At 44.1% G+C, this 144,179-nt stretch overlaps 1 protein-coding gene across 3 annotated transcripts; it reads left to right on the top strand.

Moving 5' to 3' along the window:
- The first annotated feature begins 3,650 nt into the window (after nucleotides 1-3,650).
- On the top strand, nucleotides 3,651-88,626 carry stim2b (stromal interaction molecule 2b). Of its 3 annotated transcripts, none has more exons than XM_084165661.1 (12): nucleotides 3,651-4,913; nucleotides 62,613-62,743; nucleotides 75,142-75,253; nucleotides 79,199-79,310; nucleotides 80,428-80,543; nucleotides 81,132-81,309; nucleotides 81,505-81,682; nucleotides 84,996-85,157; nucleotides 86,438-86,538; nucleotides 87,003-87,241; nucleotides 87,441-87,627; nucleotides 88,000-88,626. In XM_084165661.1, exons 1-12 carry the CDS (start codon nucleotides 4,781-4,783, stop codon nucleotides 88,580-88,582), a joined length of 2,232 nt encoding a protein of 743 aa, XP_084021787.1. In that variant the 5' UTR covers nucleotides 3,651-4,780; the 3' UTR covers nucleotides 88,583-88,626. The 3 variants fall into 3 exon arrangements, with proteins under 3 accessions (XP_084021787.1, XP_084021788.1, XP_084021789.1); XM_084165662.1 differs by having other exon boundaries at nucleotides 87,444-87,627; XM_084165663.1 differs by lacking the exon at nucleotides 3,651-4,913 and adding an exon at nucleotides 45,201-45,332.
- Nucleotides 88,627-144,179: the final 55,553 nt, after the last annotated feature.

Below are 144,179 nucleotides of genomic sequence, written 5' to 3' on the forward strand. Positions count from 1 at the left end.
TGTAAATCCCAAAAGGCCCGGGCGGGGGAACGGCATATTCCCTGCATGAAGCATGCCAGGGCAATCTGCAGCTCAATAGTGTTTTTTAAAATGTGGAACTTTTCTTTACATGCACTGGTTGGTTTGTGTGAGTCTGCTGTTGGTCAGAGATTGTGTGTTGGTGTTTTGACAAAATGGCCGCTGACTGATGTAAATGTTCTCTTTGACGACCACCCTCACCACAGGCTGTCCTCGCCGACCTTTCAACTCGGAAGGTCATGCCCCTCATCCAGATCTTCCTGTTCGCCACCTGTCACCTGAAGACCTTTTTGTGTGTGCGTGCGTGTGTGCGTGAGAGAGAGAGATGTGTTTGTGCGCACCGGAGGGGACGTGAAAAATTGCCTGTTTCCATGCCAACGCCAGCGATTGTCCGTCAGTCAGAGATGCCAACCACAGCGTTTATGGAGTATGAAAAGGCACAAAAAATGACCTCTGAAACCGTGTATATTCATCCCGCCCTTTCCTTTGACTGGGTCAAAGCTGCATGTCCTCTGCATTCACGCTACATAAATAGCTATCAACATGTATCATATTATTAGATATATTATACATTATGTAAGTATAGCCCTCAGATAAGCTAAGCAGACCTAACCTCCTTAAGCTATGCCCTTTAAGTAAGATGATACATACAGTATGCCACATTCTTGGAACCAGCTTGAGGAGTCAAATGAAAGCTGGATTGCATGGAACAGTGTTGTATTGGGTTGTAATTGGCATTGTGAGAGAGGACAGTGGTAGCTATCTACAGTGTGACCATTGATAAGTGTTCATGAAACACTGATAAGTGTTTGAATGGGCTCTTAAAAATCTTATTTTAGTGAAGCGCACCCTGCAATAATAATCCTGTGTTAGGAGCGGATTGGAAGCTGCCGTGTGCCGGTTTCCTCAAACAAATTATCTCAGTTAATTATCTAGGTCGTAATTAATCATTATTAAAATAATATTATAATGTTAGTTTTTAATATGCCAGATATTATAATGAGAAATGACTTGTATTTATACGCATTACAATACTACCAAGTCTTTCTCAGTATTGTTTTATATATATTTAAAAAAATCTGTAAACATTTTTTTTACGGATTTCCTGAATTATTGCATTCACATTTTAGATTTAAGCAGTAAGGCCCAAGGGGGTGTGGTATATGGCCAATATACCACGGCTAAGGGCTGTTCTTATGCACGACACAATGCTAGATACAGACCTTAGCCGTGGTATATTGGTCATATATCACAAACCCCCGAGGAGCCTTATTGCTATTATAAACTGGTTACCAACGTAATTAGAGCAGTAAAAATAAATGCTTTCGCATACCCATTGTATACGGTCTGATATACCATGGCTTTCAGCCAATCAGCATTCAGGGCTTGAACCACCCAGTTTACAATTGTATTTGTCTCATCTTACTATTTGATCCCATAACCTGTTTCCTTCAGTTTTATACCCATTGTCAAATGCATCTGCCCAGATTACTTAAGTTTCTTTCTATGTCAATGATATCAATGTCTCTGAGTTAAGGGGACATAAATCAATCATAACATGTTTTATTTTTGTTTTTCAATTAAAATACAATGAGAACAACTGTATAATTACTAGTTTTTATCTTCAGTTTGACTTCACCTCTGTAGAATAGCTTAATACCTTGACAAACTCATTATTCCATCGCCCTTCACTAAGATGTAACATATGGTGCCTGGATCTCTGTTTGGCAGCCTCCTTCCATTCTGCCAAAGCAGCAGCATGAATGCTCCGTCGTCCAACATAATTAAATGTCAGTCTTCTTATTGGATAGGGTAAATATTTGGATGTGGTGTACTGTACTTTGGCCGCTCACCAGAGCATTGAGCCCGAGGAGTCAGTAGGCAGAATCAGTAATTGACAGGTAGCAGCACTGAGCGACTACACGATCCGCCCCCAGCACACCCTGGCGTCTGCTCTGCCTTGGTATTGGCTGCCTTCCCCACATCCATTCTGGACGCTCCTATCCAATTATGTCGCTCCTTTTTTTTACTGCCCTCCTTCTCTCCCTCCTTCTCTCCCTCCTTCTCTTCCTCCTTCTCTCCCTCCTTCTCTCCCTCCTTCTCTCCCTCTCTCATGCTGGTCATGCCTGCTACATCTGCTCCACGTTTACCCAGACTCCCACGGCCTTTCCTGCTTATGCAAGCGTGGTCCAGTTGATAGTAATGATACAGATATGGGAATAGTGGGCCAAATGTATTCATTTCAGTGTCAAACAAGCAGAGGGGCGGACTAGGACCAGAAATCGGCCCTGGCATTTCTATCACACCAGACCATTTTTTTCCCTTGAGGCCCCAATAATTAGCCAGATCATTTTGCCCTAAACAAAACAAGTTAGACAGGCCCACTGGGCTAACAATGAATCAGCCTATCTGGCATTTGCCCGAAATGCCAGATAGCCAGTCCGCCCCTGAAGAAACATCCAATAAAGCATTTGCATTTGTTTTAGGCTATAACATGAAAATGTAGCCTATAACTTGCCACTGTTCGAATTTACAGAAGGCTATATGCATATGAGTCATTACTATTAGTCTAATAAAATGTATAGCCTAAATGGGGACCCATTGAGATAACATATTAGGCTACTGTAGCCTGGTTAATAATTTTCTTTAGACCAAGAATGCAGACTTCCCACTGGGCACACACTCGTTTAATCAACGTTGTTTCCATGTCATTTCAACGTGGAATAGACGTTGAATTGACGTCTGTGCCCAGTGGATTTATGGGCTACTGCATTAAAATCGGTCTCCTAATTTCATTTTTTAAAATTATTATTAATATTAAATGTGCAGTCATCTGACAACTAAAACTAAAGCCTAATAGCCTATTATTTTATTTCGTTGCTTATAGGTTACATTACCCTCCTGTGGGTTAGGGTTGTTACTAACCTGATGTAGTTTATCTACCAACTATCTATTAGCATCAGGTGTGCTAGATTAGGGGTTGGAGTGAAAATGTACAGGATGACTCAACGGAAACAAGGTTAGAGAGCCCTGGCCTATAGAAATGCTGGCCATGCACGTATGTCTGATCAATAAAGGAATGAGACGCTTTTCCCCGGCGCCACGCGTGTTAAAAAGTGGCAAAGGGGGTGTCTCGATTAACCAATCACACTCTGCCATGTTGGACAGTCTGGCCAATGGCAGCGCTCTGCAAGGAGGAAGCCGTGGATGATAGGTGTCGCACGATGGGGAGGAAAACAAAAAGTGAAGTGGCGAATGGACCGCATCACGATGGCGAGAAAACACCCCCGAAGTTTTGGAGAATTCCTTTGCTTTGAAGGCAGTTGAACATAGCGACAAGCCCCGGGGGGAACGTGAGTCGTTAAAGGAAATGCCAGTGTCTGCGGTGTGGGCTTCCACAGTGTTCAGAACACGACACATTGTAGCCGCCACATCCCCCCCACTGCAGTCAAACGAATGACAAATTGTTACTATGTAGCCTAGCATATCATCCCCGCGTAAAAAACCTCCTCCACACATCAGGGAGAGAATAGGCTAGTTCGTTTTGCATTGGCCGGTGCCCCGGGTGAACGGAATTTCAGTATTTTAGACGATTCCATTCGTCCTAAAGAGAAATCTACCTTCCCGGGGCAGCGAGCAATGCAAAACGAACTCGCTCACTACATTTGCAGTGGCTGATGTCAAGTGACCGACTTCCGCCCGTTGGCTTCAGTTCAGCGTTAGCCGGCAAGCAGTTGAGATACGAAGCCAGGGGAGGTATACAGACAGATGTTGTCAAACAAAGAAATGGAAACCTGACATTAACTTTTAATAGGAAAAGAGAGTAAACGTCGTCGTGGGCGTCTGTCGTATGTGGACGCGGAGGTGAAACTGGAGGGAATAGGGTGCCAGGGAGAAGCTGATGAATACCTTTTATTTTCCAACTTTCATTTGAGGAGGCGGACCTCTGACTGCGTGTTCAATATGCTGAAAGCAAGCCCGATGTGTGCATACTGTATGTGGAAGTACAGATAGGCTACTATTTTGTCTTTATTAAATCATGAGGATCGGATACATTACACTTTAAACCGCGTTGGACACGCAGCTCATTCTTTCGTGGCAGCGAGCTATAGCCTATTTATTTGTTCGTGTGTGTTTTTTTTTCAGACAGAAGAACCATACTTCTATCCAAGCTTTTTTTTTTCTCCTTTGGAAGTTGACTTTAACAAAGTAGGCTATACTACCGGTTTGTCTCGTAGAGCTAGCTTTAAATCGTTCTATAAAATCTGGTATCAAGTAACGCATGAGGGAAATCGCTTGAGGTCTAGCCTACTTTATACAACGCACTGGAGTAGGCCTATCATTTTTTGGATGGAGTTTTGAAGTATTATGGCCTAATTTGACGTTGCGAACACTTGAATTAGATAATTATTTTTTGTAGACAGGCCTAGCCTATTCATTGTCATTATGTATAGCCTATAGATACAAATATTGGAGCATTTCTAAACACCAACAGCTCCTAGTCTATTTCGCTGTTATCTATTCATATGTGGTATTTATCTAAACACAGCGGGTTTTTAAAGTTGATGCATTTTATGTAACTGTTGTCTTGCGTTTCATTCTTGTGACTCGACATATTCGAATATTTATACCCCAAACGCAATTCTCCACGTAGTCTTGGCACCCGGCAGAATCCTTGGAGAAAGCGATCCATTTCGGGAGAGCCATTATTTTTGTATTTATTCTCTCTTCACACGGAAAAGAATTAGTGGCTCCCCCCACGATGAGTTACTTCTACCAAGCAGTGCTTCTATTGCTACGTGGACTCGTCATCTCTGCGGTACTGGGATTGGAAAGCAGCTACTCAACAGATCTGTCGACCCGTTCTGTTAATGCCGCAATTGTAGCCACTACAGGTGAGTGTGCCAATCCAATATATACACTGTTGCCTATTATTCACGCATGTTTATCGTTTCGCGTTGTCAGATAATGCCACCCTGACTGTACAGTCCTTCTGGAAGACTGATGGTAAGCGGGAGTCGTGCCTACGTAGGCAGTCACATTTCTTTCTAGCTAGCAGGTTGTAACGGGCTAATGTGATGCTCCCAGTGATGTAGTGGTGCCTGGAGAAGTGGGTATACTCACATTTTGCCAAAACGTTTTTTCAAATTGTTCTCCTATGGGGACAGCCAAAGAACCCCTTTAGGTTCTAGATAGCACATTTTTTCAAAGAGTGCAACCCAAGCTGTACTGTATAGGCCTACTATTGAAATAGAAAAAATGAGGTTGTCAACTGAGTCAGAAATTCACAGGTTTAGGATTTCCCATTGTTTTCAGGTTTTCGCTCTGTCACACTGTTTTAATAGAAAGAACATCTGATTTTGTTATTTGAGTCCACAACAATGCTTAACCCACCTCAGACCACTCTAAAGGCCTTTTCACACAGTGTTGTTCTTAGTCCCAGGCTAGTTTAGCCTGTGTTCACACAATCATTTGTGAACCCTGGGCTAAGGATTCACACATGTATTCCAAAGCCCTGGGCTAACTGACATATGCGACCAGCATTCTATCTCTGACACACAACCAATGCTATAAGCAATAAGACAGTTATTAACACATTATTGTTCCTCTTGCTTCTAGCCTAGCATTTGATTTCCAACCGTGATGGTTTGTATAAACGTTGCTGTCTAACCTCTGAAACAATGTTTCATTTTTGAAATTCGATCTGGCCCCTGTACAGAGAATGCTGTGCAGTGCACAAACGAGACATCACCTTTTCTGATCCAGGCGAAATCATGCAACAAGTATTATCATGGATATATCCAATTAAAAGTCAATATAAAAGCTATGAAAACAGAGGAAAATTGAGCTTTTACTGTCTTTTGAGCTGCAGAGTTTGTAGCTTGGGGAGCGGTCGAAATTTACACAATTGTTACCCTGAGGAAAATGGGGGAGGGTCATGCTTTTTCAATTTCAGTCAATGGGAGGGTTTAGTATTTTAAAAAAAATGTAGTCCAGGGGAGACCAGGTCTACTGATGTTCAGTTTGAGAGGGAGAGCGCGAAGATGATAAGGAGAACCAGAGGTAAGCTTGCTGCTGCTTGAATTGATTTTAATAAAAACAATATGTTTCGTTGCCCATAATGAAGCTATTTATCCGAGTTATTGACCTCACAATAAGACATATTCTAGTATTTTACATAACTTCCATTACAATGAAGCGGTATCTGTGGAGATGGACAGTACATGGGTGCCGAAAGTAGGCTAATTCGAGAATACTTATTCATTTAAAGATTTTAATTTGACTTTAGGCTTCTAACAACAAGAGGGCTTTGTGTTGGAGCCTATTTCTTCCTATTCAAGAAACAAGAGGTAGGCCTACCTGTTTGACAGACTAAATTATAGTCTACTATCCATATACTTTGTCAGCCAATTCCTTCAGTCACCATGCACTCCTTAAATAGCTCAGTGTCAGTGAAGAGCTCGGTGTGTTACGTTAAAACCTGGGCTCGAATTGAAGGGGTGTGTGAGGGTTTTGTGGGTTTTGTTAAAGAACATGTCTAAAAGCATAGGCCTACCCCTTGTTAACTTAAGATAAAACAATAAATAATGGACCTGATTTAAATAAAGCAATCTATAACAACGCTTTTGTCCGCAATGCTTTGAGCTAGAAACATACGGGATATCTTTGGTTTGTCTCTGACATTCGGACCTCCCATAGCCGAGGATATTTCTTTTTAAACTTTGCTTGGGAAGTAATGTGTGATTCTGTCACTATCAATTGACGTTCGACATTTCAACAGGCTATTAAACAACATACTAACTCTAAATGTGACCTGTTTCAAGAAGCTAGGCGTATGTCGCAAGTCACTACTTCACAGGAGAGGCATTTTATTGTTTTTTGTTTTATTTTATTTTTATCTAAATGCATTTTGGGGCCTTAATAACAAACTTGTAAATACGAATAAAATGGTTAAATCACGAGCCTAGTTGGTTAAGCCACGGAAAAAGACAGGAACCTTCCCGCTAGCCATGATTGGCTGAGATAGTGGATGGCTGGACATGCCGAGAGATTAGTTCAGATTGGTCTGCCATGTAACTTGCTTCTGTCTATAACATGAGCTGCTCAGTATGTCTAGGTAATCCTTGCCACCGTGGCTTTTTTGAAAGATCTAACGTTAGCCACGGAGAACTGCAAAAGTGTTCAAATCAAATTGTATTTGTCACATACACATGTTTAGCAGATGTTATTGCGGGTGTAGCGAAATGCTTGTGTAAAATATTTTTTTTCCAGCTGTATGTAATAACACAAAACATTTCCTGGGCTAATAATGTAAGAAATAACACACAAAAAAACAAAATACTGCGAAGTTGCTTAGGAGCTAGAAGCAGAGCTGCCATGTCTGTTGGCGCCACTGCTCTCAACAACATTGCTGCCCTGAATTCAGCAGGCGCTATCGACAAAGATCAGTGGGAAAAAAGTGTGATGGACTACTTTCTGCACACGGTCAGTGTAAACCGTGACTTGGCACAACGGGCCAAACAAGCTGTCGCTAGCTACAAACGGCTACAAACAACATTCATCCATGTATATGGGTAAGAGTCTAGCTACATTTTCAGATATTATACGTTTAAAATGTTCTCAAAGTCATGTTCATTGTAAGTTAAAGCGTACTGTTAGCTAGCTAGCAAACATTAGCTTGCTGGCTCGCTAACTAATGTTACATGTATGATCTGTGTAGTAATATTATTAGTATATTAGAAAGCCAATTGCATTACTAGTTATAGCCTAATGTTAGCTAGCTAGCTAACATTGAACCTAATTGGTTAGCTTTATCTACCTGTAGATTCATACTACAGCATTTCATGCATGTGGCTAGCTATGACAATCCGTTTGTACTGTAGCTATGGGTTGTAATTATGGTTAATTATTTAGCTAGCTATCTACATGTCTAAACAAAAGACTCCACTTCAACCGGATTATTACATGACCCATCAAGTTAGCCAGGTGTGTCTGGGTGTGATTACGACCATCTATTGTATTTCATGAACATGTGTACATGTCTAGACAATAGTGATCCATCCACTTAGCTGGATGTGGCTGGGGAGTCGTTATAGCATTTCTTTCACATGACCCATCAATGTGTGTCTGGGTAAGCGTCATCTAATAATTATAAGTTATTTTTTTCTGGACACTTTTTATTTTTTATATTGCTACTATGCAAATATGCAAGTAACAATTTCACTGTACCGTTTACACCTGTATCCTGTGCACGTGACAAATACACTTTGATTTTATTTGATATAGTGTGTGTTTACCAGAGACTGTAATGATTAGGATATAGGCCAAGGACTAGATAAAGTGTATTTTTACATGGCGTTTTTCCTTATTGTAGGCTACTACTTTCACCTCTTTTAGTCTTGAAATCTTTGGTTGTTTACTACACTACTCACTCTGTTTAGCACATGGCCTCAGGTGAATCCTTAAAGGGATGGGTCGGGCTAATGCTTAAGAGGGTGTGAACAATGCTGAATAGGTGTAGACAAAGAAGAGCTCTTCAGTAGGTACCAAAACATTCAAGAGCCATTTTCTCAAAGTGGTGTTACAAGTTTATTAACTTTCAAAGCAGAATTACTTTCCCATTGTTCATCAACTGCAGTGTATGATATACCATTTTGTAGCTCTGAGTCTCAACTTTTATCCAATGTAAAAAAACACAATTTCCAAATGTTGCTACATAAGACCGAATCGAGGCGGTCGGTCCCAAATCAGTCAGGAGCAAGCCAGGTAGCCTGAAAAGGAACGAAAATGAATAATTCAAGGCTATAGCCTGCCATTTTAAGAAATAAATAGTGAAACATTTGTGACACGCTACAGGCTGGCAGGAGCGCTCAGGATTTCAACAACACATCAAGAACAGCACTTCAACATGCCTATACGTTTCGCATTCAGGATGTATAAAATGAAAATTAATAATGAAACAAAAAAAATGCCTTATTAGGCTATACATTAATTCTACAGTGCCTTTGAATTCACTTTTAGAAACAGGACTTTGGCCAGTCTTTGGTTTGAGGATCATGCGGTGAGCTATGCAGGCCTAGTTTGTTAATTTAGTCTAGCAGCTGCTCTTATATTCCCATACCCTAATCACAGTCAACACAAATCTATTTTGTAACAACAATGTCATGGAATAAAATAGAATAATTTACAAAAATGATAGTTTTCCCAAATGATTTTTTTACTGCATTATAGGCCTACCTGATGATATGCGGCTGCTGTGTTATTCAACTAATAGCCTTTTCTTGAATTCGTTGATGATCAGATACTTCAGTTGTAACTGGTTCTGTTGCGCTCCGTCTTTACAGTCGATAGACAACTTTAGCACTCTTCCAAACACAGACAATCTCCTTTTTAACGATAGCCTGTATAGAAATCAAAACATCTCCCGTGCTGCAGCATGCGCTCATTCGTTGTCATGCTCTGTTGTGGTATGAAAAAAATATTCAGCCTGTCTCCAGTCATGTAAAATGACGTAGAATTACATGAAATGCGTCTATCAAAGGCAACAAAAAAAAAATTATCGGACCGCAAATAAGATGATAGGTTCATGCAGTGCTTTTATTATAAGGGATATCTTTTCACCCCTACCCTTGTCCACAGTGGTCTGTGAATCCACAACCTTCTGGCTACTTTTCCATATAATGCTTACAGAACGAAGAACAGTTTCTAAAACTGCATATCTAAGGCTCTGGTCTGTCCTAGGAGTGAGGGTAACCAGTAGGCATGTACTCTGCTATTCACTTTGGTTTAACTATTAGTTTTCTTTCAAGTGTTCAGGGAGAGTCTGTAAAAATCTATTTTACTGAATGGAGGGCCATCCATTTTCCTTTCAGAGAGGTCCGATTTTTCTCCAGGTATCCCTCATTATAAATAACATGGCTAAGTGAGAAGATGATAGCCAGCCTGCATAGTAATACTTTTTGTTAGGCATAGCAACCAATGTTTTTGCATGGATGAAAGTATTTCGTTTTTTTTATCCTCGGATGGAAGGATGAAATGGTACGTTACGCTACTTATCAAAACGGGCAGAAAAGCATTACAGGCATCACAAACATATGGAAATTAAGTGACAGTGAGAATTTGTGATTGGACAGTGAGCATTCTAGGCGTTGTTCTTGACCCTGTTTCACACTGGCAATGTGTTAACCCTGCTCCGGAACAGGGCCAGCTATCCCTGGGCTGAGGTTGGTGCTAGCCCACTTTAGAATGTGCAAGTGTGAACACTCGCTTAGCCCTGGGCTAAAAGCTCCCTTATCCCAGGGTTAAGCAGGTTCCTAGCCCTGGGCTAAGGTGCAGTGAACGCATTAAGACATTTAGATTTTTGAGTGTAGTTACCCTTTAAGTGTGCAGGCACTGTTGTTTGGTTAGCAGTGTTTCTGTAGCACACATGGAGGTGGAGTTTGCAAAACAAATTGCCACTGGATTGAAGCAAATAATCATGATATCTTTTAGCTAGTTAACATTTAATTGGAAAGGTTTTTGGGAAGCCTTTCCATCTACCAGAAGATGGTTAGGCCTATCATTAGCATCTCTATAATTTTCCTGTTCCTAAATGGTTTGAAACCTGGACGTTTTACTTCATATTGAGGCATGTCTTACCTTGCTTCAAAGTAGCTGAGCCAAAATCACACCATATAAATGTTGAGGGAAATATTTTATGAACACTTCCTCACGCACTCTCATGTATTGGTTTTCTTATCAACTTTTTTAAATTGTCTAGCAGCCAAAAGCATTGTCCTAGTCATATTAGCAAACCATGATAGTTGTTGCAACTTTAGAATCTCTCGTGTGCATTTTAAGAACTGTGTTTTCCTGCAAATTGCATTTTGGAACATTTGCGCATAGGCATACCGCCGTGTGCACATTGCTGCGCTTAAAATGTGAAGAAAAATTTAGTTGATCAACATTTGAAGCTAAATATTGTGATCTGTTCCATCAGCCCTATTCATTGATATGGTGTATACCTCCAAAAAAGTGAGGTACTGTTGGGTGTAGTGCAGAGAATTTTCATTACATTTACGTCATTTAGCAGACGCTCTTATCCAGAGTGACTTACAGTTAGTGAATACATATATATATATTTTTATATATATATATTTTTATACTGGCCCCCCGTGGGAAGCGAACCCACAACCCTGGCGTTGCAAACGTCATGCTCTATCAACTGAGCTACATCCCTGCCGGCCATTCCCTCCCCTACCCTGGACGACGCTGGGCCAATTGTGCGCCGCCCATGAGTCTCCCGGTCGCGGCCGGCTGCGACAGAGCCTGGATTCGAACCAGGATCTAGTGGCACAGTTAGCACTGCGATGCAGTGCCTTAGACCACTGCGCCACTCATCCAACCTTAAAGTGGCACTCAGGTCTCCTTTTCACCTCATATAACACCTGATTTACTTAACAAAAGGTACATCTCAATAGGTGGTCCAGGTAAGTCTTGACATGGTACAAACAGACACGTGGGGGGGGGGACCTTTCCTCTTTTGTTCCTCAAGCAAGGGGGGAGGCCGATGACATCACAACTTCCCATCAGGCCGACTCCTTGAATACCCTACCTCCCTTGAACTTTGCAGTTGTCAAAAAAAAAAAACTATTTTGCTGAAAACATATATATTTCTAACCTTTCAGTGTGTGTACTTTACTGTATTTATACTTGGGATATTGCTTTTCAACAGTAAAAGTAAAACAAATCACTGGAGGACGTCTTGGAAGACAACCCATGCCTTCTAAACGTGCATGTGTAGTTGCACCGGGTTCGTTTTGAGATTAGAAAATGCTCTGTTATTAAATGTTTTGCTCCATGAAGTAATCCAACAATGTGTACACCATTTTGTCTATTTCAAATAATCTTCTCTCATTGACCGAGACCAGGGAGTGTCATCGTGACATGCAGGACTTTGGAGTAATGGGTAACTGCATACATGGAGTGTATCTGAAAGTGTGCGTTGCTAAATAAGTGGGAGGATCAACACAAGTGGGTGTATGGAAACCTAACAGCTAATTGGGCAGATTGGTTGCCACTCAATACCGTTTTTTTGGTACTTTCTACCCCTTTTTCTCCCCAATTTGGTAGTTAGTCTTGTCCCCTCCAAAACACGACCCCACCAAGCCGCACTGCTTCTTGACACTGCCCGCTTAACCCGGAAGCCAGCCGGCTGCGACACAGCCTGGGATCGAACCCGGGTCTGTAGTGACGCCTCTAGCACTGCGATGCTGCGCCACTCGGGAAGCCCACTCAAGACGGTTTCGCGTGTCTGCTTGATGCTTCATTGTAGCATTTTTGCTAAGCCTAACTCTTTCCTAACCTTAACCTCATTCTCCTAACCTGCCACGTTAATTATCCTAACCTGCCACGCTTGTTTTGAGATCAAAGTAAGAGCTGCATGTAGCCATGTGTGCACATTATATTCATATCCTTTGCTAGTTAGTGAGTTATTAGCCCAGTTATAGATTATTTGTTGTCAGCAATAGGGGAGTGATTACTTCCAACGAGCACAAAACGTGTACATTTCTAGACATCTTTGAAAAGCTAGTCCGGTAAAGAGCTTTTTTTTGCCTTAAAGGGGCAGTGTTGTATTTTGAGACAGGCTTGAATAAGCGAAGTAGCCAATAGGCAGAGGGTAGCAAAATCTGTAATAATGGTATTAGAATAATAATGCATTTTATTTTGTAAATGGGTTCTTGCATCAAACGACACAACAACATTTCCAGTCACCTCCTGTGGATAAACAGGTTAAAGTCTCATGGAATGTAGGCCTACATTGAACACTACACATTGGCTGCTGCTGTAGGCTGAATGATAGAACATGTTAATATGTTATGGGATGCATTTTCTCCATTGTTTTTGATGGTAGGCCACTCTGGTAGCCTATATAGGATCAGTGAGGGACAAGCAGCCAGCTCAACAAAAGGCTGTGCTACTGGGGTGGGCATGGCAGTCTAGACCACATAACCCCCATGCCATAAACATCTCAAACACTTTCACACACATTGTATGAGTGGTAAGGCTTATTATTATTATTATTATTATTATTATTAAGTATACTGTACCTTGAACAGCATCATAAGTGAAATGTGGGATGAGGCACTCGCTTCACAGCTTTTCACATATTTGGAGCCATGTCAGAATAAAGACAAGTCCTACAAGCACCAAGTACTCTTCTCTACTGAATGGCATGAAGGTTGTCAAGTCCTATTGAAAGTGCACTGGCTTGCCACACAGCTTAAAAAAAATCTTAGTAAATATTTGGTTGAAAGTGTTCAGGCCCCTGTGAAATATTGCGGGTTGGTATAAGCAGTGGAATCAGCTAGAACGGTTGTAGATCCAGTGTGATCGAATATGGGTTCAACAGTAGGCATTAGAAGCCTGCTTCTTCTCAGGAGTCACTCATCCTTATCCAGAGCAAATAGATAAGGCCTCCATAAACAAGCCTTACTTTAGGTGACTTGCATAACTCATATTTACATATAGTGACTTGTGTACTCAGCTGGGTATTAGCTGAAGTATAGGTGGTTACCTGCCCGGATATAGAACAAATCCTCTTCTGCTTTTTAGGTTTTCCTCCCAGTGGGCCTTGTACTGACCACAGGAGGTTGGTGAAACCTTAATTAGGGAGGGCAGACTCATGGTAATGGCTGGAGTGGAATGCTATCAAATACATCAAACTCATGGTTTCCATGTGTTTGATACCATTCCATTTGCTCTGTTCCAGCCATTGTTATGAGCCGTCCTCCCCTCAGCAGCCTCCTGTGGTACTGATGGCCTACTGTGGTTGCGTACACATTTAGCAGATGTTATCGCTCGTGTAGCGAAATGCTTATGTTCCTTCCTATATCTAACAGTGCATTAATACCTAACAATACATTTACATTTACATTTTAGTCATTTAGCAGACGCTCTTATCCAGAGCGACTTCCAATTAGTGAGTGCATACATTTTTTTATAACAATTCACGCAAATCCCCAAAATACAAATAAAGGAATAAAAAATATATATAATAGTCCAGAATATAAATATCTATGTATATGATGGTGTGTATAGACGTTATGGACAGTATATGAATAGAAAAGGTGTGTACAGCAGCAGGTACAGTGCTTTCAGAAAGTATTCACACCCCTTCACTTTTTCCACATTTTGTAGTGTTAAAGCCTGTATCTAAAACCTATTAAATTGAGATTTTTTGGGTCACTGGCCTACGCACAATACCCCATAATGTCAAAGTGGAATTATGTTTTTAGAAATGTTAACAAATTAATTAAAAATTAAAAGCTGAAATGTCTTGAGTGAATAAGTATTCAACCCTTTTGTTATGGCAAGTCTAAGTTCATGATAAAAAATGTATTAACAAGTCACATAAGTTGCATGGACTCACTCTGTGTGCAATAATAGTGTTTAACATGATTTTTTTCAATGACTACCTCATCGCTGTACCCCACACATACAAATATCTATAATGTCCCTCGTCGAGCAGTGAATTTCAAACACGGATTAAACCACGGAGACCAGAGAGGTTTTCCAATGCCTCGCAAAGAAGGGCACCTATTGGTAAACATAATAAAAAAGCAGACATTGAATATCCCTTTGAGCATGGTGAAGTTATTAATTACACTTTGGATGGTTTATCAATACACCCAGTAACTACAAAAATACAGGCATCCTTCCTAACTCAGTTGTCGGAGAGGAAGGAAACTGCTCAGGGATTTCACAATTAGGCCAATGGTGACTTTCAAACAGAGTTTAATGGCTGTGATAGGAGAAAACTAAGGAAGGTAACTACAACAATATTGTAGTTATTCCATAATACTAACCTAATACTAACCTAATTGACAGAGACACTGGGAGATTAATTCACCTTTTCAGCAAGACAATAACCTTAAACACAATGCCAAATCTAAACTGGAGTTGCTTAACAAGAAGACAATGAATGTTCCTGAGTGGCCGTGTTACAGTTTTGACTTAAGTCTGCTTGAAAATGGCTGTCTAGCAATGATCAACAACCAACTTAACAAAGCTTGAAGAATTTAAAAAAGAATAATGTGCAAATATTGTACAATCCAGGCGTGCAAAGCTCTTAGAGACTTACTCAGAAAGACTCACAACTGTAATCGCTGCCAAAGCTGATTCTAACGCATTGCCTTAGGGGTGTGGATACTTAGTGCGTTCGGAAAGTATTAAGACCCCTTGACTTTTTCCACATTTTGTTACATTACAGCCATATTCTAAAATGCATTAAATAAAAGTGTCCTCATCAATCTACACACAATACCCCATAATGACAAGCGAATAGTTTTTTGGGACATTTTTGCTAATTTATTAAAAATAAAAAACATACCTTATTTACATAATTGTTCAGACCCTTTGCTATGAGACTCAAAATTGAGCTCCGGTGCATCCTGTTTCCAATGGTCATCCTTGAGATGTTTCTACAACTTGATTGGAGTCCACCTGTGGTAAATTCAATTGATTGTACATGATTTGGAAAGGCACACATCTATCTATGTAAGGACCCACAGTTGAGGTCAAAGGAATTGTCTGTAGAGCTCCGAGATAGGACTGTGTTGAAGCACAGATCTGGGGAAGTGTACCAAAAAATGTCTGCAGCATTGACGTTCCCCATGAACACAGTGGCCTCCATCATTCTTAAATGGAATAAGTTTGGAACCACCAAGACTCTTCCTAGAGCTGGCCGCCCAGCCAAACTGAGCAATCGGGTGAGAAGGGCCTTGGTCAGGGCGGTGACCAAGAACCCGATGGTCACTCTGACAGAGCTCTAAAGTTCCTCTGTGGAGATGGGAGAACCTTCCAGAAGGACAACCACCTCTGCAGCACTCCACCAGTCAGGCCTTTATGGTAGAGTCCAGATGTAAGGCACTCCTTAGTAACAGGCACATGACAGCCAGCTTGGAGTTTGCCAAAAGGCACCTAAAAGACTCTCAGACCATGAGAAACAAGATTCTCTGGTCTGATGAAACCAAGATTGAACTCTTTGGCCTGAATGCCAAGCGTCACGTCTGGAGGAAACCAGGCACCGCTCATCACCTGGCCAATTCCATCCCTACGGTAAAGCATGGTGGTGGCAGCATCATGCTGTGGGGATGTTTTTTCAGCGGCAGGGACTGGGAGACTAGTAAGGATTGAGGGAAAGATGAACGGAGCAAAGTACAGAGAGATCCTTGATGAAAACCTGCTCCAGAGCGCTCAGGACCTCAGACTGGGGTGAAGGGTTCACCTTCCAACAGTACAACGACCCTAAGCACACAGCCAATACCTGAAAATAGCTGTGCAGCAACGCTCCCCATTCAACCTGACAGAGCTTGAATGGATCTGCAGAGAAGAATGGGAGAAACTCCCCAAATACAGATGTGCCAAGCTCGTACATCATACCCAAGAAGACTCGAGGCTGTAATAGCTGCCAAAGGTGCTTCAACAAAGTACTCTGTAAAAGGTTTGAATACTTATGTAAATGTGATATTTTCTTATTTTTATACATTTGCAAACATTTCTAAAAACCTGTTTTTGCTTTGTCATTATGGGGTATTTTGTGTACGTTGAGGGAAACAAACAATTTAATCAATTTTAGAATAAGGCTGTAACGTAACAGAACGTGGAAAAAGTGAAGGGGTCTGAATGCACTATATAAGTGAGATTTGTATAATAATAAGCCATTTAGCAGACGCTTTTATCCAAAGCGACTTAGTCATGCGTGCATACATTTTTTTTTTTGTGTATGGGTGGTCCCGGGGATCGAACCCACTACCTTGGCGTTACAAGCGCCGTGCTCTACCAGCTGAGCTATTTCATTTTCAATATATTTGCAAACATTTCTAAAAACCTGTTTTCATTTTGCCATAATAGGTTATTGTGTGCCGATGGGTGAGATAAAAAGTCAATGTAATCCATTTTGAATTCAGGCTGTAACACAACAAAATGGGGAATAAGTCAAGGGGTATGAATACTTTCTGAAGGCTTATAGGATGAGCCTTGACTAGAATACCCACTGACCCCCTACACTCCATGCCATTCCCAACCCAACAACCAGAATACAGTATCAGTTATCTATGTTCGACAAGTAGTATGGAGCTGCGGCTTGTAGTATTGCTTCTCCATACTATGTAATGTATTCCCTGGGAATCTGGGGGTGAGTGAATCTCTCCGGGTGGCTATGGCTTGCTTGAGTGACAATGGGTGTTTCTCAATTTGCGATGGGTGTTTCTCAAACTTGTCGACCACGTTCTCTTGTACGTTCTTGTGAGAACGAGAGTGTGGAGAATGCATAAAACAATACATTTGAGAAGCACTCACACTCCCCCTACTATATTAGCTCACACTTCACCTCCCCATTCACTGAACCGTCTTCCAGCCAGGACAATGGCAACAATAGACTAAACAAGATATACACAAAGCAAACGTTTTACTTCATAATTATCAGCTAGATATGTGAATCGTAATAATCTAGCTAGCCAGCTTGTTACACAGGCAAAAATGACCTACAACTAATGTTATGCAAGGTAGATGTGCATTTTTCGTGGGTAAATACCAATTATTTTTGGCTAGCTAGCCAGTTAGCCCTATTGACTTACTATGGACTTAAATGACCCATTCACTGAACCGTCTTCCAGCCAGGACAACAATGGCAATCGAGATGAAACAAGATATACACAAAGCAACCGTTTTACTTCATAACTATCAGCTAGCTATATGTGAATCGTAATGTAGCTAACCAGCTAGTTAAACAGGCAAAGATTACCCTAAAACTAATATTATGCAAGATAGATGTCAATTCTTTGTGGGGAGCTAGCTAACAATTCTATCTGGCTAACTAACACTATGTAGGCAGGTAATCATGCCAAAATTAACACAGCATGTATTTATTAACTGATCAAGATACAATATTGTAGTCAGGCAACATATGAGATGTGAATAGGCAACATTTCATTTAGAAGTAAGTGTATTTTCTCTCTTTTCAGCTCAAGTAATAGCCACCAATGATTTCAAGAAATTGTGAGTCATTTTTAACGTGGTTGCGTCATATTTCTTTGCATTCTTTCCGTTGAAGCTTGCGTCGACGCATGCTTCAAAATGTGTACAAATGGAGTACGCATTCGAGAAGTGCCCCCCCGTGCTCAGTTGCGCATCCTTTGATTTGGTCTCATACTCTGACCCTCCCGTGCTCCAATTGGTGTGCTCGGAGCACGGTAGTATGCATTTTGAGAAACACCCAATGTGGACTTTTTAATGAACTGCCGCTGTATTTTTTAACTTGTTTACTGTTTCAACAAACAAAGCCCTTGTCTCTGTCTCCCAGAGTGGATCACAGTGTTCTGAAATGATGTCTGGAAGATGACAGTCCTTAAGAGAGAAGCATCTTTTTACATAAGCTTTCATTGGACTCCTGTCTTTACTATAGCAGGTTTTATGAGTGGGTTACTCAAAGATGGATGTTTGTAACATTTTGAAGAGGTTGAAATATTTTTGTAAGGCTATTTTTGCAGTGTTCGTCCCTCAACGTTGTTAGTAAGAGCCCACTAAAAGCCTGTGAGTTTGGAGAAAACCCACTCTCTGTTGCTATGTTTTGAAGCTAAGTGCACAGCGTCCATCTCAGCATTAATATGCTTATCTCTCTGAACAGAGCGGGCATTAATAAGGTGATTTGTTTGAAAAGGAAGGTAAACATGTGCCTTTCCCCTATGGCTTGTTGACTCGAACTCTGAAGTGAGTTGGAACTCAGCATTTTGCATTTTCGGGACGCTCATTTTCTTTGACGTTTCTTTAGCGTTCCTTTTTTGTTGTTGTTGACCAAAACCAGGCATTATCTGCCGCAGCAGTGATTGGGCTCGAGTTAATTTTGGGGTTCCAAGTGACAGCGTGACCCTGCGAACATGGACTGCCTCACAATTCTGTGGCTCTATATGTATTTAGCTCCTTTTTAGTGTTTCAACAAACAAACCCATTCTGTCTCTACAGAGAGGAACACACAGTGATTCCATCCAGACAGAGGACACTAACACTTCAAACAGAACGAGAACATTCAGTTCAACCACACAATGGTATCAAATCCATAAAAAAACAGACCTTGCCAAAGAACTCAACAGTCAAGCCACCGACCCAATAACTTTGAAACATTAACCAGAGATTCCTTCTCAAACTGTCTTGAACAACCCCTTGTCTCAATTTCCGTACTGAATGTACTCCGTGTTAGTCACTCTGGATAAAGGCACCTGCTAAATGACCAGACTGCATACTGTAACCCCGCCCTCTCCCTGTAACCCCACCCTCTCCCTGACCACAGAGTCCATCCGTTGAGAGTTTCTTCTCCGAGGTAAGGTTGGTGGGACCGTGACAGAGGCCCAGAGTTTCACGTCACTCCGTCAGACTGTCTGTTCTGTTTACCCTAGGCAGCTGGTTCTGCTCTCGATCAGCGCCCTATTAGGGACAGACTCCAGGCCCAATGGAACCAGGGTGTATTTATAACCACTGTTCCCTCTAAGCTACACGCTGGCGTGGGTGCCATGCAGAAGAAATATCAACGCACGCAGAGAACCACGAGCTTGAACTTGGGAATTGTGAATTCCCTGGGAATCTGTGGGAATTGTGATCGAATCCACGCAATATTAGCCACTTTCAATGCAACATACCGAGACAAAACAAACTGTACAAGAGATTTTGTTTTAGGCAAAACACATCGGAGTAGGATTGCATTGACAGGCACCACTCAGGCATGTACTCTACACAGACCGACCGGTGCAGCATAACCAATCAGAGCTGCAGAAGGCCTATATGCAAATAGACCATTGCCATATATGGATCTGTGCCATTCACTTTGAACTGGACTGTTTTTACAGCATCAGCGGTCGTGAGTAGATGCGCTTGTTTTGAGATCAAAGCGAGAGCTATGTTGTGACTTGACTTTAACATTAATCTGAAGACTTATTTCTCTAATTAATTAACTATGTTTAATTGTACCCGATTTAAATTAATCATATAACAATTAACTCATTAGTATCTGGGGCACCACGAGAGCAGTTCTTTAAAGAGTCACCATTTCCTGAATTAAACTCTAAAAGGTCTTTACCTATCACATCTATAAACAGTCAACTTATTAATCATAACCTCATATCATATCATCATTCTGAACAGTCGTAACCTCCTTGCATCTGCAAAAACCCCAGCCTTACTTATGATTCAGTACTACACATTGGTTTAATTATTTCTTCACTAGCTAATTAAATGGGAACACAGGATAAACACACACACTCTGCACCGGTTATTGACTGGAGACTTAATACGCTGAAAACAGATCCCTAGCGGAATGACACCAACATGGATGCTTGTTAAAGAAGAGATGGAGAGGGACAGAGACTCTAAACATTGCCACATTCAGAAACTACTCTCACCTACAGGAACCATATACTTTGCACACGAACCGCCGCCCGCTTTGAGCAAGAAATCATGAATGTATTTACGTGAAATGCCTGGGTTTGCCGGGGATTTCTCGGTGAACGGGGCAGCCTTGGAAAGGGGGTTGGGCCCTTTCGTGGCACGCTTGTAACACTCTGATTGAAATGGTTCCAACAACTCTTCTCCTGTTGTCCTCCTGAACAGAATTACAGAGTTGATTTTCCTTCCATTCGCTCTTGAAGATGCTTCTTTGAAGATAGGCTAGCCAGCCGTATTGATGGTTCCCCAGTGGGGTGGTGAGAGTAGCGTAATACGATTGTTTGAGCAGAGTAACAGGATGTTCCTACTTAAATTCGCTTTTGAAGATACTTTACTTATGACAGCTAATCAGCCGTACCAGTGATTGTCCGGGAGGTGAGTTTATCGTCTCCATCTCGTGTTGAGATTCAAAGTTCAAACCATTTTAAACGCGCAGCTGCAGCTTCACACTTTTCTGGTCTGATGTGTTAATTCGTAACCCATCATTTAGACCTTTTGCTCGAAAGGGGCGGTTCCGGCAGGCTGGCACGCTCCCTGACATCATTTGGGGCGGTGATTACTCACTGTGCAAAGTTATGGAAAACAATGATCTCTTATAACTTCTCAAATCACATCCCTCTCTTAACGAAAACACTCATCATTTTTCATATTACATGCACAACCCATAGTATGGAAACTTAATCTATGTAGTGGGTATACTTTCCAAGTTACAGTATTTCCTTTATAACATTTGTAATGACATCACAAAATAACAAACAAAATGACATTAGTGTTCTATAGATCGCCTCTGACCTCCCCACGTTCTACGTTAAAAATATTGTTTCAGTATTTGCTTTTGAACGTGTTATAGTTTCATCGGGAAAAAGTGTCTGAGACAAAGCACATTCCTTTGGTGAATTTGGAGAGCACAGGCCTGGATCTTCTCCCTTGATTTACAACAGGACGTAAATTGTTAATCCCCACTAGTTCTTTCTTTCCCCCTCTACAGGTGAGAGGGGGTCTGATTTAAGTTACTAATTGCAAACCTGATCTATTTGGATTCTCGTGGTCAGTCATGACGGCTACATGTAGCTCCGTGTGCACATTTTGTTCATATCCTTTTGCGAGTGAGTGAGTTATTAGCCCAGTTATTGATAATTTGTAGTCAGCAATGGGGAGTGATTGCTTCCTACAAGAGCACAAAACGTGTGCATTTCTTATGGAGCCAGATGGCTGCCAAAAGGTTGAACGTACGTATCGTTAGCAAATCCATACGTAAATTGTTAGTATCGTAAGAAAAGCCATGCGTGAAACATGAAACGTAACAGTTAAATTAGATCTGTAAACGTACAAACTTTATGTTATGATGATGATGAATGAACATTTACACTTTCAATTCTTACTTTAGGTCTCCCTTTACTCGGTTATAGACCTTTTTTATACGTACAAACCTTTGTCAGGAATGTGGCATCTGCAAAAAACATGGACCGAACGTAGCTAGTCGAAATTAACTAGTCAATCAAGCCATGCTGTTGTGTGTTATGTAATGGCCATATAATTGCATAATTTATTTTTATAGCCGCGTGGGGCTACTGTGGTGATCATGTAACGTAATGAATCACACTTTTTCCAGTATTTGGGAGCACGGACTGTATGCCTTATATTAGGCATTTTGACTGTTGTATTTGAGAATTCCACTTTGTATGTAGGCTTGTTATAGCCATTTGCGTTGCACAACGCCATCACGCAGAGGCTATATCCATATCAATAAATGAGACATAACTAAATATTGATTAAGTCTTGGCTATAACCTGTCCTGAGCGAAATAGCCAAGGGGTCCCAAATGGTCAATACTATCTATAGCCTATTCTTATTGCCAGATCTGTTTTCCCTTTCTGCCACTGCATGTGCTTCTTCAAATATTTAGTTTAACATTTATTTAGAGGCTATATTTAGAGGCCTGTAAGCTAGGGTCTCTTTTTAAGGGGATGCCAATAATAAAACCATTTATAAAACACAAATAGAGTTCTACATTTATTCCGCAAGACACCAGTCAGTACCCCAAATGATAGCCTAAATTGCAATGCCTACAAGTTGAAGGCCAATTATTTTTATTTGGATAGGCCTAAAATAAGCATTGAATTATTAAAGTGATAGGCTAATGAACTTTGGATAATTTTGATAATTTTGAATACACACATGGATTTCAATAAACAGATGGATAAGACTGTTCTATTATCTTTGATTTAGTTCCTATTGCAACTTAGACAAATGACAGAATGAATGACATACTGACTGACTGAACTGAATGACGTTGGGAGGATGAGTTGCACGCATCATGCTCTGCACTTTATTGGGCTGGTAGGCAAACAGGCCTACATTAGGGTATAATGACTCTATGGCTGAGGGCTTTTCAGAAGGCGCATGGTGCTGCATGGAGATCACAAGCTCTTCAACTGGGCAGCGGTGTCGCGATGGAGGGAAAAGTCTATTCGTAAAGGTTGGGAATTAGCTTATGCCAGAATTAGCCTACATTTAACCTTTCATGTTCATGACCCGATTTCATATAAATCATGTCAAAATATTTTACATTCATATTAACCTCTCCTACACAATATGCTTTGGCAAGATTTTGATTGATAGAATATTTTGAAATGTATTTCATTTTGAGTGGCAAAGACTCCAGAGGTCATACATAATTCATAGATTCACCAAACATCTATTATTATTCAATGTTTCGTTATTCCTGGTATATACCACTGGTTATGATTGCAGACAGAGCCAAGAGAATGGGATGGTGCAATACTGAATTAGTCATATTTTGATAAGGCGCTTGCAACGGGATATCCACGTCACCCAGAGATATGCCCATGCTGTAGAGATACACCTAGCGGACTTAAACTTCACTGTTGTAGGCATAATACAGCTAGTGCTATCTAGACTTGCGCTGGCAAACAAATCCATTACATTAGCTGCGTACAGTTGAAGTCGGAAATTTACATACACTTAGGTTGGAGTCATTAAAACTCTTTATTTCAACCACTCCACAAATTTCTTGTTAACAAACTATCGTTTTGGCAAGTCGGTTAGGACATCTACTTTGTGCATGACACAAGTAATTTTTCCAACAATTGTTTACAGACAGATTATTTCACTTATAATTCACTGTATCACAATTCCAGTGTGTCAGAAGTTTACATACACTAAGTTGACTGTGCCTTTAAACAGCTTGGAAAATTCCAGAAAATGATGTCATGTCCTTAGAATCTTCTGATAGGCTAATTGACAACATTTGAGTTAATTGGAGGTGTGCCTGTGGATGTATTTCAAGGCATACCTTCAAACTCAGTGCCTCTTTGCTTGACATCATGTGAAAATCATAAGAAATCAGCCAAGACCTCAGGAAAAAAATGGTAGACCTCCACAAGTCTGGTTCATCCTTGGGTACCATGTTCATCTGTACAAACAATAGTACGCTAATATAAACACCATGGGTCCACGCAGCCGTCATACCGCTCAGGAAGGAGATGTGTTCTGTCTCCTAGAGATGAACGTACTTTGGTGCGAAATGTGCAAATGAATCCCAGAACAACAGCAAAGGACCTTGTGAAGATACTGGAAGAAATGGGTACAAAAGTATCTATATCCACAGTAAAACGAGTCCTATATCGACATAACCTGAAAGGAAACAAAAATAGAACGGTTTGGCCATAATGACCATCGTTATGTTTGGAGGAGAAAGGGGGGACTTGCAAGCCGAAGAACACCATCCCAACCGTGAAGCACGGGAGAGGCAGCATCATGCTGTGGGGGTGCTTTGCTGCAGGAGGGACTGGTGCACTTCACAAAAAAGATGGCATTATGAGGAAGGAAATTATGTGGATATATTGAAGCAACATCTCAAGACATCAGTCAGGAAGTTAAAGCTTGGTCGCAAATGGGTCTTCCAAATGGACAATGACCCCAAGCATACTTCCAAAGTTGTGGCAAAATGGCTTAAGGACAACAAAGTCAAGGTATTGGAGTGGCCATCACAAAGCCCTGACCTCAATCCTATAGAACATTTGTGAACTGAAAAAGCGTGTGTGAGCAAGGAGGCATACAAACCTGACTCAGTTACACCAGCTCTGTCAGGAGGATTGGGCCAAAATTCACCCAACTTATTGTGGGAAGCTTGTGGAAGGCTACCCAAAACGTTTGACCCAAGTTTAACAATTTAAAGTCAATGCTACCAAATACTAATTGAGTGTATGTAAACTTCTGACCCACTGGGAATGTGATGAAATAAATAAAAGCTGAAATAAATCATTCTCTCTACTATTATTCTGACATTTCACGTTCTTAAAATAAAGTGGTGATCCTAACTGACCTAAGACAGGGAATTTTTACTAGGATTAAATGTCAGGAATTGTGAAAAACTGAGTTTAAATGTATTTGGCTAAGGTGTATGTAAACTTCCGACTTCAACTGTAAATGTGAAATAAACTCAACTGAGGAGTAATAGAGAATGGAGACTTTTAACTTGAAAACGTGCAGGATACCTCTTTCCGGTTTCCCAGACTTCAGTTTTTTTCATACTGTGTTATGCTTGTTTGCGTAGCACTCCTCACAGGAAAGAGGTATCCTGATGGTAGGACACTGGTAGGCCTACATTATGATCAAATAGCCACAGTAGCCTACTTGACCACTGTTAAAACTAACTTAAAGCGGATACAGCCTCAGTGTTCACAGTAAACGCACAGAATTTTCACAACGTTCAAGTTTGCTCAGTGATGAAAACAATTGTTTATAACTCCGGTAATTTTTTCAGATAAGAGAGTAGCCTTGCGTTTTCCTTTCCGTGGTCCATCAGTAAGTGTGTCGGAACTCGGTGATGTCGGCAGAATCCGGGTCGGGATGCATGGCTGACCCGACGATGACACGGACACAGGCTCAGAGCATTCCTCATAGCTTGGCTCTGGCGTAACGACCACGGGGCCTGCTCGGCTTTCAACCTCGCTCGCCAGCCGGAGAACTAATTGGACTTTAATGGCTTACTTTGGGCTGCTCTGTTTCTAATCACTCAATACCCTGACATCAGGACAGCTTTAAATGAGACAGGACTATGTGCTTAAACATGTCATTAACATGTACTTAAACATGTCATTAACATGTACTTTGATGTACAATTAACATGTACTTAACATGTATTTGTTAAGCATTGATCACATTTATATGGCCTGAAGGGATATTGGCTATCTGATATAGAATGTACTTGCTCTACAATAATAATTGATATAGAATGTATTTTATATAAAAATGTAATTGATAATGGCAATGGACATCCTCTCATAATAGAGGTCACATGTAAATGCACTGTGATCATCTCTCAGTCCCCACCAGTCGTCCAGTGTCTGGGTCAGACAGTCCTTTCCCATGGTGTCTCCATCAGACCGTAAGGAGCCTCACTATGGTGCAGTGGTTAGAGCAATGGGACCAGGCGATTTTGAGTCGTTAACCCCAATTTGGTCATCAAACTGCCATCTGTTTCTTTGATGGTTGTATTCTGACTATCGTGTCATGATATAGTGTGGACTATATACATGATGCATTCAGTGTTTTAGTTTACTAACAATAGTCTAAATATGGATGCTAGATGTGTAAAACTGTAATAATGTTTTGAACTCTTTTACATGCTTATATTTACAGTACTTACATGTAAACTTATGCACCATAAATATCTTATAATAACTTTCTGATATTCCTTCTTCCTGAGTAAAGTAGAAACCACAACCAACCTCCTCCCACTGGTTGCTGAAGCGACCCCTGGATATAGGTCACCAGCTGTACTCTACTGTACTCTACTTCCTGCTGTGAGTGGCCTGTTAGCACCAGTCAGAGCAGAGGAAACTGGCCTCTCGGCCGGCTGGCAGACAGGCCGACCCACAGGGCTTTTGTTGTTACGCTTCGCCGCGAGGCGTTGATCCCTGAGCTGGCGTCTGCTCGACTCCTGTCTGTTGGTCTGTCTCTCTGTCTTCCTTTGTGATGCTGATCTGCTCCCTGAAGGACACACACTCATTGACAAACATGTAAACACACACTCGTACACGCTCGCAGCATTCTTTTAGGTGGTGTGGGGCACATGTCATGCAAATGCTGAGACATACACATGTATGTATTTCACATGTTGCATGACTATGTACACACACTCAAACACACACACATGGGGTTGGCACAATTACTGTATAACCGTGTAAAACAAAATATATACAATACTAGTCAAAAGTTTGGACACATTTACTCATTCCAGGGTTTTTCTTTATTTGTACTATTTTCTACATTGTAGAATAATAGTGAAGACATCAAAACTATGAAATAACACACATGGAATCATGTAGTAACCAAAAAAGTGTTAAACAAATCAAAATATATTTTACATTTGAGATTGTTCAGACACCCGACAAGGCCCAAATCCCTGTCATTCGCATGAAGAAGAGACAGAGATATCGGGGACGTAGGTCGGGGTGCCTTGTAAGGATCCGACGGCGAGTGGGTAATCTGCCTCTACCATCAGTCCTATTAGCCAACGTACAATCATTGGAAAATAAAATATCCTACCAACGGGACATTCAAAACTGTTATGTCTTAAGTTTCACCGAGTTGTGGCTGAACGACGACATGGATAACATACAGCTGGTGGGGTTTTCGGTGCATCTGCAAGATAGAACAGCTGCCTCCGGTAAGACAAGGGGTGGCGGTCTGTGTATATTTGTAAATAACAGCTGGTGCACGAAATCTAATATTAAGGAAGTCTCAAGGTTTTGCTCACCTGAGGTAGAGTATCTCATGATAAGCTGTAGACCACACTATTTACCAAGAGAGTTTATCTATATTTTTCGTAGCTGTCTATTTACCACCACAAACCGATGCTGGCACTAAGACCGCACTCAACGAGCTGTATAAGGCCATAAGCAAACAAGAAAATGCTCATCCAGAGGCGGAGCTCCTAGTGGCCGGGGACTTTAATGCAGGGAAACTTAAATCTGTTTTACCTGATTTCTACCAGCATGTTAAATGTGCAACCCGAGGGAGAAAAAAAACTCTAAACCACCTTTACTCCACACACAGAGACGCATACAAAGCTCTTCCTCACCCTCCATTTGGCAAATCTGACCATAATTCTATCCTCCTGCTTACAAGCAAAAATTAAAATAGGAAGCACCAGTGACTCGCTCAATACAGAAGTGGTGAGATGACGCAGATGCTACGCTACAAGACTGTTTTGCTAGCACAGACTGGAATATGTTCCGGGATTCTTCCGATGGTATTGAGGAGTATACCACCTCAGTCACTGGCTTCATCAATAAGTGCATTGATGACGTCGTCCCCACAGTGACCGTATGTACATACCCCAACTAGAAGCCATGGATTACAGGCAAAATCCGCACTGAGCTAAAGGGTAGAGCTGCCACGTTCAAGGAGCGGGACTCCAACCCGGACGCTTATAAGAAATCCCGCTATGCCCCCAGACGAACCATCAAACAGGCAAAGCGTCAATACAGGACTAAGATCGAATCTTACTACACCGGCTCCGACGCTCGTCGGATGTGGCAGGGCTTGCAAACTATTACAGACTACAAAGGGAAGCACAGCCGCGAGCTGCCCAGTGACACGAGCCTACCAGACGAGCTAAATTACTTCTGTGCTCGCATCGAGGCAAGCACCACTGAAGCATGCATGAGAGCATCAGCTGTTCCGGATGACTGTGTGACCACGCTCTCCGTAGCCGATGTGAGCAAGACCTTTAAACAGGTCAACATTCAAACAAGGCCGCAGGTCCAGACGGATTACCAGGACGTGTAATCCGAGCATGCACTGACCAACTGGCAAGTGTCTTCACTGACATTTTCAACCTGTCCCTGACTGAGTCTGTAATACCAACATGTTTCAAGCAGACCACCATAGTCCCTGTGCCCAAGAACACTGAGGTAACCTGCCTAAATGACTCCTGACCCGTAGCACTCAAGTCTGTAGCAATGAAGTGGCTGTCTGTGATTTATTTAGAATTCAAGGCACATTTAACCAGCATGGCTACCACAGCATTATGCAGTGATACGCCATCCCATCTGGTTTGCGCTTAGTGGGGCTATCATTTGTTTTTCAACAGGACCATGACCCAAAACACACCTCCAGGCTGTGTAAGGGCTATTTTACCAATAAGGAGTGTTGGAGTGCTGCATCAGATGACCTGGCCTCCACAATCACCCGACCTCAACCCAATTGAGATGGTTTGAGATGAGTTGGACCGCAGAGTGAAGGAAAAGCAGCCAACAAGTGCTCAGCAAATGTGGGAACTCCTTCAAGACTGTTGGAAAAGCATTCCTGGTGACTACCTCATGAAGCTGGTTGAGAGAATGCCAAGAGTGTGCAAAGCTGTCATCAAGGCAAAGGGTGGCTACTTTGTTTAACACTTTTTTTGGTTACTACATGATTCCATATGTGTTCTTTCATAGTTTTGATCTTCACTATTATTCTACAATGTAGAAAATAGTAAAAGTAAAAACCCTTGTATTTGTAGGTTGTGGTACTGTATATATATATATTTTGGAATAAACAGCTGACTGAAGACGGGACGGCCAGGCATTCGTGCGGTTGAGTCTGTTTCTGCGATATAATATGGATTCTTAACAACATGATGACACTTTGTTGCCCCTTGCTGAAACAAGAAAGCTGTTGTAGTAAACAATGAATAGAAACGGCTTGGAACCTCGAACACTGGCAATTTGACTAGTTCATGGCTGCAATTGCTGCCTGCTATTATGATGCAATCATTTCCATGATAATGTAGAATGTTCATTCAAATGATAACTGATGCAATGGAATGTATTTTTTGTACTGTCATTTGAGTTGAATCAACAAATCACAGCATGTATTGACGGGTACACTTCCTTCTTTTACTTCCTGCTTTGCTCCAATGGGTACACTCGCAATGGCCGCCAGTCCACCCATTATGCAACCATTGACTTGAATAGGGACGCCGTTCTATTCATTCTATTTCTATATCAGCACATGCAGTCAGGAGCGGAGGAAAGGAGAAAATGTGCGTATAAAAAAAAAAGTATCTATTTTTTCTTCATTCGGATGGTTATTATGGAGACCGCAGTCATTTGGCTGGCCAATTACCGTTGTCCAAACTTCCATGACCATCTCAGCCCTACAGACACACACACACACACACACCACACACACACACACCACACACACACACACCACACACACGTGTCCGATGAATAGGGGTCATAGTGGTAGCTGAAGTAAAATAAGGAGGGGGTTGTGGCGTGTTAAAACTCAGCACAGGAACAACCCACCGTGAAGGGGTGGGGGTGTTAAAACGACGGCTTCATGATGACATGTCCTTCACTGTGGCATGTTACTATTGGCAGACAGTCCTCTCATTGTGTGACGTTACCCCATTACAGGCATATTTGTCAATCATAGACCACTGACCAGGCCTCTCTTGCAGAAGAGATTTCCATCTCAATGAGACTAAACCTGGATAAACACTGCAGCTGTAGAGCCATATTGTAGTCTCCATTTTTCTTTTTGAATGTGAGAAGAAGAAAGATACAGGAAGCCGTTGACATCTCACTGCTGGTGTTGCCACACTACATATACAGTGGGTGCGGGAAGAAAAAAAAACCAACAACACCCTACACTAACTTCTCTGCTGTCAACGATATTGCACAAAGGGAACTCTCTTCAACCCTACAAGGGCAGAGTGTTTTGACTCCCACCAGCTCGCCATGCAAATCCAGTCAAATGACGACGGCGGTGGACATCTGGATGGAGCATTGTTTCTGAGGAGAGAAGAAGAGGCGAGGTGCTGGTATGCAGGCTAGGCCATGGATGTTGAGGATGGGGGGGGGGGGTTATAGTGGTGTGATGAATCACACTTGGTCCTCACAACCAACAAGACCAAAGAGATGTGCATAGACTTCAGGAAGCAAACAACACCTACAGTGGGGAAAAAAAGTATTTAGTCAGCCACCAATTGTGCAAGTTCTCCCACTTAAAAAGATGAGAGAGGCCTGTAATTTTCATCATAGGTACACGTCAACTATGACAGACAAGATGAGAAAAAAAATCCAGAAAATCACATTGTAGGATTTTTAATGAATTTATTTGCAAATTATGGTGGAAAATAAGTATTTGGTCAATAACAAAAGTTTCTCAATACTTTGTTATATACCCTTTGTTGGCAATGACACAGGTCAAACGTTTTCTGTAAGTCTTCACAAGGTTTTCACACACTGTTGCTGGTATTTTGGCCCATTCCTCCATGCAGATCTCCTCTAGAGCAGTGATGTTTTGGGGCTGTCGCTGGGCAACACAGACTGTCAACTCTCTCCAAAGATTTTCTATGGGGTTGAGATCTGGAGACTGGCTAGGCCACTCCAGGACCTTGAAATGCTTCTTACGAAGCCACTCCTTCGTTGCCCGGGCGGTGTGTTTGGGATCATTGTCATGCTGAAAGACCCAGCCACGTTTCATCTTCAATGCCCTTGCTGATGGAAGGAGGTTTTCACTCAAATTCTCACGATACATGGCCCCATTCATTCTTTCCTTTACACGGATCAGTCGTCCTGGTCCCTTTGCAGAAAAATAGCCCCAAAGCATGATGTTTCCACCCCCATGCTTCACAGTAGGTATGGTGTTCTTTGGATGCAACTCAGCATTCTTTGTCCTCCAAACACGACGAGTTGAGTTTTTACCAAAAGGTTATATTTTGGTTTCATCTGACCATATGACATTCTCCCAATCCTCTTCTGGATCATCCAAATGCACTCTAGCAAACTTCAGACGGGCCTGGACATGTACTGGCTTAAGCAGGGGGACACATCTGGCACTGCAGGATTTGAGTCCCTGGCGGCGTAGTGTGTTACTGATGGTAGGCTTTGTTACTTTGGTCCCAGCTCTCTGCAGGTCATTCACTAGGTCCCCCCGTGTGGTTCTGGGATTTTTGCTCACCGTTCTTGTGATCATTTTGACCCCACGGGGTGAGATCTTGCGTGGAGCCCCAGATCGAGGGAGATTATCAGTGGTCTTGTATGTCTTCCATTTCCTAATAATTGCTCCCACAGTTGATTTCTTCAAACCAAGCTGCTTACCTATTGCAGATTCAGTCTTCCCAGCCTGGTGCAGGTCTACAATTTTGCTTCTGGTGTCCTTTGACAGCTCTTTGGTCTTGGCCATAGTGGAGTTTGGAGTGTGACTGTTTGAGGTTGTGGACAGGTGTCTTTTATACTGATAACAAGTTCAAACAGGTGCCATTAATACAGGTAACGAGTGGAGGACAGAGGAGCCTCTTAAAGAAGAAGTTACAGGTCTGTGAGAGCCAGAAATCTTGCTTGTTTGTAGGTGACCAAATACTTATTTTCCACCATAATTTGCAAATAAATTCATTAAAAATCCTACAATGTGATTTTCTGGAAAATAAAATCTCATTTTTTCTGTCATAGTTGACGTGTACCAATGAGGAAAATTACAGGCCTCTCATCTTTTTAAGTGGTAGAACTTGCACAATTGGTGGCTGACTAAATACTTTTTCCCCCCCACTGTACCTCTGCAACATCTATCAGAGGTCAGAACATAGAGATTGTAGAGGAATCTGTAAATGTACAGACCTGATCTACAAAAAGAGTCAACAGAGTCTGTACTTTCTCAAAAAGTTGGGATCTTTTAAATATTATTTTTTTCTTCCCCTGTACCCGGACTTTGAACTACTCCCCTCTGGGTACAGGTATGGGACACCCTCCGGCAGGAAAAACACAACTAGATAATATTTTGTGCCAGGTGTGATATCCCTCATAAACAGCTCGGGCTAATGTTCCTATCGACCCAGTAAAGCCAGCAGGCTAGTCTCTTTTTATTGGTATGTAACTGTTATCTACTGTATTTAAACGTGTACATGATACTGCAACAAAATGTCCCCATGCGGACAAAGTCAGTAAAGCAGTAAAGTTAGGTGGATTTCTGGATGGGGATAGCGGTGCCGTCTGATTTCAGGGATTTTCCCTTTGCAAGGGGACACGTAATGTGGTGGGGTTAGGGGAACAGGGGGACGGGGCAGCGTTTTTCTTAGGCATGCTCTCTGCCCCGTCTCCACTGTAGCTCGTATAACTCAGCTATGCATACTCACTCACTCTCCAAGACTAAGCATAAACTCTCACTCCCACACACGGGGAGAAAGAGCAGTGTAGTGGTGGAGGGATGTTTTGTTATGTGTCCCTGGCATACAGTTAGTCGTATGTGCAACACGTTAGGGTTTCTATACGTTTTCTAAGGACTTCTCACTCACTCACTCGATGAGAAGAGTGAGAAAGAGATATTGTTCCTTTAAGTCTACATCCAGACTATAGTGGTGTGGGTGCCATGCTTAAGAACTGCTGTGGACTCGGATTCCTTTGTGTCACCGGCTCACCACATAAGCCATCCACTTTACCATGCAACAATGCCATTGTCTGACTGTGGGAAGCGCTAGCTGTCTATCGAGTGCATGTGTCATGCTGACTAACTGTAGTAGCTACAATACATGACCAAAAGTATGTGGACACCTGCTCGTCGAACATCTCATTCCAATATCATGGGCATTAGTATGGAGTTGGTCCCCCCTTTGCTGCTATAACAGCCTCCACTCTTCTGGGAAGGCTTTCCACTAGATGTTGGAACATTGCTGCGGGGACTTGCTTCCATTCAGCCACAAGAGCATTAGTGAGGTCGTGCACTGATGTTGGGTGATTAGGCCTGGCTCGCAGTCGATGTTCCAATTCATCCCAAAGGTGTTCAATGGGGTTGAGGTCAGGGCTCTGTGCAGGCCAGTCAAGTTCTTCCACACCCATCTCGACAAACCATTTCTGTATGGACCTCGATTTGTGCGTGGGGGCATTGTCATGCTGAAACAGGAAAGGGCCTTCCCCAAACTGTTGCCATAAAGTTGGAAGCACAGAATCGTCTAGAATGTCATTGTATGCTGTAGCGTTAAGATCTCCCTTTACTGGAACTAATGGGCCTAGCCCGAACCATGAAAAACAGCCCCAGACCATTATTCCACCTCCATTCAGTGGGACCGTTCTGTGAGCTTGTGTGGCCTATCACTTCGTGGCTGAGCCTTTGTTGCTCTTAGACGTTTCCACTTCATAATAACAGCACTTACAGTTGACCGGGGCAGCTCTAGCAGGGCAGAAGTTTGACGAACTGACTTGTTGGAAAGGTGGCATCCTATGACGGTGCCACGTTGAATGTCACTGAGCTCTTCAGTGAGGCCATTCTACTGCCAATGTTTGTCTTTGGAGATTGCATGGTTGTGTGCTCGATTTTATACACTTGTCAGCAACGAGTATGGCTGAAATGGAGGAATCCACTAATTTAAAGGGGTGTCCACATACTTTTGTATATATAGTGTGTGTGTGTATATGTACAGTTGAAGTCGGAAGTTTACATACACTTAGGTTGGTGAGTCATTAAAACACGTTTTTCAACCACTCCACACATTTCTTGTTAACAAACCATCGTTTTGGCAAGTCGGTTAGGACATCTACTTTGTGCATGACACAAGTAATATTTCCAACAATTGTTTACAGACTTCTAATTCACTGTATCACAATTCCAGTGGGTCAGAAGTTTACATACACTAAGTTGGCTGCCTTTAAACAGTTGGAAAATTCCAGAAAATGATGTCATGGCTTTAGAAGCTTCTGATAGGCTAATTGACATCATTTGAGTCATTTGGAGGTGTACCTGTGGATGTATTTCAAGGCCTACCTTCAAACTCAGTGCCTCTTTGCTTGACATCATGGGAAAATCAAAAGAAATCAGCCAAGACCTCAGAAAAAACATTGTAGATCACAAGACTGGTTCATCCTTGGGAGCAATTTCCAAACGCCTGAAGGTACAACGTTCATCTGTACAATCAATAATACGCAAGTACAAACACCATGGGACCATGCAGCCATCATACCGCTCAGGAAGGAGACTTTTTGGTGCGAAAAGTGCAAATCAATCCCAGAACAACAGCAAAGGACCTTGTGAAGATGCTGGAGGAAGCAGGTACAAAGGTATCTATATCCACAGTAAAACGAGTCCTTTATCGACATAACCTGAAAGGCCGCTCAGCAAGGAAGAAGCCACTGCTCCAAAACCGCCATAAAAAAGCCAGACTACGGTTTGCAACTGCACATGGGGACAAAGATCATACTTTTTGGAGAAATGTCCTCTGGTCTGATGAAACAAAAATATAACTGTTTGGCCATAATGACCATCGTTATGTTTGGAGGAAAAAGGGGGTAGCTTGCAAGCCAAAGAACACCATCCCAACCGTGAAGCATGGGGGTGGCAGCATCATGCTGTGGGGGGGCTTTGCTGCAGGAGGGACTGGTGTACTTCACATAATATATGGCATCATGAGGAAGGAAAATTATGTGGATATAATGAAGCAACATCTCAAGACATCAGTCAGGAAGTTAAAGCTTGGTCGCAAATGGGTCTTCCAAATGGACAATGACCCCAAGCATACTTCCAAAGTTGTGGCAAAATGGCTTAAGGACAACAAAGTCAAGGTATTGGAGTGGCCATCACAAAGCCCTGACCTCAATCCTATAGAACATTTGTGGGCAGAACTGAAAAAGCGTGTGTGAGCAAGGAGGCATACAAACCTGACTCAGTTACACCAGCTCTGTCAGGAGGATTGGGCCAAAATTCACCCAACTTATTGTGGGAAGCTTGTGGAAGGCTACCCAAAACGTTTGACCCAAGTTAAACAATTTAAAGTCAATGCTACCAAATACTAATTGAGTGTATGTAAACTTCTGACCCACTGGGAATGTGATGAAAGAAATAAAAGCTGAAATAAATCATTCTCTCTACTATTATTCTGACATTTCACATTCTTAACATAAAGTGGTGATCCTAACTGACCTAAAACAGGGAATTTTTACTAGGATGAAATGTCAGGAATTGTGAAACACTGAGTTTAAATGTATTTGGCTAAGGTGTATGTAAACTTCCGACTTCAGCTGTATGTCCTCTGACCACTTCCTTTTAGCTACAGGTGTCTCCTAGAAAGAGGGAGGATCAAGTAGACTGGTTCCAAGGCGATTTGAAAGGTCACTCAAACCCGTTTCGGAACGTGGCATTGTGGATTCAGTTGGTGGCCGAGGGTGGTAATCCATTTCAGCGCTGCGAAACAGCCATGTGTGTGTGTGGGCGTAACAGGTGCGTTCTCAAGAGCCACTTAGCCACCAGCTTGATCACTGTCCAAACTGACCGTGGCTATTATTACACATCGAAGGAGACCCGGTAGCACTGAAAAGGATGACCTTTATTTTGGTTTTTCTTCCTCTCTCTTGACTCTTTCAAAAGGCAATGGGGTCGTGTATGGTCTATGTACGTTATGGGTTTAGTGTTTCCGTCAGCATCTCATTTGTGAGGGCTACGTTTCACTCACAGCACTGTAGCTGCTGCCTTCCTCTCTGTGCCCTCACTGCTGTCTGGTCCAGTTATTTAGAGGGAGGTCTGGTAACCTTCACAATTGCGGCGATGCTAATAGCCAGTGTTTTCATGTCACTCGACGGCTTGACATTTTGTCTATCATATTCCGCCTGTGGAGATGGAGGCGTCTGTTTCATGTTTGTCCTTTGAATCAAATGGAAGAGAGAGATGTAGGTCTTTACACATCACATGCGTAAAGAGTCATCACCATTTTGTCCATGAGGCTTTGCAAATGATACAGAAGCAATTCTGAGGTAAAGCACAGTAGATAATGAAGAAAAAAGTTTCTAATTTGTGTGTACCGTGGAATGCTAGCAACAGCTGCAGCGTTGAACAAAGAACTGAAGTTCATCCAAGGTGACAGAAGTGAGACAAACAAGTAGTTGTCGTCGTCGTCTTCTTACTGGCTGTCAATATGGCCAGGGTCTGCTGTTTCTCAGGACATCCAAGCCTGGAGGTCCCCATTAAAGTCCAGGGAAGAGGAGAGTATATGTGGAAATAACATTGAAAATAGTGGTGGGTACAAAGACACACAACTTAACTCTCATCCACCCTGCTGCTGCTTACAGGCAAAGGAAACCAATGTCATTTTGTAATTTGGGTGAACTATCCCTTTAAGACTTAACCTCATAAAGCCATGGAACACTTTTTAAAGTTGGATAAAAAAATATATATGTATAATATATACGTATGTGTGTGTGTGTGTACTTTATATATATATATATATATATATATATATATATATATATATATATATATATATATATATATATATATATATATATATATATATATATATTTATTTATTTATTTATTTATTTATTTCTTCAGGTATCACATTTATATATCTAATTATAGAGTTGGGTATTAACTTGCTTCTTAATGGGCAATATCAACTGGTGTGTGTTGGCTGCCCTGCTCACTGGACAGTTTGTTTTGGTATACTCCCCAGGTTAATGGGTCCAATAAGTACCAGTGGACAGTTTGTTTTGGTATACTCCCCAGGTTAATGGGTCCAATAAGTACCAGTGGACAGTTTGTTTTGGTATACTCCCCAGGTTAATGGGTCCAATAAGTACCAGTGGACAGTTTGTTTTGGTATACTCCCCAGGTTAATGGGTCCAATAAGTACCAGTGGGGGGACAGTTTGTTTTGGTATACTCCCCAGGTTAATGGGTCCAATAAGTACCAGTGGACAGTTTGTTTTGGTATACTCCCCAGGTTAATGGGTCCAATAAGTACCAGTGGACAGTTTGTTTTGGTATACTCCCCAGGTTAATGGGTCCAATAAGTACCAGTGGGGGGACAGTTTGTTTTGGTATACTCCCCAGGTTAATGGGTCCAATAAGTACCAGTGGACAGTTTGTTTTGGTATACTCCCCAGGTTAATGGGTCCAATAAGTACCAGTGGACAGTTTGTTTTGGTATACTCCCCAGGTTAATGGGTCCAATAAGTACCAGTGGGGGGACAGTTTGTTTTGGTATACTCCCCAGGTTAATGGGTCCAATAAGTACCAGTGGGGGGACAGTTTGTTTTGGTATACTCCCCAGGTTAATGGGTCCAATAAGTACCAGTGGGGGGACAGTTTGTTTTGGTATACTCCCCAGGTTAATGGGTCCAATAAGGACCAGTGGGAGGACAGTTTGAGCTGGCTGCTGTCTCTCTCTCGGCTTCATCACACAGAGGTTTTTGTTTGACCCACGCGAACGTGACCAAAGACGTGACTGAAACAGGAACCAACTTTGTCGCAATTGATATAAATACTAAATTGTGATATTTGAGGCTCACTCTCACCAATTGATTGTACGATGTACACACATTTTCAGTTTGCAAGTGTGTGATGTGGGGGTTGGAGACATTTTTGTATTTGTGTGTGTATTTATTAGGGATCCTCATTAGCTCCTGCTAATGCAGCAGCTACTCTTCCTGGGGTCCAATCACATTAAGGCACTTACATTACATATAAAACAAAAGATAAAACAGTACATCATATAACATTATTACACCACTACATATCTACAATACAAAATGTATAATGCCACCATACAACAATATTACAATGTACGTGTGTGTAGAGTGCGTGTGCTAGCGCTTGTATGCGTGTGCCTGTACCTTTGGCATGGGTCCTCAGATCCTCAAAAGGTTCTACAGCTGCACCATCGAGAGCATCCTGACTGGTTGCATCACCGCCTGGTATGGCAACTGCTCGGCCTCCGACCGCAAGGCACTACAGAGGGTAGTGCGTACGGCCCAGTACATCACTGGGGCCAAGCTTCCTGCCATCCAGGACCTCTATACCAGGCGGTGTCAGAGGAAGGCCCTAAAAACGATCAAAGACTCCAGCCACCCTAGTCATAGACTGTTCGCTCTGCTACCGCATGGCAAGCGGTACCTGAGCGCCAAGTCTAGGTCCAAAAGGCTTCTTAACAGCTTCTACCCCCAAGCCGTAAGACTCCTGAACAGCTAATCATGGCTACCCAGGCTATTTACATTGCCCCCACACCCCACCCAAACCCCCTCTTTTACGCTGCTGCTACTCTGTTTATTATTTATGCATAGTCACTTTAACTCTACCCACATGTACATATTACCTCAACTAACCGGTGCCCCCGCACATTGACTCTGTACCAGTACCCCCTGTACATAACCTCCCTACTGTTATTTTATTTTACTGCTGCTCTTTAATTATTTGCTATTTTAATTTTTTTCTTAAACTGCATTGTTGGTTAAGGGCTTGTAAGTAAGCATTTCACTGTAATGGCTACACCTGTTGTATTCGGCGCATGTGGCAAATAAAATGTGATTTGATTTGTGTGTGTCTCTTCACAGTCCTCACTGTTCCATAAGGTGTATTTTTACCTGTTTTTTAAATCGGATTCTACTGCTTGCATCAGTTACCTGATGTGGAATGGAGTTCCATGTAGTCATGGCTCTATGTAGTACTGTGCGCCTCCCATAGTCTGTTCTGGAATTGAGGATTGTGAAGAGACCTCTGGTGGCATGTCTTGTGGGGTATGCATGGGTGTCCGAGCTGTGTGCTAGTAGTTTAAACAGACAGCTCGGTACATTCAGCTTGTCAACACTTCTTACAAAAACAAGCAGTGATGAAGTCAATCTCTCCTCCACTTTGAGCCAGGAGAGATTGACATGCATATTATTAATGTTAGCTCCCCGTGTACTTTTAAGGGCCAGCCGTGCTGCCCTGTTCTGAGCCAATTGTAATTTTCGTAAGTCCACCTGACCACACTACTGAACAGTAGTCCAGGTGCGACAAATCTAGGGCCTGTAGGACCTGCCTTGTTGATAGAGTTGTTAAGAAGGTAGAGCAGCGCTTTATTATGGACAGACTTCTCCCCATCCTAGCTACTGTTGTATCAATATGTTTTGACCATGACAGTTTACAATCCAGGGTTACTCCAAGCAGTTTAGTCACCGCAACTTGCTCAATTTCCACACTATTCATTACAAGATTTAGTTGAGGTTTAGTGAATGATTTGTCCCAAATACAATGCTTCTAGTTTTGGAAATATTTAGGACTAACTTATTCCTTGCCATCCATTCTGAAACTAACTGCAGCTCTTTAAGTGTGTTGCAGTCATTTCAGTCGCTATAGTAGCAGACGTGTATAGTGTTGAGTCATCCGCATACATAGACACACTTGCTTTACTCAAAGCCAGTGGCATGTCGTTAGTAAATATTGAAAAAAGTAAGGGGTCTAAACAGCTGCCCTGGGGAATTCCTGATTCTACCTGGATTTTGTTGGAGAGGCTTCCATTAAAGAACACACTCTGTGTTCTGTTAGACGGGTAACTATTTTTCCACAATATAGCAGGGGGTGTAAAACCATAACACATACGTTTTTCCAGCAGCAGACTGATCGATAATGTCAAAAGCCGCACTGAAGTCTAACAAAACAGCCCCCACAATATTTGTATCATCAATTTCTCTCAGCCAATCATCAGTCATTTGTGTAAGTGCTGTGCTTGTTGAATGTCCTTCACCATAAGCGTGCTGAAAGTCTGTTGTCAATTTGTTTACTGTAAAATAGCATTGTATCTGGTCAGAAGTTTACAAATGGTTGGTAACAGGCTGATTGGCCGGCTATTTGAGCCAGTAAAGGGGGCTTTACTATTATTGGGTAACGGAATGACTTTTGCTTCCCTCCAGGCCTGAGGGCACACACTTTCTAGTAGGCTTAAATTGAAGATATGGCAAATAGGAGTGGCAATATCGTCCGCTATTATCCTCAGTAATTTTCCATCCAGGTTGTCAGACCCCTGTGGCTTGTCATTGTTGATAGACAACAATAATTTTCACCTCTTCCACACTCACTTTACGGAATTCAAAAGTACAATGCTTGTCTTTCATAATTTGGTCAGATATACTTGGATGTGTAGTGTCAGTGTTTGTTGCTGGCATGTCATGCCTAAGTTGACTAATCTTGCCAATGAAAAAATTATTAAAGTAGTTGCCAATATCAGTGGGATTTGTGATGAATGAGCCATCTGATTCAATGAATGATGGAGCCGAGTTTGCCTTTTTTCCTAAAATGTCATTGAAGGTGCTCCAATGCTTTTTACTGTCATTCTTTGTCATTTATTTTTGTTTCATAGTATAGTTTCTTCTTATTTAGTTTAGTCACATTATTTCTCAATTTGCAGTACATTTGCCAATCGGTTGTGCTGCCAGACTTATTTGCCATACCTTTTGCCTCATCCCTCTCAACCATACAATTGTTAAATTCCTCATCAATCCAAGGGGATTCAAAAGTTTTTAACAGTCCTTTTCTTAATGGGTGCATGCTTGTTAGTAACTGGAATAAGCAATTTCATAAATGTGTAAAGTGCGGCGTCTTTCTGCAGCATTAGTAAAGATGTGATCAATACATTATGATTTCATTCCTGTGCTGTTTGTAACTACCCTTGTACGTTGACTGATAACCTGAACCAGGTTGCAGGCACTGGTTACAGTTTTGAAGTTTTTTCTATTGAGTGGGCAGCTTGATGAAAGCCAGTCAATATTTAAATCACCCAGAAAATATACTTCTCTGTTGATATCACATACATTATCAAGAATGTCACACATTATCCAAATAATATGTATTTAGACATTATAAAGATTTGTTTTACATATATTAATGGCAACACTGCCATGTTGCACTGAGCCTTGCTATTCGAAACCAAATCAGTGTCCGACTTTCGGCTGTCACAGATACACCTCCCCCGACTTCACTCCTCAAAGTTTGGTCTACAGTCGCTTTCGCCCCAATGGGCTTATTCGTCATAAACAGGCGACTGCCGACTGACTGATCTACAAAGAACTCTGCATCATAAATAACCACTCATCATTATTTGTAGATCAGTCAGTCAGTCACAATTTACCCATGATAAATGACAGTTTTGATCCTGTCGAACACAGCCAATGTCTTCTCCACATTAACACAGACGTGTGTCACTTATAATCTTCCCCACATTAACACCTATTTCAATAACAACAAAGCAACAGTAAACATGTCGTCCCCCACAAATAAATGCAGCGCCACCCTTGGGCCAATCAGTGTAAGTTTGTAAATGTCGGTTCTCTATGGCAAGACGCACCATTCACCCAAGTTTCATCAAAATCGGGGCAGTGGTGTCTGAGAGATCGTGTGGGTTAGCTAGACTCATATAATAATATGCCATTTAGCAGACACTTTTATCCAAAGCGACTTACAGTCAGGTGTGCATACATTTTTACGTATGGGTGGTCCCGGGGATCGAACCCACTACCCTGGCGTTACGAGCGCCATGCTCTACCAATTGAGCTACAGAGGACCATCCCTTAGCGTGTGTGCCAAATTGAATCACAAACGTCTGCCCGTTATAGCGCCACCGTCTGGTCGTTATTAATGTTCTTGCATATGTTGAGTCTTGACAGTGTTTGCACCACGTGTACCAAATTATGTCACAATACATATATCCTTGACTGATTTTACACATTTATGCCAGACCACGCCCACGTGAATGTTTATTGGTCAATAGCGGCCATGTTGTTTTAGGTACTGGTTGAGACCTTTGTCCTTAGATGCCACATATCATGTTTCATGCAGATCGGCCATTCGGTGCCAGAAGAGTAGCGTTTTAAGCGTTTTTCACAGAATTCAAAATGCCGGGAAAAGCCATCATGGCGGACCTTATGTGTCCCTGAGACAAATGTATTTCTTGTGAGGAAAGACCTATGTACCAAATTTCATGACTTTTAGGTCAAACGTGGTACGGGTTGTGACCTTTCAAAGTTTGCATTTTCAATCTCTTGTTATAGCGCCACCATCTGACCAATCAGTGTAATTGTGTAAATGCCAGATATTTATGGCAAGAAGCATCATTCACCCAAGTTTCATCAAAATCGGGCTAGTGCTGTCTGAGATATCGCGTGTGACTAATGTACGAAGGTACTAACGGACGGAGACCACAGTCCCTCCCCGATTTCATTGTGGGGGACAACTATAGAAATGTGACCGACCAGCTCGATTCGGTCGTATGTAGCTAAATTTGAAATTGTGTTTTTTTTTTTTTACATTGGATAAAAGTAGAGACTCAGAGCTAGAAAATTGTATATCATACACTGCAGTTGAGGAACAATGGGAAAGTAATTCTGCTTTGAAAGTTGATGAACTTGTAACCCCACTTTTGAGATAATGGTCCTTGAATGTTTTGGTACACCTACTGGAGAGCTCTTCTTTGTCTACACCCATTCAGCATCGTTCACACCCTCTTAAGCCTTAGCCCCACCCATCTCTTTAAGGATTCACATGTGAGGCCATGTGTTAAACAGAGTGAGTACAGTAGTGTATTAAACAACCAAAGATTTCGAGACTAAAGGCTGGTTTTTACTACGTCTATCAACATGTCTGTAGACAGTTGTCGCAGTGACATGAACATTCTATTGTCGTCCGACATCAAACTTGTTTTTCTTATGGAAAAAGTATAAACACAAAAACGACAGGCTGTATGACATCAGCAGGCTGGTGGTCCAAAATAGCATAACTGGTGTATTTTAACACCAATAAACCCATCCGTTTAAAAATGAATTTATTATATGTCAATCTAGCAAACCAGGCAACTAAAAGCAACTTTCTTAACAACGTTTTGGTTAGTTTCTAGCTTGTTAGCTAGCTAGCTAACGTTAAGTTCAGTTCAAATTAGCTTAACTTTAGCTAATTTATATTCGTTATTACAGGAAAATAAACTCACAACAAGATCAGTGTTTACAAGTCAATGGTGAACTAATGACAGAAAATAGTTTACGGTTGTGAGTGTGACTAAATAAAAGCAGGGCATTCTATCGGAGAGTTTTAGAACATGGACACTGTCTCGTTGGCCTAACGTTATATTCTAATTTGACATTGGTGCAGGTCATGTTGTTCTTCACATCTCGTCTCTGGTAAACACACACTATATCAAATAACACACACTATGTCAAAGTTGATTTGTTACATGCACAGGATACAGAAGGTGTAAACGGTACAGTGAAATGGTTACTTGCATAGTGGAGTGTTTTTGTTTAGACGTGTAGCTAGCTAGTTAGCTAAACAATGAACCATAATCCCAACTCAAAATGTTACTACCCTGCATGAATCTGCAGGTAGCTGTAGGTAGCTAAAGCTAACCAACTACATTCAATGATAGCTAGCTAGCTAACATTAGGCTGTAACTAGCAGTGCAAATTGCTCTGCGATACAAATAATATTACTACACAGATCATACGCGTAACTTTAGCTAGCTAGCTAACAGTACGCTTTAACTTTAGAATTAGAAACATATAATAACTGAATGTAGCTAGCTTCGACTCCCTCCGCATATTTGCAAACGCCAGCATTTCCTCTATCTCCTTAGCTATCATACTCTGCTTCCACCGGGCATTCCACTGATTTCAAAACTCGGTCCTCCAGCAACACTTTTGCAGTTCTTCGTGATATCTTTCAAAAAAGCCACCTTAGAAAGGATTACCTAGACATACTGAGCAGCCCTTTGTTATAGACAGAAGCGTGCTACAGGGCAGACCAATCCGAACTCATCTCTCAGTATGTCCAGCCCATCCATTATCTCAGCCAATCATGGCTAGCGGGAAGTTTCCTGTCTTTTTCCGTGGCTAAACCAACTAGGCTCGTAATTTTATTTTATTTTATTTGTATTTACAGATGGCATACAAGTTTGTTATTAAGGCACATGAAAGTTCACATGTTTCAAAAGGAATTTCTGCAAAAAAATACATTTTGATAAAAAATTTAATGTTTACGTTCAAATGCCTCCCCTGTAAAATAGTGATGGGGACATACGCCTAGTTTCCTGAAACGAGACAAAAATGTGTATCTGGTTGTTCCACTTTTAGGTCTACAGTACATGTGCTTCTAAATGGTTGAGTTTTTAGAAGTCAGTGACCATGCACATAATATGCAACCGACAACAGCGCAACACGAAAAAAAAGGAGCGCAAGCCTTTATTCTGATTGCAAAGTAGTCCTGTGTTGCTCAGTTGGTAGAGCATGGTGCTTGCAACGTCAGGGTTGTGGGTTCGATTCCCACGGGGGACTAGTATGAAAATGTATGCACTCACTACTGTAAGTTGCTCTGTGTAAGAGCATTTGCTAAAGGATGTAAATGTAAATGCAATCGACTGGTTGGTGACCTCTGGTCTAAGGGGTCACTGAAGAGGAGTAGTATAGTAGCCTGGTTCCATATCTGTTTGTGTCATCTTGCCAACTCCTATATGAGAATTGCATGACAATGATCGTAGGAGTTAGCAAGGCAACACAAACACATCTGGAACCAGGCTAGCATGACAACCCTCTGCATTATCATTCAATGTTCTTTCTCAGGAGTTCATAGGGAGGGGAATCATAACCCTGGCTCAATGCTGCTTCACAAGGCTCTTCCTCCCCTAGGCCATGACACACATGAGGAAACCGTTAGGCTCAGCCCAGTGCTTAGTGTGTACTCTCTCTCTGTACTCTCTCTGTACTCTGTGTACTCTCTCTCTCTGTACTCTCTCTCTGTGTACTCTCTCTGTACTCTGTGTACTCTCTCTCTCTCTGTACTCTCTCTCTGTGTACTCTCTCTGTACTCTGTGTACTCTCTCTCTCTCTGTACTCTCTCTCTGTGTACTCTCTCTGTACTCTGTGTACTCTCTCTCTCTCTGTACTCTCTCTCTGTGTGTACTTTGTGTACCATGATTGGACATGCGAGAAAAGTGACCCTGTTTCTCTCTTTGTGTGCACCTTCAATGTCATATAATTTGAGGCGCCGCTATTAACTGTTGTCATTGTGGGTAGTCTACATGGGCTTTTTGGACATATAGTAAGTACATTATCATGTGTTTAGATGATCAGCTCATGGTAAGTCTCCTCTCTCTCTCTCTCTTTCTTGCTCTCTCTGTCCAGCTGTCTCTCGCTCGCTCTCTTTCTCTCTCTAGCACTCTCGCTGTCCAGCTCTCTCTAGCTCTCTGTCCAGCTGTCTCTTTCTCTCTCTAGCTCTCTGTCCAGCTGTCTCTTTCTCTCTCTAGCTCTCTGTCCAGCTGTCTCTTTCTCTCTAGCTCTCTGTCCAGCTGTCTCTTTCTCTCTCTAGCTCTCTGTCCAGCTGTCTCTTTCTCTCTCTAGCTCTCTGTCCAGCTGTCTCTTTCTCTCTAGCTCTCTGTCCAGCTGTCTCTTTCTCTCTCTAGCTCTCTGTCCAGCTGTCTCTTTCTCTCTCTAGCTCTCTGTCCAGCTGTCTCTTTCTCTCTAGTTCTCTGTCCAGCTGTCTCTTTCTCTCTCTAGCTCTCTGTCCAGCTGTCTCTTTCTCTCTCTAGCTCTCTGTCCAGCTGTCTCTTTCTCGCTCTAGCTCTCTGTCCAGCTGTCTCTTTCTCTCTAGCTCTCTGTCCAGCTGTCTCTTTCTCTCTCTAGCTCTCTGTCCAGCTGTCTCTTTCTCTCTCTAGCTCTCTGTCCAGTTGTCTCTCTTTACTAATCTCTAGGGTCACAGGTCCACCTGTACCTTTTCTCTTTTTTGCTGCCCGGCTGGCTGCACACATCACATCAACTGTTCCGTCGTTGATCCAAGCATTCCAGTGGCGCCAGGCCATGAGGAGTGTCTCCTTTTCTGGAAGTTTTTGGATCGGGAGGCCTCGTGTGCTGCCTCGTTGCGTTTCGCTTAATTTCCTCCTCTCTCTCCTTTGTTTTTGCCCATCTAGGCAGATTTTGATGTGAGTTATTAGGATCTCCATTAGCCGACGCCAATGGTGACAGTTAGTCTTATTGGGGTCCGACACATAACCATGATGACGATGGTTCTGTGGTGGTGGGAGGGTGATAGACGGTGGGATTGGAGGCCCATGATGATGATGGTTCTGTGGTGGTGGGAGGTTGATAGGCGGTGGGATTGGAGGCCCATGATGATGATGATGGTTCTGTGGTGGTGGGAGGTTGATAGGCGGTGGGATTGGAGACCCATGATGATGATGGTTCTGTGGTGGTGGGAGGTTGATAGGCGGTGGGATTGGAGGCCCATGATGATGATGGTTCTGTGGTGGTGGGAGGGTGATAGGCGGTGGGATTGGAGGCCCATGATGATGATGGATCTGTGGTGGTGGGAGGTTGATAGGCGGTGGGATTGGAGGCCCATGATGATGATGATGGTTCTGTGGTGGTGGAAGGTTGATAGGCGGTGGGATTGGAGGCCCATGATGATGATGGTTCTGTGGTGGTGGGAGGTTGATAGGCGGTGGGATTGGAGGCCCATGATGATGATGATGGTTCTGTGGTGGTGGGAGGGTGATAGGCGGTGGGATTGGAGGCCCATGATGATGATGATGGTTCTGTGGTGGTGGGAGGGTGATAGGCGGTGGGATTGGAGGCCCATGATGATGATGGATCTGTGGTGGTGGGAGGGTGATAGGCGGTGGGATTGGAGGCCCATGATGATGATGGATCTGTGGTGGGAGGGTGGGAGGGTGATAGGCGGTGGGATTGGAGGCCCATGATGATGATGGATCTGTGGTGGTGGGAGGGTGGGAGGGTGATAGGTGGTGGGAGGGTGATAGGCGGTGGGATTGGGGTGAAGCGACTCCTATACTACATCATGTTCTATATCACTAAACCTGAAGTCTGACTTGTAACTAGTAGGTTAACTTCAATACAGGATATTCCAGTGTGTTCCTATGGGGTCTGAGACCACCTAAATGGTATTTAAATGTTGATGTCAACAGAGCACATTCAGACCCAAACTTCTGTAACAGCCTGTGTCAGCCTAGATCAGAGCTGCTTTGCCATTTCGGCCACTCAATCCCCCTTACTATGCAGAGGTGTGTGTGTGTGTGTGTGTATGTGTGTGTGTGTGTGTGTGTATGTGGTGTGTGTGAGCCAGGGATCGGCGGGGCTTGTGTTTTACAGGAGAAACTTGACCATCTGTATGGTTGGCACTTGAGAAATGCGGCTTGTGTTTGCGCCAGTGTGAATTTAGAAGAAGTGTTGACCCCTGTCTGGGAAAGCAATGTGTGTGTGTGTGTGTGTGAGGGAGAAAGTACGTGTGAGAGCGCAAGAGAGTGTGTGAGTGTGTGTGCGTGAGAGAGAGAATGTGTGTTGTGTGAGAGGGGGGGGGGGGGGAGGCAGAAAGTGTGTGTGCGTGTGGGAGAGAATGTGTGTTGTGTGCGTTTTGATTCCATGTATGTGTGTGTATGTGTGTGTATGTGTGTGTATGTGTGTGTGTATGTGTGTGTATATGTGTGTATATGTGTGTGTATGTGTGTGTATGTGTGTGTGTGTGTGTGTGTGTGTGTATGTGTGTGTATGTGTGTGTATGTGTGTGTATGTGTGTGTATGTGTGTGTATGTGTGTGTGTATGTGTGTGTATGTGTGTGTATGTGTGTGTGTGTGTGTGTGTGTATGTGTGTGTATGTGTGTGTATGTGTGTGTGTGTGTGTGTATGTGTGTATGTGTGTGTGTGTGTATGTGTGTGTGTGTGTGTGTGGCGCCCCAGCACAACTAGGGCTGGCACGATTACCGTATAACAGACCGTTATGAAAATACAGTAACCGCCATAATCGTTAAATAAATACATATTCACACCCCTTGACTTTATCCACATTTTTTGTGTTACAAAATCAGATTAATAAAAAGCATGAGTTGGCGCACAACCATTATTTAGTGTAGAGGTGCTGACTAACGCCGAATAAACTGTAAGAATAAACAAAGAGTCACAAACTCTAAAAAACATATTTTAATGGTTTCGTGTTCTTTGCAAGGCAGGTTTTACACACACAACACAAGTCCAAGTAAAGGGTTAAACCAGTTTATTATGATCAGGCTTTGGCAGTGTTCTTGACAAATCATACCCAAAACAAACGAAGTAAATACTTCGCTACCCGTGGAAGGTCCTCCTAGCTTTTTCTTTGAGGGAGTTCAACCCTTCTTGTAAGTCTATTTTCCTTTCTTCTTTTAAAGCCTCCTTTTCCTTCCGTACGCTCTGCTCCTCCCATAGCCTCCGTTTCCTTCCGTACGCTCTGCTCCTCCCATAGCCTCCTTTTCCTTCCGTACGCTCTGCTCCTCCCATAGCCTCCTTTTCCTTCCGTACGCTCTGCTCCTCCCATAGCCTCCTTTTCCTTCCGTACGCTCTGCTCCTCCCATAGCCTCCTTTTCCTTCCGTACGCTCTGCTCCTCCCATAGCCTCCTTTTCCTTCCGTACGCTCTGCTTCTCCCATAGCCTCCTTTTCCTTCCGTACGCTCTGCTCCTCCCATAGCCTCCTTTTCCTTCCGTACGCTCTGCTCCTCCCATAGCCTCCTTTTCCTTCCGTACGCTCTGCTCCTCCCATAGCCTCCTTTTCCTTCCGTACGCTCTGCTCCTCCCATAGCCTCCTACTCCTTCACCTGCCGGGGTCAAGACAAAGACAAAGAAAGAAACCCAGGGTGTGGTTAAAGTAGAGAGACTGATTGGTTTCACCGGTCTGCAGTTTGGCTCTGATTATAACTGGAGACAGGTGTGGCTGTTCTGCTGCAGTCTAGAAGTTTCCCCGGAGCTGTCCGTGGTCCTGCCTCTAGGGGGAATACTTCGCATTGCTGTCCGTGGTCCTGGCAGCCAAAAATACAAAGAAACCTTGCAGGCACATAACGTCCATCCACAACACAACCCCTGAAACCGCTACAATATAAACTCCCAGTAATCTATTGGATAAACCACCAACGTTTCGGCATCACTGTGCCTTCTTCAGGAAGTATTGGTGGTTTACCAAATAATAAATTACTGGGAATTTATATATAGACTGTCTCTCTTTACAAAGTCGGATTAAAATCGATTGAATTGTCATTTTTGTGAACGATCTACACAAAATACTCTAATGTCAAAGTGGACGTTTTATTTTTTATGTATGGAAAATGAAACACTAATATCTATTGATTAGATAATTATTCAACCCCCTGAGTCAATACATGTTAGAATCACCTTTGGCAGTGATTACAGCTTTGAGTCTTTCTGGGTAAGTCTCTAAGAGCTTTGCAAACCTGGATTGTACATTCATTTCCCATTATTCTTTTAAAAAAATATTGAAGCCCTGTCAAGTTGGTTGTTGAACATTGCTGGACAACCATTTTCAAGTCTTGCCGTAGATTTTCAAGCCAATTTAATTCAAAACTGTAACTAGGCCACTCAGGAACATTCAATGTCATCTTGGTAAGCAACTCCAGTGTATATTTGGCCTTGTGTTTTAGGTAATTGTCCTGCTGAAAGGTGAATCTGTCTCCCAGTGTCTGTTGGAAAGCAGACTGAACAAAGTTTTCCTCTAGGATTTTGCCTGTGCTTAGCTCCATTCAGTTTCTTTTTTATCCTGGAAAAACTCCCCAGTCCTTAACGATTACAAGCATACCCATAACATGATGCAGCCACCACCATGCTTGAAAATATGAAGAGTGGTACTTAGGGATGTGTTGTGTTGGATTTGCCCCAAACATAGCGCTTTGTATTCAGGACATAAATTACATTTCTTTGCCACATTTTTTGCAGTTTTACTTTAGTGCCTTGTTGCAAACAGAATGCATGTTTTGAAATGTTTTTATTCTGTACAGGCTTCCTTCTTTTCACTCTGTCATTTAGGTTAGTATTGTGGAGTAACTACAATGTTGTTGATCCATCCTCATCAATCTACAGACAATACCCCATAATGACAAAGCAAAAACAGATTTTTAGAAATGTTTGCTAATTTATTAAAAATAAGAAGCTGAAATATCACATTTACATAAGTATTCAGACCCTTTACTCAGTACTTTGTTGAATCGCCTTTGCCAGTGATTACATGGGTATTGCGCTAGAAGCTTGGCACACCTGTATTTGGGGAGTTTCTCCCATTCTTCTCTGCAGATCCTCTCAAGCTCTGTCAGGTTGGATGGGGAGCGTCGCTCCACAGCTATTTTCAGGTCTCTCCAGAGATGTTAGATTGGGTTCAAGTCCGGGCTCTGGCTAGGCCACTCAAGCACATTCAGAGACTTGTCACGAAGCCACTCCTACGTTGTCTTGGCTGTGTGCTTAGGGTCGTTGTCCTATTGGAAGGTGAACCTTTGCCCCAGTCTGAGGTCCTGAGTGCTCTGGAGTAGGTTTTAATCAAGGATCTCTCTGTACTTTGCTCCGTTAATCTTTGCCCTCGATCCTGATTAGTCTCCCAGTTCCTGCCGCTGAAAAACATCCCCACAGCATGATGCTGCCACCTCCATTATTCACCCTAGGGATGGTGCCAAATTTCTTCCAGATGTGATGCTTGGCATTCAGGCTAAAGAGTTCAATCTTGGTTTCATCAGACCAGATAATCTTGTTTCTCATGGTCTGAGAGTCTTTAGGTGCCTTTTGGCAAACTCCAAGCGGGCTGTCATGTGCCTTTTACTAAGGAGTGGCTTCCGTCTCGTCACTCTACCATAAAGGCCTGATTGGTGGAGTTCTGCACAGATGGTTGTCCTTCTGGAAGGTTCTCCCATCTTCACAGAGGAACTCTGGAGCTCTGTCAGAGTGACCATCGGGTTCTTGGTCACCTCCCTAACCAAGGCCCTTCTCCCCCGATTGCTCAGTTTGGCCGGGCGACTAGCTCTAGGAAGAGTCTTGGTGGTTCCAAACTTCTTCCATTTAAGAATGATGGAGGCCACTGTGTTCTTGGGGACCTTCAATGATGCAGACATTTTTTGGTGCCCTTCCCCAGGTCTGTGCCTCGACACAATCCTGTCTCGGAGCTCTATGGACAATTCCTTCAACCTCATGGCTTGGTATTTGCTCTGACATGCACTATCAACTGTGGGACCTTATATAGGCAGGTATGTGCCTTTCCAAATCATGTCCAATCAATTGAATTTACCACAGGTGGACCCCAATGAAGTTGTAGAAACATCTCAAGGATGATCAATGGAAACAGGATGCACCTGAGCTCAATTTTGAGTCTCATAGCAAATGTTCAGAATACTTATGTAAATAACGTATTTATGTTTTGTCATTATGGGGTATTGTGTGTAGATTGCTGAGGATTTTATTTTATTTAATCCATTTTAGAATAAAGCTGTAACGTAACAAAATGTGGAAGAAGTCAAGGGGTCTGAATACTTTCCGAAGGCACAGTATATATGTGTGTGTGTGTGTGTGTGTGTGTGTGTGTGTGTGTGTATATGTGTATATATATGTTAACTGATACAGTGGAATGTATTTTCTGTAATTTCAGTTGAGTTGAGTCAACAAATCACAGTACTCTTCCTGCTTTTACTTCCTGCTCTGCTCCTATGAGTACAGTCCACCCATTATGCCATCATTGACTTGAACGGGGATGCCTGTTCTATTCATTCTATTTCTATTGCAGCACATACAGTCAGGAGCGGAGAAAATGTGGGCCTTAAAAAAAAAAAAAAAAGCTATTTGAACGGTTATTATCGTGACCACGGTCATTTGGCTGGCCAATAACCGTCATCCAAAATTCCATGACCGTCACAGCCATAACCACAATCCCAGCACACAGGAACATTGAAATCTTTAACACATGTTTTTCTCAATAGGATATTCAACAATGTGCTTTTTGTTCCACTTGTCAAGTCCAACTTCAGTTTTATGGTCTCTGGATTTGGCAGAATTTCTTTGGAAAATATTTAAGTTTGCAGTAATTGGAACTCTAAGAGAAACTGTAAGTCTCCGTGTTTGTTCCTGTGCTTAGAAGTGCTAAGTGGAAGACCAGTATCAGGTGTTTGTTCCTGTGCTTAGAAATGCAAAGTGGAAGACCAGTGTCAGGTGTTTGTTCCTGTGAGGAGAAGTGCTATGTGGAAGACCAGTGTTCAATTTGACACATGTACCTCTGGATTTTAAGCGCTTGTGCAAGTTGAGTGACTGCCATACATTTGTGTAATTTTACTCTCTCTCTCTCTCCCTCTCTCCCTCCTCGTTCTCTCTCTCTCTCTCTCCCTCCTCGTTCTCTCTCTCTCTCTCCCCGCTCTCTCTCTCTCCCTCCCCGCTCTCTCTCTCTCTCTCCCTCCTCGTTCTCTCTCTCCCCGCTCTCTCGCTCTCTCTCTCCCTCCCCGCTCTCTCGCTCTCTCTCTCCCTCCCCGCTCTCTCTCTCTCCCTCCTTGTTCTCTCTCTCTCTCTCTCTCCCCGCTCTCGCTCTCTCTCCCCGCTCTCTCTCACCGCTCTCGCTCTCTCTCCCCGCTCTCGCTCTCCCCCCCCCCCTCTCTCTCTCTCCCTGCTCTCTCTCTCTCTCCCTCTACCCGCTCTCTCTCTCTCTCTCTCTCTCTCTCTCTCTCCCCCGCTCTCCCCTCTCTGTCTCTCGGTCCCAGCTAGCCGGCGGTTAACGACTAGCTGGCTAATGAAATGTGTCTTAATAGCTGTGCTGATGACCTGAAATAGTAGACCCTTGAGAATCTTTATTTACTGTTCTTTAAGAGTGGCTGGCCTGTCCAGTTGAGTTATGACACTGCCATATGGTGACGGTTGACAGGGCGCTAGTTTGTTCCAAGTTGACGTCACGCCCCTTGTATCCATATGCACACATGCTATTATTGTCTTGGTACTGTAGGATGTATTGTTAACCCAATCCTCTGTTTGGCTAGGCCCACGGCTCCAACTCTCCAGAAACTCCTAATCCTTAGATTACGGTAGATCCAATATTGAGTTAAGGGATTAGAATGTGTTAACATAATGCAGTGATGTCTATGAACGTGTTTACGGACAGGTGAGAGTAAAGTATAGATGTCATGTTGTCATTGGATGATACTAGCTAAGCCAATGAATGAAGTCACATTAATTTCTGGTGAATAGCGCAATGTTTGGCCATGCTACATTGGAGGAAGGTCTGTTGTGAAAGGCTATGTCTCTTTCGGTATCAAATACAATGGACCTATGTGTCTGCTATAGTTGGGTAGATTAATGCCATTTTAGGTTAGCATGGCGTGTCTCTTCTAGAGGTTACGTGAGACCATATGTGTGTGTCTCCTGACAAGTAGAAGGACCCTCTCCCTTGTGTTGCATGTGAGGTAATATTTGTCTGTTTCAGGCAAAATGGCGTTTGACCTCTTTTTTTTCTCCCTGATCCCCTCTCACCGCCACATAATCTACACCAACCACCGGAACCCACAACCACACGCAGATCCAGTTCCCCTGCCCATAGGGACCCAGCGTCCCCGGTGTCTCTGTGCGCATGCTTGTGTTGTTAATAAGTTTGTGTGTATGTGTGTGAGATCACATGTTCGTGTACAATGTGTGTGTATGTATGTGTGTCTGACAACTACAGAATGAGAATTACAATGCTTTTTCCTTTAGCTCGCCAGTCAATGACTAGGTCCCAGTTAATTAGTCTGGTATTAGCTGTCTGAGTAGACGTGGTGCTTACTTACTACTGCTACTCTTTGCTTCAGCTCTTTGACGTTGATGTTCTTTTACCTTCTAATAAAGAGGTGTTTTTCAATGATAAAATATTTTGATGTGCTGACTATAGCTTTTCTCTCTGTTATGGTGGTTTATTTATATAAATGGGGAGGAGAATTAGAATGTCATTTTAATAACTTCAATCATTTATATTGTCGTTAACATAAGGAGAACCGGTATACTGTATCAGTTAGAACGCAACAAGGTAACACCAGGGACAACAAACGTAACACGGCAACACCAGGGACAACCAACGCAACACCTGGGACAACAAACGCAACACGGCAACACCAGGGACAACAAACACAACACGGCAACACCAGGGACAACAAACACAACACCAGGGACAACAAACGCAACACGGCAACACCAGGGACAACCAACGCAACATGGCAACACCAGGGACAACAAACGCAACACCAGCGACAACAAATGCAACACCAGGGACAACAAACGCAACACGGCAACACCAGGGACAGCAAACGCAACACCAGGGACAACAAACGCAACACGGCAACACCAGGGACAACCAATGCAACACCAGGGACAACATATGCAACACGGCAACACCAGGGACAACAAACGCAACGTGGCAACACCAGGGACAACAAACAGCAACACCAGGGACAACAAACAGCGCAAGCAACCAACACACATCTCACATGACATCAACAAGAGGTTTCGATTCATCTCGAAATAGAATTCCTTCTTTCCATTCATCTTGCCGCCCACTCACCCAGAATTCTTTGTGGCCCTGCGAGCGCTGAGTTTATAGATTTTCCTGTGAGGTCAGAGATGGCGTGCCACCAGACAACCTCCACACACAGGAAGTTGTCTTTCTAAACGACGGGTCCTGATAAAACCCCACTAAGAGATGTGTCGTCATAAACCCACATTACTTTCAAATTAGACTCAGTGTTTCACACCTTTTGCAAACAGCACCAGAACCAGTTCTACCTGCTATGTCAGCAATACTTAATACATTCAGATGTTTTCATATGCAGCCAGGACATCTTTCTTCAGAAGTTCAGATGGGACATTTTTACTGCAGATGTTTTGCATAGTTTCATATTGGCAGGAGATCTGCTTTAGTTGTGACAGGACTTCAGAGGACTACAGCACACGTTTGCTCTGAAACAAGCTGTTTCCTTCGTGTTGTGAGAGAGAGCGAGCGAGCGGGAGACCTCTTCCATTGTTGAGGTTTTACAAGATAAGCCATGTCCTGACAACTGGTTTCCAGGGTCTATTTTTAGCTCACAGTGCTAAAACCTTACCCCCTTTTGGGTCGTATTCTGACGGGTGTTTTTATTTAACATGTGTCCCCTGGAACCCAGTGTCACCACGGATCACTTCACTTCCTGTCACATGGGTCATTGTAGGGTCAAAACGTCATACACACACAGACACACATACACTCGCGCACTGAGAATGATGTGACACACACACACACTGAAAATATGATATCTGAGAGGAATGGGAATATGATTTTCTGTTTTGTTTTCCTGAATTGCAGCAGGTGGCCTACCCAGAGAGATGTCAGTCTGAAAGTTCCATTGTTCTTTTCCAAGGCTTTTGATAATAACTTAAAACACCTTTCTCAAATTCCGCTCAACTGAAACAAAATAGTAATTACTGTACAAGGCCTTCAGGTTTTTTTTGTAATACCTTGAACAGCGATAAAACATGAACCTTCATCACCATCTCTTTCCTCTGGTGGACAACATGACATGTCTTTGCTGTGAGGAGAAGTGGTGAGGGAGTTGGACATGAGACCAGAGCAATGGTTGTTGTCACACTGACGCAATAGTGAATGCACTTAGCTAGAAGTCGTGCTTAAGATATCACCAGATAGCCAAATAGATGCTATGTAAATATGTAAATTGCTATGACGGAGGACACCTGCTAAGCAAATAGATTATGTAACCTTTGTAAAAACATCATTTAGGTATGCTAAGCCTCCTTCAAAAAACCTTTGTCTTCATGACAAGTTTCATTTGATTATTTCTGTGATTTTAGCTACATTACTTTGATTATTATGTCAATGATTTACTGAACATATGATATATATATATGTTTTTATCATATCCTAGTTGTGTTCTTGAAACATACAGTATGGAACACTCAACAGCAGTTTTGTCCAATCAAATCTATTTTCCAGTTAAGCGATATTGTCCAATCACGCACCCTTGCCAATAGTTTTGCCAAGTAACATGGGCTTCTTACCCAGTGTCCTCTCACCTGAGCTTAGCCTGGGCTGTGGTCCAATCAAAAGTCTCCGTTAGCGGGCCTCCCGAGTGGCACAGTGGTCTAAGGCAGTGGTTGCCAACCTTTTTTCCTTGGAGCCCCCCCCGCTTGTATCTAAGAAAAGCTGAGCCCCCCCCCACACACACACCAAAATAATAAAGTGATTCATTCCAAATCTTTATTGGCAAAAATGTACATCAATTAATTATTATAGTTTTTCTTTCCTTTTGTCTTTGGTTTGCCCTGGTTATCTTTGTGTATAATTAACTGTAGGCCTATACACACACATTGTTACCAAAATAATAAAAATGATTAATTATCAGCGTAATAAGTGATTAACAGCACCTATATAGCTCTGTCCTAGGTCTCCCTCAGACCAATACACTGAAACGGGGCAGTTTTTACACAGCTGTAATGTATGTGTTATAAAAAATAACAATAAGTAACAATAACAAACAGTAAGTTACAATCAATAACTTTTTCCTTCCTTAAAAAACTAATGGCCACCTTGGGGCCTGCATACCTCTGACCAGGGATGGGATGTCAGGTGTGATGCTAGTGTCAGCCAGCCTAAAGTCCTGGTGGACATGGAGCCTGTTACGGCCTTTTGTTTTTATTGTTCCAAGCGCGCTGAAGGCCGTCTCAGACAGGTACGTAGTGCTGAATGGTAGAATAACTCTTGTAGCTGCGTGATTGGCCAGTGTGGGTGCAACACCGTGTCCTTTGACAATCCAAAACTTTTTGTATCCGTTCTCGTGGAAATATTTATTTGACACAGAATCGGCTTGAAGGTCAGCAAGCTCATCTTCACAGCCGAGGTATTCCACGTCCTCGAGACTGCAAATGTAAGGGTCCATCACCCACGATTCCTTTGATAAGTATTCGTCAACATCGGCAAAACAGGATTTAATTTCCTCCCGAAGCTTGTTCATGTGCATGGTAAACTCAGGGCGTAAAGACGCAGGCACAGTGCCACCAGACTGTTTCATCAACAGTGGAAATTGTTGTAGCTCCCTTTTGACATTTTTCGAACTCTGTACTCCAGTTTCCGCACAAAAGCGTTGAGGGCGTCTTTGCAATGCATGACGTTTGATTCAGGACCCTGCATCCGCTTGTTTGTCTCATTGTAGAGAGTGAATGTATCCGCTAGGTATGCCGTTTTGATCCAAAACGCATCAGTCAGCTGTTTGCACAGTGGTCGATTGTGATCTTGCAAGAATTCCTTTTATTTTTTCCTGCAGTTCCATAAAACGCACTTGTCCAGTGACAACCAGCGTACCTCTGTGTGTAACAGCAGTGTTTGATGCGCTTCATCCTCACACAGCTGGGCAAACAGTCACTTGTTAGTAGGGCGAGCCTTAATGAAGTTTACAACTTTAACAACAGTTGCCAGGGTGTTACTAAGGCCTTCCGAAAGTTCTTTACTGGCCAATGCTTGGCGATGTAGCATGCAGTGGAAAATTGCGAACCCCGGGGCTTTTTCCTTCAATCGGCTGTTAAATCCCTTGTTTTTGCCCATCAACGCTGCAGCCCCATCAGTGCAGCATGCAACAATATTCTCGTAGGGCAGGTTGTTGGACGAGAGATATGAGTCCATAGCTATAAAAATATATTGGCCTGTTGTTGTTGTGGCTAGATTGGTAGACATAGCAATGTCTTGTTTCAAGTCATCACCGTCAATATATTGTACATAAACGATGAGCACGGATTCGTCTGACACTGTTGTTGTTTCATCCAACTGAATGGCAAAGGGAACATTCCGAAGCTTCTCGTGCAGCTGGTTTTGACAATCCCCAGCCATTTGATCAAGTCTGTCTTTGACAGTGTTGTCAGAGAGTGGGACCACACAGCATCTCTACAATTTTCAGGCAGGCGGGTTTGATTAGCTGCTCTCCAATATTGTGCGGCTTTTAGCCTTGGCAATTAATAGCGAACACTCAAATGACGCCTCCGTGGCTCTGTGTAAATCACTGCCTGCTCTTTCAAATGCTTTTCTGATGTCTGTGGATCTTTTTAATAGTGCCAACTTATTCTTCCTCTCAAATAAATCCTGACCTTCACCAATAGTCTCCTGGTGTTTTGTTTCCTGGTGTCGTTGCATTTTGCTTGGCTTCATGCTGTCATTAGCTATCTTCTCGCCACAAATGACACATTCTGGCCGAGTCCTGTCCTGTCCTTCAATAAAACCAAAGTTAAGATAACTCTCGAGATGTAGCCTTACTTTCTTTTTTGATGATGAGTCATCGGCACTTTTACGTTTCTTAGACATGTTGTTTTATTCATAAAATAGTGATGCTCTGACTGCAGGAAAAACCAGCTGCTAGCTGAAACTGATTGAGCGGGAGGGTCATTGACGTGCACAATCTTTTTTTCGGGGAATTACCGCTTTTACGTTTCTCTGACATTATTATTATTTTTTAGATTGGCCTTGGCATTGCAAGCATATGATCTTTAATAACACGTACGGTGTACGGTGTTTCCTCCGACACATTGGTGCGGCTGTCTTCCGGGTTAAGTGGGCATTGTGTCAAGAAGCAGTGCGGCTCGGCTGGGTTGTGTTTCGGAGGACGCACGGCTCTCGACCTTCGCCTCTCCGGAGTCCGTACGGGAGTTGCAGCGATGGGACAAGACTTTAACTACCAATTGGAACTCACGAAATTGGGGAGAAAAAGGGGTCAAAAAAAAAAAAAAAAAGTATCCGTTAGCAACAAGCAGCAACGCTAAAGCTAACGTGTCATGTCTTGTTTCAGTAAACAGATCCTACATAAAGAACACATCTTACCCTGCCTACGCAGTCTATACTTACTTTGAACTGTAACTGTCTAACCTAAGCAATATGTTACTAATGGTATGCATTTTATTTTGTAAATATTGTTGGTATTTTACCCCCCCCCCCCCCCTTTTCTCCCCAATTTCGATCTTGTCTTATCGCTGCAATTGAGAGAAGATGGAGTCATGCGTCCTCTGAAACATGACCCGCCTAACCGTGCTCCTTAACACCCGCCAGCTTAACCCGGAAGCCAGCTGCACAAATGTGTCGGAGGAAACACCGTTCAACTGGCGACCGGGGTCAGCCTGCAGGCACCCGGCCCGCCACAAGGAGTCGCTAGGTTGTGATGAGCCAAGTAAAGGCCCCCCCCCCCCGGACGACGCTGAGCCAATTGTGCGCCGTCCTATGGGACTCCCGGCCACGGCCAGTTGTGGCACAGCCCGGGAATGAACCCGGGTCTGTAGTAACGATGCGACGCAGTGCCTTATAATAATAATAATAATATGCCATTTAGCAGACGCTTTTATCCAAAGCGACTTACAGTCATGCGTGCATACATTTTTTTTTTTGTGTATGGGTGGTCCCGGGGATCGAACCCACTACCTTGGCGTTACAAGCGCCGTGCTCTACCAGCTGAGCTACATAACACGTACGGTGTACGGTGTACGGTGTTTCCTCCGACACATTGACCGCTGCGCCACTCGGGAGGCCCCATTTGACCTTTATTTTAACAGGGAGTCGCATTGAGACCAAGGTCTCGTCTGCAAGGAGTCCTGCGTCTTACAAATATTACACAACAAATTACACATTGGAAATACATAAACAAATACATTTTTTTTTTGAAATAAGCACACTCATGAAAAACAATCACATTCCTCAGCAAAGAGGTACTCAATCAACACTCTGAACTACTGAAAGGCACCAATACATTCATATGTAGGGAACTCTGAAGATTGCACCCGATGTATGGAACAAAGAAACTGAAAGTAAACAGTGGAAATGCCCAGATATTTGTAAGCAGGGACATGATCAATGTGGGCACCATCCAAGGTACATATGCTTAAATCATTAGATACATTTTTGTGTGCTCTAGAAAACATCTTCTTTGTTTTACCCGCATTCAATACTAATTTAAGGTCAAAGGTTTCCTGTAAAACAATGAAAGCAGACTGGAATACGCAACAGTATCGTCCACACACAGGTGCAGGGTAATGTTTTTGACAGACAAGCCAATATTGTTAATGTATACAGTAAAAAAGTACTGGACCCAGAACTGATCCCTCTGTGACACCTTTTATTAAATTCAGAAAACTTGATTGAACACCATCTGTAGACATGCATTGAGTTCTATCTGTCAAGTAGTTTCTAAACCAGGTGCATGCAGCCTGGTCTAGGCCAATTGAAGAAAGCCTCTGAATTAGCAATGAGTGATCAACAGTATCGAAGTCCTTTTGACAGGTCAATGAAGAGGGCAGCACCATGTTGCCTTTTTATCCATACAGTTAACCACATCATTTATAACAAGGGATGCAGCAGAGATAGTGCTATGACCTGGTCGAACACCAGACTGATGAACATTCAGAATACAATTCATAGATGAGAAAGATCTTAGCTGAGAATGAATCAAGATTTCTACATTGAACAGAGATATAAATGCAACAATTTCAAATATTTGTTACAGTTCATATAAGGAAATTGGTCAATTGAAATGAATTCATTAAGCCCTGATCTATGGATTTCACATGACTGGGTGTGGATCAGAACAGTGGCCATCGAAAGTGAGCATTTGCCCACTGAAGTTGGTTACGACGCCGAACTGCAGCCAGGTCAAGACCCTGGTGAGGACAACGAGCACGCAGATGAGCTTCTCTGAGACGGTTTCTGACAGTTTGTGCAGAAATTCTTCGGTTGTGCAAACCCACAGTTTCAGCAGCTGTCCAGGTGGCTGGTGAAGAAGCAGATTGTGGAACAAATTTAAGAGAAATAAGCTTTTTGTGCATATGGAACATTTCTGGGATCTTTTATTTCAGCTCATGAAACATGGGACCAACACTTTACGTTTTATATTTTTGTTCAATATAATATTTTAGCTACGCAAGAAAGTTTTGCAATAGGGCGATAGTCGTCTAGGTCACAAGGTTCACCACCTTTTGTGAAGTGGGAGTACAAGAGCTGCCTTCCGAATGAGAATGGATAGATGGATGGACCTTAATCGTTACTTTGATGCAGTGTTTACGTTTGTGTGTGTGTGTGCGTGCGTGTGTTTTGTTCAACAGATAATTCCTTACTCACTGTATCCAGTGGAATATTGTTTAAAGAGAGAGAGTCTCATTCTATAGATCCCAGCTGGTTTGACACTGCACTCAGTAGCCTGTCTGTCCTGACTAACACAGTCTGGTTTAGAGTAATGACTGGTCCATGTACAGTATACACTACATAATCAGCTGTGTCTAGGTTGTCAGCTGTGCATGTGTCTGCTCACAGTCGTGCACAGTGTGTGTGTGTGTGTGTGTGTGTGTGTGCACTTTTGTGCGGTTATAGCCGATACGTAGGCATGCTTTTGTGAGTGTGTGTTCCATTGGCGTGTATGGAGAATGTGTGTGGCACTCGTACAGACAGTTTGTCTCAGGCCCAGCTCACACTGTCCTTTAGAAAGGGAAAGGCTGTACCGTTGGACTTATTTGCTGTAGGATTCTCTAAAACACAAATGAAAACAACGTGGCCTCTTAGGATGTGAGTGGAATATCAACGGCATACAGTAAAATGGAAACATTGCTGGGAGAGGGTATCCCAGGTGATGTTTTTGACAGGATGCGATAATGCCTTGCATACCATGCTTAAATCCAATGACACAGTCCGTGCTGTCTGACGCCGTTAAATGTACAGTCTTCAATAGAATTTCTAGAATGAAGTTTGAAAATTGCAGACACTCATATTTGCGACTTGGAGTGACGTGACCTTGTGGTAATGCAATATTCACCCATTCAATCTGCATAGCGCAGCGTTTTTAAAAACAGATGTCAAGTAGATGATATGTAAATGATGAATTATGTAAATCTGTCTGGATGTTAATATCCGTCAACGTCTTGCCAAATGTATGTTTATAGATGTGATTATACCATGGCATTATTGAATACTAATTTCTGATTGGCTTGAAGGGCATTCTAGAGCGTTCATTATTTCCTTATAACGCACGGTATATCTGCACGGTCAAATTCAATGGCTATAGTTCATTCATACATGTTCTATATTTGAGCTGCTTTTGAAAGCAAAAGTCGAATTGAAAACATTAGCATTGTTGAATTAGATTTCCTTATAGCAAGCTAGGACTGATGGTTTGGTTAGCTAAGCTAGCAAGTCTGTTTGTGTTTGGTTACCAAGGCAACTACAGTAGCTATCTAGTAAACTCGCTAGCTACTTCAGTGGATGTTGAACACACTTCTAGTGGCAAATTAACACATTTCTAGCGGAAAATGTGTTAAATTATAGCCATGGTATGAAAGGGATAATCAACTCAGGGCTCTATGCGTTCTCTGTAAAATAATGTAACTCCGTGGAAGGTAAGTTCCACTCCGCTAGCGCGTTGTGGAACACACCTTCTACGTCGTTCATTATTTTACATAGAACGAACAGCCCCTCGTTGATTATCCCTAACTTAATACACAAGACTCGACACCTGCGACCTTTAACCTGAGTATTAACATTTGACCTTTGAACTCTCTCTCCAGACCCTTGTCTGACGGTGATGCCGCCATGCATGGGCGACGCAGACCGTTTCAGCCTGGAGGCCCTCCGGGTCATCCACAAACAGCTGGACGACGACAATGACGGGGGGATTGAGGTCAACGAGAGTGTAGAGGTGAGTAATACTAAAACTGGATTAGTCTATGTATGTGACATTCACTGATCGTTTGTGTTACCAAGTAATTTGTGTCATCAAGTCATCATTGTTCCCTGGTCATTTCTGTTGCCAAGTCAAGTGTGTTCCTTGTTCATTTCTGTTACCAAGTTATTTCTTTTTTTCTGATAGTATTAATTTGAGTGTGCATTGTTAAGGTGGGAATGCTTTGTGGCTTTAAGGGTTGACCTGAACTGGGCCTTAAGGCCTTAAAGCCTTACAGCCTCGTAAACAACCCCAGAAACTCATGGAATAATGTTTGCAAGCCATTATCAGCTTAGGAAGTGGAGAGATAGTGGAGATTGATAATATGTTAGGCCTTTCTCAGTGTGATTAACAGTAAGACCACACTGACCTGGTCTGACCTGTACCCTCTCGTAATCAGCGCCCTCTTAGTTTAATAAAAAAACACATTTATTGTGTGTGTGTGTGTGTGTGCTTACACATTTGTGACCAGGTGAAAGCTATGATCCCTTATTAATGTCACTTGTTAAATCCACTTCGATAAGTGTAGATGAATGGGAGGAGACAGGTTAAAGAAGGATTTTTAATCCTTGAGACATGGATTGTGTATGTGTGCCATTCAGAGGGTGAATGGGAAAAACAAAAGATTGAAGTGCCTTTGAACGGGGTATGGTAGTAGGTGCCAGGCGCACCGCTTTGTGTCAAGAACTGCAGCTCTGCTGGGTTTTTCATGCTCAACAATTTCCTGTGTGTATCAACAATGGTCCACCACCCAAAGGACATCCAGCCAACCTGACACAACTGTGGGACGCGTTGGAGTCAACATGGGCCAGCATCCCTGTGGAACGCTTTCGACACCTTGTAGAGTCCAGGCCCTGACGAATTGTTCTGAGGGCAAAAGGAAGGTGTCCTAATGTTTGGGATACTCAGTGTAGATATTCCCAATAACTTGTTTGGCACGCTTTGTTTGCTTCTTTTATTGTTGATGAAGAAATAGTGTTAGGGTTAAATAGGGTTAAGGGTTAAATAGGGTTAAGGGTTAAATAGGGTTAAGGGTTAAATAGGGTTAAGGGTTAAATAGGGTTAAGGGTTAAATAGGGTTAAGGGTTAAATTGTGTTAAGGGTTAAATAGGGTTAAGGGTTAAATAGTGTTAAGGATTAAATAGGGTTAAGGGTTAAATAGGGTTAAGGGTTAAATAGGGTTAAGGGTTAAATAGGGTTAAGGGTTAAATAGTGTTAAGGGTTAAATAGTGTTAAGGGTTAAATAGGGTTAAGGGTTAAATAGTGTTAAGGGTTAAATAGGGTTAAGGGTTAAATAGGGTTAAGGGTTAAATAGTGTTAAGGGTTAAATAGGGTTAAGGGTTAAATAGGGTTAAGGGTTAAATAGTGTTAAGGGTTAAATAGGGTTAAGGGTTAAATAGGGTTAAGGGTTAAATAGGGTTAAGGGTTAAATAGGGTTAAGGGTTAAATAGGGTTAAGGGTTAAATGCCTTTTTGGGAGTTTGTCAGAAAATTGGTGAGGTAACAGTGTTGACAGTACTGGATGAGGTAACAGTGTTGACAGTGGTGAGGTAACAGTGTTGACAGTGACTGGGTGAGGCAACAGTGTTGACAGTGCAAGTGTTGAGGTAACAGTGTTGACAGTACTGGATGAGGTAACAGTGTTGACAGTACTGGATGAGGTAACAGTGTTGACAGTGACTGGGTGAGGTAACAGTGTTGACAGTGAAAGTGTTGAGGTAACAGGGTTGACAGTTGTGAGGTAAGTGTTGACAGTGAAAGTGGTGAGGTAACAGGGTTGACAGTGGTGATGTAATAGTGTTGACAGTGACAGTGGTGAGGTAAAAGTGTTGACATTAACTGGGTGAGGGTAACAGTGTTGACAGTGCACATGTTTAGGTAACAGGATTGACAGTGGTGAGGTAACAGGGTTGACAGTGACAGTGGTGAGGTAACAGGGTTGACAGTAACAGTGTTGAGGTAACAGGGTTGACAGTGACACTGTTGAGGTAAAAGGGTTGACAGTGACGGGGGTTTCCCCAACGGTTGGGGAAAGGAGGCCACATTGGGGATGTCCTCACCCCCTGTCACACCAATCTTGGCACCCCCCCCCCCCCACCCACAATGTGGGAGTGACACCAGCATTTCCCCTCTACTTCTCTTCCACACACACACACACACACACACACACACACACACACACACACACACACACACACACACACACACATACACACACACACACACACAACCTCCATCTCTCTTCCTGGCAGTGGTGATGTAACGGGGTTGACAGTGACCCCCGACCCACAATGTGACAGTGACACCACCAACGTTTCCCCTCTACTTCTCTGCACACGCACACAGCAAATACTTTGACCGTTCCAGAACATAAAGCTGACAAGTGGCCTTGTTGTCACAAAGGGACAGGGGACATACAGTGGGGGAAAAAAGTATTTAGTCAGCCACCAATTGTGCAAGTTCTCCCACTTAAAAAGATGAGAGAGGCCTGTAATTTTCATCATAGGTACACGTCAACCATGACAGACAAAATGAGAAGAAAAAATAAATTTCGCCAGAAAATCACATTGTAGGATTTTTAATGAATTTATTTGCAAATGATGGTGGGAAATAAGTATTTGGTCAATAACAAAAGTTTCTCAATACTTTGTTATATACCCTTTGTTGGCAATGACACAGGTCAAACGTTTTCTGTAAGTCTTCACAAGGTTTTCACACACTGTTGCTGGTATTTTGGCCATTCCTCCATGCAGATCTCCTCTAGAGCAGTGATGTTTTGGGGCTGTCGCTGGGCAACACGGACTTTCAACTCCCTCCAAAGATTTTCTATGGGGTTGAGATCTGGAGACTGGCTAGGCCACTCCAGGACCTTGAAATGCTTCTTACGAAGCCACTCCTTCGTTGCCCGGGCGGTGTGTTTGGGATCATTGTCATGCTGAAAGACCCAGCCACGTTTCATCTTCAATGCCCTTGCTGATGGAAGGAGATTTTCACTCAAAATCTCACGATACATGGCCCCATTAATTCTTTCCTTTACACGGATCAGTCGTCCTGGTCCCTTTGCAGAAAAACAGCCCCAAAGCATGATGTTTCCACCCCATGCTTCACAGTAGGTATGGTGTTCTTTGGATGCAACTCAGCATTATTTGTCCTCCAAACACGACAAGTTGAGTTTTTACCAAAAAGTTATATTTTGGTTTCATCTGACCATATGACATTCTCCCAATCCTCTTCTGGATCATCCAAATGCACTCTAGCAAACTTCAGACGGGCCTGGACATGTACTGGCTTAAGCAGGGGGACACGTCTGGCACTGCAGGATTTGAGTCCCTGGCGGCGTAGTGTGTTACTGATGGTAGGCTTTGTTACTTTGGTCCCAGCTCTCTGCAGGTCATTCACTAGGTCCCCCCGTGTGGTTCTGGGATTTTTGCTCACCGTTCTTGTGATCATTTTGACCCCACGGGGTGAGATCTTGCGTGGAGCCCCAGATCGAGGGAGATTATCAGTGGTCTTGTATGTCTTCCATTTCCTAATAATTGCTCCCACAGTTGATTTCTTCAAACCAAGCTGCTTACCTATTGCAGATTCAGTCTTCCCAGCCTGGTGCAGGTCTACAATTTTGTTTCTGGTGTCCTTTGACAGCTCTTTGGTCTTGGCCATAGTGGAGTTTGGAGTGTGACTGTTTGAGGTTGTGGACAGGTGTCTTTTATACTGATAACAAGTTCAAACAGGTGCCATTAATACAGGTAACGAGTGGAGGACAGAGGAGCCTCTTAAAGAATAAGTTACAGGTCTATGAGAGCCAGAAATCTTGCTTGTTTGTAAGTGACCAAATACTTATTTTCCACCATAATTTGCAAATAAATTCATAAAAAATCCTACAATGTGATCTTCTGGATTTTTTTTTCTTAATTTGTCTGTCATAGTTGACGTGTACCTATGATGAAAATTACAGGCCTCTCTCATCTTTTTAAGTGGGAGAACTTGCACAATTGGTGGCTGACTAAATACTTTTTTCCCCCCCACTGTAATATGGTGACAGTGACACCAGTAGTGAGGTGGTTCTAGTGAAGGGCTACTGTATAGGGGACCATTACCTGTTGGACTGAGAGAGAGTTGGACCTCAGTCAGCAAAGTTGTACGAGTAGAGTATCTATTTTTATAGACGTGGATTATTCATATTCTGACCAATTTCTCCGAATATTAAGTTACTTTATACCTCCGTTGGAGAGTGTTCTGCTTGCTGAGTGCACGGGGGTTGTTCTGCTTGCTGAGTGCACGGGGGTTGTTCTGCTTGATGAGTGCACGGGGGTTGTTCTGCTTGATGAGTGCATGGGGGTTGTTGATTTGTTTTGATTTCCTGGCTGGTCTCCAGTGTAAATCATAAAGGCTCTGTGGTGCCCTTAACCATGCCTGGAAAGTGTGCGCGCACACGCACACACACACACACACACACACACACACACACACACACACACACACACACACACACACACACACACACACAAACACAAACACAAACACAAACACACACACACACACACACACACACACACATAATTTATTGAGGGAAGGACAGCTCGGTGAGTTGTTGACATGTGGCATTGGTCACAAGCAGAGGATCCATGGCTAGATATTCAGACCTCCTAAAAACACACACACACACACCCCGCTAGCACACTGCCCCCTTGCCCCATCCAGCCCCTTCATCACACACACAGACAGACAGGGGGGCTTCAGTAGCCCCCTTCCTCATCCTCAGAAAGGTGTTTTTGGAAAGAGCTGAGGCCTGTTGCTCAGGAGAGGTGGGTCAGTCTCTGGGGACGGCAGGTGCACTGTACTTCTTGGCCGTGACTCTCCTGTCCGCCAAGGAGTCACTTTACCGGATCAGGTTCCATCTATTTGAAATAGATGGAGGGGTGTGTGTGTGTGTGTGTGTGCGTGTGTCTGTGAGTTGCAGTAATCGATTAGCCCTTGATGGGTCTTGGTTGACATCTTGAGAAAACACAGGTGTGTTTATGTCCACACAGATGTCTTGAGAGCAGTGACGGCCCGATCTATAGAACAGTGAAAGCCTTGGAATGTTCCAGAAGGTTGACAGTGTCCCTGTAGATGGAGTGAGTGAAGCACTGCCCGAACCAAGGACAGTCCAAACATTTCATCACCATCACTTGGAATCAGAGCCGCAGGCCTGGGGGGTTCTTCTTTCAGACTGCTGCACATTTCTCAGTCTGTCTGTGTGTGTGTCAAATTGCCTCTCTCTGTGTGTGTGTGTGTGTGTGTGTGTGTGTTAAATTGCCTCAGTGTGTGTCAAATTGCCTCTGTGCATGTTTGTGTGTGTGTGTCAAATTGCCTCTCTCTGTGTGTGTGTGTGTCAAATTGCCTCTGTGTGTGTGTGTGTGTGTTAAATTGTTTCCATATGGAGACAGTAAACCACCCAATGACTCTTAAACACTAATGCCGATAGTCATTTTATTGTAAAGTGGTTGTCCCACTGGCTATCATAAGATGAATGCACCGATTTGTAAGTCGCTCTGGATAAGAGCGTCTGCTAAATGACGAAAATGTAAATGAAAAATGGAATGTATGGAATGTGTGTGTGTGAGCACATGTATGCAATGCGTGCTGTGTGTGTGTGTGTGTGTGTGTGTGTGTGTGTGTCTGTGTGTGTGTGTGTGTTTGACAATAGTCTGTCATTATCTGGACATGGCTGGATAAGATACACAAGACACAGATATTCAATGACCGTTCAAGCAAACCAAATAAAACGTTCTCATTCGTATCTTAATTAATACGTTTATTATTCCAAAACCCATTAGTACCCTCAGTTGTTATAGTGTAAAAAGTGTTTCAGTTATAATTCTGAATGTCTTGATCGAGAACAAGATTAAGATACACTCTAAATACGGGTCCAGGACAAGACCATGGATAAGACAGGTTGGGGAAATCATGCTGCCAAAGAGATTAGATAGTGGTTTCCACACTCGTTGGTTCTGAACTCTCCTCGTCAATGTCAAATATTAAAGTGCCATGCTCAATGTCCTTTATTATTGCCTTCCACAGACAAACATGGATTTGTAATTTTATGCAACAAGCTTTTTCAAATTCAGCTCACTGTGAACATAGTTTCCTTTTGAAGTCCACTCAACTCACAGAACAACCCTAATGAAGCAGTAGGTGAAGTTTACTTTTTTTTCAATCTATAGACATGATGGAGTTTGTGATCGTTGGTTCTCGTCTGTCGTGGTGACTGACAGACTGAACAACATGGACTGAGACAGAGAAACAGAGCAAGACGGAGACAGAGAGAGGGGGACTGAGATCATAAAACAGATGGAGTATGAGGGAGGGAAGGATAGAGAGAAAAAGATAAATGGATAGAGACAGAGACGGTTGAATAAGAAGATTCAGTAGATACAGTGGGGGGAAAAAAGTATTTAGTCAGCCACCAATTGTGCAAGTTCTCCCACTTAAAAAGATGAGAGAGGCCTGTAATGTTCATCATAGGTACACGTCAACTATGACAGACAAAATGAGAAAAAAATAAAGATTCTCCAGAAAATCACATTGTAGGATTTTTAATGCATTTATTTGCAAATTATGGTGGAAAATAAGTATTTGGTCAATAACAAAAGTTTCTCAATAGTTTGTTATATACCCTTTGTTGGCAATGACACAGGTCAAAAGTTTTCTGTAAGTCTTCACAAGGTTTTCACACACTGTTGCTGGTATTTTGGCCCATTCCTACATGCAGATCTCCTCTAGAGCAGTGATGTTTTGGGGCTGTCGCTGGGCAACACGGACTTTCAACTCCCTCCAAAGATTTTCTATGGGGTTGAGATCTGGAGACTGGCTAGGCCACTCCAGGACCTTGAAATGCTTCTTACGAAGCCACTCCTTCGTTGCCCGGGCGGTGTGTTTGGGATCATTGTCATGCTGAAAGACCCAGCCACGTTTCATCTTCAATGCCCTTGCTGATGGAAGGAGGTTTTCACTCAAAATCTCACGATACATGGCCCCATTCATTCTTTCCTTTACACGGATCAGTCGTCCTGGTCCCTTTGCAGTAAAACAGCCCCAAAGCATGATGTTTCCACCCCCATGCTTCACAGTAGGTATGGTGTTCTTTGGATGCAACTCAGCATTCTTTGTCCTCCAAACACGACGAGTTGAGTTTTTACCAAAAAGTTCTATTTTGGTTTCATCTGACCATATGACATTCTCCCAATCCTCTTCTGGATCATCCAAATGCACTCTAGCAAACTTCAGACGGGCCTGGACATGTACTGGCTTAAGCAGGGGGACACGTCTGGCACTGCAGGATTTGAGTCCCTGGCGGCGTAGTGTGTTACTGATGATAGGCTTTGTTACTTTGGTCCCAGCTCTCTGCAGGTCATTCACTAGGTCCCCCCGTGTGGTTCTGGGATTTTTGCTCACCGTTCTTGTGATCATTTTGACCCCACGGGGTGAGATCTTGCGTGGAGCCCCAGATCGAGGGAGATTATCAGTGGTCTTGTATGTCTTCCATTTCCTAATAATTGCTCCCACAGTTGATTTCTTCAAACCAAGCTGCTTACCTATTGCAGATTCAGTCTTCCCAGCCTGGTGCAGGTCTACAATTTTGTTTCTGGTGTCCTTTGACAGCTCTTTGGTCTTGGCCATAGTGGAGTTTGGAGTGTGACTGTTTGAGGTTGTGGACAGGTGTCTTTTATACTGATACAAGTTCAAATAGGTGCCATTAATACAGGTAACGAGTGGCGGACAGAGGAGCCTCTTAAAGAAGAAGTTACAGGTCTGTGAGAGCCAGAAATCTTGCTTGTTTGTAGGTGACCAAATACTAATTTTCCACCATAATGTGCAAATAAATTCATTAAAAATCCTACAATGTGATTTTCTGGAGAAAAAAAATCTCAATTTGTCTGTCATAGTTGACGTGTACCTATGATGAAAATTACAGGCCTCTCTCATCTTTTTAAGTGGGAGAACTTGCACAATTGGTGGCTGACTAAATACTTTTTTCCCCCCACTGTATAAGCAGTAGCAGTAGTAGTGGTAGGAGAAGTAGTAGTAGTAGTAGTAGTAGTAGTAGTAGTAGTGGTAGTAGTAGTAGTAGTAGTAGTAGTAGTGGTAGTAGAAGCAGTAGTTGTAGTAGTAGTAGTAGTAGTAGTAGTAGTAATGGTAGTGGTAGTGGTAGTGGTAGTAGTAGCAGTAGTAGTAGTAGTAGTAGTAGTAGTAGTAGTAGTAGTAGTAGTAGTAGTAGTAGTAGTAGCAGTAGTAGAAGCAGTAGTTGTTGTATTAGTTATAGTAGCAACAGTAGTAGCAGCAGCAGAAGAAGAAGATTACAGTAGTTCTGAGTAAGTTGTTAGAAAGGGCAGGAGAGGCTCATGGGAAGACTCCTTCGACCCAACTGGAATCCAACTCAGACAACCAGCCCCTTTGTATTGTGTGCGTGCGTCCTGTCCATTTGAGATAATGTCCTGGTCATATGTTAGGTGACTCAGCTATTTTCAAAAAAAACAACATCAATAGCAAACAAACAGAAGTTGTGTAACTTGTCAATGTGTTTGTTAACAAATAAACGTCCACTTATTAACTTTGTCATTGTGTGTAGCTCAGTTGGTAGAGCATGGCGCTTGCAACGCCAGGGTTGTGGGTTCGATTCCCACGGGGGGGCCAGTATAAAAAAAAAAAAACGTATGCACTCACTAAATGACTAAAATGTAAATGTGAAATAAATAAATGTTGTATATGTTTGTAAATTAAAAGTCCCATGCATGCACCAGGTACTTCCTCCATAACAAGTTTGTTAATGCGTCAACATAGCCCCTACACCCGTAGTTCCCAAACACCTGGAGTTACCTGCCTGACGACTCATCCTGAATTTCATTCTGCTGCTCTATCGATCGTTCCATGCGTTGTCTGAAACTGACATCCTAAGGAATCGTTTGCGCTGACATCAAAAATGAGGGCCGTTGTGCAAAACACGTTGATCAGTGATTGGATCGTCTCTAACCAATCAGAGTATCAAAGCCAATGATGTGATTCATGATTCGTGGAGGGCGGTTCTGGAAGACCAATCGGTTTCTGGGACCAATCAGAACGGTTAGATTGTATTCTAGAAGAAGTCAGGGACTCATGGTGGAGAAGAAACGCTAGTGGGCGTGGCTGGTGGGCGGGGCGTTGGGCCGGAGCCATGTGGATGGGTCGCCGGGTTATGGAGCTATAGAAATCACCTAAATACTTAAAACTGTACTCATGACCCATAAGATAAACACAACCAACTCAGTTCTTAGGCCCAATTCAAGTGGAAATAGACATCATTACTCCTGTTCAACCGTTTGGGAGAAGTACAGCTGACATACTGATAGATTTGACTCAATCACTGAATACTAACACTCACACTTGTCTCACTAGCACTAACTTTGTTGACAGTTGGTTTGAGGAAAGGTTTTACTTAATTCACTTACCTACCTACCTTGAGATGAATGCACTGTAAGTCAATCTGGATAAGAACGTCTGCTAAATGACTAAAAATACATCTACAGTATGTAGCTGTGACCCATATTCATTCCTGAAACATGAGTAAGTTCTTTATTCTCAGCATGGTACATATTGCCTTCCAGTCACTGACCTCAACACGCAGCAAGACCACAAGTTATCACAGCAATTAATACCATAGACGGCCCAACCCACAAAACCCACACTGAGGACCACATTGAGCTAATCCTTGAAGATAACCTCTGGTTTAGAACCACATTGAGCTAGTCCTTGAAGATAACCTCTGGTTTAGAACCACATTATTTAGCCTCTCTAGTCTTTATATCCTTCCTTTATGGTGTACAGGGCTGTTACTGGCCAATTCAAAAACCTGAGTCAACATTCTCCCTTCTAGCTCTATATATATACACACACACACACACACACACACACACACACACACACACACACACACACACACACACACACACACACACACACACAGTCACACTCCCTTCTCTCCGTCTTGCTCTACATAGAGCTCTGTAGCTACTGGTTAGTGGAATGACACTCGCTGTAGCCATTAATCCATAATGGCTGTTTAAAACCAAGGTAGGGTGCAGCATAGCAGTGCTTAATTATGGTGTTAGCGACACAACCCGTGCCAAATCAACTCGCAACTCAGGCTGTTCCAAAGGGCGATTGGAGCTGTTAAGGTTTTGGTGTGCTGCCCATACCTGTTTCCCTGGCAATGTCGGTTGGTGCTGTGGCTATTCGGGGGCTGTTGTGAGGGCTAGAGAAAGGCAGCTTGTTGATTTCTATGGTAGCAGCATGTTACGGTGTTATGGAGGAGCTCTATGGTTCTATGGTTCCAAAGGGAGACCTCCGGCGGTTAGAATGGTATGTGGGAGGAGGATACACACACACACATACACACACACACACACACACACACACACATACAGTTAGGGAAAAAAGTATTTGATCCCCTGCTGATTTTGTATGTTTGCCCACTGACAAAGAAATGATCAGTCTATAATTTTAATGGTAGGTTTATTTGAACAGTCAGAAACAGAATAACAACCAAAGAATCCAGAGAAACGCATGTAAAAAATGTTATAAATTGATTTGCATTTTAATGAGGGAAATAAGTATTTGACCCCTCTGCAAAACATGACTTAGTAACTGGTGGCAAAACCCTTGTTGGCAATCACAGAGGTCAGACGTTTCTTATAGTTGGCCACCAGGTTTGCACACATCTCAGGAGGGACTTTGTCCCACTCCTCTTTGCAGATCTTCTTCAAGTCATTAAGGTTTCGAGGCTGACGTTTGGCAACTCGAACCTTCAGCTCCCTCCACAGATTTTCTATGGGATTAAGGTCTGGAGACTGGCTAGGCCACTCCAGGACCTTAATGAGCTTCTTCTTGAGCCACTCCTTTGTTGCCTTGGCCGTGTGTTTTGGGTCATTGTCATGCTGGAATACCCATCCACGACCCATTTTCAATGCCCTGGCTGAGGGAAGGAGGTTCTCACCCAAGATTTGACGGTACATGGCCCTGTCCATCGTCCCTTTGATGCAGTGAAGTTGTCCTGTCCCCTTAGCAGAAAAACACCCCCAAAGCATAATGTTTCCACCTCCATGTTTGACGGTGGGGATGGTGTTCTTGGGGTCATAGGCAGCATTCCTCCTCCTCCAAACACGGCGAGTTGAGTTGATGCCAAAGAGCTCGATTTTGGTCTCATCTGACCACAACACTTTCACCAAGTTCTCTTCTGAATCATTCAGATGTTCATTGGCAAACTTCAGACGGGCCTGTATATGTGCTTTCTTTAGCAGGGGGACCTTGCGGGCGCTGCAGGATTTCAGTCCTTCACGGCGTAGTGTGTTACCAATTGTTTTCTTGGTGACTATGGTCCCAGCTGCCTTGAGATCATTGACAAGATCCTCCCGTGTAGTTCTGGGCTGATTCCTCACCGTTGTCATGATCATTGCAACTCCACGAGGTGAGATCTTGCATGGAGCCCCAGACCAAGGGAGATTGACATTTATTTTGTGTTTCTTCCATTTGCGAATAATCGCACCAACTGTTGTCACCTTCTCACCAAGCTGCTTGGCGATGGTCTTGTAGCCCATTCCAGCCTTGTGTAAGTCTACAATCTTGTCCCTGACATCCTTGGAGAGCTCTTTGGTCTTGGCCATGGTGTAGAGTTCGGAATCTGATTGATTGATTGCTTCTGTGGACAGGTGTCTTTTATACAGGTAACAAGATGAGATTAGGAGCACTCCCTTTAAGAGTGTGCTCCTAATCTCAGCTCGTTACCTGTATAAAAGACACCTGGGAGCCAGAAATCTTTCTGATTGAGAGGGGGTCAAATACTTATTTCCCTTATTAAAATGCAAATCAATTTATAACATTTTTGACATGCGTCTTTCTGGATTTTGTTGTTGTTATTCTGTCTCTCACTGTTCAAATAAACCTACCATTAAAATTATAGACTGATCATTTCTTTGTCAGTGGGCAAACGTACAAAATTCCGTCACTGTATATACACACACACACACACACACACACACACACACACACACACACACACACACACACACACACACACACACACACACACACACACACACACACACACACACACACCACATACTCTAGTCGGCTCAAACACCATAGTCACAACACCTGTGGTCTGACCATAGAGACACAACTAATAGATCTCACATCACACTGTAAGTCATGTCTGCTGGTATCCATGATTCTCTACAATGTCATAACTCTATACCTGTATTTAACTTCAGTTAGTTTATGTTCACATTGCATCAGTTTTATTGCAGTCTATAATGATACAATAACCAGTAATAATAACCAAATGTGTTTTTCTTCTTGCAGTTTATTAGAGAAGATATGAAGCAACAACAAACCAACAAACACAGTAACCTGCACAGAGAAGACCAACACATCACAGTGGAGGAGCTGTGGAAGGGATGGAAAACCTCAGAAGGTAGGAGAGAGAGGGAAGGTAGGAGAGAGATGGAAGGTAGGAGAGAGATGGAAGGTAGGAGAGAGATGGAAGGTAGGAGAGAGAGGGGGAAGGTAGGAGAGAGAGATGGAAGGTAGGAGAGAGAGGGAAGGTAGGAGAGAGATGGAAGGTAGGAGAGAGATGGAAGGTAGGAGAGAGATGGAAGGTAGGAGAGAGATGGAAGGTAGGAGAGAGATGGAAGGTAGGAGAGAGATGGAAGGTAGGAGAGAGATGGAAGGTAGGAGAGAGAGAGGGAAGGTAGGAGAGAGATGGAAGGTAGGAGAGAGAGATGGAAGGTAGGAGAGAGATGGAAGGTAGGAGAGAGATGGAAGGTAGGAGAGAGATGGAAGGTAGGAGAGAGAGATGGAAGGTAGGAGAGAGATGGAAGGTAGGAGAGAGAGAGATGGAAGGTAGGAGAGAGAGATGGAAGGTAGGAGAGAGAGAGATGGAAGGTAGGAGAGAGAGAGATGGAAGGTAGGAGAGAGAGATGGAAGGTAGGAGAGAGATGGAAGGTAGGAGAGAGAGAGATGGAAGGTAGGAGAGAGAGATGGAAGGTAGGAGAGAGAGATGGAAGGTAGGAGAGAGAGAGATGGAAGGTAGGAGAGAGAGAGATGGAAGGTAGGAGAGAGAGAGATGGAAGGTAGGAGAGAGAGAGATGGAAGGTAGGAGAGAGAGAGATGGAAGGTAGGAGAGAGAGAGGGAAGGTAGGAGAGAGATGGAAGGTAGGAGAGAGAGATGGAAGGTAGGAGAGAGATGGAAGGTAGGAGAGAGATGGAAGGTAGGAGAGAGATGGAAGGTAGGAGAGAGAGAGATGGAAGGTAGGAGAGAGAGAGATGGAAGGTAGGAGAGAGAGATGGAAGGTAGGAGAGAGAGAGATGGAAGGTAGGAGAGAGAGATGGAAGGTAGGAGAGAGATGGAAGGTAGGAGAGAGATGGAAGGTAGGAGAGAGAGATGGAAGGTAGGAGAGAGAGATGGAAGGTAGGAGAGAGAGATGGAAGGTAGGAGAGAGAGATGGAAGGTAGGAGAGAGATGGAAGGTAGGAGAGAGATGGAAGGTAGGAGAGAGATGGAAGGTAGGAGAGAGATGGAAGGTAGGAGAGAGAGATGGAAGGTAGGAGAGAGATGGAAGGTAGGAGAGATGGAAGGTAGGAGAGAGATGGAAGGTAGGAGAGAGAGATGGAAGGTAGGAGAGAGATGGAAGGTAGGAGAGAGAGATGGAAGGTAGGAGAGAGATGGAAGGTAGGAGAGAGAGAGATGGAAGGTAGGAGAGAGATGGAAGGTAGGAGAGAGAGATGGAAGGTAGGAGAGAGAGAGATGGAAGGTAGGAGAGAGAGATGGAAGGTAGGAGAGAGAGAGATGGAAGGTAGGAGAGAGAGATGGAAGGTAGGAGAGAGAGAGATGGAAGGTAGGAGAGAGAGAGATGGAAGGTAGGAGAGAGAGAGATGGAAGGTAGGAGAGAGAGATGGAAGGTAGGAGAGAGAGAGATGGAAGGTAGGAGAGAGAGAGATGGAAGGTAGGAGAGAGAGATGGAAGGTAGGAGAGAGAGATGGAAGGTAGGAGAGAGAGAGATGGAAGGTAGGAGAGAGAGAGATGGAAGGTAGGGAGAGAGAGATGGAAGGTAGGAGAGAGAGAGATGGAAGGTAGGAGAGAGAGAGAGATGGAAGGTAGGAGAGAGAGAGATGGAAGGTAGGAGAGAGAGAGATGGAAGGTAGGAGAGAGAGAGATGGAAGGTAGGAGAGAGAGAGAGATGGAAGGTAGGAGAGAGAGAGATGGAAGGTAGGAGAGAGAGATGGAAGGTAGGAGAGAGAGATGGAAGGTAGGAGAGAGAGAGATGGAAGGTAGGAGAGAGAGATAGAAGGTAGGAGAGAGAGATGGAAGGTAGGAGAGAGAGATAGAAGGTAGGAGAGAGAGATGGAAGGTAGGAGAGAGAGATGGAAGTAGGAGAGAGAGAGATGGAAGGTAGGAGAGAGAGAGATGAAGGTAGGAGAGAGAGAGATGGAAGGTAGGAGAGAGAGAGATGGAAGGTAGGAGAGAGAGATGGAAGGTAGGAGAGAGAGAGATGGAAGGTAGGGAGAGAGGAGAGATGGGAAGGTAGGAGAGAGAGAGATGGAAGGTAGGAGAGAGAGAGATGGAAGGTAGGAGAGAGAGAGAGATGGAAGGTAGGAGAGAGAGAGGATGGAATGTAGGAGAGAGAGAGATGGAAGGTAGGAGAGAGAGAGATGGAAGGTAGGAGAGAGAGAGAGATGGAAGGTAGGAGAGAGGAGGAGTGGGAAGGTAGGAGAGAGAGAGATGGAAGGTAGGAGAGAGAGAGATGGAAAGGTAGGAGAGAGAGAGATGGGAAGGTAGGAGAGAGAGAGAGATGGAAGGTAGGAGAGAGAGAGAAGGAAGGTAGGATGAGAGAGAGATGGAAGGTAGGAGAGAGAGATGGAAGGTAGGAGAGAGAGAGATGGAAGGTAGGAGAGAGAGAGATGGAAGGTAGGAGAGAGAGAAGAAGGAAGAGTATGGAGAGAGAGAGATGGAAGGTAGGAGAGAGAGATGGAAGGTAGGAGAGAGAGAGATGGAAGGTAGGAGAGAGAGATGGAAGGTAGGAGAGAGAGAGATGGAAGGTAGGAGAGAGAGAGATGGTGAAGGTTAGGAGAGAGAGAGATGGAAGGTAGGAGAGAGGAGAGATGGAAGGTAGGAGAGAGAGAGAGTGGAAGGTAGGAGAGAGACGAGATGGAAGGTAGGAGAGAGAGAGAGATGAAGGTAGGAGAGAGGAGAGATGGAAGGTAGGATGAGAGAGAGAGATGGAAGGAAGGAGAGAGAGAGAGATGGAACGGTAGGAGAGAGAGAGAGATGGAATGTAGGAGAGAGAGAGAGATGGAAGGTAGGAGAGAGAGAGATGGAAGGTAGGAGAGAGAGAGAGATGGAAGGTAGGAGAGGAGAGATGGAAGGTAGGAGAGAGAGAGATGGAAGGTTAGGAGAGAGAGAGATGGAAAGGTAGGAGAGAGAGAGATGAAGTTAGGAGAGAGAGATGGAGGTAGGAGAGAGAGATGGAAGGTAGGAGAGAGAGAGATGGAAGGTAGGAAGAGAGGAGATGGGAAGGTAGGTGAGAGAGAGAGATGGAAGGTAGGAGAGAGAGAGATGGAAGGTAGGAGAGAGAGAGATGGAAGGTAGGAGAGAGAGAATATGGAAGGTAGGACGAGAGAGAGATGGAAGGTAGGAGAGAGAGAGAGATGGAAGGTAGGAGAGAGAGAGAGATGGAGGTAGGAGAGAGAGATGGAGGTAGGAGAGAGAGATGAAAGGTAGGAGAGAGAGAGATGGAAGGTAGGAGAGAGAGATGGAAGGTAGGAGAGAGAGGATGGAAGGTAGGAGAGAGAGATGGAGGTAGGAGAGAGAGAGGAGATGGGATGTAGGAGAGAGAGATGGAAGGTAGGAGAGAGAGATGGAAGGTAGGAGAGAGAGATGGAAGGATGAGAGAGAGATGGAAGGTAGGAGAGAGAGATGGAAGGTAGGAGAGAGAGATGGAAGGTAGGAGAGAGAGATGGAAGGTAGGAGAGAGAGATGGAAGGTAGGAGAGAGATGGAAGGTAGGAGAGAGTGAGATGGAAAGTAGGAGAGAGAGAGATGGAAGGTTGGAGAGAGAGAGATGGAAGGTTGGAGAGAGAGAGATGGAAGGTTGGAGAGAGAGAGATGGAAGGTCGGAGAGAGAGAGATGGAAGGTTGGAGAGAGAGAGATGGAAGGTTGGAGAGAGAGAGATGGAAGGTAGGAGAGAGAGAGATGGAAGGTAGGAGAGAGAGATATGGAAGGTAGGAGAGGGAGAGATGGAAGGTAGGAGAGAGAGAGATGGAAGGGAGGGGGATGGATGGAGAGAGGGTTAAAAATAGGGAGGAAGGGAGAGGAGGTAAATGGAAGCAAATGTCAATTTCAAATGTCTCTCTGTCTGTAGTTCATAACTGGACGACGGAGGACACAGTCCAGTGGCTGAAGGAGTCGGTGGAGCTGCCTCAGTACGAGAGGAGCTTCAGAGACTTCCGGATCAACGGAAACACTCTGCCTCGGTGACTACATTATCACACACCACCTCAGAAGACTATCACAGATACCAACAACATCCATAACACCACTGAACTGAATCATGCCTTCCATGATGCATGCACAGTGCTGATTTTGTGTGATGCTGATGGTGAAGATATAGCTTGCAGTGCTTTATCATGATGTAGATGTATGCTAAACGGTTTCAGGTCTAGTTTGAAAAGTTGAACAGCACATCATACACACAGCTTTAATTACTCAGACCAATGCTGCCGACTGCTGGATATGTGAGGTAGTGCAGGTGGAATGGGATGAAAAGATCAAACATGACACATATGCCCACTTCAACTAACAAAACATCTCCCCACCCATGTAGTCACATAGTCACGTTAGTGCAGTTTAGACATCCCAGTTTATATCATGAACCCGAAATCACCAGGCTATTATGCTATATCAAGGTGAAATGTAAATTAAATTGACTTGAACTTGTTTAGATGGAATCATTAACGCTGTCTTTAATGACATGAAGGGGAGACTTAGAGCAGTTATATTAGAATCTCTTCAGGAATGAGACTCACTGAGACTCCATGTACTCATGTGTGGAATGAGTACATGGATAGAGGGGGGATAGAGGGGGGATAGAGGGGGGTTGAAGGGGGTCAGGGGGTCAGGGGTGTTGTGTTACCCCCCCCCCCCCCCCCCCCCCCCCCCCCCCGCCCCCCGTACCCATGGGCGCTGAGTCATGAAATGATGTCACAGCAGTGGATTGGGTGTCGCTGGCTGCCATGTTGTCTGATCCAGTTTAAGATGGTGGTGGTGGCACGAGTACACCGGCATGTTCAGACACACACACAGGCAGGCGTTCATGCACACACACACACTGACACACACACAGGCCTACACCGGGTTTGGCCGGTGTAGGCCGTCATTGTAAATAATAATTTGTTCTTAACTGACTTGCCTAGTTAAATAAAGGTTAAATAAAAAATACACACACACTAATGCCAACGCCTATTTAAAACATGATATAAGATACAGACTTAGTCATGTATCACATGCTGTAGTTGGTTGATAAAAGTTATATCATTGTTAGCAGTGAAGAATATAATTCTCAACACATTTCGTTTTCTCTCTCTGTTTCAGATTAGCGGCGAACGAACCGTCGTTTATGTCGGGTCAGCTAAAGATATTAGACCAGCGGCACAAACAGAAACTAAATCTAAAAGCTCTAGATGCTGTGCTCTTCGGCCCTCCCTTACGTAAGTACAATACACACAGGTATATATGAGAGAGTGTTTGATGCCACTACGGGGGTGTCTGGGTAAGAACATAACTATGATTACTTATCATATGTCTTCTTCCATCAAGGAAATGATCAACAAGTAGCAATATTACTCTGATCTGCAGACTACAGTACCATACCCCACCTACCATACCCCTATCTCTAGATTCAGGTAGCTTAGTGGTTAAGAGTGTTGTGCCAGTAACCGAAAGGTCGCTGGTTCTAATCCCCGAGCCGACTAGGTGAAAAATCTGTCGATGTGCCCTTGAGCAAGGCACTTAACCCTAATTGCTCCTGTAAGTCGCTCTGGATAAGAGCGTCTGCTAAATGATGTATGTATGTATTCACCAGGAGCTTTTTGCCAAACCTTACATCCAAAGATACTATACGTACTATAGGACAGTTTTCCTGTAAGGTCAAGAAGTCCATACATTTGTATTTATTTTTACGTATGGGTGGTCCCCGGGAATCGAACCAACTATCCTGACATTGCAAGGGCCATGCTCTACCAACTGAGCTGGACCACCAATATACAATGCTACATTCCGTCCCTGTCTCCCCCCAGGTCCGCAACACAACTGGTTGAAGGACTTTGTGTTGATGGTATCTATAGTGATCGGGGTGGGGGGCTGCTGGTTCGCATACATCCAGAACAAGTCTTCCAGGGTGCACATGGGACAGATGATGAAGGACTTGGAGAGCCTGCAGAGTGCTGAGCAGAGCCTCATGGACCTACAGGGACGGTATGTAACCTGGTAGTTTATTCAAGTTTTATAAATAGTATATATATATATATGTGTGTGTGTGTGTGTGTGTGTGTGTACATACAGGTATTGTAGTGCCTTTGAGGTGTTGACCCAAGGGTTTGGGTAATATTACATGATGGTGAAGATGAACCTTGGTCAGGTTTTCGTGGCTCTCACCTCTTCTCTCCCCAGGTTGGAGAAGGCCCAGGAGGAGAACCGCACGGTGGCGGTGGAGAAGCAGAACCTGGAGCAGAAGATGAGGGATGAGATCAGCGGGGCCAAGAAGGAGTCGTACCGGCTCCGCGAGCTCCGCCAGGGGGCTGAGTGTGAGCTCAGCCGCCTCAAATACGCAGAGGAGGAGCTGGTGCAGGTAGGAACCATGTAGTGTATCATCATTTAGGTTGCAAAACTAACAGTCATTTACCAAAGGTACCAGAATGATAAATAATGTTGGTAATTAACAGGTAATTTATGGAAACTGGTCATGTATACTTGAATAACAGATTTCTGTAATTTTCATATAAAATATTCATTTTTGTATATTATTTATCTGTATCCATATTGTCCATGAGTTTTAGTGGATAGACCATATGGTTCAAGAGAAAATAGCCTAATTAATGAAAAAAGCATCTAATCAACATTTAGAAAGCTTTTATAGAAATCAGATGCGACAATTGCTTTCTACGGTTCGTAGTTTTTTCCATTATCCATTTAGGCAAATTGCGCAATGATACAGTGGGGGAAAAAAGTATTTAGTCAGCCACCAATTGTGCAAGTTCTCCCACTTAAAAAGATGAGAGGCCTGTAATTTTCATCATAGGTACAAGTCAACTATGACAGACAAATTGAGAAAAAAAATTCCAGAAAATCACATTGTAGGATTTTTAATGAATTTATTTGCAAATTATGGTGGAAAATAAGTATTTGGTCACCTACAAACAAGCAAGATTTCTGGCTCTCACAGACCTGTAACTTCTTCTTTAAGAGGCTCCTCTGTCCTCCACTCGTTACCTGTATTAATGGCACCTGTTTGAACTTGTTATCAGTATAAAAGACACCTGTCCACAACCTCAAACAGTCACACTCCAAACTCCACTATGACCAAGACCAAAGAGCTGTCAAAGGACACCAGAAACAAAATTGTAGACCTGCACCAGGCTGGGAAGACTGCATCTGCAATAGGTAAGCAGCTTGGTTTGAAGAAATCAACTGTGGGAGCAATTATTAGGAAATGGAAGACATACAAGACCACTGATAATCTCCCTCGATCTGGGGCTCCACGCAAGATCTCACCCCGTGGGGTCAAAATGATCACAAGAACGGTGAGAAAAAATCCCAGAACCACACGGGGGGACCTAGTGAATGACCTGCAGAGATCTGGGACCAAAGTAACAAAGCCTACCATCAGTAACACACTACGCCGCCAGGGACTCAAATCCTGCAGTGCCAGACGTGTCCCCCTGCTTAAGCCAGTACATGTCCAGGCCCATCTGAAGTTTGCTAGAGTGCATTTGGATGATCCAGAAGAGGATTGGGAGAATGTCATATGGTCAGATGAAACCAAAATAGAACTTTTTGGTAAAAACTCAACTCGTCGTGTTTGGAGGACAAAGAATGCTGAGTTGCATCCAAAGAACACCATACCTACTGTGAAGCATGGGGGTGGAAACATCATGCTTTGGGGCTGTTTTTCTGCAAAGGGACCAGGACGACTGATCCGTGTAAAGGAAATAATGAATGGGGCCATGTATCGTGAGATTTTGAGTAAAAACCTCCTTCCATCAGCAAGGGCATTGAAGATGAAACGTGGCTGGGTCTTTCAGCATGACAATGATCCCAAACACACCGCCCGGGAAACGAAGGAGTGGCTTCCTAAGAAGCATTTCAAGGTCCTGGAGTGGCCTAGCTAGTCTCCAGATCTCAACCCCATAGAAAATCTTTGGAGGGAGTTGAAAGTCCGTGTTGCACAGCGACAGCCCAATACATCACTGCTCTAGAGGAGATCTGCATGGAGGAATGGGCCAAAATACCAGCAACAGTGTGTGAAAACCTTGTGAAGACTTACAGAAAACGTTTTACCTGTGTCATTGCCAACAAAGGGTATATAACAAAGTATCGAAAAACTTTTGTTATTGACCAAATACTTATTTTCCACCATAATTTGCAAATAAATTAATAAAAAATCCTACAGTGTGATTTTCTGGATTTTTTTTTCTCATTTTGTCTGTCATAGTTGACGTGTACATGTGATGAAAAGTACAGGCCTCTCTCATCTTTTTAAGTGGGAGAACTTGCACAATTGGTGGCTGACTAAATACTTTTTTCCCCCACTGTAAATTGGTGACAGCATATACGCCCTCCCACCTCTCTGTTTCATGTCTCCGGTATAGCCCGCGAAAGCCAGCATGGATACATTGACTAACATTTGCCACACTCTAATAATTGTCATGTGCCAACCTATCGGTCTGTGCCATGATGAAATCTGCACACATGTAGATCTGAAATAATTGGATGGTGAAACTTGCATCTAGCCAACCAGAAAAAAGCAAGATGAAGCATTCTTGAAATTCAGGACAATCCTTGTCCTGCATATAAACATTATTTCTATAGTTAAAAAAATTGATTTAGCAAGCAGGTGCAAGTTAGTTGGTGATGACATCACGTCCCCCGAGTACCTTCAAAATTATTCGGCAATAATCATTTATTCAAATAACCTCATTTCCATAATTTGTCCCAATAAAGAAAGTTAGACAAAATAATCATCCATCCCTGCTGAACAGCTCTTCATTTTTATCGGTCTTTAGGACATTTCTCCTATATCTGACATTTCCATTACACATGTCACAATGTTTTTTTTTGCGACATTGCCTTTGTTCGAATAAACCTGGGTCAATGGAAACCTGCCTATTGACATAATTAGCGATTAACTCTGCTACTCTTCCAATTATTGACTTCTTCTGCCACCAGTTTGGCCCCAAAACATTGACAACAAAGACATATAGACATAGTCAAATGAACAAGTGTTTAGTAATATAAAGGATATTTCATGCTGAAACCCTCATATTAAACACCAATGGTATTCACTAAGTTGATGGTTTGTATTTAGGATAATGTTTCACAGCTTTGTCAATCTATTTTTCATATTTAAAACCTTATTTTATTATTTGTTTTTTTTTACATGTTATGAAAATTACCTAAAATCCTTGAAAGTTTCCATACATCTGCTAGTTTACTGGTACATCTTGTTACCGGTAACATTCTCTCCCTTTGTAACTCTATACAGAATACTGTTCCCCTGTGTAGCAAAAAATCCTGTCTCCCTGTGCCACGTGAAATACTGTCCTCTGTGTAGCGTCAAATTCTGTCTCCCTGTGTCACGTGAAATACTGCTCCCTTGTGTCACATACAATACAATGCAGTCTCCATTACCAGATGAATGCATTGTCGAATTCAGATCATATCCTTACCACACATAGAATACTATTCCTCGGTGTATACTCGTATTCCACAGTAAAGCATGTGACACTGTTCCCCTGCGCATCGCATAATACCATCCCCTTATGTACAGTAACAGTACTGCCCCCACTTTTATGCCATGATACCATTTTATTTAATAAGTGTGCGACGCCTAAATGTGTGTGTCCCCCCCCCCCCCCCCCCCCCCCCCCCCTTCCTGTCGCCAGGTGCGTATGGCCCTGAAGCGGGCGGAGAAGGAGATGCAGACAGAGTGGTCGGTACCAGACGCCCTACAGATGTGGCTACAACTGACCCACGAGATAGAAGTCCAGTACTACAACATCAAGAAACACAGTGCAGAGCTACAGCTCACGGTCGCTAAGGAAGAGGTAATTTCCTGGAGACCGAATGACATCGCTATGACATCACTTCCTTTGAGATAGTTTAAAGTTTCTACGTAGGAGTAGGATTTTAGGGGGATTTTTTTTTTGGGGGGGATGTAACAGAGTTTGGTTCAAACCTCATTTGGTTCTGAATTTGTAAACGAGTTGAGTGTTCAATTGTGAGGTGCAATTTGGAACAAGCTGAATACACGCACAGACACACACACACACAGACACACACACACACAAGCACACACACATACACACAGATACACGGACAAACACAGACACACACACACAAAAAATGTAAGCTTTTTCCTAATGAGTTCTTTTAATGACACAGCTAAATTACTTTTTAATTGCGTTGTTTGTTTTTGCCTTTGTAACTTGCAGCGAGGCTGGCTCATCAGGCAATTTCAGAAGTCAATTAACTGCGGCGCTGTGATAGCACAAACCATGAAACACAGCAATATGTTGCTCTCATTAAAGTAGATGTGGTCACATTTGACCTGTTGGCCCAATTTGAGGACTTACTGATAAAACTAGTCTCTGCAGGACATTGTATTGTATATCAATGCATGAAGGATTGCCTGGATACCAGTCTGTTTCTGCTCCAGCCAACAGATTGTGGTCTTGGCAACAGATGTACAGGACTATCAGAAAGTATTCATACCCCTCGACTTATTCCACCTTGTGTTGTGTTACAGCCTGAATTCAAAATGGATTAAATATATATTTTTCTCACCCATCTACACACAATACCCCATAATGACAAAGTAAAAACATGTTTTTAGACATTTTCGCAAATGTATTGAAATACAGAAATACTATCTAATTTACATAAGTATTCACACCCCTGAGTCAATACAAGTTAGAATCACCTTTGGCAGCGGTTACAGCTGTGAGTCTTTCTGGGTAAGTCTCAAAGAGCTTTGCGCACCTGTATTAAAAATTCTTCAAGCTCTGTCGAGTTGGTTGTTGATCATTGCTAGACAGCCATTTTCAAGTCTTGCCATAGATTTACAAGCCGATTTAAGTCACAACTGTAACTGGGCCACTCAGGAACATTCCATTTTGTCTTGGTAAGCAACTCCAGTGTATATTTGGCCTGGTGTTTTTGTCCTGCTGAAAGGTGAATTGGTCTCCCAGTGTCTGGTGTAAAGCAGACTGAACCAGGTTTTCCTCTAGAATTTTGCCTGTGCTTAGCTCTATTCCGTTTATTTTTATGCTGAAAAACTCCCTAGTCCTTGTCGATGATGAGCATTATGTCTATGTCTTTGTGGCAGGCAGAGAAAATCAAGAAGAAGAGGAGTAGTGTGTTTGGGACCCTTCACGTTGCTCACAGCTCATCACTGGACGAGGTGGACCACAAGATCCTAGAGGCCAAGTAAGAGAGAACTCATACTCACCTGCACCATTCATTTTACGCTGCTGTCAATTCATGGTGTTGTGCATTGTATTTTGTCACCCTGATCCATATGTCGTTGTCCATTGAGCTGAATTGATGTGAAATGCTTGGGGATTTATGCCAGATCTATTGATTACTGATTGAGGCTAGCAGGATCCCCACATATGTCAAACTCTACCTATCGGGTATCAATTCCTTTTACAGTAACTTGCATTAGTGGTATCTACTTCAAATAAAAGCACAGAAACCCAAGTGTATTGTCTGGATAAAGGCCAGTACATCCAGAAGAGGATGGGCCTCCCCTCTGAGCTGGGTTCCTCTAGGGAGGTTCTCCAACGTGTCTCTGCTTCTACTTGCTCTTTGAGGTCTAAGCCAAGTTTGCTGGAGAAGCACATTGTGATAACTACTGGTATAAATACATTTGATTGATTGATTGTTTCCAGGAAGTCCCTGTCAGAGGTGACGGCCTGCCTGAGGGAGCGCCTCCACCGCTGGCAGCAGATGGAGAAGCTGTGTGGCTTCCCCCTGGTGCACAACGCTGGGCTTCCCAGCCTGACCGCCACCCTGTACTCCGACCACAGCTGGGTGGTCATGCCCCGCGTCTCCGTGCCCCCGTACCCCATCGCCGGCGGGGTGGACGACCTCGATGAGGACACCCCTCCAATCATTCCACAGTTCACCTGTAAGTGTGGAGGTTGTCATTGAAATGCAAATACTCCAATTAGAGTTGTAAAGTGAAGTGTGAGTGTATGGTCAGGATGTGAGGGTACTCAGTCTGATTTTACCTCAACAAGGCTCAAATAGATTTTAAAATGTGGTCAGTCACAGTATGTATGATTTAGGATAGTAACCTTACGTCCCCTCTCTCTGGTTTTTCCCAGCAGCCTCTATGATGCGGCCCCCTTTGACACGCAATAGCAGCATGTGCCGTTCCCGCCGGAGCCTTTACAGCACACAGCAGCCTTCAATGATGTCTGCCGACCCCGACCTGCTCTCCATGGCCAGCTCTCCCCTCTCCTACCATCCCGAGGGGGAAGAGGAATACATCTTCTACATCGAGCGGAAGGGGTATGTTACCTTAACCCACCTCTGCCCTCTTTTTATGTGGATCCGTTTAAGATAATGCATTCAAAAGGGAAAGGGGGATACCTCGTCAGTTGTACAACTGAATGCATTCAACTGAAATGTGTCTTTCTCATTTAACCTCTGATTCAAAGAGGTGTGCTGATCTGACTTTTCAGGTTTTTCTCTCTCTCTCTCTCCCTCTCTCTCTCTCTCTCTCTGTCTCTCTCTCTCTTTTTCTCTGTCTCTGTCTCTCTCTCTCTCTCTCCCTCTCTCTCTGTCTCTCTCTCTGTCTCTCTCTCTCTTTCTCTCTGTCTCTGTCTCTCTGTCTCTCTCTCTCTCTTACTCTCTCTCCCTGTCTTACTCTCCCTCTCTCAGAGACAGGGATACTCAGGACACGTGTTCAGACACAGACTCTCTCAACTCCTCCATGGGGCGTAAACAGTCCTACACCAACCCCTGCACGCCGGGCCCAGAGACCCCCTATCGCAAGATCTCCCGTGAGGAGCTAATGATGCTGAGCCAGCAGGAGCCTCAGTCTTATTTCAGGGACTCACCCCCTCCTCAAGGGGGATCTGCGGCCCCCTCCTCGGCCAACCCCTCCCCAGCCCTGGAGCACCACAGACACAAACACAAGGGCTCGCCCGACCTCACCCGTGGATCTATCCCAGAGTCCCACAGCATGTCCTTCGCCATTTCGTCGGCGGGCAACAAGGCCGTGTACAACGGCATCCTGGAGAAGTCCTATAGCATGGGCCAGCTGCCCGCAAGCATGACGGGGGCAGGGGGGGTGGCGGTTGGGCGCTACCCGTCCCTCACCTCACTGGACAATGAGGGCAAGGGGGCGGGGGGCAAGGAGCAGAAGCAACCGAGTACCACCTCCCAGGACTCCTGTGGCAATGGAGACAAGGCCAAGAGGTCCTCGTCCAAGATCAAGAGCTTGTTCAAGAAGAAAAGATAGAGAGAGAGAGAGAGAGAGAGAGAGAGAGAGAGAGAGAGAGAGAGAGAGAGAGAGAGAGAGAGAGAGAGAGAGAGAGAGAGAGAGAGAGAGAGAGAGAGAGAGAGAGAGAGAGAGAGAGAGAGAGAGAGAGAGAGAGAGAGAGAGAGAGAGAGAGAGAGAGAGAGAGAGAGAGAGAGAGAGAGAGAGAGAGAGAGAGAGAGAGAGAGAGAGAGAGAGAGAGAGAGAGAGAGAGAGAGAGAGAGAAAGAGAGATTTTTAGCCTTAATCAACGGAAGCCAAAACAATATTTTTGTTTCTTTTGTTTTCTTCCCAGATGGAATGGATATATTCCTGGGCGCCTCAGACCTCTTCCAGATCGGTAGCCATATATATATTTTTTGTCACTCATAGGTTGCGTTCCTCTGCCCAGGCGTTGCTGATGCCAGATCTTACAACGCCTGCATAGGTATTTTACGTATCAGCTAACCACATCATATGTTATAGCAGTCTGTCAGTTGATGACACAGTCGATGATGTGGCGCGCAACCATTGGTTGATGCATGCAACGTATGGGTAGGGGAACACGACCATAACCTCACAGTTAAGCCTTCAAAGGTCACAGAAAAGTCGAAAGGTCAAGGTTCATGTCAGCTGCCGTCGCCCAGGCAATCGTGAAGAGCATTGGCCTGGTCACTTCTCTTGTCGTCTCTTGTTGTTAAAGAACCAAAAAAGAATCTCCACTTGTGTTCTATCTGGGGACTGAGGGGGTTTACATCGTGGGCTTGTTAGCTTGACATCACTTCCTGTGTCTAACAGAGGCTCCTGAGCTCTGGACTCGTTTCCTTTGAGAAATAAAAATCCTGCTGAGTTTGTTGCACTACTGCTTTCCTGTTTTCTGGGAAAGGACCGCCGCTGCGTGCGGAGTAAATATTGATGTGTAGATGAGAATGATGTATGGGGAGAGGCATTGGAAATGCAACACATGCTAGTCTACTGCAGCCAGAACCAGTTGGTGCGTTTTCCAATGTCTCTCGTTATGGATTGTTCGATATATATATATATATATAATGGGGTCCGAAATGATTGACACCCTTGATAAAGATGAGCAATAATGACTGCATCAAATAAATAATTATAATAATAAGCTATATTCTATGCTCAAAAAAAGGATACTACACTGAACAAAATATAAACGCCACAATTTCTGCGTTACAGTTTATATAAGGAAATCAGTCAATTGAAATAAATTCATTGGGCCCTAATCTATAGATTTCACCTGACTGGGAATACAGATATGAATCTGTTGGTCACAGATGCCTTAAGAAAAAGGTAGGGGTGTGGATCAGAAAACTAGTGAGTATCTGGTGTGACCACCATTTGCCTCATGCAGCGCAACACATCTCCTTCGCACAGAGTTGATCAGGCTGTTGATTGTGGCCTGTGGATTGTTGTCCCACTCCTCTTCAATGGCTGTGCGAAGTTGCTGGATATTGACGGGAACTGGAACACGCTGTCGAACACGTCGATCCACAGCATCCCAAACATGCTCAATGGGTGACATGTCTGGTGAGTATGCAGGCCATGGAAGAACTGGGACATTTTCAGCTTCAGGAATTGTGTACAACATGGGGCCGTGCATTATCATGCTGAAAGATGAGGTCATGGCGGCGGATAAATGACAAGACAATGGGCCTCAGGATCTCGTCACGGCATCTCTGTACATTCAAATTGCCATTCATAAAATGCAATTGTGTTCATTGTCTGTAGCTTATGCCTGCCCATACCACAACCCCACCGCCACCATGGGGCACTACTGCCAAATTCTTTAAAACGACGTTGGAGGCGGCTTACGGTAGAGAAATGAACATTAAATGATCTGGCAACAGCTCTGGTGGACCTTCCTGCAGTCAGCATGCCAACTGCACGCTCCCTCAAACCGTGAGACATCTGTGGCATTGTGTTGTGTGACAAAACTGCACATTTTAGAGTAGCCTTTTATTGTCCCCAGCACGAGGTGCACCTGTGTAATTATTATGCTGTTTCATCAGTTTCTTGATATGCCACACCTGTCAGGTGGATGGATTATCTTGGCAAAGGAGAAATGCTCACTAACAGGGATGTAAACACATTTGTGCACAACATTTGAGAGTAATAAGCTTTTTGTGCATATGGAACATTTTGGGGATCTTTTATTTCAGCTCATGGGACCAACCCTTTACATGTTGCGTTTATATTTTTGTTCAGTGTAATACAATTGCTCAGAGAAATAGATTTTGTTTAACAACAATTACATTTTTTCATTACTGACACCCCTAAAGTTTCTTATAAATATATAGTCAAAAGTTTAGTATTTGGTCCCATATTCCTAGCACGCAATGACTACATCAAACTTGTGACTTTAGAAACTTGGATGCATTTGCAGTTTATTTGGTTGTGTTTCAGACTCTTTTGTTGTTGTTGTGCCTAGTAGAAATGAATAGTAATGAATGTATTGTGTCATTTCGGAGTCACTTTTCTTATAAATAAGAATAGAATAGTTTCTATTGAGTTTTGGTTCTGAACACCTAATTAGTCAAAAACGAACTCCACCCTACACATCCTCAATGTACCGTGAAAATCAAAACGCTTTCATTCTATGACGTCATTCGTTTAAAGCATCTGTCTTTGGGTGACAAATACTGGGAAAAAAGTCAATGTAATTCACTGAAGACAGGATTGTTATAGAATATGTTTCTAAACACTACATTGATGTGGAACCACGATTAATTCAGGATTATCCGTAATCACGGTAGCAAGTGTTTAGGAACATATTATATTCTTATTTATAATAAAAGGGACTCCAAAATGAAACAATACATTACAATACAATAATTTCTACTGGGCACAAAATAATCTGAAACGCAACCCAAATGAACTGCAAATGCATCCAACACGTTTGTAGAGTCACAAGCTTGATGTAGTGGCAGGAATATGGGACCAAATACTAAACTTTTGACTAATTTATGTATAAGAATCTTTAGGGGTGTCAATAATTTTGACCCCTACCTTTTTGAGGAAAAAAATGATTACTTGTTCAACCAAATCTACTGAGCAATTGTATTAGTTTAAAATAATATAATTTCCCTTTTCTTTTTGCTTACAATATAGCTCAACATTTGAATTATTTATTGTATACAGTCATTATTGCTCATCTTTATCGAGGAGGTCATTCATGTCGGACCTCAATGTATATACACTTTGTTTTTACACTATTATGTTCTTGTAGATGTTTTGTAGACGATGTGATTTCTATTGGTGGGGGTTCACAAGGACTGACTGGTTTTTACTGAAGAGAGATAAATAATATCCAGATTTGACCTGTACCCTTTGACCTTTCCTAAGCTTTTCCTGAATATGTTACCCTTACTTTCACCTGTTACCTCTTTCAACTTCCTTCTCCATCATTGACATACGCTATGATAGGGACTGGTCTCTAGCAATGTACATAGCAGGAGACAAGCTAAACCGAGGAGTAAAGTTAATGGTTGCTATTTTACGATATGTATTTGTAACATTAGAAGTCTGTAGATATGACAAGATGTCAACAAATCACAAATTTGCTTTCATATGCCATCCATACATCCTTATACCCCTACCGTCACCCATCTACCCATCTACCCATTTACCCCTACCGTCACCCATCTACCCATTTACCCCTACCGTCACCCATCTACCCATATACCCATTTACCCCTACCGTCACCCATCTACCCATTTACCCCTACCGTCACCCATCTACCCATATACCCATCTACCCCTACCGTCACCCATCTACCCATTTACCCCTACCGTCACCCATCTACCCATTTACCCCTACCGTCACCCATCTACCCATCTACCCATCTACCCATTTACCCCTACCGTCACCCATCTACCCATTTACCCCTACCGTCACCCATCTACCCATTTACCCCTACCGTCACCCATCTACCCATCTACCCATTTACCCCTACTGTCACCCATCTACCCATTTAACCATCTACCCATTTACCCCTACCGTCACCCATCTACCCATTTACCCCTACCGTCACCCATCTACCCATCTACCCATTTACCCCTACTGTCACCCATCTACCCATCTACCCATTTACCCCTACCGTCACCCATCTACCCATTTACCCCTACCGTCACCCATCTACCCATTTACCCCTACCGTCACCCATCTACCCATTTACCCCTACCGTCACCCATCTACCCATTTACCCCTACCGTCACCCATCTACCCATTTATCCCTACCGTTACCCATTTACCCCTACCGTCACCCATCTACCCATTTACCCCTACCGTCACCCATCTACCCATTTACCCCTACCGTCACCCATCTACCCATTTACCCCTACCGTCACCCATCTACCCATTTACCCCTACCGTCACCCATCTACCCATTTACCCCTACCGTCACCCATCTACCCATTTATCCCTACCGTTACCCATTTACCCCTACCGTCACCCATCTACCCATTTATCCCTACCGTTACCCATTTACCCCTACCGTCACCCAATTACCCATTTCCTCTCTGTAACCTTGTATCGTGACCTCTACCCTAATCCCTTTCTCCATACACTAAACCTAAACCTCCCTGACTGTCCATCAAATCCCTGCATCACCCCTGTTTCCTCTAAACCTCCCTGTCTGTCCATCAAATCCCTGCCTCACCCCTGTTTCCTCTAAACCTCCCTGTCTGTCCATCAAATCCCTGCCCCACCCCCCCTGTCCCCTCTCATTGTTCTGTGTTTGATCACCTCTGGGCCTATAGACTGAGTGCTCTGTTTCAAGGGCTCTCTGTTCTCACTGTGATTAGACTGCCCTCACCTCTTCATCCCGGACAAGCTGTCATTAATGTCACGTCATCCCTGTAACCCGTGACAGGGCTGATGTCGCAGCCTGTTACGGTGATGACGCGAATGTCATGACACAGGAAGGTTGCAGGTGGCGGCATTCCCATGAGGGAGGAGAGTATGCGTGCTGTTACGGCACACGGCCCAAAAAAAGAAGAGTTCTAGACAAGCAGAACATATGAATGTTTACGAGATGTTAGGAGATTTTTGAACATTTGGTGTGTGAATATTTGTATACCGTAGACAAATTTAATAAAAAAACAGTGAATTAGTCTTCAGTGAATTACTTTCCCCAGTATTTGTCACCCAAAGACGCATGTTTTAAACGAATGAAGTCATAGTATGAAAACGTTTTGATATTAACGTTCGTCTTTGACTCATTCAGTGTTCAGAACCAAAACTCACTCTGCATTGATGACTCACTCCCCACAGGGGAAAAACTGTTATGATTCTCTATTTGGATCCCCAATTTTCTTCACAGGATAGTAGAAACAGAAGGGGGAGAGAAAAAAACATTTTGATGCTCCCATTTGTCTTGCGAGTGGAGGAACAGTGACACACCTGAAGAAAGCGATGCATGATTGCTTTATCAATATAAAGTGAATGGTGATGAAAATGGCAGGAACGGCACCGGGGCCGTCTGGCTTGGTGATGAATTTGTCGTTTGGTTGCCACTGTACACAACAACATCCCTGCACACAAACCCCATTAGCTTGTCCCTCTCAGGGTGCAGTTCCAGAGACGACCACTGGGTTGCAGTAGTATATAGAAGAAATCATGAGCAAACACTCCCTAAGGTGGTGCACCAGAGGAGGCTGGTGGGAGGACGGGCTCATTTGTAATGGCTGGAATGGAATTAAAAGAAAGGTATCAAACGTATGAAACCACATGTTTCATTGATTCTATTCCAGTCGGGCGGCAGGTAGCTTAGTGGTTAAGAGCGTTGTACCAGTAACCGAAAGGTCGCTGGTTCTAATCCCCAAGCCGACTAGGTGAAAAATCTGTCGATGTGCCCTTGAGCAAGGCACTTAACCCTAATTGCTCCTGTAAGTCGCTCTGGATAAGAGCGTCTGCTAAATGACCAATTTATTATTTATTTAATGAGCCCGTCCTCCTATAGTTCCTCCCACCAGCCTCCTCTGTGGCTCACCATGTTCCTGCTGCATGAGTCTTCTTCCTTCTGAAGATGTAGGCTACAAACTGCACTTTGACATACAAGCTGATTCACCCCTCTTCTATGGTTAGTAGTGAAAATAGGAGACATGTAATTTCATCTGCAGCCAAATGATTCGCTTGTTATCGCCGAACAAAGACTACAGCACCTCGTCCTCTCCTGTGTGTCTCCCTGCTGTCTGTGTCCACTAGTATCTGGTTACATTATATTGGTTGTGCTTTACGTTGGTCTTATTTCAGAGGTTATTTAACTGGTATTCTCTGAGTAATGATTTGTTAACAATATATCAAATCTGAAGGAAACCAACATGTAAACATTAGTAGGAAATAATAACCAGCTACATGTCAAAGTAAACAGCAGACTGTTAAATACACATCATTCCTCAAGTCAACACCAGTTAAAGCTCAACCATTACATCCTTGCCGGTGTGGAAGGGGGGATGGTTAACACTAGCCCACATAGCTCTACTATCTACCCCCCCCCCCCTCCCAGTGGTGAGGATGGTTAACACTAGCCCACATAGCTCTACTATCTACCCCCCCCCTACCAGTGGTGAGGATGGTTAACACTAGCCCACATAGCTCTACTATCTACCCCCCCCCCCCCCCTCTAATTGGCTGCATTATGGTGCCGTAAAGAGCAGCATATCTCAAGCGGACAGGACATATAGGAACGCTATGGTAACAGTCTGAGGATGGCACATTCACTCTTTAATAAGTAATATAATATAATATGCCATTTAGCAGACGCTTTTATCCAAAGCGACTTACAGTCATGTAGGAGTGAAGGTTATGAACAGAGGCACTAAATGCATGTAGTATAGCTGAGGCTTTAACGTGTGTGTGTGTGTCTGTGTGTGTGTCTGTGTGTGTGTCTGTGTATGTGTGTGTGTAGATGGAGAGAGTGGGTCTACTGGTCTAGCTATGTCCCAGTAGGATACCATTCTACCATACCTGCTGCTCCCATACATCTCAGTGTAATGGGTTTATTGGTGTGGTTAATGCACTGTGACCCTGGTGGCCACTCCCTCTACCTTTCTCTGCTCCTCCCTTGCAGGCGACGAAAGGAAGGAAGGTGGTGTTTTTGAAAGGGTAAAAGGACTGGGGAGGGGCCGAACACGCACGCCCACAGAGAGAGAGACAGAGACCGAGATAGAGAGAAGAGAAACACTGATTACCTACAGGAAAACCCACAGGTTTACTCTGTTACTAAACACCGGAGGGCCTTTTTCCTTTTCCCTCCTTGGCAATAGACACACTCCTGAACGTTTGACTCAGTCCCAGCCACATTGTAAATAGTCAGGAACAGCCAATTCCGATTAGTAGCGATGTTTACCCACGTGAAGCAAGACAAAGTCAGCTTTGGCAGAGGCAGACCTGGTGCAAACAGAGTGATGCTACTGTAGCATCTTATGACAGGTCTGACTCTATGCCTGAGAGACAGTGGGAGAATGAATGCTGTAGGGTTGGCAGGGATATTAGAATTAAAGTGTCTATGTTTGCATTACAGGAACAAGACAATACACTTGGTTAGGGTGGAGTCTGACATGACCTCCAGGTCTGGAGTGTTGCTGCTTTACCTTTGCTGCTAGTTGATTGATTGATTGATTGATTGATTGATTGATTGATTGATCGATTGACGTCATTGAGTCCACTCCACTCCCCTGGTGAGCCAGGTCTGAATCAGTCCCTGGTTAGAAGGAGAGGGTGAACTGTAGACATGCTGTCAAAGGCCAGAGTTGAATACTGCGGATTTGAATTGAACCTCAGTCAGCTCTATGGTTAGCCCATTCTCTTCCTGATTCTTTAACAGCGTGGCTATCATTAGCAAGCTGTCTCCTGAATGGCAGTCAAAATGACAGTGCTTTGAATGTAGGTGCTTTTGAATGACATGTTAATGACTGTGTTTTGAAGTGACAGACCGTTGAATGATGGTCTTTGGAATGACTAGAGAAGGATTGACAGTTGTCAGGCTTCAACAGACCAAGATGGCTGGTGTTTTAACAACGCGATTCTGAACTCTTGAGGGTCAACCTTTTCGCTTTTAATAATAATGTCTCATCACATAACCACATGCTGTATGGACATTTGCTTTAAAAGCCTTTCTCGTTGAATTGGAGTGGCATTTCACTTGCATCTGTAGGCCTATTGCAAATGAGCAGGCAACACAGTCCCACCACAAGCCTTTCCTCCGCAAAAACTAATAAAATCAGCAAGAGGACATTGTTATTTTCAGACACTGAGAGTTCATTACATATGCAATTACCTTGAAGTCATCATCATTAGCAATAAGTTGGGAAGGGGCTAGTACTATATAAGAGAACCAGCTGTGGTTAGGGAGCTAGCGCTCTCTCGTTGCCCGCTAGGAGTAATGTGCGGTGGGGTTGAAACGAACGTGACACCCCCCCCCCCCCGACTGGAGCTTCCATGTGATTGAGTAGAGCTTCCGCTTCAAGCTTCCAACTAAACACACCATTTGTTTTTAATGGGTCTGGTGGAAAGCCATAATATTATGAAAGGTGAACCGGCGGTAATGTCGGAAAGGGCTTATCCCTTTTTTCTCTTGTTTTTCCTGGATAATGTTGTAATGTTAGGGTGATGACACGTGACATGGTAATGGTAGTGAGGCCTGTAATGCTGTGGAGGGAGAGAGGAGTGGTAGAGTAGTGGGTATAGGAGAGGGACGTAATCAGAGCTGATACCCAGAGACTACACCCAACCTGTGGTTATTGACTGGGAAAGATATCTATGTTGGTGTCAGAATAGTGTCTCTCTCAGTTAAGTTATGTGTGTTTGACCACAATGACAATTCGATTACACTTTTCTTGAGATTGTGTGTGTGTGTGTGTGTGTGTGTGTGTATGCACCCCAAGCACCCTTTGCTGAAGATTACACAGATAAAGCGTATAATAATAAGAATTTGACCCCCTCTCAATCAGAAAGATTTCTGGCTCCCAGGTGTCTTTTATACAGGTAACGCTTGTTACCTGTATAAAAGACACCTGTCCACAGAAGCAATCAATCAATCAGATTCCAAACTCTCCACCATGGCCAAGACCAAAGAGCTCTCCAAGGATGTCAGGGACAAGATTGTAGACCTACACAAGGCTGGAATGGGCTACAAGACCATCGCCAAGCAGCTTGGTGAGAAGGTGACAACAGTTGGTGTGATTATTCGCAAATGGAAAAAACACAAAATAACTGTCAATCTCCCTCGGCCTGGGGCTCCATGCAAGATCTCACCTCGTGGAGTTGCAATGATCATGAGAACGGTGAGGAATCAGCCCAGAACTACACGGGAGGATCTTGTCAATGATCTCAAGGCAGCTGGGACCATAGTCACCAATAAAACAATTGGTAACACACTACGCCGTGAAGGACTGAAATCCTGCAGCGCCCGCAAGGTCCCCCTGCTCAAGAAAGCACATATACAAGCCCGTCTGAAGTTTGCCAATGAACATCTGAATGATTCAGAGGAGAACTGGGTGAAAGTGTTATGGTCAGATGAGACCAAAATGGAGCTCTTTGGCATCAACTCAACTCGCCGTGTTTGAAGGAGGACGAATGCAGCCTATGACCCCCAAGAACACCATCCCCACCGTCAAACATGGAGGTGGAAACATTATGCTCTGGGGGTGTTTTTCTGCTAAGGGGACAGGACTACTTCACCGCATCAAAGGGACGATGGACGGCGCCATGTACCGTCAAATCTTGGATGAGAACCTCCTTCCCTCAGCCAGGGCATTGAAAATGGGTCGTGGATGGGTATTTCAGCATGACAATGACCCAAAACACATGGCCAAGGCAACAAAGGAGTGGCTCAAGAAGAAGCACATTAAGGTCCTGGAGTGGCCTAGCCAGTCGTCTCCAGACCTTAATCCCATAGAAAATCTGTGGAGGGAGCTGAAGGTTCGAGTTCCCAAACGTCAGGCTCGAAACCTTAATGACTTGGAGAAGATCTGCAAAGAGGAGTGGGACAAAATCCCTCCTGAGATGTGTGCAAACCTGGTGGCCAACTACAAGAAAAGTCTGAACTCTGTGATTGCCAACAAAGTACTAAGTCATGTTTTGCAGAGGGGTCAAATACTTATTTCCCTCATTAAAATGCAAATCAATTTATAACATTTTTGACATGCGTTTTTCTAGATTATATATATATATTTTTTGTTATTCTGCAAAAATATCCTCAGTGTACAACTTAAAACACCAAATAATGCATGGAGAGCAGAATTAGGCCGATACCCGCTAATGATCAAAATCCAGAAAAGAGCTGTTAAATTCTACAACAACCTAAAAGGAAGCGATTCCCAAACCTTCCATAACAAAGCCATCACCTACAGAGAGATTAACCTGGAGAATAGTCCCCTAAGCAAACTGGTCCTGGGGCTCTGTTCACAAACACAAACAGACCCCACAGAGCCCCAGGACAGCAACACAATTAGACCCAACCAGATCATGAGAAAACAAAAAGCTAATTACTTGACAAGTTCGAAAGAATTAACAAAACAACAGAGCAAACTATAATGCTATTTGGCCCTAAACAGAGAGTACACAGTGGCAGAATACCTGACCACTGTGACTGACCCAAACTTAAGGAAAGCTTTGACTATGTACAGACTCCGTGAGCATAGCTTTGCTATTGAGAAGGCTGCCGTAGGCAGACCTAGCTCTCAAGAGAAGACAGGCTATGTGCACACTGCCCACAAAATGAGGTGGAAACTGAGCTGCACTTCCTAACCTCCTGCCAAATGTATGACCATATTAGAGACTCATATTTCCCTCAGATTACAGAGATCCACAAAGAATTCAAAAACAAACCCAATTTTGATAAACTCCCTCATCTACTGGGTGAAAAACTGCAGTGTGCCATCACAGCAGCAAGATGTGTGACCTGTTGCCACAAGAAACGGGCAACCAGTGAAGAGAAACACCATTGTAAATACAACCAATATATATTTGTATTTATTTTCCCTTTTGTACTTTAACTATTTGCACATAATATGACATTTGAAATGTCTTTATTATTTTGGAACTTTTGTGAGTGTAATGTTTACTGTAAACTTTTTATTGTTTATTTCACTTTTGTTTATTATCTACTTCACTTGCTTTGGCAATGCCAATAAAACCCTTAAATTGAATTGAGAGAGAGAGCGACAGGCCGAGAGAGAGAGAGAGAGAGAGAGAGAGAGAGAGAGAGAGTGATATAGAATGAACGAGAGAGAATGAACGAGAGAGAGTGATATAGAATGAACGAGAGATAGAGAGAGTGATATAGAATGAACGAGAGAGAGAGTGATATAGAATGAATGAGAGAGAGAGAGAGAGAGTGATATAGAATGAACAAGAGAGAGAGAGAGAGAGTGATAGAGAGAGCGAGAGAGAGAGAGAATGAACGAGAGAGAGAGAGAGAGAGAATGAATGAGAGAGAGAGAATGAACAAGAGAGAGAGTGATATAGAATGAACGAGAGAGAGAGAGTGATATAGAATGAATGAGAGAGAGAGAGAGAGAGAGAGAGAATGAACGAGAGAGAGAATGAACGAGAGAGAGAGAGAGAGAGCGACAGGCCGAGAGTGATATAGAATGAAAGAGCGACAGGCCGAGAGCGACAGGCCGAGGGTGATAGAGAGAGAGAGAGAGAGAGAAAAGTAGTTTTCAATCCGGATCATAAATTCTCACCGGCTCCTCTGCCTACCGCGCGTCGCCTCTTCCCTCTATATATATATATATATATATATATATATATATATATATATATATTCATACCACACACAACCTTCCCTTTCCACCTCTCCCTCTCGATCAAATAAATTCAATCAATTCTATATGTGTCAAACCGCAGACTTGATCTCTCAAAACAAAGGCAGGCGAATTTGATTTGAGTGAATTCAGGAGATGTCTGCCAATGAATAATACATGTCGTTCTCCTTGAAGTTACTGACTTATTAAGTCCCAGGTTCCCCCTGAGCTGAGCTGACTGTCGCGGAGGTGTAGCATGAGAAAAAGAGGATCCTCCGCTCCCTGCTGTCCCGACGTGCAGTCGCTCGCACATACATGGGCGTGTGTAGACACACATAGCAATTCACTCACACACATATGCACACACACACACCTACATACTCTTTCCCCCCTCCACACCAACTATACATGTATGCCTCCCTCCCCTGCAAGAAAGAGAAAGGGGGTATTCAAATAGGATCATATGAACACATTCATCTCTTAGTAGTCAATAGTAATCCAGGTAGGACTGAAGCACAGGTTAATGCTGATTTCGGGTGATTTTTCAGAGAATGGTTCTTTGGTGTGAAACCATGGTGATGAGAGGACTGCTGTTGAATGTGAATGTGTGTTTGACTTCACTGTTCCTCCTATGCAGAGAGAGAGAGCGATGGGAGAGAGAGAGAGAGAGAGACAGATGGAGAGAGAAGAGACAGAGAGAGCCGAGGCCAAGGACATTCAATGCCAGGAGAAGTGATGACTGTCAGGAATCTGCTTTGAAGACAATGAGGGTGATAGGGCCTTGAGAGATCAAGACACTCCTCTCTCTTTCTCCCTCTACTGACTGTACTGTCCGGAGATACATGGGGTAGAGGATGAGGGGGAGGTACAGGGAAGTGTGTGAATGTGCGTGTGCATCTGTGTGCATGTTTCCACAACGCCCTAGCAAGCCACCAGCCTACTTGATTGTAATAGCGCTCACCGTTGCCCCTAGTGGCGGCTTGAATGTGTGTCCTGATGTCCTGGGAACCTGGACGGACGTTGAATTTCTAAGTGGATCTTAAGTGACCTGTCTGGTCTCTAGATGGCAGGCTTGCCCCGTGGAGGCCCGACTGGGCTGCTGCAGTGTCTGATAACACTAGGCCCTCTCCCTCTCCCTCCCCGTCTCCCTCTCCCTCTCCGGCTCCCTCTCCGGCTCCCTCTCCCTCTCCGGCTCCCTCTCCCTCTCTGGCGCCGTCTCCTTCTCCGGCTCATTCTCCGGCTCCCTCTCCGGCTCCCTTTCCCTCTCCCTCTCCGGCTCCCTTTCCCTCTCCCTTTCCGGCTCCCTCTCCCTCTCCGGCTCCCTCTACGGCTCACTCTCCGGCTCCCTCTCCCTCTCCCTCTCCGGTTCCCTCTCCCTCTCCAGCTCCCTCTCCCTCTCCGGCTCCCTCTCCCTCTCCCTCTCTGGCCCCATCTCCCTCTCCCTCTCCGGCTCCCTCTCCGGCTCCCTCTCCCTCTCCAGCTCCCTCACCCTCTCCGGCTCCCTCTCTCTCTCTCCGGCCCCATCTCCCTCTCCCTCTCCGGCTCCCTCTCCGGCTCCCTCTCCGGCTCCCTCTCCCTCTCCAGCTCCCTCACCCTCTCTGGCTCCCTCTCCCTCTCCGGCTCCCTCTCCCTCTCACTCTCCGGCTCACTCTCTGGCTCACTCTCCCCCTCCCTCTCCGGTTCCCTCTCCCTCTCCACTCTCCCTCTCCGGCTCCCTCTCCCTCTCAGGCTCCCTCTCCGGTTCCCTCTCCTGCTCCCTAGTCCATAATGAATACTGCTGAGTGGCCTACGGTACCAACGCTGGTTCTGCTATATGGGACCTGTGTGTGTGTGTGAGTAAGAAAGCAAGAAGGAGGGGTGTATGACTGTGTGTGTGTGCGTGTGTGTGCGTGCGTCCGTGCTTGCACTTCTGTGTGTGTTGTCACTCCTTGGTGTTGACTAAGAAGGAGACAGGGGACCATGCTTGTACCATACCCAGCCCTTTGCCCTGGAGGACAGAGTGTCTGGTAGTGGAAGAGAAGGGGTACATTGGCATGACATAAAACCACTCTCTCATTGGCCAGTAGACATGGGAGGACGGCAGCATAGCATAAGCCAGACACAGCCTTGGCGAACACGATACACATGGGAACCAAGCGGGGGAGGGGTTAACATTTGCTCTCCAACCCTGTTCCTGGAGAGCTACCCTCCTGTAGGTTTTCATTCCAACCCTAATCTAGCGCACCTGATTCTAATAATTAGCTGGTTGATAAGCTAAATCAGCTTAGTTACAACTGGGGTTGGAGCGAAAACTTACAGGAGGGTAGCTTTCCAGGAACAGGGTTGGAGAGCACTGGTCTACACACACCATGCTACAGACACATGCTACACTGCTACAGACACCATGCTACAGACACCATGCTACAGACACATGCTACACTGCTACAGACACCATGCTACAGACACATGCTACACTGCTACAGACACCATACTACAGACACCATGCTACAGACACATGCTACACTGCTACAGACACCATGCTACAGACACCATGCTACACTGCTACAGACACCATGCTACACTGCTACAGACACCATGCTACAGACACCATGCTACACTGCTACAGACACCATGCTACAGACACATGCTACACTGCTACAGACACCATGCTACAGACACCATACTACAGACACCATGCTACACTGCTACAGACACCATGCTACAGACACCATACTACAGACACCATGCTACACTGCTACAGACACCATGCTACAGACACATGCTACACTGCTACAGACACCATGCTACAGACACCATACTACAGACACCATGCTACACTGCTACAGACACCATGCTACAGACACCATACTACAGACACCATGCTACACTGCTACAGACACCATACTACAGACACCATGCTACACTATTACAACCTGGGAAAGTAAAATGCAACAAGTGACAAAGGTAATTTCTACTGGTCACGGACTGAAACTAGAGTCTTTTCCAGTAAATGTTTTGTTTATACTCATATCCACTTCCTGGTGCTGTAGCTTCCTGTCTCTACTGTTATCTTAGTGAAACTACCGGACAACAGTAAACCGTAGATGCTAGTACCCAGCCACGTTTCATCTTCAATGCCCTTGCTGATGGAAGGAGGTTTTCATTCAAAATCTCACGATACATGGCCCCATTCATTCTTTCCTTTACACAGATCAGTCGTCCTGGTCCCTTTGCAGAAAAACAGCCCCAAAGCATGATGTTTCCACCCCCATGCTTCACAGTAGGTATGGTGTTCTTTGGATGCAACTCAGCATTCTTTGTCCTCCAAACACGACGAGTTGAGTTTTTTTTTCATCTGACCATATGACATTCTCCCAATCCTCTTCTGGATCATCCAAATGCACTCTAGCAAACTTCAGACGGGCCTGGACATGTACTGGCTTAAGCAGGGGGACACGTCTGGCACTGCAGGATTTGAGTCCCTGGCGGCGTAGTGTGTTACTGATGGTAGGCTTTGTTACTTTGGTCCCAGCTCTCTGCAGGTCATTCACTAGGTCCCCCCGTGTGGTTCTGGGATTTTTGCTCACCGTTCTTGTGATCATTTTGACCCCACGGGGTGAGATCTTGCATGGAGCCCCAGATCGAGGGAGATTATCAGTGGTCTTGTATGTCTTCCATTTCCTAATAATTGCTCCCACAGTTGATTTCTTCAAACCAAGCTGCTTACCTATTGCAGATTCAGTCTTCCCAGCCTGGTGCAGGTCTACAATTTTGTTTCTGGTGTCCTTTGACAGCTCTTTGGTCTTGGCCATAGTGGAGTTTGGAGTGTGACTGTTTGAGGTTGTGGACAGGTGTCTTTTATACTGATAACAAGTTCAAACAGGTGCCATTAATACAGGTAACGAGTGGAGGACAGAGGAGCCTCTTAAAGAAGTTACAGGTCTGTGAGAGCCAGAAATCTTGCTTGTTTGTAGGTGACCAAATACTTATTTTCCACCATAATTTGCAAATAAATTCATAAAAAATCCTACAATGTGATTTTCTGGAATTGTTTTTCTCATTTTGTCTGTCACAGTTGACGTGTACCTATGATGAAAATTACAGGCCTCTCTCATCTTTTTAAGTGGGAGAACTTGCACAATTGGTGGCTGACTAAATACTTTTTTCCCCCACTGTATATGACAAAAAAAAATCCTTTATCTCAGAAAAATAACTATTTCAATTAAGCTGAGAAAATCTAGACCAGTACAGATAATGAATGTAAATAAAAAGAGAAATGTCAGGAGAACATTTGATATTATTAGAGTTCTCTCTTTGTCATCATCCTCTTCTTCTCCTCCTCCTCTTCTTTCTTGGGAGACCCCTCTTTCTCCTTGTTGAAGACCTTCCCATCGGGCTGCTTTTTCCACATCACTTTGGTGTCTGCAGGTAACCCCTGCTCCTTCAGCTTGTTCCTTATCTGGAGAAACACACACACACACACACACACACACACACACACACACACACACACACACACACACACACACACACACACACACACACACACACACACACACACACACACACACACACACACACACACACACACACACACAATATTTCACTCTGTAATAGTCATTCTGAAGATCTACAACTACTATTCCTTCCTTATATACTGGGACATACTTGACTTCAACCCTTTGACATTATGATGAGATTATGCTTATATGTGCCCTATTTCACACATTTACAAGTGTGTTTAAAAAATGTGTGAATTGGAATTGTGTTTTTTGGATATCCCATTCTCCCTGAGACACCCTCGGAGAGTGGTGTCACGGCCAGGAGAGAAGGGTATCTACAACAGACTAGGACCCAGACCAGAGAGGAGGTCATCCACAACAGACTAGGACCCAGACCAGAGAGGAGGTCATCCACAATGGACTAGGACCCAGGCCAGAGAGGAGGTCATCCACAACAGACTAGGACCCAGACCAGGGAGGAGGTCATCCACAATGGACTAGGACCCAGACCAGAGAGGAGGTCATCCACAACAGACTAGGACCCAGACCAGAGAGGAGGTCATCCACAACAGACTAGGACGAAGACCAGAGAGGAGGTCATCCACAACAGACTAGGACCCATACCAGAGAGGAGGTCATCCACAATGGACTAGGACCCAGACCAGAGAGGAGGTCATCCACAACAGACTAGGACCCAGACCAGGGAGGAGGTCATCCATAACTGACTAGGACCCAGACCAGAGATGAGGTCTGTACAGTTTGTATCATTACTGAGTTTGTTCTTCATGAACAGGGTGAAACTCACCTCTTGTAAGATGTCGTCCTGAACAGCAGGATCGCTGAGGTTCAGATTTGGATCCTTTGGGGTCATCTTCACTCTCACCACCTGTCTCTTCAGTTGAGGTTTCTCAGGGGTCTCCACAGCTGGGCCTACAACAGAATAAAATCCCACAGTGACAGTAGTGAATCATGGGGGCAACATTAGAGTTCTCTTGTCATCATAATATCAGGTAGATCAGGTGGAGAATATGGTAACTTACCATAGCACATGAAAGGAAAGGAGCTGACACAGAGATGATGTATCCATTTAGTATGATCAGAAGAAGAAGGAGAGAAATACATCAGAATGCATTTTCTTCTCTGATCTATTGAAGGCCATCCTGACATCCAGTTCCTGAATGAGGAGTTACTCTGGTCAGACCATCTCCAGGAGTCTTGAAACAGACCGATCCACACAGGCAGTCCCCTCAGGGATATCTTCTGATCTATCTCTGTGTTCTCTTTCTGGTTCCTCACACTGACCAGGTCTGTGTGATTCTGTCTACAGTAACTCTGAGCATCTTTCCAGGTCTTGTTCTCCTGAATTAAGACGTATGTTAGTTTGGTGTCTTTTTTTCCTGCAAAAGTCAAATTTAATAATCAATACAAAAATCATCTACTGATCATCTATTGTACATGTTCTCATTGATGTGATAACAGATAAATAACTGATTAACAACTTAAAGCCATCATGAGTATGTTTCAACTCAATGACAGCCCTGGCACTTAGAACAGGCTTCATCGTTAGTATGTAAACACTCACCATCATAACAGATGAAGTGATGCTGGTCATCACAGGAGGCGTTGTTCCACATCCCAGCTGTACTCATAAAAGCACAGTTGCCATTTTGGGGCGTCCCAGTGTCCCAGTTTCTGAACTCAGTCTCCCCCTCTCTGTAGAAACGTCTGTCTGCGAGAGACCACTGCCACTTCATGGAGTCTCCTTTCTTCAGTCCGATCCAGAACAAGGAAGAAGTACTACTGCCACTAGTAATCAGCCTGTTCAGGTCCTCCATGTCATCTACTGTGGCCAGGTCAGTGTAATTCTCTCTGCAGTAACTCTGGGCGTCAGTCCAGGTCATAGAGTTGGTAATGAGGTGAAATTGATGAAGACATGAGGAAGGTGTGTAGAAGCCTGTGAACAGAATAATGATTCATGAGGGACATATTCTCCGGCAACTTCTCAACCCCCACCACACTCATCTATGGATCTGTGAACATACAGTACACCCTGCTGTGCAAACACACACACACCAACTACATCCATAAACACACACACACCTACAGCCATAAACACACACACACCCAGCATACATGAACGCATTTACCCTTTTCTATGTTCATGACGTGATACTGATGGAATAGAATACTGATTCATGAGGGACATTTTCTCCAGCAACCCCTCACCCCCAACCACACTATCTATGGATCTGTGCAATTCAATTGTGCAAGCAAATACACACACACACACACACACACACACACACACACACGTGTCGCACGCACGCACGCACGCACAAACACACAAAAACACACACAAACTCACATTTAACTGACCTGAGATTAGGAGGGTGAGATACAAGAAAGTTTCCATCACTGTGAAATGAAAAGGAAATATGATAGGAGTAGTGAACAGAACCCCCTACACTCTGTTTAGAGTTGTGTTCCAAAAGTTTTGAAAATGTACCACTTACATCAATATTTTGCACCAAAATGATTGGAAACCATTACATGACATAGGTTTCCCTACATTAATGCTACAATTCCAACAGGATGATACATTTTAAGATGGCCTCACCTGTTGCTTGTAGGAAACTCTGTCTCGCTCCGTCTTTCTTGCTCTCTCCAGCTCTCTCTCCTTCTGTGTGTCTGTCACCCCCTGCTTGGCCCTTTATACATCTTAAACTGATACTCATTGCTTTGAATTTGTTACTCATTATCTTTGTTTCCAAATAGGGGTATGCAAAAAGGAGTAGACGTTCTCATAAAGTTATTATCTTACTCAAACAGGTGGCACGTAGCATCCATCACTATGGCAACAGGGTTGGACAAAGCTAGGGACAAAAGCCCAGCACAGGTTATCCCACACCAAGCCCAGCACAGGTTATCCCACACCAAGCCCAGCACAGGTTATCCCACACCAAGCCCAGCACAGGTTATCCCACACCAAGCCCAGCACAGGTTATCCCACACCAAGCCCAGCACAGTTTAACCCACACCAAGCCCAGCACAGGTTATCCCACACCAAGCCCAGCACAGGTTATCCCACACCAAGTGGAAAAATCTAGGAGCAACAACGGCTCAACCGCAAAGTCACACAAGCTCACAGAACGGGACCGCTGAGTGCTGAAGCGCGTAGCACGTAAAAATCATCTCTACTCCGTTGCAACACTCACTACCAAGTTCCAAACTGCCTCTGGATGCAACGTCAGCACACAAACTGTTGGTCGGGAGCTTCATGAAATGGGTTTCCATGGCCGTGCAGCCGCACACAAGCCTAAGATCACCATGCGCAATGCCAAGCGTTGGCTGGAGTGGTGTAAAGCTTGCTGCCATTGGACTCTGGAGCAGTGGAAACGCGTTCTCTGGAGTGATGAAACACGCTTCACCATCTGGCATTCTGAGTGAAAAATCTGGGTTTGCCGGATGCCAGGAGAACGCTATCTGCCCCAATGCATAGTGACAACTGTAATGTTTGGTGGAGGAGGAATAATTGTCTGGGGCTGTTTTTCATGGTTCGGGCTAGGTCCCTTAGTTCCAGTGAAGGGAAATCTTAACACTACAGCATACAATGACATTCTAGACAATTCTTTGCTTCCAACTTTGTGACAACAGTTTGGGGAAGGCCCTTTCCTGTTTCAGCATGACAATGCCCCTATGCACAAAGCTGGGTCCATACATAAAATGGTTTGTCGAGATCGGTGTGGAGGAACTTGACTGGCCTCCACAGAGCCCGGACCTCAACCCCATCGAACACCTTTGGGATGAATTGGAACGCCGACTGCGAGCCAGGCCTAATCGCCCAACACCAGTGCCCGACCTCTCTAATACTCTTGTGGCTGAATGGAAGCAAGTCCCCGCAGCGATGTTCCAACATCTAGTGGAAAACCTTCCCAGAATAGTGGAGGCTGTTATAGCAGCAAAAGGGGAAGTGCAGGTGTCCACATACATTTGGTCATGTAGTATATATATACTGTACAAAAGTATATCCTCCATGCCTCACAACCTCCCCATGTTCAGCAACAGACCTTTAAAATCCATAAACAAAGGGATGGAGAATTTGATACGATGCTATTGAAATAGCATTTATACTCATTCTTTACATAATAGTTCTTTTCAGAGGGAATTGAACATAAAAAGTAGAACTCACGCTCTCTCTCTCTCTCTCTCTCTCTCTCTCTCTCTCTCTCTCTCTCTCTCTCTCTCTCTCTCTCTCTCTCTCTCTATCCATATGCTGTATTTTCCTTCACTATCTTTATGCAAACTATATATATACGCACACACACACAGTTTTGTATTTCTATCCTAGTGGGGACCAAATAATTGATTCCCTAAATCTAACCCTAACCCTAACTTTTAACCCTAAACCTAACCATAACCCCTAAGCTTAAGCCCAAACCCTAAAACTATACCTAACTCCTAGCCCTCACCCTAGACCTAACCATAACCCTTAACCCTAATTTTAACACTAACCCTAAATCTAACCCCTAAGCTTAAAATAACATGTTTCCTTGTGGGGACAGGCAACATGTCCCCAATTGTCTGAATTATCACTGTTTAACTATCCTTGTGAGGATTTCTGGTACCCACAACGATAGTTAAACAAAAACACACACACACACACACACAAAGGGGTATTTTTTTATTTTCAAAATGAGAGAGAGATCTACCTTCTATGTTCAATTCCCTTTAAAAAAAAAATACAACTATGTAAAGAATGAGTATAAATGCTATTTCAGTAGCATCGTATCAAATTCTCCATCCCTTTGTTTGTGGTTTTTAAAGGTCTGTTGCTGAATATGGGGAGGAGTGAGATGAGCAGGTTCTCATGGGGTCAATGCTTACTGCTGGGTTTTAATATTTACTGCTGGGTTATGATATTTACTGCTGGGTTAGGATATTTACTGCTGGGTTAGGATATTTACTGCTGGGTTAGGTTATTTGCTCCTGGGTTAGGATATTTACTGCTGGGTTAGGTTATTTACTGCTGGGTTAGGATATTTACTGCTGGGTTAGGTTATTTACTGCTGGGTTAGGTTATTTGCTGCTGGGTTAGGATATTTGCTGCTGGGTTAGGATATTTGCTGCTGGGTTAGGATATTTACTGTTGGGTTATGATATTTACTTGTGGGTTATGATATTTACTGCTGGGTTATGATATTTACTGCTGGGTTAGGATATTTACTGCTGGGTTATGATATTTACTGTTGGGTTATGATATTTACTGCTGGGTTAGGATATTTACTGCTGGGTTAGGATATTTACTGTTGGATTAGGATATTTACTGTTGGGTTAGGATATTTACTGCTGGGTTAGGATAATTACTGTTGGGTTATGATATTTACTGCTGGGTTAGGATATTTACTGTTGGGTTAGGATAATTACTGTTGGTATAGGGGAGCAGTGCTGGTCAGGGAGTGAGAGCTGAGACCAGGGCCGCTGGGTTCCTTCCTGTCTCTGTGGTGTTCCTTCCTGTCTCTGTGGTGTTCCTTCCTGTCTCTGTGGTGTTCCTTCCTGTCTCTGTGGTGTTCCTTCCTGTCTCTGTGGTGTTCCTTCCTGTCTCTGTGGTGTTCCTTCCTGTCTCTGTGGTGTACCTCCAGCCCTTTTCTAGTGAAGTGACTTTACATGGGAGTGTCACTCCCAAATATAGTCCTCACTCACTCACCCTCCCCCCTCTTCCCTCTCCCCTTCTTCCAACTCTTGTTCCCTCCCCCTCCACCACTTTTGGTCAACTCACCTCATATACCCCACTCTACAATCTCTCTCTATCTCTTTCTGTTTTAAAGCTAATTTCCTGCAATTCTACAAATGTTGCAATGGGGAAGACTGGAAAATTTGCAGTTTTATAGCTAATCTCATTTTGTAGCATTTTTAAAGCTAATTAAAGCTAAGATATAAGTTTATAGACTGTGATAAAGGCACTGGATTATGAGCCCTTGTGTGCTAAATGAACAAATTAAGTAGACAGTGGCATGGTGCATATAGCCATAGAAGCACAGTGACATGTGTCACGCCCTGGCTCTGGGGACTATGTTATGTTGAGCCAGGGTATGGAAGTCTATGTTTGTATATCTATGTGGGCCTGAGTGACTCCCAATCAGAGGCAACGAGTGTCAGCTGGTTGTCTCTGATTGGGAGCCATATTTAACTATCGGTCTTTTCACTTTGTGTTGTGGTTTCTTGTTCGGTTAAGGTTTGTTCGTGTTGTAACCTTAGACGTCACGCATCGTTGGTTATTGTTTTGATCGTGTTGATCAGTTAATAAATATATATTATGTTCACCTTCAACGCTGCGCATTGGTCCTCTCTCGTAGACGATCGTGACAGAAGAAACCACCAGAACTGGACCAAGCAGCCTAGTGAGGAGCAGAGTAGGTGGACTTGGCAACAGTGGAGGCAGAGTTTCGACTGGGTCAAGCCGAATGAGGAGCTGAATGACGGAGATTGGAAGCAGAGGAGCGAGAGGTGGGCGAGAATTATCGAGGCCTGGCCCACGGGGAAGAGAGACTCCCAGAAATTTTTCAGGGGGGGGCTCACGACGTCGGACCAGCAGGAGGCCGCGATAGAGCGGTCCAGTTGGTTGCCAGAGGAGGCCGCCAGGTTACGGGGGCCACTGGTCGAAGAGGGGATGGAGGATGTAGAGGCACGGCGAGAGGTACTGGCGTGTGTTGCCAGTCCGGTCCGGCCCGTTCCAGATCCCGGTGTAGGGCCAGTGGTGTGTGTCCCCATTACGGTCCGGTCTATTCCTGCTCCCCGCACCAAGTCAGGGGTGCGCATCGTCAGCCCGGTTCGGCCCGTTCCTACTCCACGCACCAAGCCTACGGTGTGCGTCGACAGCCCAGCCCGGCCCGTTCCTGCTCTCCGCACCAAGTCTGTGGTGCGCGTCGCCAGCCCAGTCCGGTCCATCCAAGCTTCCCGCACCAAGCCAGTGGTGTGCGTCGTCGGTCCGGCACGGCCCGTGCCTGCTCTCCGCACCAAGTCTGTGGTGCGTTTCGTCAGCCCTGTCCGGCCCGTTCCTGCTCTCCGCACCAAGTCTGTGGTGCGCGTCGCCAGCCCAGTCCGGCCCATCCAAGCTCCCCGCACCAAGTCAGTGGTGCGCGTCGTCAGCCCGGTCCGGCCTGCTCTCTGCACCAAGTCAGTGATGTGCTTCGTCAGCCCAGTCCGGCCTGTCCCTGCTCCACGCACCAAGCCTACGGTGTGCGTCGTCAGCCTGGTAAGGCCCGTTCCTCCTCCACGCACCAAGCCAGGGGTGCGCGTCGTCAGTCCAGCACAACCCGTGCCTGGGTCATGTCCGGAGCCGGATCCGCCGCCGTGGCGGAGTGCCCACCCGGTCCCTCCCCTGTTGTGGTTGTTTGGCGCGGTCGGAGTCCGCGCCTTTGGGGGGGGGTACTGTCACGCCCTGGCTCTGGGGACTATGTTATGTTGAGCCAGGGTATGGAAGTCTATGTTTGTATATCTATGTGGGCCTGAGTGACTCCCAATCAGAGGCAACGAGTGTCAGCTGGTTGTCTCTGATTGGGAGCCATATTTAACTATCGGTCTTTTCACTTTGTGTTGTGGTTTCTTGTTCCGTTAAGGTTTGTTCGTGTTGTAACCTTAGACGTCACGCATCGTTGGTTATTGTTTTGATCGTGTTGATCAGTTAATAAATATATATTATGTTCACCTTCAACGCTGCGCATTGGTCCTCTCTCGTAGACGATCGTGACAACAGGGTGCATATAGCCATAGAAGCACAGTGGCATGGTGCATATAGCCATAGAAGCACAGTGACTTGGTGCATATAGCCATAGAAGCACAGTGACTTGGTGCATATAGCCATAGAAGCACAGTGACATGGTGCATATAGCCATAGAAGCACAGTGACTTGGTGCATATAGCCATAGAAGCACAGTGACATGGTGCATATAGCCATAGAAGCACAGTGACATGGTGCATATAGCCATAGAAGCACAATGACATGGTGCATACAGCCATAGAAGCATAGTGACATGGTGCATATAGCCATAGAAGCACAGTGACATGGTGCATATAGCCATAGAAGCACAGTGACATGGTGCATATAGCCATAGAAGCACAGTGACATGGTGCATATAGCCATAGAAGCACAGTGACATGGTGCATATAGCCATAGAAGCACAGTGACATGGTGCATATAGCCATAGAAGCACAGTGACATGGTGCATATAGCCATAGAAGCACAGTGACATATGCCTCAATGCAGTCAGATGTGTGGTTTATTGGGGGTGTGGCTTTCAGTTAGTTATTTTTGGCCACCCATCCAATGAGAGTGAATATCATTCCAATTAATCTGAATGTGATTCCAGTGGATTGCTCGCTATGAATTCTATCTGATGGTGTTTGCATATTTAGGTAAAGACAAATAGTATCCCGAAGAGAGAATTAAAAAAATATATTTGATTGGGTGGGCCTGGCTCCCCAGTGGGTGGGCCCGGGCTAATCTCATACAATCCATACATTTTGTTCCAGGCCCACTCGTGCTTACGTGGCTGCCATAGAATATGTTTTGGCAGTGTTGGAGGTGGACCTGCATTAGAGCCTTCAAATCCGTGATGTGGTCCTCTGTAGCTCAGCTTGTAGAGCACGGCGCTTGTAACGCCAAGGTAGTGGGTTCGATCCCTGGGACCACCCATACACAAAAATGTATGCACGCATGACTGTAAGTCGCTTTGGATAAAAGCGTCTGCTAAATGGCATATTATTATTATTATTATTATTATTATCATTGTGAGGAAGCCACACCCACCCCACTGGGGTTAGAAGTTCAGAGATAGAAAGTATAGGTTCTGTAGACGTAATGACGCTCAAAGTGAAAAATCATTCAACTAAATAATGAGGATTTCTATCATCCTAATGGAGGTGTAGATTACATCTCACATTCCAGTGTTCAAAGGCTGCATTGGATTTCTGTTAATGCGACTCCTTGCAGCCAATGGCAATGTCCACTTTAGGTGTAATGCCTGGAGGCACGTTTCGATTTGACAGCTCTAACCCAGTTCCACCTCCGACACAACACAGACCCTATCAGGAAGTAGTTCGGGGAACCGTGCCTAAGACCTGGAGACTTGCGTCGGCTTCCCGAGGTTATGGTTGTCACTAGTTACCACAGCCACAGTCAACTTTGGCTATATCGTAGAAATTGTAAAAACAAAAATTAGCTTTTTGGTCATAATTATCCGCCATGATGAAATCAGGGAAGGAATTGTGGATCTGTCTCCATCGGTCCGTTCGTTCGTACGTTAGTCACAAGCGATATCTCAGACAGTACTGGCCCAGTTTTGATTAAACATAGGTGAATGATGCATCTTGCCATAGAGATCTGGCATTTACAAAATTACACTGATTGGCCCAAGGCCAGAGCTATAGCAATTAACTGAAATTTGTTAGTCACATGATATCTCAATTGGCCCAAAGGGGGGCACTGCATCATTGGTGGGGGAAGAAATGTTCACTGTTGCCTTGTTTAAGGTTAGGGTTAGGCATAAGGTTAGCAGTGTGGTTAAGGTGAGGGATAAAAATATAAATTATAGAAATTGGCTGGGTTTCTGACTGTGTCTGTGGGAACTGGTGACGACCAGAGCTTATGCCTTGGCTCAGTGGGCTAATACAGTTTTGAGGCGAGCTGACGACCCAGGTTCAGTTGATACTGCGACTAATTAGAATCCACATATTTTCATGAATTCTTGCTTCAAAGAAACAGTTCCTAAACTTGCTCAGCTGGTGTCCCTGGCTTTGTCCAACCCTGTTGCATTGTTATGGATGCTACGTGCCACCTGTTTGTTTGAGTAAGATAATAACTTTTTGCATACCCCTATTTGGAAACAAAGAAAATGAGTAACAAATTCAAAGCAATGAGTATCAGTTTAAGATGGATAGAGGGCCAAGCAGGGGGTGACAGACACACAGAAGGAGAGAGAGCTGGAGAGAGCAAGAAAGACGGAGCGAGACAGAGTTTCCTACAAGCAACAGGTGAGGCCATCTTAAAATGTATCATCCTGTTGGAATTGTAGCATTAATGTAGAGAAACCTATGTCATGTAATGGTTTCCAATCATTTTGGTGCAAAATATTGATGTAAGTGGTACATTTTCAAAACTTTTGGATCACAACTCTAAACAGAGTGTAGGGGCTTCTGTTCACTACTCCTATCATATTTCCTTTTCATTTCACAGTGATGGAAACTTTCTTGTATCTCACCCTCCTAATCTCAGGTAAGTTAAATGTGAGTTTGTGTGTGTGTGTATTTGCTTGCACATTTGAGTTTACCACATGTGCAAAGATGCATAGATAGTGTGGTTGGGGGTGAGAAGTTGCTGGAGAAAATGTCCCTCATGAATCATTATTCTGTTTACAAGGTTCTACTCACCTTCCTCATGTCTTATTTGTCAGTATCACGTCATAAACATAGAAAAGACCTGGAGAGATGCTCAGAGTTACTGTAGACAGAATCACACAGACCTGGTCAGTGTGAGGAACCAGACTGAGAACACAGAGATAGATCAGAAGATATCCCTGAGGGGACTGCCTGTGTGGATCGGTCTGTTTCAAGACTCCTGGAGATGGTCTGACCAGAGTAACTCCTCATTCAGGAACTGGCTGCCAGGATGGCCTTCAATAAATCAGAGTTTAAACTGCATTCTGATGTCTTTATATCCTTATTCTGATCATACTAAATTAATAAATAAGCCCTGTGTCTACTCCTTTCATCTGCTATAGTAAGTTACCATATTCTCCACCTGATCTACCTGATATTATGATGACAGGAGAACTCTAGTGTTGCCCCCATGATTCACTACTGTCACTGTGGGATTTTATTATCTTGTAGGCCCAGCTGTGGAGACCACGACTGCCCACACCCACAACCACGACTTCCCCAAGGACATTTACATTTACATTTACGTCATTTAGCAGACGCTCTTATCCAGAGCGACTTACAAATTGGTGCATTCACCTTATAGCCAGTGGGAAACCACTTTACAATATGTTTTTTTTTTCTTTCTTTGGGGTGGGGTAAGGGGGAGTAGAAGGATTACTTTATCCTATCCCAGGTATTCCTTAAAGAGGTGGGGTGTCTCTGGAAGGTGGTGAGTGACTCCGCTGTCCTGGCGTCGTGAGGGATATTGTTCCACCATTGGGGTGCCAGAGCAGCGAACAGTTTTGACTGGGCTGAGCGGGAACTGTGCTTCCGCAGGGGTAGGGGGGCCAGCAGGCCAGAGGTTGATGAACGCAATGCCCTCATTTGGGTGTAGGGACTGATCAGAGCCTGAAGGTACGGAGGTGCCATTCCCCTCACAGCTCCGTAGGCAAGCACCATGGTCTTGTAGCAGATGCGAGCTTCAACTGGAAGCCAGTGGAGTGTGCGGAGGAGCGGGGTGACGTGAGAGAACTTGGGAAGGTTGAACACCAGATGGGCTGCGGCATTCTGGATGAGTTGTAGGGGTTTAATGGCACAGGCAGGGAGCCCAGCCAACAGCGAGTTGCAGTAATCCAGACGGGAGATGACAAGTGCCTGGATTAGGACCTGTGCCGCTTCCTGTGTAAGGCAGGGTCGTACTCTCCGAATGTTGTAGAGCATGAACCTACAGGATCGGGTCACTGCCTTGATGTTAGATGAGAACGACAGGGTATTGTCCAGGGTCACGCCAAGGCTCTTTACGCTCTGGGAGGAGGACACAACAGAGTTGTCAACCGTGATGGCAGGATCATGGAACGGGCAGTCCTTCTCCGGGAGGAAGAGCAGCTCCGTCTTGCCGAAGTTCAGCTTGAGGTGGTGATCCGTCATCCACACTGATATGTCTGCCAGACATGCAGAGATGCGATTCGCCACCTGGTTATCAGAAGGGGGAAAGGAGAAGATTAGTTGTGTGTAGTCTGCGTAGCAATGATAGGAGAGGCCATGTGAGGATATGACAGAGCCAAGTGACTTGGTGTATAGCGAGAATAGGAGAGGGCCTAAAACTGAGCCCTGGGGGACACCAGTGGTGAGAGCACGTGGTGCGGAGACAGATTCTCGCCACGCCACTTGGTAGGAGCGACTGGTCAGGTAGGATGCAATCCAAGAGTGAGCCGCGCCGGAGATGCCCAACACAGAGAGGGTGGAGAGGAGGATCTGATGGTTCACAGTACCAAAGGCAGAAGACAGGTCTAGAAGGACAAGAGCAGAGAAGAGAGAGTTAGCTTAAGCAGTGCGGAGAGCCTCCGTGACACAGAGAAGAGCAGTCTGAGTTGAATGACCAGTCTTGAAACCTGACTGGTTTGGATCAAGAAGGTCATTCTGAGAGAGATAGCAAGATAGTTGGCTAAAGACGGCACGCTCAAGAGTTTTGGAGAGAAAAGAAAGAAGGGATACTGGTCTGTAGTTGTTGACATCGGAGGGATCGAGTGTAGGTTTTTTGAGAAGGGGTGCAAGTCTCGCTCTCTTGAAGACGGAAGGGACATAGCCAGCGGTCAAGGATGAGTTAATGAGCGAGGTGAAGTAAGGGAGTAGGTCAACGGAGATGGTCTGGAGAAGAGAGGAGCGGATAGGGTCAAGCGGGCAGGTTGTTGGGTGGCCGGCCATCACAAGTCGCAAGATTTCATCTGGAGAGAGAGGGGAGAAAGAAGTCAAAGCATAGGGTAGGGCAGTGTGAGCAGGACCAGCAGTGTCATTTGACTTAACAAACGAGGATCGGATGTCGTCAACCTTCTTTTCAAAATGGTTGACGAAGTCATCCACAGAGAGGGAGGAGGGGGGGGAGGGGGAGGAGGATTCAGCAGGGAGGAGAAGGTGGCAAAGAGCTTCCTAGGGTTAGAGGCAGATGCTTGGAATTTAGAGTGGTAGAAAGTGGCTTTAGCAGCAGAAACAGAGGAAGAAAATGTAGAGAGGAGGGAGTGAAAACATGCCAGTTCCGCAGGGAGTCTAGTTTTCCTCCATTTCCGCTCGGCTGCCCGGAGCCCTGTTCTGTGAGCTCGCAATGAGTCGTCAAGCCGCGGAGCAGGAGGGGAGGACCAAGCCGGCCGGGAGAATAGGAGACATAGAGAGTCAAAGGATGCAGAAAGGGAGGAGGGTTGAGGAGGCAGAATCAGGAGATTGGAGGGAGAAGGATTGAGCAGAGGGAAGAGATGATAGGATGGAAGAGGAGAGAGTAGCGGGAAAGAGAGAGCGAAGGTTGCGACGGCACATTACCATCTGAGTAGGGGCAGAGTGAGTAGTGTTGGAGGAGAGCGAGAGAGCAAAGGATACAAAGTAGTGGTTGGAGACAGGGAGGGGAGTTGCAGTGAGATTAGTAGAAGAACAGCATCTAGTAAAGATGAGGTCAAGCGTATTGCCTGCCTTGTGAGTAGGGGGGGACGGTGAGAGGGTGAGGTCAAAAGAGGTGAGGAGTGGAAAGAAGGAGGCAGAGAGAAATGAGTCAAAGGTAGACGTAGGGAGGTTAAAGTCACCCAGAACTGTGAGGGGTGAGCCATCCCCAGGAAAGGAACTTATCAAGGCATCAAGCTCATTGATGAACTCTCCAAGGGAACCTGGAGGGCGATAAATGACAAGGATGTTAAGCTTGAATGGGCTAGTGACTGTGACAGCATGGAATTCAAATGAGGAGATAGACAGATGGGGCAGGGGAAAAAGAGAGAATGTCCACTTGGGAGAGATGAGGATTCCTGTGCCACCACCCCGCTGACCAGATGCTCTCGGGTATGCGAGAACACATGGTCAGACGAGGAGAGAGCAGTAGGAGTAGCAGTGTTTTCAGTGGTAATCCATGTTTCCGTCAGCGCCAAGAAGTCGAGGGACTGGAGGGTAGCATAGGCTGAGATGAACTCTGCCTTGTTGGCCGCAGAACGGCAGTTCCAGAGGCTGCCGGAGACCAGGAACTCCACGTGGGTCGTGCGTGCAGGGACCACCAGGTTAGAGAGGCAGCAGCCACGCGGTGTGAGGCGTTTGTATAGCCTGTGCGGAGAGGAGAGAACAGGGATAGACAGAGGCATAGTTGACAGGCTACAGAAAATGGCTACAATAATGCAAAGGAGATCGGAATGAAATGAACTAAACATCTGGGAAAGCGAGAGAGCGGGGCCTTCCTCACTTACGTTTCACTGAAACACCCAAATATAACTCTCCCAACTTCCACCTCAGAAACTATAATTGTTGTAAACTACAGCGGTTCAATGTTTTCTAGGAATAGACTAACTTAGTTTATTCAGCTAGCTAACTTGGTACATTATTCTTCCGTGAAAACCGTACAGGGTACCTAGTCCTATGACGCCACAGCCAACTAGCATGCCAGCCTCCAACAACACGGTTTATTACCAATACTCGGCCACAACAAACCACCAGTGTGTCAACACGCCAAGCAGATCATTCGTGTCCGTGTCTAACGTTGTGGGTTAGTCCCGACAGCTTGAGCGAGTCTGTCGTCAACTTATTCAGCCAGTTAGTTAGCTAGAATAGTTAGCATACTAGCTAGCCATTGCTTTCTGCCAACGGAAAAACCCCTCCACCCACGGCACGAACACACAGAGAGAGCCAAGCTAAAGTTAACTAGTCACCCATGTCCCGAATTCCCTTGAACGACTCTGGCTACCAGTATGTAAAAACAAAACACAAATGTAGGTTATAACTTACCCCTAGCAGCTACTGTTAGCTAGCCAAGTGCAAAGCTAGCCACTGAATCAACTCAGCCAGTTCGCGTCTGTTCGCTAGGTCGTTCCAGCTATTGTTTAGTTAGCTATCCAGGTAGCAACAAGCTAGCTACATTTCGAGCACAGTAGCTACTTACTACCTAATGTTAACGCTTCAGACAATGAGGTTAGAAAAACAGCTAGATGGTAGGCATTATTGTATGTAATTATTGTAGGCATCTAGCTGGCGTAATTACAGGCACGCTTAAGCGTGAAACAACTATCCACAGTTGCTAATAGTTACCAGTAGCTACCCGCTAGCTAGTCCAGGTAGTGGGTTAGCTAGCCTCGTGCTTCACCGGGCTCAGCCGAATACAATACTTACCTACAATAATTACATACAACAACCCACGATAACTACCTACAATACCTAACTACAATCTAACTACATAGTTTAAGCTTTACTCTACACCAGGGGTGTCAAACTCATTTTAGCTCAGGGGCCACATGGAGGAAAATCTATTCCCAAGCAGTGGCGGCTCCTGAAAAAATTCTCAGGGGGGGCAATTTTTCTGATGATTTAGGTGACCTACACACATTTTAAAAAAGATATGTCCAGCAACAACATGAAGACAGGGGCAGCATATAAGTCAATACTGATATACACATTACTTGCTTCAAAAAGGCCTCATGGTTGAATTGGAAATATGTGCACCTGAGCAAGCAGGAGCTTTTGATAGAGGCTACTGAAAATATTGATGCAAGTTATTGGTAATAAGAAATTTTTATAGACTTCCATATTCTGCCCTCTTGTATAGATTTGTGAAAATGAACAGTGATAGACATTTTGCCTGAAAACAGAATTTGAAAATAATTTCTAGAAAAGGTAAACACAGCTATCTGTATGGCTTTGTAAATATGAACAACCATATTCTGGCCAATTGTATAGATTTGTAAAAAAAAATGTTTACTTTTTTTAAAATGAAAAATAACTATTTTAAACAACATCAACTGTGAACTGATTTGGGCGTGTGTGTGTTAAAGAGACAGACAGGGAGGGACAAAGAGAGAGAGAGGCTACATTACTTGTACTGAAACTGTTCTCTTCTCTCTTTCAATGCAGAAAAGCGGTCAATGACTTTCTCATTGAAATCAGGCATGCTGAGGACTAGTTTACTAGTTACTTTTTAGCTTGCTGCATGATCAAATTCAGTTGATGCGCATAGCAATGCACGTAATGGCCTTTCTTGAAATGCTCACGCTCCTTTTGCCTTCTCTCGCCTCATCACACTGGCTCCATCGTAAGCTTGCGCAATGAGTTTGACTTTCACGTCGTCGGCAAAAAGACCGTTCAGTCTCTCCAAAAGCACACTGGCGATTGAGACTGAGGTTGATTCCGAGATGGGAAGGAACTCAAAAAAGCGCTCCTGCACTTTGTGGTTGTCTCTTTGATGTGAACTTCTTTCAAAGAGACAATCGAGTTGCACTGAACGCTATAGCCATCTTGATAGTAGTACGTGAATTGATTGATGCTGCTACCCGCTCTTTTCTTAGTTACGTTCATGGTTACGTTACGTATGACGAAAGCGCGTAAGTGCAAGCCCTCAGAAGCCCATAGAGATTGTATTGAAAGCTCTGAAATTTGAAAAAAATAGATTTTACATGGGAGTCTATGACAGACTTCTGGGCGATTTTCAACCTGACTGAAATCGCCCCAAAAGGGGGGGGAGCCATTTGAAGCACGACTTTAGCCTGATTGGACATTTAGTGGCAGTGTGGCACTGTGGCAGATCAGACGTCTAGATTACAACACTGATAACTACTGTTGCCGTGATATAATTGATTAGAAAAAAATTCCCTTCCTTTTCCCGTTTGGCAGTGCGTCGCCCATATCGCCCTATTGAACAGACCGCCCCTGTTCCCAAGTGGGCCGGACCGGAAAAATCATGGTATATATAACTTAAAAACAACAACTTCAGATTGTTTTCTTTGTTTTAATACGATCAACATACAACATAAAGCTGGAGCCTGAGGACAGTGTGTCCAAAATAGTACAAGCACAACATCACTATTAATCATAAAACACGTCAAGTTTATTTGAAAATTCTAAAGAAAAAGAACACACAAACACACAATGCCTCAGTGATTAACAGAACTGTTTCACAGATCACAGAACTATATCAGGGTGTCATTTCTCAGGCAGAAATGTAGATAAAAATAATGAAATCCTGTTCCCCAAACAAGTGCAAGAACCACAGAGTCAAGAATAGGTTAAATATACAAATAAAATAAAATCAATTAAAAACAATAGCACATCAACATAAAAACATATAAACATAAATCTGAAAGCGTTGCTCAAACTCCCGTAACAGTCCAGTTATTTTATCTTTGAACCGCTTCATGTCTGCCACATGTTGGGTCGCGCACACATTTTTCAGACAGGGGAAGTGAGCTGCATCACCACCGGCAAGTTGCGTCTCCCACAATGACAGCTTCAACTTGAAAGAACGTATGCTGTCATATTACTGCGTGACAACTTTGTTGCGCCCTTGCAGCTGTTTGTTCAAGTTATTCAGGTGCTCTGTAACATCCACCATAAATGCAAGGTCCGGCATCCATTCTGCGGAATGAAATTCTAACACTGGTTTGCCCTTTTCTTCCATGAACTGTTCAATTTCTTCTCGTAAATCAAAGAAACGCCTCAGCACAGCACCTCGGCTTAACCATCTTACCTCAGTGTGGTATGGCAGGCCATAGATGTGGTCTTTCTCTCTGAGAAGGCTGTCAAACTGACGGTGATTCAGGCTTCTGGATCGGATGAAATTAACAGTTTGGATGACCACCTTCATGACGTTATCCATCTTTAATGACTTGCAACACAAAGCCTCCTGGTGCAAAATACAGTGAAAAGTAAAAAAATCACGTCCTCCATTTGCAGATTGCACTTTCTCTCTGAACTTTGTCACAACGCCTGCTTTTTTCCCGATCATTGAGGGCGCACCATCTGTAGGCTGACAGCGCGGGACCAGTCCACTCCGACCCTGTCCAGCGCGCCGACGAGTGAGGTAAAAATATCAGCTGCTGTCGTTGTATCTGTCATCGGCACCAACTCCACAAACTCCGGTCAATGTGTCATCAACTCCGCGGATGAAAAAATGGCCAGTTGTGCAACATCTGTAATGTCCGTGCTTTCATCAATTGCAACCCGAAAACGCAATAAATGACTTTACTTTTTGCTTCAACTGGCTGTCCAAATCCACTGAAAGATCGGAAATCCTGTCTGCAACTGTGTTTCTTGTCAGGCTGATATTTGCAAAAGCCTGCCGCTTTTCAGGGCACACAATCTCCGCTGCCTTCATAATGCATTTTTTTACAAATTCACCCTCACTAAATGGTTTTGAAGCCACTGCGATTTCATTAGCAATGAGGTAGCTAGCTTTCACTGCAGTGTCACTGATGTCTCGGCTGTGAGTAAACACAGACTGCTGTTTCTTCAGACCCGCCAACAGTTCATTCACCTTCTCTCATCTCCGCTGTCCTTGAAAGTTGTCATATTTGTCGGCATGAAGACTCACATAGTGGCGACGAAGGTTATATTCTTTCAGCACTGCAACATGCTCTGAACACACCAAACATACAGCTTTCCCATTCAATTACGTGATTAAATAGGATGACCATTTTTCTTGAAACACTCTGCACTCTGCGACCGACCACACCCACATCCACAACCATAATAATGACCACGATTGCTACCTCGACCACACCCACAACCACGACTGCCACCCCGATCACACGCAAGACTGCCTCCCTGACCCCTGAGAAACCTCAACTGAAGAGACAGGTGGTGAGAGCGAAGATGACCCCAAAGGATCCAAATCTGAACCTCAGCGATCCTGCTGTTCAGGACGTCATCTTACAAGAGGTGAGTTTCATCCTGTTCATGAAGAACCAACTCAGTAATGATACAAACTGTACAGACCTCTTCTCCTGGTCTGGGTCCTAGTCTGTTATGGATGACCTCCTCTCTGGTCTGGGTCCTAGTCTGTTGTGGATGACCTCCTCTCTGGCCTGGGTCCTAGTCTGTTGTGGATGACCTCCTCTCTGGTCTGGGTCCTAGTCCATTGTGGATGACCTCCTCTCTGGCCGTGACCCCACTCTGTGTGGGTGTTTCAGGGAGAGTGGATTGTGCAAAAAACACATTTCCAATTCACACATGCATGTTAAAAGACACGTGTACATGTGTTAAATAGGACAAATATAAGCATCATCTCCCCATAGAGTCAAAGGGTTGAAGTATAGAACGTGTCAGTATAGCAGGAAGGAATGGTAGTTGTAGATCTTCAGAATGACTATTACAGAATAATATAGTCTCTGTCTGTCTGTCTGTCTGTCTGTCTGTCTGTCTGTGTGTGTGTGTGTGTGTGTGTGTGTGTGTGTGTGTGTGTGTGTGTGTGTGTGTGTGTGTGTGTGTGTGTGTGTGTGTGTGTGTGTGTGTGTGTGTGTGTGTGTGTCCAGGCTCTGTCGTAGCCGGCCGCGACCGGGAGACCCATGGGGCGGCGCGCAATTGGCCCAGCGTCGTCCAGGGTATGGGAGGGAATGGCCGGCAGGGATGTAGCTCAGTTGATAGAGCATGGCGTTTGCAATGCCAGGGTTGTGGGTTCGATTCCCACAGGGGGTATAAAAGAAAAATGAAAAAAAAAAAAGTATAATAATAATGTGACTAAACTGTAAGTCGCTCTGGATAAGAGCGTCTGCTAAATGACTTAAATGTAAATGTAAACGTGTGTGTGTTTCTCCAGATAAGGAACATGCTGAAGGAGCAGGGGTTACCTGCAGACACCAAACTGACATGGAAAAAGCAGCCCGATGGGAAGGTCTTCAACAAGGAGAAAGAGGGGTCTCCCAAGAAAGAAGAGGAGGAGGAGAAGAAGATGAAGAAGAGGAAGAAGAGGATGATGACAAAGAGAGAACTCTAATTATATCAAATGTTCTCCTGACATTTCTCTTTTTATTTACATTCATTATTTGTGCTGTACTCAGCCTAACTAAATGTTTTTCATTAAGTAAATGTTTTAATTATAAACATGAATAGTGTTTTATCATTAGATGTTTTTCTTGAGAGTTTTATTACAGGGGTGTGTTCTCAAGATAGACATTGAATACATCATGTTTGTAAATTAGTTATATGTAGTTATGTTAATATACAGTGCTGTAAAAAAATGTATTTGCCCCCTTTCAAATTTTCGCAACTTTTGCATATTTTCTTATTGAATGTTATCAGATCTTCAAAGAAAACTGAATATTAGATAAAGGGAACCTGAGTGAACAAATAACACAACATTTACATACTTATTTCATAAACAAAGTTATGTAAGACCCAGTGTCCATGTTTGAAAAAGTAATTGCCCCCTTACACTCAATAACTGGTTGTGCCGCCTTTAGCTGCAATGACTCCAACCAAACGCTTCATGTAGTTGATCAGTCTCTCATGTCACTGTGGAGGAATTTTGGGCCACTCTTCCACTCAGAACTGCTTTAATTTAACGATATTAGTGGGTTTTCAAGTATGAACTGCTCGTTTCAAGTCCTGCCACAACATCTCAATTGGGATTAGGTCTGGACTTTGACTAGGCCATTCCAAAACTTCAAATGTGTTGCTTTTAACCATCTTCATTTAGACTTGTGTGTTTTGGATCATTGCCTTGCTGCATGACCCAGCTGCGCTTCAGCTTCAGCTCACAGACTGATGGCCTGACATTCTCCTATAGAAATAACACATATGGAATCATGTAGTGACCAAAAAAGTGTTAAACAAATCAAAATATGTTTTATATTTGAGGTTCTTCAAAGAGCAACCCTTTACCTTGATGACAGCTTTGCACACTCTTTTGACCTGTAGTGTAGCTCTGAATGGAGTGACAGATAGTGGGATCCACTCTAGCTGCTACGTGTACACATACACTGTTGATCCAAACTTTTATTCCCAACTTCTATGACCAGCTTGCTAGCTAGCTAACTATTGAGTCAAGTTGAGAAGAAAGGTTTTGATGAATATTGTATGTACATATAGCCAACTCACCATTACAGAAGAATCACATGGTATTTTGAAATGTGTAACGCTGTGCGATCCCTGAGGAAAAAGTGACCAGTAATTATGAAACACTATGTTGCTGTACATTGTAAGAGATTATGATTATACTTTAATGCATTAGGAGTTTGGGTATATGGGATTATGAGTCTATAACATTATTATTCTATGAGCGTGCAACGGTCTAAGGCACTGCATCTCAGTGCTAGAGGCGTCACTACAGACCCTGGTTCGATTCCAGGCTGTATCACAATCCGGCCGTGATTGAGAGTCCCATAGGGCGGCGCACATTTGGCCAGCATCGTCCGGGTTTGGCCGGGGTAGGCCGTCATTGTAAATAAGAATGTGTTCTTAACTGACTTGCCTAGTTAAATAAAGGTTAAATAAATAAATCAATGTATAAATGTATTATCAATATGGGCTTCATAGTAAGTGTTACCGAGTATCTCTGTGCTGTCACCCATATGCTCACTGTCTCATTACAGTACACTGACCACAGCAAATCACAGCGTTAAAACACAGTTCACATCCAGGTATCCCATTTAGCATCCAATACATTTTCTCTCCAGTATTTTGTCTTCACATACATTAGCCTGTGTCTATTTTACCTGTCTCTCTGATCCTGAGTGTTAAAATAAATAGAGAGAGAGGGAGAGGATGAGGATGAGAGCGAGAGGGAGAGGATGAGAAACAGAGTGAGAGAAAGAAAGGGGAAGAGAGAGAAATAGACATTTACAGAGAGAGAGAGAGAGAGAGAGAGAGAGAGAGAGAGAGAGAGAGAGAGAGAGAGAGAGAGAGAGAGAGAGAGAGAGAGAGAGAGAGAGAGAGAGAGAGAGAGAGGGAGAGAGAGAGAGAGAGAGACTGAGATAAAGGATGAGAGAGAAAAAGGAAAGAGAAAATAGACAGAGAGAGACAGAGAGAGAGTGCAGAACACCCAATGACAGAGGAGAGAGAGGGGAGAGCACCCAATGACAGAGGAGAGGGAGGGCTGAGGACCCAATGCTAGAGTAGTTCATGTTGATCTATACACTGAGTGTACAAAACATTTGGACCACCTGCTCTTTCCATGACAGTTAATTCACCAGTCATCAGATATCAATCCAATTGATCACCTGTGGGATAAAATGGAACGAGCTAGTTGGAGTAGAGATCCACTACCAGCCAACTTGACACAACTGTGGGAATCATTGGTGTCGACTTGGGCCAGCATCCCTATTTTTAACATGGCAGCCCAATAATTACCTGAATAACATTCAAATATAGACAACTAAAAACATTCTAGGAACCCCCAATGTAAAACCTGAGGAATTTGTCTTAAAAAAAACTAATTTTCAGAGAGTGAGAGCTGAGACCAGGGCCTCTGGGTTCCTGCCTGTCTCTGTGGTTTACCTCTAGTCCTGTTCCAGTCAAGTGGCTTTACCTGGGAGTGTCACTCTCAATTCAGGCCTCACTCACCAGAACAATACTTAAAACCACACAACCCTTAGTTTTTAGACGTGAGGAGGTAGGTCCTTTTCAGTACATTGAGGCCATTTCTGGGCAATATGTCTGTCTAGAGGACTGGGTTATCTCCTATGGATCAAGAGTACCATCACATGCAAATGTTCTGTATAGCCTCTCTAACAGTTTCCTTCTCTGGTTCTGTCCAACCCCTTTTCCAGTGGGATGAATGTCACGTGCACAGTTGTTTTTGTTGATAAATAACACATTCAAGGAAATTAGGAACAGTGTAAGGTTTATGGGTTAAATCTGGAGAGACGGAGCGAGAGAGAACGAAAGACAGAGTTACCTTCAAATAACAGGTGAGGCCATTTTGGATTGTATAATCATGTTGAAAATCTAGCAATTTTATTGTAGAGAAGTGTATTTATAGTTTTTCCCCAATATTTTTTCAGATGTTAAGTGGTACATTTCCAAAACTCTTGGAACACAAACTCTAATTGTGTAATATCCTCTGTCTTATGTTCAAAACCTTTCATTGTGTTTTCATTGTGTTTAAAGTCAGGCAGTGTGTGACCATAGGAATCATGTTCCAGTTTGGAAGGTTCCAGTGTAGAATAATCAACCATGTGTTCTTACCCTTGTTGGCCCTCTGAAAATGTTATGTTGAGGTTTTTCACCCCTACCCTCTTCCAATACTTTAAAATCCTGACCTAACAATCAGTGATTGTTCAGGTCTCTGAACAGGTGATAATCCTCTTTGTGGGGAGCACTATCTTCACCTGTCCTATCACGTCATATTAGTAAAGAAGGAGAAAGACAGTTTGCATTTGTAAAGTTTTGTAAAGTTCTGTGTATTAATTTTAATCATATAACCTTTGAATTTCACAGTGATGGAACCATTTTTGTATCTCACCCTGCTAATCTCAGGTCAGTTTAGTGTGTGTTTGTGCCAGCAAACATGCCCACTTTGGGCTGAAGAGTCCTTGCTAATCGGCTCCACATTGGCCCCCAAGACATTAGCCCAGTGTGTCCCAGTGTTTCCCAGTGTTTCCCAGTGTGTCCCAGTGTGTCCCAGTGTGGCCCAGTGTGTCCCAGTGTGTCCTAGTGTGTCCCAGTGTGTCCCAGTGTGGCCCAGTGTGCCCCAGTGTGTCCTAGTGTGTCCCAGTGTGTCCTAGTGTGTCCTAGTCTGTCCCAGTGTGTCCCAGTGTGTCCCAGTGTGTCCCAGTGTGTCCTAGTGTGTCCCAGTGTGTCCCAGTGTGACCCAGTGTGGCCCAGTGTGTCCTAGTGTGTCCCAGTGTGTCCCAGTGTGTCCTAGTGTGTCCCAGTGTGTCCTAGTGTGTCCCAGTGTGTCCCAGTGTGGCCCAGTGTGTCTCAGTGTGTCCCAGTGTGTCCTAGTGTGTCCCAGTGTGTCCCAGTGTGCCCCAGTGTGTCCTATTGTGTCCTAGTGTGTCCTAGTGTGTCCCAGTGTGTCCCAGTGTGTCCTAGTGTGTCCTAGTGTGTCCCAGTGTGTCCCAATGTGTCCCAGTGTGTCCCAGTGTGTCCCAGTGTGTCCCAGTGTGTCTCAGTGTGTCCTAGTGTGTCCTAGTGTGGCCCAGTGTGGCCCAGTGTGTCCTAGTGTGTCCCAGTGTGTCCCAGTGTGTCCCAGTGTGTCCCAGTGTGTCCCAGTGTGGTCCAGTGTGTCCTAGTGTGTCCCAGTGTGTCCCAGTGTGTCCCAGTGTGTCCCAGTGTGTCCTAGTGTGTCCCAGTGTGTCCCAGTGTGTCCCAGTGTGTCCCAGTGTGGTCCAGTGTGTCCTAGTGTGTCCTAGTGTGTCCCAGTGTGTCCCAGTGTGTCCTAGTGTGACCCAGTGTGTCCCAGTGTGGCCAAGTGTGGCCCAGTGTGGCCCAGTGTGTCCTAGTCTGTCCCAGTGTGTCCCAGTGTGTCCCAGTGTGTCCCAGTGTGTCCCAGTGTGTCCCAGTGTGTCCTAGTGTGGCACAGTGTGTCCCAGTGTGTCCCAGTGTGTCCCAGTGTGTCCTAGTGTGTCCCAGTGTGTCCCAGTGTGTCCCAGTGTGTCCTAGTGTGTCCCAGGGTGTCCCAGTGTGGCCCAGTCTGTCCCAGTGTGTCCTAGTGTGTCCCAGTGTGTCCAAGTGTGGCCCAGTGTGTCCCAGTGTTGCCCAGTGTGTCCCAGTGTGTCCCAGTGTGTCTTAGTGTGGCCCAGTGTGTCTCAGAGTGTCCCAGTGTGTCCCAGTGTGTCCTAGTGTGGCCCAGTGTGTCCCAGTGTGTCCTAGTGTGGCCCAGTGTGGCCCAGTGTGGCCCAGTGTGTCCTAGTGTGTCCCAGTGTGTCCCAGTGTGGCCCAGTGTGTCCCAGTGTGTCCTAGTGTGTCCCAGTGTGTCCTACTGTGGCCCAGTGTGGCCCAGTGTGGCCCAGTGTGGCCCAGTGTGGCCCAGTGTGGCCCAGTGTGGCCCAGTGTGGACAGCCCGTATCTGGTGAAGACAGCCTTCACTGTTCCTGAAATTAGACAACTCTTTGGATCGGCTGTCAGTATTGGGCCCATTTGGTCCACAACATGAGCTTATGTATTGGCCCTTTGTGTATTTACCACCATATGGCAATTTATCAGTTTAATCTATTATGTATAGGTGTTTATTTATATATATTACATTTAGTACAAGTAAAATCAAATATTGCCAAAATAATGAATAAACTGTAACATTTATGAGCCGTAAATTCTGTTAGGTGTTTTCACACATGGTCCTCTTTAAAATAACTGATCTCAGTCCTCTTTAAAGTGAGTTTAGAAAGGAACCAATATCTTTTTCCAACATTCACTCAGTGCCCTCTGAGTTTTTACAAAGCGCAGGACAAGCCATTCAATCAGAATGTGTTATCGGACAGCTAGATATACCTACTTACATTTTGGAAGCTACTATATATAGACATAATAATTGTAATCAGAATATAGCAATAAAATGTACAGTACATGTTAATAGTAACAGAATGAATAGCATTAGAATAACTGCAGAATAACTGCAGAATAAATCATGCTTTAATTCAAAATTGCACACCCAAGGTAGTCTACTGCCCCTTTAAGAGCTAGAAGAGATTTTGTAGCCTATGTTGTGATTCTCACCAAATAGGTTGTCTTCGCACGTTATTCAAACCCCACAATCAATAAACAGCTTATGAAGCTCTCTTAGCCTATAGATCACATATGGCAAACAAATCACCTGAGCTAAAAACTCCACACATTTTGGAATTTCTGTGCATCCTTGACAATCGCTAATCAATATCCAAAAACAACACACATTTTTTCCCGTGAACCTGCACATCATCATCTTCTCTCTTTTGTGTCACCAATGTGAGGGTTTATGGCAGGGGAAACGGTGTTGCAGTAGTGTAGTGTGTGGTGGGGGAAACGGTGTTGTAGTAGTCTAGTGTGTGGTGGGGGAAACGGTGTTGCAGTAGTCTAGTGTGTGGTGCGGGAAACGGTGTTGCAGTAGTCTAGTGTGTGGCAGGGGAAACGGTGTTGCAGTAGTCTAGTGTGTGGTGCGGGAAACGGTGTGGCAGTAGTCTAGTGTGTGGTGCGGGAAACGGTGTTGCAGTAGTCCAGTGTGTGGTGCGGGAATAATGACAAGCGAACCTGGGGAGCTTTGTGTTCACATTGCCCCCCAAAAAAGGGCCGGACCGCAGAATTCAAGTGAACCAAACTCAGAACACCTCAGTTCAGTTCAATTCGCTTCAGGGGATCTTATGAAGGGTCTGAGTTTCTTTGGAGTCTTCACACTGCACAAAAAATTAAGCGAACCACACTGAGTTCACAGAAATTGTCTGAAAAGGACCAAGTGTGAAAACAACCTTATTTATCAAATGTGTTACATTACACAAGAAAGACAACAGAGTTGCTGCTGTCATTCACTGAGATGTTGCTGCTGGCCTTTAAGTTGGCTAGCATGTGTTGGGTTGGTGTGGCATAGCCCGTGTTTTGTGTGGATTTGCCCGTGCTGGGCTAGCCCTTGTTGGGTTGGTGTGGTCTTGCTGTGGGCTAGCCCGTGACCTCCTGGCCCACTGAATACCCACAAAGAGTGAATGCGGTGACATTTGCCAGGTGTGTGTGTGTTTATGGATGTACAGTTGAAGTCGGAAGTTTACATACACCTTAGCCCAATACATTTAAACTCAGTTTTTCACAATTCCTGACATTTAATCCTAGTAAAAATTCCCTGTCTTAGGTCAGATAGGATCACCACTTTATTTTAAGAATGTGAAATAACAGAATAATAGTAGAGAGAATAATTTATTTCAGTGGGTCAGAAGTTTACATACACTCAATTAGTATTTGGTAGCATTGCCTTTAAATTGTTTAACTTGGGTCAAACGTTTCGGGTAGCCTTCCACAAGCTTCCCACAATAAGTTGGGTCAATTTTGGCCCATTCCTCCTGACAGTGCTGGTGTAACTGAAACAAAGTTTGTAGGCCTCCTTGCTTGCACACGCTTTTCAGTTCTGCCCACACATTTTCTACAGGATTGAGGTCAGGGCTTTGTGATGGCCACTCCAATACCTTGACTTTGTTGTCCTTAAGACATTTTGCCACAACTTTGGAAGTATGCTTGGGGTCATTGTCCATTTGGAAGACCAATTTGCTACAAAGTTTTAACTTCCTGACTGATGTCTTGAGATGTTGCTTCAATATATCCACATAATTTTCCTTCCTCATGATGCCATCTATTTTGATAAGTGCACCAGTCCCTCCTGCAGCAAAGCACCCCCACAACATGATACTGCCACCCCCTTGCTTCACGGTTGGGATGGTGTTCTTCGGCTTGCAAGCATCCCCCTTTTTTTTCTTCCAAACATAACGATGGTCATTATGGCCAAACAGTTCTATTTTTGTTTCATCAGACCAGAGGACATTTCTCCAAAAAGTATGATCTTTGTCCCCATGTGCAGTTGTAAACCGTAGTCTGGCTTTTTTATGGCGGTTTTGGAGCAGTGGCTTCTTCGTTGCTGAGCGGCCTTTCAGGTTATGTCGATATAGGACTCGTTTTACTGTGGATATAGATATTTTTGTACCTGTTTCCTCCAGCTAATTCACAAGGTCCTTTGCTGTTGTTCTGGGATTGATTTGCACTTTTCGCACCAAAGTACGTTCATCTCTAGGAGACAGAACGTGTCTCCTTCCTGAGCGGTATGATGGCTGCGTGGTCCCATGGTGTTTAAACTTGCGTACTATTGTTTGTACAGATGAACGTGGTACCTTCAGGCTTTTGGAAATTGCTCCCAAGGATGAACCAGACTTGTGGAAGTCTACAATTATTTTCTGAGGTCTTGGCTGATTTATTTTGATTTTCCCATGATGTCAAGCAAAGAGGCACTGAGTTTGAAGGTAGGCCTTGAAATACAGCCAGAGGTACACCTCCAATTGACTCAAATGATGTCAATTAGCCTATCAGAAGCTTCTAAAGCCATTACTTTATTTTCTGGAATTTTCCAAGCTGTTTAAAGGTACAGTCAACTTAGTGCATGTAAACTTCTGACCCACTGGAATTGTGATACAGTGAATTATAAGTGAAATAATCTGTCTGTGAACAATTGTTGGAAAACTGACTTGTGTCATGCACAAAGTAAATGTCCTAACTAACTTGCCAAAACTATAATTTGTTAACAAGTCATTTGTGGAGTGGTTGAAAAATGAGTTTTAATGACTCCAACCTAAGTGTATATAAACTTCCGACTTCAACTGTAGGTGTTTGTGTGTGTTTGTGTGTGTGTGTGTTTGCACACCAGGGTGTACTGTATGTTCACAGATCCATAGATGAGTGTGGTTGGGTTTGTGAAGTTGCTGGAGAAAATGTCCCTCATGAATCATTATTCTGTTCACAGGGTTCTACACACCTTCCTCATGTCTTCATCAATTTCACCTCATTACCAACCCTATGACCTGGACTGACGCCCAGAGTTACTGCAGAGCACAGTACACTGACCTGGCTACAGTAGATGACATGGAGGACCTGAACAGGCTGATTACTACTCTCAATTATTATAAATACTGGTTTTGGATCGGACTGAAGAAAGGAGACTCCATGAAGTGGCACTGGTCTCTGGCAGACAGACGTTTCTACAGAGAGGGGGAGACTGAGTTTAGAAACTGGGACACTGGGACGCCCCAAAATGGCAACTGTGCTTTTATGAGTACAGCTGGGATGTGGAACAACGCCTCCTGTGATGACCAGCATCACTTCATCTGTTATGATGGTGAGTGTTTACATACTAACCTCCTGTGATGACCAGCATCACTTCATCTGTTATGATGGTGAGTGTTTACATACTAACCTCCCGTGATGACCAGCATCACTTCATCTGTTATGATGGTGAGTGTTTACATACTAACCTCCTGTGATGACCAGCATCACTTCATCTGTTATGATGGTGAGTGTTTACATACTAACCTCCCGTGATGACCAGCATCACTTCATCTGTTATGATGGTGAGTGTTTACATACTAACGATGAAGCCTGTTCTAAGTGCCAGGGCTGTCATTGAGCTGAAACATAGACTAATGATGGCTTTAAGTTGTTAATCAGTTATCAAATCAATGAGAACATCTACAATAGATGATCAGTAGATGATTTTCGTGTTGATTATTACATTTGACTTTTGCAGGAAAACAAGACACCAACCTAACATATGTTTCAATTAATGAGAACAAGACCTGGAGAGATGCTGAGAGTTACTGTAGACAGAATCACACAGACCTGGTCAGTGTGAGGAACCAGACTGAGAACACAGAGATAGATCAGAAGATATCCCTGAGGGGACTGCCTGTGTGGATCGGCCTGTTTCAAGACTCCTGGAGATGGTCTGACCAGAGTAACTCCTCATTCAGGAACTGGCTGCCAGGATGGCCTTCAGTAAATCAGAGTTTAAACTGCATTCTGATGTCTTTATATCCTTATTCTGATCAAACTAAATTAATAAATAAGCCCTGTGCCTACTCCTTTCCTTTCATCTGCTATAGTAAGTTACCATATTCTCCACCTGATCTACCTGATATTATGATGACAGGAGAACTCAAATGTTGCCCCCATGATTCACTACTGTCACTGTGAGATTTTATTCTCTTCTAGGCCCAGCTGTTGAGACCACAACTGCCCCCCTGCCCACATCCACAACCACGACTTCCCCACCGACCACACCCACAACAACGACTTCCCCACCGACCACACCCACAACCACGACTTCCCCACCGACCACACCCACAACAACGACTTCCCCACCGACCACACCCACAACCACGACTTCCCCACCGACCACATCCACAACCACGACTTCCCCACCGACCACACCCACAACCACGACTTCCCCACCGACCACAACCACAACCACGACTTCCCCACGGACCACACCGCCAACCACGACTTCCCCACCGACCACACCCACAACCACGACTTCCCCACCGACCACACCCACAACCACGACTTCCCCACCGACCACACCCACAACCACGACTTCCCCACCGACCACACCCACGACTTTCTCACCGACCACACCCACAACCACGACTTCCCCACCGACCACACCCACAACCACGACTTCCCCACAAACCACACCCAAAACCACGACTTCCACACCGACCACACTCACAACCACGACTTCCCCCCTGCCCACATCCACACCCACGACTTCCCCACCGACCACACCCACAACCACGACTTCCCCACCGACCACACCCACAACCACGACTTCCCCACCGACCACACCCACAACCACGACTTCCCCACCGACCACACCCACAACCACGACTTCCCCACCGACCACACCCACAACCATGACTTCCCCACCGACCCCACCCACACCCACAATAATGACCACGACTGCTACCTCGACCACACCCACAACCAATACTGCCACCCCGACCCCGACCACACCCACAACAATGACTGCCACCCCGACCACACCTACAACCACTACTGCCACCCCGACCCCGACCACATCCACAACAACGACTGCCACCCCGACCACTCCCACAACCACTACTGCCACACCGACCACATCCAAAACAACGACTGCCACCCTGACCACACCCACAACCACCACTGCACCCCGACCACACCCACAACCACTACTGCCACCCCGACCCCGACCACATCCACAACAACGACTACAAACCCCGACCACACCCACAACCACTACTGCCACCCCGACCACATCCACAACAACGACTGCCACCCCGACCACATCCACAACAACGACTGCACCCCGACCAAACACAATAATGACTCTCCGACCCCTGAAAAACATCAACTGAAGAGACAGGTGGTGAGAGTGAAGATGACTCCAAAGGATCAAAATCTGAACCTCAGCGATCCTGCTGTTCAGGACGAAATCTTACAAGAGGTGAGTTTCACCCTGCTCATTAAGAACCAACTCAATAGTGATACAAACCTTACAGACCTCCTCTCTGGTCTGGGTCCAGTCTGTTGTGGATGACCTCCTCTCTGGTCTGGGTCCTAGTCTGTTGTGGATGACCTCCTCTCTGGTCTGGGTCCTAGTCTGTTGTGGATGACCTCCTCTCTGGTCTGGGTCCTAGTCTGTTGTGGATGACCTCCTCTCTGGTCTGGGTCCTAGTCTGTTGTGGATCATCTCCTCTGGTCTGGGTCCTAGTCTGTTGTGGATGACCTCCTCTCTGGTCTCGGTCCTAGTCTGTTGTGGATGACCTCCTCTCTGGTCTCGGAACTAGTCTGTGGTGGATCATTTCCTCTGGTCTGGGTCCTAGTCTGTTGTGGATGACCTCCTCTCTGGTCTGGGTCCTAGTCTGTTGTAGATACCCTTCCCTCCTGGCAGTGACCCCACTCTCCGAGGGTGTTTCAGGGAGAGTGGGATATTCAAAAAACACATTTCCAATTCACACATGCATATTAAAAGACACGTGTACATGTGTTAAATAGGACAAATATAAGTATCATCTCCCCATAGAGTCAAAGGGTTGAAGTCAAGAACGTCTCAATATAGCAGGAAGGAATGGTAGTTGTAGATCTTCAGAAAGACTATTACAGAATGATATTGTCTCTATCTGTGTGTGTGTATGTGTGTGTGTGTGTGTGTGTGTGTGTGTGTGTGTGTGTGTGTGTGTGTGTGTGTGTGTGTGTGTGTGTGTGTGTGTGTGAGTGTGTGTGTGTGTGTGTGTGTGTGTGTGTGTGTGTGTGTGTGTGTGTGTGTGTGTGTGTGTGTGTGTGTGTGTGTGTGTGTGTGTGTGTGTGTGTGTGTGTGTGTGTGTGTGTGTGTGTGTGTGTGTGTGTGTGTGTGTTTCTCCAGATAAGGAAAAGCTGAAGGAGCAGGGGTTACCTGCAGACACCAAACTGACATGGAAAAAGCAGCCCGATGGGAAGGTCTTCAACAAGGAGAAAGAGGGGTCTCCCAAGAAAGATGAAGAGGAGGAGGAGAAGAAGATGAAGAAGAAGAGGAAGAAGATGATGATGACAAAGAGAGAACTCTAATTATATCACATGTTCTCCTGACATTTCTCTTTTTATTTACATCCATTATCTGTACTGGTCTAGATTTTCTCAGATAAACTGAAACAGGTCTTTATCTGAGATTCATTAATTGTTTTATCATATATGAATATTTATTTTATTTTATATATTAATATTATTGTATTATATATTAATATTTTGTATCATATATTAATATTGTTTTATCATATATAATATATATTTGTATAATGTATTAATATTATTTTTTGATATATTAATATTAATTTGATTGATATCTGGTGAATTAACTGTCATGGAAAGAGCAGGTGGTCCAAATGTTTTGTACACTCAGTGTATAGATCAACATGAACTACTCTAGCATTGGGTCCTCAGCCCTCCCTCTCCTCTGTCATTGGGTGCTCTCCCCTCTCTCTCCTCTGTCATTGGGTGTTCTGCACTCTCTCTCCTCTGTCATTAGGTCTGCAGGTAGCTTAGTGGTTAAGAGCGTTGTGCCAGTAACCGAAAGGTCGCTGCTGCTAATCCCCGAGCCGACTAGGTGAAAAATCTGTCAATGTGCCCTTGAGCAAGGCACTTAACCCTACTTGCTCTGGATAAGAGCGTCTGCTAAAATGACTAAAATGTCAAATTTGGTGTTTGTTCCTCCCCTTGTTCCTTCCCTCTTCTCCAAATGGAAACCACTGGTCAGCAGGTAATAGTTAAACTGACACCTGTTTAGTGGTTGTGATGAGTCATGATGGCTTACAAACATATCGTTGCTGTCTGATGAACACAACTTTTCAGGAAATTGCCATATTTTTCCATTAACGAACATACAATTATGAAACTTCAGAAGCTATTTTTTTATAATTGTTCTTTGTCCAAGCGTCAAGAAATGTACAGAGTACATTGAGGGAAGTTAATGCTTTCAATAAATGTAAAACAAATTAAATAGGCAAAAAATAAAATTGCAAGCTTTTCCAATTTTACATTTTCAACAAACTTTTATTTTGTCAGAAAAAATCAAATTAATGTAAAACCTTGTTGATAAATGAGTGATTATTTATTTAAATATAAATGAACATTCCAGTAAAGAAAGACAGAGCCAGTAGGATCGTAATCTGACGTGAGATCTGTGCTTGCAACTGGGACTTTCATTCATTGATGTCAATGCACAGAAATTCCAGTGAGCGGATCTCAAGTCTGAATACTGTCTATAATGATTGAGGAAAAATAGCATCTCACTATCACACATCATTTTATTTTGTTAACATTCCAGATGTGCCATCACGTTTACAGTTTTAGAAAAACTATGTTCTAATATATAAACAAACAAAAGAGATTCAAACAATGAATGATGTTAAAGATTTGTAACTTAAGATTACATCCTATGATAAAACTATATTCATACATTATAAAACAATATTAATACATTATGAAACAATATTAATACATGATAAAACAATATGTATATATGATAAAACAATATTAATATATGATAAAACAATTTACTGTATCTCAGATAAAGAGCTGTTTCAATAAAGTTGAGAAAATATATGAACATAAACCTACTACGTGGAATATATCTAAGAAAGACATTCAAAAAATGTATAATGTTAAAGGTTCAATCTGCAATTGCTAAATACATTTTGTTCACTTTTAAATGAATGTTCCATTGATTCTTGAAGGATGTAACTTATAAATGCCTCGGGAGCTCAGTTCAACTGTCGTACTCCATCAGAACTCCATATATAAGCTAGTTTTGCTCCATTGTTTGTAAACAATGCAATTGTAAATAAACACTATACCCTCAACACATGGTTAAAACTGTCATGTCAGTCCTTGCATCCATAGCTCTGTATACATTTGAGAGTGGTTACATTTCTCCAGACCCAGCATTCTGAAGATTGACTATTTCGTGACTACAGATCACACCCTATCTTAAAACAATAGTAATATATGATTTTAAAAAATGTGTGTATCTCAGATAAAGACCTGTTTCAGTTTATCTGAGAAAATCTAGACCAGTACAGACAATGAATGTAAATGAAAGAGAAATGTCAGGAGAACATTTGATATAATTAGAGTTCTCTCTTTGTCATCATCCTCTTCTTCCTCTTCTTCATCTTCTTCTCCTCCTCCTCTTCTTTCTTGGGAGACCCCTCTTTCTCCTTGTTGAAGACCTTCCCATCGGGCTGCTTTTTCCATGTCAGTTTGGTGTCTGCAGGTAACCCCTGCTCCTTCAGCTTGTTCCTTATCTGGAGAAACACACACACACACACACACACAGAAACACACACACACACACACACACAGACAGACAGACAGACAGATAGAGACTATATGATTCTGTAAAAGTCTGTAATCTTCTTTCTGAAGAACCCTTTGACTCTATGGGGAGATGATACTTATATTTGTCCTATTTAACACATGTACAAGTGTGTTTTAATATGCATGTGTGAATTGGAAATGTGTTTTTTGCACAATCCATTCTCCCTGAAACACCCACAGAGAGTGGGGTCACGGCCAGAGAGGAGGTCATCCACAATGGACTAGGACCCAGACCAGAGAGGAGGTCATCCACAATGGACTAGGACCCAGACCAGAGAGGAGGTCATCCACAATGGACTAGGACCCAGACCAGGGAGGAGGTCATCCACAACAGACTAGGACCCAGACCTGAGAGGAGGTCATCCACAATGGACTAGGACCTAGACCAGAGAGGAGGTAATCCACAATGGACTAGGACCCAGACCAGAGAGGAGGTCATCCATAACAGACTAGGACCCAGACCAGGGAGGAGGTCATCCACAACAGACAAGAACCCAGACCAGAGAGGAGGTCATCCACAACAGACTGGACCCAGACCAGGAGAAGAGGTCTGTAAGGTTTGTATCATTACTGAGTTGGTTCTTAATGAGCAGGGTGAAACTCACCTCTTGTAAAATGACGTCCTGAACAGCAGGATCGCTGAGGTTCAGATTTGGATCCTTTGGGGTCATCTTCACTCTCACCATCTGTCTCTTCAGTTGAGGTTTCTCAGGGGTCGGGGAGGCAGTCGTGGTTGTGGGTGTGGTCGGTGGGGAAGTCGTGGTTGTGGGTGTGGTCGGTGGGGAAGTCGTGGTTGTGGGTGTGGTCGGTGGGGAAGTCGTGGTTGTGGGTGTGGTCGGTGGGGAAGTCGTGGTTGTGGGTGTGGTCGGTGGGGAAGTCGTGGTTGTGTGTGTGGTCGGTGGGGAAGTCGTGGATGTGGGTGTGGTCGGTGGGGAAGTCGTGGTTGTGGGTGTGGTCGGTGGGGAAGTCGTGGTTGGCGGTGTGGTCGGTGTGGAAGTCGTGGTTGTGGGTGTGGTCGGTGGGGAAGTCGTGGTTGGCGGTGTGGTCGGTGGGGAAGTCGTGGTTGTGGTTGTGGTTGTGGGTGTGGTCGGTGGGGAAGTCGTGGTTGTGGGTGTGGTCGGTGGGGAAGTCGAGGTTGGCAGTGTGGTCCGTGGGGAAGTCGTGGTTGGCGGTGTGGTCCGTGGGGAAGTCGTGGTTGTGGGTGTGGTCGGTGGGGAAGTCGTGGTTGTGGGTGTGGTCGGTGGGGAAGTCGTGGTTGGCGGTGTGGTCAGTGGGGAAGTCGTGGTTGTGGGTGTGGTCGGTGGGGAAGTCGTGGTTGTGGGTGTGGTCGGTGGGGAAGTCGTGGTTGTGGGTGTGGTCGGTGAGGAAGTCGTGGTTGTGGGTGTGGTCGGTGGGGAAGTCGTGGTTGTGGGTGTGGTCGGTGGGGAAGTCGTGTTTGTGGATGTGGGCAGGGGGGCAGTTGTGGTCTCCACAGCTGGGCCTAGAAGAGAATAAAATCTCACAGTGACAGTAGTGAATCATGGGGGCAACATTAGAGTTCTCCTGTCATCATAATATCAGGTAGATCAGGTGGAGAATATGGTAACTTACTATAGCAGATGAAAGGAAAGGAGTAGGCACAGGGCTTATTTATTAATTTAGTTTGATCAGAATAAGGATATAAAGACATCAGAATGCAGTTTAAACTCTGATTTACTGAAGGCCATCCTGGCAGCCAGTTCCTGAATGAGGAGTTACTCTGGTCAGACCATCTCCAGGAGTCTTGAAACAGGCCGATCCACACAGGCAGTCAACTCAGGGATATCTTCTGATCTATCTCTGTGTTCTCAGTCTGGTTCCTCACACTGACCAGGTCTGTGTGATTCTGTCTACAGTAACTCTGAGCATCTCTCCAGGTCTTTTTATCCTGAATTAAAATGTATGTTAGGTTGGTGCTTTGTTTTCCTGCAAAAGTCAAATTTAATAATCAATGCGAAAATCCTATGAAATATAATCTACTGATCATCTATTGTACATGTTCTCATTGATTTGATAACTGATTAACAACTTAAAGCCATCATGAGTCTATGTTTCAGCTCAATGACAGCCCTGGCACTTAGAACAGGCTTCATCGTTAGTATGTAAACACTCACCATCATAACAGATGAAGTGATGCTGGTCATCACAGGAGGCGTTGTTCCACAGCCCAGCTGTACTCATAAAAGCACAGTTGCCATTTTGGGGCGTCCCAGTGTCCCAGTTTCTGAACTCAGTCTCCCCCTCTCTGTAGAAACGTCTGTCTGCCAGAGACCAGTGCCACTTCATGGAGTCTCCTTTCTTCAGTCCGATCCAAAACCAGGAATACAAAGAATTGAGAGTAGTAATCAGCCTGTTCAGGTCCTCCATGTCATCTACTGTAGCCAGGTCAGTGTACTGTGCTCTGCAGTAACTCTGGGCGTCAGTCCAGTTCATAGAGTTGTTAATGAGGTGAAATTGATGAAGACATGAGGAAGGTGTGTAGAAGCCTGTGAACAGAATAATGATTCATGAGCGACATTTTCTCCGGCAACTTCTCAACCCCAACCACACTATCTATGGATCTGTAAACATACAGTACACCCTGGTGTGCAAACACACACACACCAACTACATCCATAAACACACACATACCTACATCCATAAACACACACACACCCAGCATACATGAACGCATTTGGGTATTCAGTGGGCAAGGTGGGCACACAGCAAGCCCAACACAGGCTAGCCCACACCAACCAAACACAGGCTAGCCCACACCAACCCAACACAGGCTAGCCCACACCAACCCAACACAGGCTAGCCCACAACAACCCAACACAGGCTAGCCCACACCAACCCAACACAGGCTAGCCCACACCAACCCAACACAGGCTAGCCCACACCAACCCAACACAGGCTAGCCCACAACAACCCAACACAGGCTAGCCCACACCAACCCAACACAGGGTAGCCCTCACCAGCCCAACACAGGCTAGCCCACAACAACCCAACACAGGCTAGCCAACTTAAAGCTCAGCAGCAACATGTTAGTGAATGACAGCAGCAGCTCTGTTGTCTTTCTGGTGTAATGTAACACATTAGATACAGTGAGGGAAAAAAGTATTTGATCCCCTGCTGATTTTGTACGTTTGCCCACTGAAAAAGAAACGATCTGTCTATAATTTTAATGGTAGGTTTATTTGAACAGTGAGAGACAGAATAACAACAAAAAAATCCAGACAAAACACATGTCAAAAATGTTATGAATTGATTAGCAATTTAATGAGGTAAATACAAATTTGACCCCCTCTCAATCAGAAAGATGTCTGGCTCCCAGGTGTCTTTTATACAGGTAACGAGCTGAGATTAGGAGCACACTCTTAAAGAGAATGCTACAAATCTCAGCTTGTTACCTGCATAAAAGACACCTGTCCACAGAAGCAATCAATCAATCAGATTCCAAACTCTCCACCATGGCCAAGACCAAAGAGCTCTCCAAGGATGTCAGGGACAAGATTGTAGACCTACACAAGGCAGGAATGGGCTACAAGACCATCGCCAAGCAGCTTGGTGAGAAGGTGACAACAGTTGGTGCGATTATTCGCAAATGAAAGAAACACAAAATAACTGTCAATCTCCCTCTGCCTGGGGCTCCATGCAAGATCTCACCTCGTGAAGTTGCAATGATCATGAGAGAGGTGAGGAATCAGCCCAGAACTACATAGGATGATCTTGTCAATGATCTCAAGGCAGCTGGGACCATAGTCACCAAGAAAACAATTGGTAACACACTACGCCGTGAAGGACTGAAATTTCCCGCACCACACACTAGACTACTGCAACACCGTTTCCCGCACCACACACTAGACTACTGCAACACCGTTTCCCCCACCACACACTAGACTACTGCAACACCGTTTCCCGCACCACACACTAGACTACTGCAACACCGTTTCCCCTGCAATCAACCCTCATATTGGTGCCACAAAAGAGAGAAGATGATGATGTGCAGGTTCACGGGAAAAAATGTGTGTTGTTTTTGGATATTGATTAGCGATTGTCAACGATGCACAGAAATTCCAAAATGTGTGGAGTTTTTAGCTCAGGTGATTTGTTTGCCATATGTGATCTATAGGCTAAGAGAGCTTCATAAGCTGTTTATTGATTGTGGGGTTTGAATAACGTGCGAAGACAACCTATTTGGTGAGAATCACAACATAGGCTACAAAATCTCTTCTAGCTCTTAAAGGGGCAGTAGCCTACCTTGGGTGTACAATTTTGAATTAAAGCATGATTTATTCTGCAGTTATTCTGCAGTTATTCTAATGCTATTCATTATGTTAGCAATAAAATGTACAGTAAATGTTAATAGTATCTTCTGATTACAATTATTATGTCTATATCTATTAACTTCCAAAATATAAGTAGGTATATCTAGCTGTCCGATAACACATTCTGATTGAATGGCTTGTCCTGCACTTTGTAAAAACCAAGAGTGCACTGAGTGAATGTTGGAAAAAAGATCTTGGTTCTTTTCTAAACGTAGACGTGTGAATGCAAAGAGCACTCACTCCACAAAATAGGTGAAGTGAACTAGCAAAAGAGTTGAGTCCTCATTCAAAGGCAAGGGCAGTGTGAATACAAAGAGAACTGAGTTATTTAGCTCTCTTTTTTTTTACCTAGTTCACTTTAAAGAGGACTGAGATCAGTTATTTAAAAGAGGACCATATGTGAAAACACCTAACAGAATTTAGGGATCGTAAATGTTACCATTGATTCACGCTGGGCCACGCTGGGCCAATGTCTTGGGGGCCAGTAGGGAGCAGATTAACAAGGACTCTTCAGCCCAAAGTGGGCATGTTTGCTGACACACACACACACACACACACACACACACACACACACACACACACACACACACACACACACACACACACACACACACACACACACACACACACACACACACACACACACACACACACACACACACACACACACATACTAAACTGACCTGAGATTAGCAGGGTGAGATACAAAAATGGTTCCATCTCTGTGAAATTCAAAGGTTATATGATTAAAATGTATACTTTACACAGACTTTTACAAAACTTTATAAATGCAAACTGTCTTTCTCCTTTTTTACTGATATGACGTGATAGGACAGGTGAAGATAGTGCTCCCCACATTATCACCTGTTCAGAGACATGAACAATCACTGATTGTTAGGTCAGGTTTTTAAAGTATTGGAAGAGGGTTGGGGTGAAAAACCTCAACATAACATTTTCAGAGGGCCAACAAGGGTAAGAACACATGGTTGATTATTCTACAATGGAACCTTCCAAACTGGAACATGATTCCTATGGTCACACACTGCCTGACT

The sequence above is a fragment of the Coregonus lavaretus genome (genome assembly GCF_964263955.1).
Source record: "Coregonus lavaretus genome assembly, chromosome: 7".
NCBI lineage: Eukaryota > Metazoa > Chordata > Actinopteri > Salmoniformes > Salmonidae > Coregonus > Coregonus lavaretus.

Excerpts from the sequence above, each read along its gene's own strand:
- stim2b (XM_084165661.1), top strand. The coding sequence starts at position 4,781 with ATGAGTTACTTCTACCAAGCAGTGCTTCTATTGCTACGTGGACTCGTC. Across the intron at positions 80,544-81,131 it reads GCTCTTCGGCCCTCCCTTAC|GTCCGCAACACAACTGGTTG; the intron begins GTAAGTACAATA and ends GTCTCCCCCCAG. Across the intron at positions 87,242-87,440 it reads AATCATTCCACAGTTCACCT|CAGCCTCTATGATGCGGCCC; the intron begins GTAAGTGTGGAG and ends GGTTTTTCCCAG.